Below are 121896 nucleotides of genomic sequence, written 5' to 3'. Positions count from 1 at the left end.
GAGATGTGCTTCAGAAAAAAAAAAAAATAAATTGTATTACAAACAATCGTGCGGTGGTGGGGAGGCTGCGTGCTGCAGCTGGTGCCGGAGGTACAGCCGCTCCGGGCCGGGCTGGGAAGGACAGACGGACGAAAGGCCAGAAGGAGCTGCCGAAACCTCCCCAGGAGCAACAGGATCCACCGAGGCGGTCGCAGAAGTGGGGGCCGCCGGTGCCTCCGCCCTGTGCTGGCTGGATAGCCCGCAGCGGAGGGACTGCATCAACGGCTTATTAGTGTTATTGGTCCTGATCGCAGCAGGGCTGATAGGGGCTGGGGACGGGAGCGGCAGCGCCGGCGTTCCGGCTTGCAGGGCTGCGAGGGCGCAGCAGAATGTGGGTTTTTTTTTTTTTTTATAATGAACTGCTGAAGTGGCAGGTAGCGGAAGTCGCCTGCCGTGGGTGAGGCGCACAGGGCTGCACAGCGCCCGCAGCGACGGCAGCCTGCCTGGATTTATCTCCTTTTTCCAAGCCACAAATCATCACTCCTCGATATCTTGCATAGTCGTTAGTCCTCAAAATTTGACCAAAATGGTAAACTCAATAAAATAAACACCAGGGACCGTCTCACTGCCTCTGAGTACCCTCCTGAATCTTTAGTGGTGCTGGGGTGGTTTTTTAAACCAGATGTTGCCTGTGTCTGTTCAAACCTAGGTATTGCAATGTTTTGCTCGTAGTTGTGAAGCTGGATGCAAAACTGCCTGGAAACTAGTAACAAGCCAATGCGAGACTTCCTCCTGCTTTCATTGTTCTCGGGGAGAGAAGGGAATAACAAACAGGATGAGAGAGGACACTGGCTTGCGCTAATGTGCTTTCCGTCCAAGAATACACGGGATTATTCATGAAACACGTAAGGATTTTAAAAAATAAATAATATATATGCCAAATCCTGCAAATAGATGGATTGCCCTGCTCCTCAGCATGAATGCCAGGTCCCAGGCTAAACTGTGATTTAATTACAATCTATCCACTGTCTATCAAGATGGTAAAAATGTAGAGAACCCTTCTGTTATCACTGACATAAGAAATGCATAAAGTGATAGCAGGCGGTGAAAGGAAAATCCCAATGAGGGCTGTCATTTCCAGGCTGCTCCGGGGAAAGGAGCGGTCTCGGCAGGGAGGCATGTGCGCAGTGACCGCCCGAGATGCTGGAGCTGCTGTGCGGGCTGTGCTGGTGCCCAGCCAGGCTGCAGGAGGACATCCACAGCTAGAGCTGGGCAGTCATTTTCTACAGGAAGCTTCTTCTGTAGAAAATGAAGTTTCCAAGATGTTACTTTTTTTTTTTTTTTTTACAAGGAGCTGTATATCTGTGTCTCTCTGTATACTGTTTTTCTGCCAGGAGCATCTAAACAAAATTTTGCAGTTGGAGTCACTATGACCTGAAACCGAGTACAAGTTGAATTGGCCCAAAATATTTTGCTCTGAGTCGGTGCATCATGAAATTGTGTTTCCACCTGGCGGGGCCCCCCGGGAATGGCGGCTGGACCCCGTTGTGTCTCACTGTGGTCCCTCTCGCCGCACGGTGCCCTGTGCTCCAGCCAGCCTGCCTGCGTCGCAGCGCTGGCATGGCTGTACGTGAGCCGCAGCACGGGCAGGGCGCTGCCGAGCCGAACGAAGGCATTAAGCTGCCACATCCCATCCTGCATGAAGCAAGAGCCGTGGAAGAAGAGCGCTCAGCTCCCCGTGTCTCTCGTCAGCTCCATACCTGGCGTTTCTACTACTGCAGAAGCTGGGACCGTTTTGTAGGCAAGTTGTCGTTTTTTGCCATTTCGTCCCCATTCGGAAAGTGGAGAAATATGAAAATGTCATTTTTTTCCTATGGAGTGGCAGTCCTCAGCCTTGGTCAGCACCGGTGAGCAACGAGCACCTTAATGAACCGAAGCTCGGCTGTTGGCGGTGGGGGGCTAATGTCAGGGTCAGTATTTTTGATTTATTCATTGAAGGGCATTGGCTTACATATGAACTATCCAGGTCATTTGACCTCTGCATAAAACTAAATTTAATTATCTAACAGTACCACCACTGTTAATTATATCATGAGAGGGTATACGTAGAATGAGTAAATCTAAATGACACATAAGGCCTTGTCTTATTAGCAAGAGCTTTAGGTGCTTCGAGCTTTGGATCATTCTCCAAAAAGATGAGCAAGAAAAGGAATGAAGCAAACAAGAAAGGACGTTTGGGCTCTATTTTGGGCCCTGTCGCATGATTTATTCCACCAGCACAGGTGGGTCACTTGTTCCCAATAATTCTGTGACCACTCAGCCCCATGGCTGGCATCAGCTTAATTTTTCTGGTTCCCTAGGTCCAGGCTGGTTTACCCCAGTGCTTGCCCGTGTGATGCAGTAGTTGAAGGACTCTGCCCAAATTGAATGGAGGATGCTGAAAAATTAATACTCTGTTAAATGCATAATAATTGGGTTTTAAGCTAACGTGATAACATGCAGCTCTGTTAAAAGACACTCAGAAATGAATGGCTACATGTGTCCTAACCTGCATCTATTGATCTTCTCAAATGCACTTTAACTGATTCATTATCACTTACTGATTGCTCATCCTTCTGCTGATACGGGCTCCTCTCCAGGGAGAGAGGTGTTTTTCCATCGCATCCTTGGAGCTGAGCAGGACTACGTGTGTGAACCCTGCTGCCAGGATTTTTCCTATAGCTACATGTATGAAAAAAAACCCTGTAAATAGTTAATCGCGCCCTCACTTAAGCATTGTTCAACTACAAAACCCTGTAATCACTGCAATGGGGGAGTAAATGGAAAATCAGCAAGGGGCTCTTTGAAAAAAAACCTACCTCCACAGATTCATACCCAGGGAACAGCACGGTGCATTTAAATAGCAAAGTCCTGGGGCACTGCAGAGAAAGAGATGGTAGATGGTACACTTCCAGGAGCTTAACTCGCCCACAGCACCCCTCCAAGCTGCTGTTCTTCCCCAAAATATTTGGCACCGAGGGCCAGCGCTGTGTTTCCTTTATGCCCCTTCCACTGCAGTTGCATTTGCCTTCTCTCGAGGGCTGCCACCGTGGGCCAAAGTCACCAAGGGGACAACAGTCTAGAAGCACTGCCCCAGCAAGGCCAGCAAGGTGCTAAAAGAAGCAGAACTGCTTGCTGCGCCCTTCCCTGGTTTATGTAGATCAGACTGGCTACCTGCCTTGCATGAGTTAAAGGAGGCTTTTCCAGGGTGGCAAGCGCCCGCATCCTTTGAAGCGCCGCTGTATTATTTACTAGAATACTAAAATTTAAATGTAAAGTTGCAATTTTTAGGTACAGCAGAATTGTACATAATAATGCATCCCCAGCAGATGCAAGCAGGCATCGGTGCCTTTGTCGGTCTCCCTTCAGCCTGGCTAGAGCATCGGAGGCCTAACGCGTCGTTGATTTGGGCAACACATTTCCAAGCCGCCATGTGGGAACACGCCACGCTAGCCATGTAGGACTTGGTTTTGCCCATTAACCTCTTTCCTTTGTGCCTCTTCTGTGAAGAAAAAAATAACCCTCAAAGGGCAGCCCTGCTCTTCAGGAGGGTGTCAAGTCCTTTATAGTCATTTAAAATGTGCCAGTTGTGACTGTTTAGAAACCAATCAAAATTCCATTTTTGCATTGCTTGCAGAAAACCTAATGCAGCCTTGCCCCCAGCAAACCATGTTCCCACAGCCCCACAGAGGAATACTGATTTCTCCTTTCCTTGCCGAGATCTCGAGGATAACATCAGTACGCGTAAGGTCCAGAACGTGGGAGCTGCTGGATCAGAGACGTTCTCCAGAACCCACCTGCCACAGCAGGAACATGTTCCGGGGACCTCTGCCCGTAAATACCTGCTTTACAACCCGGTCCATGGGGCGGAACATCTGCTCCGTTTTCCAAGTGCCTTTTATCAAAATTATTTAGCATCCCAGTATGTTTTTTATGCTGATCACTCTGGAGCTGAGCTACCCTAAGACAACCAGTATTTAGACTTTCCCTCTTCTTTCTTGGCTTGTCTTGCAGACCAAAGGCAGCCCCGGGCCTGGGAAACACCTGACCCGAAGCCACCCCCATCTGGCGTTAAGCATAGATCAGTAGAACAAGAGAAACTGGCTCTATCTTTTGTCAAATGCAAATTGCTGAGAGTTAATTAAGACACATTTCAGGAACAGTGAGGTGGTTGTTTTTAAAATGATAATCTGTCCTGAGGTGTGGGTAGGGTTCGACATCTCTCCTCGGGAAAGGGGTTACAAAACTGGAACTTGTGCATTGCAGTTAGCAAAGGTGCTGACAATAAAGGTCCCATAGGGCTTCGGCGGTGACCAAACATACAGGGTGTTCAGAGACTTGTGAGATCGGAGGCAAGCCAGGTCCAAAACTTCCTTGGCATATATATTTTTCCTTCCAGATTTTCACTTATTTTTAACGATCGGTGTCTTCACCATGGGTGGTGAGATGTGTTGTTCTGCAAAGAAGTAGAGCCACAAAGGCACTCTGCTTCTGCCTTTTTGGAAGCATGTCGAATACTTATCATTTTGCCCTGCAAAAAGCAAAAGGCTTTTATATGCAAAAAAAAAAAAAAGAAAGGTTCAACCACAGAACAGACTTTCCAAGTCTGATATTTCAGGCTTCCCACTCACAGTCAATGACCAAAGCAGAAGCGAGTCAGAAAACAACTGGAGGTACTTAAAGCAACTTAAAGTAATCATCTGAGTAGTGCTTAAAGTGTTAGTGTCTGAGTAGGAAGACAGGGTTTGAGCCAACTGCTTGTTGCCTTTCTGTGGAGGCTTCGCTCAGAGGTGTTTACTTCCTCATGCCTTCACGGAGATGTGGCAGTCCATGAAAGCACTCCTCCTGGAATTAGATGAAAATGGTTTTAAAAAAAAAAAAGGGTTTCTAGGTCCTGTCATAACAGGGAAAAGCTTAAAAAAGCTAACCCAAATGTGCACTGAAGGCAAGACGTGCTGCACTCATGAAATGGATGGAGAATTTCAAAGGCATGGGACTTTCTGACTTGCTGAAAGACAAAATCATCATCAGAGCACCCAAAAATATCATTTCATCATCTCAGAAAGGAGCTGCTTGGGTCTGGATTTTATGTATGGAAGGTCTTCCGCAGCATACTGCTGCATGGCAGGGAAGTGGGTGCAGGCTGACTTCAGGCCCGGGAGATCCTGGAGAGTTTAGATACTCTTATTTACAGATCATACCAGAAAACTCTGCAGAAACAGCAGACTTCCTTCAACATCAGTTTTGTCACCCTCAGAAGGCATTTTTCAGCCTGCGATATGGAACAGCCTTCACTCCTACAAATCCCAGCTGAAGTCATTAACGTCACCTACAGACGGACAAGTCTCCGAAAAGGTGACAGAGCCAGACAAGAGCCCTGGTCAGTATGGCCATGTCCTCACCACTGCCATTTGGCCTAATGACTAATGCTATTAATGCAACTGCAAACATAGCACGAAAGGATGGCTAACCCCTCAAGGGCTGTGAAGATTACACCACTCCACCAAGAAATACCTCCAGAAAGCCACAAAGACAGACAAGCAGGACTCTGAGTAATTATAGCAGGGAAAAAGTCCTTGAAAGACAAGCGTCAGGTAGTACTAGGAGGCAAACCCATGAAGAAGGGAGAAGGGTTCACCTAGCTGTGCAGCATCCCACTGGTCAGCAGAGACCTGGAAATGAAGTGACATCCGGAATGGGAAAAGCACGGTCAACACTTGGTTCAGCTCAGGGACATATAGAACAAAAGAAAACGGCTATATTTAAACAAGTTGACGATTTTAGCGTTAACACGTGATTTCTGAGAAACTACCAAAACACCAGGCAGGAAACTAGGTGGTTTTGACAATGTCTATGAAAGGCGTGCTGCATGTTCATTGGAATGACTCCACCTTCAGTTAAAAGAGCAGAAAAGAGGGGTCTGGTCCTCGGAGCGGGGGGAAACCCTGCCCACATCTGAGCCCGCACGCCGGGCTCTCGCGAGTAGGTTACGACAAGGAAACCATCGGCTAGGAACTAAATAGGACAGTCAGAAAAACCTTGGCAGGAAAGGTAGATCAACCCCAAATGACAAAGACGTGACCGAGCCTGAATTCCCCTGTGCACCAGCGCTGGAGTGGGAAGGATGAACTGGAAACTTCCCTTTGAAATTCTGGCCCCTACAGGCTCAAAGCCGCCAGCGTATTAGAGACGTTTTTAGAACTGGCGTTATATATTTAATTAATCTCGGGGTTTCAGAAGTTTGTGATTCTCAGCTTGTGGCTCCCGGCACTGGCAGTGCTGTAGCCTGCACTGAGGTTACCCACAGCTTTGCCCCCTCAGTGGTTACAGGATCAGGCCCTTGAAAGCAGGCAGGGAGGAGTGGGAAGAGCACACCACAGATGACGGCGGCTGGAGAGTGACCTCTTCGTCCATCGCCGCTCTCTGACACCGTCAAAGCGGTGCTCCAGTCCGGTGCAAGGCTCTGGAGAGCTGAGGCACCGCCTCCAGGTCCCAGATGGGGGTGAATAAATAGATATTCAGCTGGAGCTTTCTGCATGGAGAGACGTCGGTAGGAGCGGAGTGTCGGTCGGAAAGAAATACACACAGGATTAAATACTACAGCTCATCTCCTATAAGCAGTGCTGGCACTGATTTCAACCAGTCATCGGTAGCGGAACCTAACCAAAGACACTCATTGCTAAAACTCGTTAGTGAAATCTCAAGCCTTAAGACAACAGCAAGCTGCAGGCGTCTCCAGAGGGATAAATCCCCTCCGTGCCGCAGCACCTCGCCAAAATGCACGGAGGGGAGGTGCTGACAGCTCCGCAAGAGACCTCTTTGCAAAATTTCTCTGGATTATTTAGTTGTTAAAGAAGATTTCAGTGCTTTACACAATACCTTAAGAAGCAAGTTAGACATATCCTAACAGAAAATCCATATCCTCTATATATGCAGGTGGTGGATTTAGCACTTTATGAGCAACCACGCTCGCAGAAGCACCAAATGACATGTACAGCAAAGTAAGAGTTTTGCAAGTGCCGTAGCTGACACAGGCTGTTTGCTGAAAGGGAATTAGCCTTTTCCTCTGCAAAACGGAGCATTAAGAGCTATCGTCTGACTGCTACTCAATGGCAGTTAGGCTGCTAAAAGCCCAGGTTGCTTTTGGAAAATAGGACTTGGACTCCTGAAAGAGGCAGGCCCTCTTCCAGCCTTGTTTTGCCTTTCTTCTCGGTCTCTAACTTGAGCTAGCGTAAGAGCTGAGATGCAGCTGACCCGAAATTACCCATTAAAAATAACAAAAAAACCTGTAAGACAACTGTAAGGCAACAGTTTCTTCCAGGCATGCAAAACAGCCGCGTTCGCCCTTACCGGTATTGCCTGTGTTTTGTTTCAGGTCCTGACATTGCAGATTAAGCCGTTTGGGAACATAACGAGCGCATCAGCCTAATACCGCGTTCAGGTGAAACACGGTAAAACCACCAACAGAGCAGTAGCCTCTTCATCAGAAAGAAAGAAAGGGTCAAAATGACATTATCTCACGTAGCACGGGAAAATGTCCACTTCAGTTTTATCGCCAAGACGTTGGGCACCCGCTGAACACACCCAGACGGTGAAATCAGAAAACTAGCAAAAAGCCTGTGTACCAGTAAACCCCGTGTGTTAGCTTCTTTTTGGAGAGGTTAATATGAACGCGATATAACAGAAGTTACAATAAACAGAAGGAGAGTGCACAAGCCCGTTCAGAAAGGATGGTTCTTCCAAGCAGCACGTCCAGGGGTTACTATGGGGAGGGGATGGGGGCAGCCGCTTGATTTTTGTCCCAACTCTCACTATATTCAGCACTTTTGCAGATCCTGGAACCACGCGTCTATACGTGACTTTTAGTTCTTATTTAAAAAGAAAGAAACAACCGAAAGTCGTAGCCTTAGGAAAGCAATAGAATACGATCCTTGAGAGGGTTAAAGAAACTAAAGGTAAGTTCAGATGACCTGAGGGTGGAGGTGATGTGATCTGTGAGGTCCCAGGTCGCAGAGACCATCCCATCCTGCGCGAGGAGGGCTCTCCGGCACCTTGGCTCCATTCCAGCCTTGCTGTAGCTTTACCAGAAGTAAAATATTGGAAACGTGGGTGACAGCTTAGATTACACATCGTTAGAAACAGCCAGGATAATCTGCCGCCAGCTCCCTAAAAGGAAATCTTTAGCTAACAAATATGCTCCAGCCTTTTGAGCTGGCAGATAACGATGAAACAGTGAATAAAATAGAGCTGGTTGACATGGTGCCACGCAGGGGGCTGCTTCACCAGGCCAGGGCGAGCGGTGCAGAGCAGGAGAGCTGCTTCTGGTGTGACTCAGCCAGGAAGAGGAAGAGGAAGGTGGCGGTTTGGTTTTGTGGGGTGTTGCAATGCACCACGCCGCAGCCCCGGCACCGTGACCGCGCCAGCGCCTTGCGCTCGGGGATGGTTCAGCATGGCCTGATGGGTTTCGTGCTCCTCACCGGCGGGTTTCATCATGTCCATGCACCACCTCCACCTCCTTCCCCTGACGCTACAACACATGGTTTTGCTACAGGGATCCAATAGTGGGTCAAAGAAAATCATCGGTTTATTGTTTATAGAAAAAAGTCCTGCACGTGAGATGCCTACCCATCATGAGGACAAGTAACATCTCCATGTTTCCAGTCGGCTCTGTCCTATACAAGGCTGTCACATTCCCAGGGCAGGGAAATGCTGTGGTTTTCGGTCCCTTAGCGTCCCAGGATCCTGGAAAGGTGCACCACAGTCCTGCAATATTAATGCATAATAGTGCTACTGCTGCTGCCATCCCCACCAGTAACCCAGGACAAGCAACACTGGTCTGAGTCTGTTCTCAGGACAGGAATATTGTGGACATGGACAACTGGATTTGCTCCTGCTGAGAAAGTCTCTGTTTGAAACAGCACGTCTTGGCTCAGGGAGACTTTTCCTGCTGCGACATTTTGAATAAATTCCGCATAAACCTTTCTGATATGGTAAAAATAATACTAATGAAATGGCAAGACACAGAAAGCGTACAGACACAGTGGAAACCAAAACTGAAAAGATTTAGACGATTCAGGCTTTTTTTAGGGTAATAAGCAGCTAGAGCAGCTCACCACACGCTCGTACAACCCAAGCGCTTGAAGTCAGCGCGGAGGTTTGAATGAATGATTCATTATTCCGCACACGCTCTGGCTCCTCCGCCACTCTAGCCTGTACCCAGCTGGATCTCAGGAGAAATTCCTAGAGTGTGTAATTGTGTATAATGTGATCATCCTGCAGCAGGAAATAGGTTTGTAAGCATTCTTAGCCAGTACAATTGATGTCATACAGATAGGGGCTGCAAGGAAACAAAGTGGAGATATATATTGCAGCGAGTCATTTGAGAGCTAATACAGCCTTCCGGGAGTAACGTTTTAGGCAGGGAATGTATTTAAGCCCAAACAGGCAAGGTACACGTAGTATTTCATTTTCAAATGGCTCGGTGTGACCACGTACAGAGGAAAGGGGAAGGCGCTGACCTGCAGCCCCCGCAGCAGCCTGGCTTCCGTGCAGCCAGCGAGGCCAAATTTGGGGGTGCACCCCAGGGGCTTTGCATCCCTTTGCGAGAGGCTCCCACGGGAGTTGGGGCACCGTGGAGGAGGGAGCCCGGTGGGGTTACGTACTGTAGCTGTACCTCCTCCTCCTCCCGCATAGCTGTGGCCCTCGGGTCCTGCAGGCACGGCAGGACCCAGCACCCCGGGGGCCAGGGCTTGCAGCCGCCCGGTAAAGCGGGCACCCATCTTTCTTGTGGGTGAGCGCCTTGAGCCCGCAGCACCCTCTAGAGGACTGCAGCCACCCGGCCCTTATTTTCAGGGAGGATTTGGATGCACTGGAAAGCATCGCTCTCCAGCAATGATTTCTCAGCCAAGTTTAATCCATCGCTGGGTGCCAGCTTGTCTTGGGGACGCACCACTGCTGAGCCCTGTGCGTCTCTGCCGGGTGGCATCAAGCACCCAGCTTGTCCCTCCTGGTGCTGGAGGGGATGGAGACGGGCAGCACTGCAGGCAAGGGCTGGGACGGAGAGGGCGAGGTGGAGCAGGGGCTCCCCACCAAGCCGGGGAGCAGCACCCAGGGAGAAGTCCTCCAAGCTCCTGCCTCGCGGGGCTCCAGGTCCCCAGTGCGTCCCCAGCTGCAGCCACCATTGCCTTGACGGCAAGTTTAACCCAAATCGGAAGTCGTGTCCTAGCAGGTGCGGAGATGGACGCTTCCCTCCCATCACGCGGTCCCCAGAGGGCTGAGGCTGCAGCTCAGGTTAGCCCAGCATCCCCCGGCCGCTGGCGCAGCATCCCTACGCGCCTGGACGGGGCGGCTGCTCTCCCTCGGGCTGTGGCAGGCGCAAGAGAAGTTAGGTTGAATGGTATTTAAAAGTGACCTGCCAGTGAAATCACATTTTAGTGTGGCCCCAAGGAAACATAGCTGAAATTCCTACCTGTAATTAAACGCACAGGTTACACCCAGATGATGTAATTCTGTTACTGGTATCTGCTATAGTCTTTCCAGTCAGTATGTGCTGGTCGCTACACAATCCTAACATATATATGGGGCTCACCTGGGATTTGGATGTAGAGGACGAGACACCCGAGGCCAAATATCCTCCAAGGGCTGTGCTGCGCTGGTCTGTGGCTTGTGGCTATAGCCGCCTTCGTTTCTGGAGTTCCCCAGTTCCATGTCTGATAATGGCAAAATGGGGCTTTTCTGTATAAAGAAAGCCATTAACTATCCCGAAAATTTATTCCGTATACAGTATCTAGTTCATATTTCTGAAGTTAGTGCGTTATATTTTATTTCATAAACCACGTGTCTATTTCAAGAGGCAGCATGTCTGAAACGCAAAATCCTAAAATGTAAAATAAATCCAAAATCTGAAGTCTTAAACCCATCTTTCAAATCGAAATTAAAAACCGCTGGGCAAACAGACCGAGTCCTCTCCTGAAGGAAACATTTTCTGTTTCTGCCTTGGACGTACAACGTGCACGTTCCAGCCTGCGAGTCTGCTGAGGCTTGGCTGGGGTCCTTTAATGTACACTTGGTTGGTAAAGAATGAAATAGAGATGCAACCCAGAGAAGAGAATATAGACACTTTTCTGACACTTTTCTGCCTCTTTTCTGAGATAAACTGGAGGAATGGGATAAATGCCGAAGGCAGCACACTGGGAGCAGGACAGAGCTCCAAAGCTGCGGGCAGGAGGGAGCGGGGAAGGTTGGTGTCTCTCTGGGTGACGGCTCAGCCTGCCTGTCCCCTCTCTCCCAGCTGGTCCGGGCTCTCCCATCCCGGGAAGGACCTGCAGCGAGAGAGCAGCCGTCTGTCCGGAGACACCGGAGCATCCGTGTGACACGCCTGCTTTTAAGCCATGCGTTTTGCGGGAACGTAAGGGAGCGTACAAGGACCTGGCAAGGATAAGAGAAGCTGAAGACCAAGGTGGTGGGATGGCATCTGCCTGGACAGCGTGGTGCGCCTCGGGGTGCCAAAGCCCTGGTGCAACCACCGCACAGCCTGGCCTTGGTGGTTTCTCCAGCTGAAGAGGTGGGTCCAGCTCTTACCTGAACTTCTCTTGTGCCCACCCCACCTTCAGCACCCCTCAGCTTCCCTCCCGATGGGTGACTTCCAGCAGGACTCCAGCACTCCTCTGCCTCGTCACCCTTGGCCCGGGGCAGGTTTCCCAGTAGGGACGTACCCTACGGACGGGCCATCAGCAGAGCACTGCAAAGCTCCCGAGCAGCATGCAGACGGCTCCTCCGCTTCCACCGGGCACCAGTAACCTCCAGGTAATAGAAACCTGTGCAGCCCTGATAACGCTATCTCCCTGGCCTCCTCTCCTTTGTCCTCAAACGGGAACTCGCAGGATGTTTAATTATCGAGATCAGGCTGAATATGGAGAGATTAGTCATCACTGATTCTGGGTATAAACAGTTTCCTTTGCAGAATAATTTCTTTTTTAAAAACTTCCCCACTCCCTTCCTTTCTCCAAATTAATTTCCATCCCAGCCACGAGCCTCAGTAGAAAACCTTGCCATAATAATTTTGAGCTAAATATTCTGAGTAATCAATCAAAAGAGTAGAACCGATTTTGAAACTGTCACTTTTAATTTTTCCAATAAAAAAATTGAGCATTTCACTCACAGTGCTGTTGTGATTCAAGCTCTTAAAACCTTCGCTCCACCGCATCAGCGCTTCAGAGTACGTACTTGAAAAATCTGAAGAGCCGGCAAAATTGCAGAGAAACTAGAAGAGATTGATTTTTAGCAGTGACAAGAAACCTGTTCCTTCATGTGCCTTTAGACCTGTCTCACAAAACCTTTTCTTCCTTTCTTCCCTACTTTCCTCCTCTACAAAAATAACTAAAGAGTATTAGTAATTTCATACACGCAGAAGGCTGGCACTAATTAAAAAGTTGACACATTATTGAGAGCTCAGTGCATAAATGCATGGCTAACGAAGGCCCAAAGAGCAGATCTGCTTGGTGCTGGGGTGGAGGAGAGGATTCCTCCAGCCTCCGGTGCGGGCCGCCTGTGGACACCTCAGCGATGGAGGAGCTGACCTGCGGGAGGAGGCAGGAACGGCCTCGGTACAAAAGCGGCTGGAAAAATCCACGCTGGAAAGAACAGGTCTATTAAACACACGAGCGACGTCGCTTTGTGTTCAGGGTACGCGTGGGCTGCATTTCTGCTCAGTCAGGAGCCATCAAATTAGAGGCTTTGCAAGTCGTTGATCAAGCAAAGGCTTTGGCTGTAGGAAAGTCAAAGGGAGCTTTGCCATCGCCGGAGGCAGCGCGTTCCTGCCTCCCCGGCACAGCCCGGGCCAGCTGCACCCCGTCAGCTGGCTTCACCTCCATTTTTAACGGGCTGATGGATGGGGACGAAGCTGTGCCCGGTAAAAGCATTGCGTGCCTATGCGTAGGAGAGGGAAAACAGCAAACGCAGCAACAGTGCCCTCGAGTTGGGCCCTTAAGGACGTAGGAAAGGGAGAGGATCCTTCCTACAAACCGATACCTAAACTCCCCAGATCCAGGACCGCTTCTAGTTTCACACTAATTTCACACCGAGACAAGCTTGCGTTGAGGTAACGTGGCTCCCCTGCGCTGCTAGCGCAGAAACCCAGCAACGCCGGCAAGACGGAGCCGGCAACGGCTGCCAACCCCGGCTGCAGCCGCCCTGCCTTACCTCGCGCCCGCCCGCCAGCACCTCCGCGCCCGGCGGTGACCGGCGGGTCCCCGCACCGCTCCTGCTTGCTGTTCGCTTTGCTCGCAAGACCTCGTCAGCCTGATGCAGCAAGCATGTAATTAGCTGTGAGATGGCGGAGTGGCAGCAGGAGCCGAGGGTGTCAATCAGCCTTTTACCAACACCCCCGCTGTCAAGCGCCGGCTCCCTTATCGTGGTTTGTTGTGTTTATCAAGGGCGCGGATTTGGATCTGAAGTTTTGAAGATGCGGAGAGCCCTTTGGCATTTGAGGAAGGAGGTGAAACCTAAGAAACAGAGAAGTTAATATGTTTTCAGTGTGCAAGAGAGCTTGGAAATGCCACTGATGCTTTATTCATCTCTTCCCCTCCTGGAGAACAACAGTAATCTGCTTTTTCCTCTCTCTATGCTGAATTTCCTTTATGAAAGTTAAAAGGGACAGTGGCAAGTTAAATTCTATTTTGGAGACAGACCGTTTTTGTCTGTGCCTTTCATAATGCCTTTGGATTATTAAGACTCCTTTAAAACAGGATTTAAAAATTTATTTCTTTTAAGAAGTCCAATTTTCTCTTTCTAGGCTGTTTCACTTCAGCAATTTCTCTCTCCCAGGAAAACCCAAATGACTCAAGCCCACCCATTTTTATCGTGACCCTGGACCTTTTCCATCACGTCTCGGCTGCTGGGGCAGCACTGCCAACGCAAGGCAAGGGCAGAACTCAGCCCACAAGCGGGATGCAGCCACAGCCCCCAAAGCAAGCACAAACGAGACCAAAGCCAAATGTTTCGACACATGATGATCAGTTGTATTTTCAGTCCATTAATACAGATTCATTTACCAGATACAATCAGAGTGGAAAGGCAAGCGATCGTTAGCAGAAACAAGGATACAAAACTCAATTCCAGCAGCCTTCACAGAAGGGATATTCAGTGTTCACAAGTCACCGTCAGAAGGAGGAGACGCACGGAGACCTGCACTCACACTCCAAGTGGAAGCTCTCCTTTTGTCAATTAGTTTAGCTAGAGACACGATTTAGGAAAAAAAAAACAAACATTCCCAGAACTATGACCTCCGACTCTTTTTTCTCATTTCCCGAGTGTCAAGAAAGAGTCGGGTGAGTCGGAATTATTAACATGGAGGAGATTTTATGAACACACAGTGGGAGGTTAAAAATAGAATAATCACAAATACTGGAAAATACAACAAGAAAGCAGGCAGGGGAAAGAAAACAGCAAAAAAAAAAAAAGAAGAGAAACCCAAAGAGGATCATTGCATTCAGTGGTCGATGTACAGTTTGTGGGTCTGCTCCACTTTGATCTACCTTAATTTTGCATTGCTTAACTCAATTTACTGCCATGGCGTTACACTCCTGGTTTAAACCTCGATTCTGCAAAGCTCCTGGTTTCAGCAGGATCTCAGCTGTGCAGAAGGGATGGCCCATTCGAAACAATGCCACAAAATGTGAGAATGCATTTGTGTCTTGTGGGCCACCCAAGAGATACCATATACCTGGTCCAGAGACCACTTGCCTTCTTCACCTCGACCACCACCGTGTCCTACGGACCAAGTCCTTCCTGCCAGAAAACCAGTGCAGCAGCTCCGCAGCTGATGGAGGTGTGTCAGTTTAGACCAGCGTGGATTTGGGTCTTTACATTCGGCAGGAGAAGGAAATGGCATTAACCTAAAGGACCATTGATTTAAATGTCCCCCCAAATGCAGCCTCTGTGCATAGATTACAGCCCCCCCGACTGTCCTAACTACAAGTGAGCAAAAGACTTGTCACATTGAAATAACAACAGCAAACCACGTCTGAGCTTGATTGTACGTGGACGTTTCCTTGGAAGGAATGAAGATATTGTGAATTATTACTGCCAGGGTCCCAGCTAGGCAAAACCCGCACTGAGGTCTCCCCCAGGGACAGCACCAGGATTGCGAAATCATGCTGTGAAACCTGATCAAAAGAAAGGAAAATGGAGTGTTTGGGGTTTAATCCAGCAAAGGTCACGTCAACTCAGGTGACAAACTGAGACCAAGAGACCAGGAACTCAGCCGAGCACTTCGCATCTGCCGTGGAGCACTGGAGTAGTTCTCCTACAAATTATTTTTTAGTAAAGTTCTTACAGATGATGACATTTTATCCCTCATTTTTTAAACCATGCATTAATTTTACAGTGAAATATTTATCCAGTCCAACATCTTCACAACAAAACACATATTTTAAAATATCAGAATATTAAAAAGATATGGTAAGGAGTGTGAGTTCTCAAAGTGGCACACGTTACGGAATAAATTAAAGGAAAAAAGCGTTCTACTCGGGTTGAACTACAAAATAAAGCCTGAGCCTGGGAGAAGTGTTCTCATTTCCTATAGTTCTAACAAATAAATGCCACAAGAAACAGTTCATGTTTCCAGGTTTGCTAGTGCTTGAATCCACGTCACTTGTTACAGTACTGTAAATTTGTGAGCGATCCTCTCCAATTTGAAGGTATTCAAAATAAACCCACGCCGGTATTACGGACTAAGAAGTAGTGATTGTTTAGGTGCAGAAGTTAACTCTCTCGAGGTGTTCAACCTCACGGGCTTCTTAATATAAGAAATAAACCCCAAGGAGCCAGCTCCGAACAGCACAGCCTGCGGGTACGAACAAGAGTCGTGCCTTCACTGGAAGTGGCTCCAGCCCCATCATCTGTTCGGGGTGAGCAGTGCCGTACCCATGGGGGGTTCGGTGGCCCCACGAGCCTGGGGACGCAGGGTTCTCGCTGCACTGTGCCGAGGCTGCCTCGCACACTTCGCTTGCATTTAAATGCTACTAAATTCCTGGTATTGGGAATTTAGCACCAAGACAGGGAGAGGATGCTCAGCACGGCTCCTTTGTTCCCACAGAGGGAAACCTCCTCTGGAACAGAGAGCCAACGTGAGGCCCGTCTGCTACTTTAATAACGAAAGACCTTCTTAAATTAGCACCTTTTCAGACAGAATCAGTCAATGAAATCTCTCCTCCGTGGCTCTGCTGCATCGCTTGGGACCAGCAGCCATCACATGGTGGGCTGAGTGTTGCAGAACCTGGGTGGTTTTTCCCCAAAGCAGCCTGGCAGAGGGGGACTTAACGCCACTGCAGTTGTGAAGCCCCAACAGTTAGCTACCTACCACCTTAAAAGACAATATAAAGATAACATTTACAAGAATCTCTGCTAATATGGGGATGGGGACAATAAGAGCACTTAGAAGATGACAGGAGTCTTGCACTTCTTTAAGGTTCACGTGTACGGGTGGCGGGGTTGAATGCTTCCTTTTCAACTACGAATACAGATCTGTGTGACTTACAATGATTCTCTGACAGGCTGTAATTGTTCAAAGATAGCAGCTTTGTTCAAACTAAAACAGCTAAAAACATCTCAAGAGATAAAAAGCTCAGAACTAGCGCTGACGTGAAATAACAAGACATCTTTGATCTTTCTTGATTGCAAATGGTCGGGGCACATCTTGCTCTGGCTCTGCAGGGGGTGATCCCAGGTCAATTTTTTTTAAGGAAAAAAAAAATCAAGGGAACACACTTACCTGCTTACAGCGTGCCAGCTAAAAGCATCGACCCCCTGGACCAAAGATCATCACATGAAATGCTGCGCATGCGCTTCCAACAGGCTAACCAGACCACAGATGCACCACCAGAAGGGAGCGTAACTGGTAATTGCATCTACAAAACGTGAGCGTAAAACAGTGGAAACCCCAGGAAGGGGCTGCGACGTGGGCTGCCCTGCAGGAACGCCTGGGGTTTCACTTACTCGGGTGATGCAGCAGGTACAGAACTACCTGGTGCCTATTTACAGTTCTGAAAACACAGAAGACAATCAGCTAAAATGTGGTGCCAGCTATGTTTTGGGGACCTATAACCTATAGGTCCTATAGCTAGGCGACCGCTGTGATTCTTTTCCAGTTAAAAACAGGTGAGACTGTTGGAAGAGCCAGAAAAGGAAAAAATAAACTTGCTTGTGAACTGAAGTAAATACCAGTTCACCTGGTCTTTTGACTAAGGTGAGTTGGGCACAGGGTTAAACCCAGCTAGGGAAGGGATCCCCCCGGACGCAGTGGCAGCAGAGCTCAGCCTCCCACTTCTCCAGATCCGACTCTCGTTGGGTGTTTCTCTCTTAGTGTTCGACACAGCGCTGCCGACCCCGGGGAGCACCTCTCACGGGACTGCAGCTGGAGCTGGACGTGAAATTGGGAGACACGGCTCACTGCAGGATGGATGATGGCGTAAAGGTCCAGGATGGCATCCACCACGCGAGGTCCTGACCCAGCAGCAGTAGTATTTTGCCCAGGGATGCTGAATGAAATTGCTGCTTCGCTGCACAGTGAGATGCAAAATCGCTTTGGAAACTGTCTTACAGAAATGGAAAACAGGACTGGGCATGCTGCGTTTTACTTGTGCTTGGGAAGAGAAGTCCTGCATGACTGAGCTCAAGATTGTGGCTGGTCTAATACCAAGTAGACCAGAGACAAGGCTTTGCTAACTGCTCCCCTTCCCCCTTACACCCACCCCATCTACAGAGCGACACGTCAGCTCAGTTTGAGCATGGCTTCAGCTCTAGCTTAATGGCCTTTCCCTTCTTTTAAATAGGGAGGAAAGGGATGGAAAGAAAAGCCTACCTAGGTACTGCAGTCTAAATGTGTGAATGGAGGACCCAGAGCGCAGAGCTTAGTCCGGCCCATGCTGCCTTTCGAGTTTCTGTCCCATTACATGCAGTGCCTCGCTCTCCTTCAGCTCCGGAGATCTAAGGCTCGAGTTTAAACCTTGATCCTCTCCTGGAGAAAGCCTTCACGCACAGTTGGAACAAACTGACGTGCTGCATTTCTGTAAAGGCCAGCAAACTCCAGTGATTTCCAGGACCTCCGGCTCCATCGAGGCTGTCCTCTGCCAAGACCTAGGCAGCAGCATGCTGCGCGTGAGGACTGCCGATTGCTCTAGCTGTGGTAGAAAGAGGGGGTTTTTCTCCCCAGAGGGAAGAAGAGACCGAAACGCTGATTCTGATACAAGATTGTTAGTCCGTTTCCATTTAAGAAGAGAAACGCCTACACTTGGCAAGCTGTAGGACAGCCCAAGGCAGCACCAAGCGGCACTTCCCGCCAGCGCCAGAGCTGCACGACGGGCTCTGACGGCGTACAAAGGGGTGAAATGGGGGGTTTCCAGCGAGCCAAGGCACGGATACCCGAAAGCCTTAGAAGCACACACAGCCCACGACTCCCGGGCAGCCACAGCACGATCACAGTACGTATGCAACCACAGTATACAGCTGGCAGTAGTAACAACATCGACTGGGATTTGTTTCCTATCCTAGGAAGTGGCCTGCATCCTTTAGGTGCTCAGAACATGTCTTAAAAAGTAACTCCTTCGGAGGTTAAACTTCGCATTTGCCATAATTTCCAAGCCTTTCTGCTCCTCTCCTTTGCTAGTGTCGATTTGCTTCAAGTTCCTCCACCAAAATCCTTAAGAAAGGCACATTAGCTTGGCGGAGATCTTTTTCACCTCCCTTAGCAATAAAAAGCTTTCCGAAATCCCATATTGTTCATCAACTTGTCTCTAGAGAACCAGACTTTAAACCGTAAAGCAGTCTGCATCTGCTTAAGTCCAAACCTCCATGGGTACCATGGACTCCTTTGTTCCAACGGAGGGAAGCAAGTACTCTTCCTCCAGAAAACGAAAGGGGAATTGTACTAAAAACCCACGGATCTTTTTTAATTCTTCTGCTGCTTTCGCAGGATCATCAGTCGCTAATTTGGGCTTGTTGATGAAATCACGCAGTTGGGTTAAATTATTCACCTGGTCACTGGGAAGGCATCGAAAAACCTGATCAAAAGAGAAAGAAGAAGTGGCACGTCAGCGCGGGGGAAATACTGCAACGCAGAGTTCCCGAGAAAGACCACAACATCTAATACAAATTCCCCGGGATGGGAGTGACTTAATTAACAGCCTGGAGAACGGGGAGGGAAGAGGTACGTGCCTCTCTGTGATATGGCTAGAGCAGGCAGAGGGGAAACTCCAGGACTTTTTCTGATCACTGCAAAAGCTCATTAGAAATGAGAAATAAAACTTCCTCCAGTCAGGCTATGGCCAACTAGAAGCAATAAGTACACTGCGGCGATCCACCGGAGGTACAGCTGGTATAAATAAAAGGAGAAATCAGAACTGTCGCCTTCCTGGGCTGCTGTCACACTTTGAGGAGGCACAAACTCCAGTTTCTTGTTCACAGCTCTCGCATCTGACACTACTTGTTCCTTCAAAGCATCTCTGAAGGTCCAACCCCAGGAGCTGGACCTGCTGCCCTTGCCCTCCACGTGCTGCTTCTCCCGTTGGCATCTGCTGCCGCCGCGCGGGAAGGAGGGAGGGGAAGGCTCCTCACCTTATCAAAGATGGTGGCATTGCGAGCCGCTGTAGAAATCCACACCTCCTTGAAGAATTTGTCGCAGACGGGATCCTGGTGTTCCGGAGTGAGATCGGAGCCGCCAAGGACAACCCTGAGAAGACAAAGGGATCGATGCTCATGGAGGCTGGGGCACCGGGCATTCCCCCTCTTGACAAATGCCAGGGGAGGAAACGTTTCCTTGGGACTTGCCAACCCCTGCGTGCTCCCAGCGCCCTCCCGCTCCCACCCCTGCAATCGTCTGTCAGCTGTAACGCTGCTCGATTTTCTCCTTTTTTTCTGTGCAATAACTGTCCAGATGGGAAATAAAGTGGGGGGGGGGAAAAAAGGAAAAAGAAGGTCTTAAAGAAAAAATGGCCGTGTTGTGGGCCAGATGGCTGCTCTGAGTGAAGAAACTTCCATTAGAAAGAGACACCGCCACCCGAAATTGAGAGAGTGTGAAAACAGGATCTGGAAGCAAAATATCACTGTCTTCTTTATGAGCTCTCCTAGCAAAATCCCGGAGCAAAACGATTTGTGAGTCAAGCTGCTGAGCTGAGGACGGGAGTGGCATGGGAAAGGCTAACGCCAACAAAACAGCAGCAAAACTCTGGGCTAAACCCAGGCCAGGCGATGCCAAACCTGCGCAGGCAGCAGCAGCCCCGTTGGCTTGAAAGGCTGCGGGCAGGCGTAAGCCTGAGCAAGCCCTGCCTGCGTCCCCGCTCGCTGCCCGCGCTCGGCCAGCCCCACGCGTCCCACCTGAAGCACCGCAGCCGGAGGGACTGGGCAAACTTCCCAGCGCTGTAGTCCTCCCCGTCCATCACGGAGGGGATGGTCTCGGTGTCCTGCACGATGATGGCCATCTCGCTGTCCCGCTTCCCCAGCATGCTGCGGTCGTTGATGTTGGCAGAGCCTGGCGAGGGGGAAAACGAAGCACCGGCAATGCATCACCTGCCGCATGAGATGCTCCTGCATGCCCTCCATCACCACCACCACCCCCCAGGCCCTCCGCATCCCTCGTCTCCATAGGGGACCATCTATGGCTTCGCTAGGTAAAACCCCGACCAGAGGGGTTCCTTATGGAAACACAGACCCTGAGAGCCAGGATTTGGGGGAAGGGAAAAAAAAAACCCACACCTGATTTTTGCAGGTTTCAAAAGCTCCAGGCTTGGAAGAAGGTCAAATCATAGCCAAGCCCAAGCCAACATTTTCAAAAGCTTACTCTCTCTGTAACTTCCCAGATGCTTTTGCTGAAGGGTGCCACAGCTTTCAAAGGTCTTAACTGCATTTGGTTTGGATGCCGCAGGATGGGCTCCATAGGTAAATCTGCTCTTAGCTTCAGTGTGTAAAGAGGGGAAATTTTTCATTTGCATTTGGAAGGTAGGGGTTTTTCAGGAGGGGGATCTGGGAGGAAGGACATGATCTCCTCGCTGTGGGTAACCAACACCCACACCCTCCTGTCCTGCCAGGACCACACTTTTGTGTCTGCAGATGCAAAAGCTCAGGCACCGTCCCTGCTAACGCAGCAAGGCAGCAGCAGGGCTCTGGGGGACCTTCCGACCACAGGAGATGTTTCATCTCTACTCCTTGCCCTACGCCTGCTGCAGCACTACCGCATGCTGCGTAAAACTCAAATCCCAGAAAGAAGAGGGGTGCTTTCTGGAGGGGTGTTGAGGGGACACATTCCCCGGCAGTGGGACCCACGGGTGTCCTGTGCACAGCTCCCTGCTCAGACTCTGGGAAGTAACAGCTTTGGTACCCAGCAAGGCTGCTGGAGGGCAGCAGAAGTGTCTCCCCATTGCATTTCTACTGCATGGCTCTGGCTGTGCCTTTCAGGGAAGGGGTCCCTCTCCAAAACGCACCACCCCGCGCACGTAAGGGTTTGGGTGCTGGGCTCGCGCAGTGGCTCTAGCCCTGACTCTGCACCGCGGTGGGAGCTCCCCAGCCCGCGTGTGCCATGCGGGGTCCGACACCCGCAGCATTGCTCGAGACCAGCTGAGGCTTTATCCCCCAAACTGGTTTCTCTGTCCCACGCAGCCGTCAGAAAGCAAGGGGTGGGGGACACCGCAGCGCTCGTTCGCTCCAGGGGAACAGCAAGATGCAGCCAGCGATAGGAGTCATCAGGTCGTTAACCCACAGACACGATCAAACAACAAAAAAATTCTCCAGACACAGCCCTCAGCCCCGTAAGAGACCCCCAGGCACCTCTCAGCCATCCAGCCTTCCCAGTGACTCAATGAACTCCAGGGGAGACAACACCTCCCGAGGAAAAACGAGCCAAGCCCCTCTCTGCCCTTTCACCTCTCCCTCCTGCATGGTCGCCCCGTTAGCATTTTATTTCCATGCACCATCTCTTTCTTGGGTGGAAAAGGGATGACACTGGCTCCCCATCACCCACCAGCTGGCACGGATGCTCAGCCTGTATAAAAATCCATCCTCAGGCTTATAGGTACAGAAAACAGAAATTAAGAGCTGTCTCAGGCCCCCAGACCATCACAGTTGCAACAACGCTGCTCCTGCTGTAATATTAAAACCACCTCTGGGTTGCCCTGCGTACTGGAGACGGGACCTGACCCCTGAGAGGGTAACAGAGGAGCAAACCTAACCACCGGTCATCCGAGACTACAGGCTGAACTGCTGCTTTGAAGGAGGGGAGTATTTTGAGTCTTGCAAAATCTGGTATGAAGTTATTCTTTGGCAAAGTTTTCGGTGCTGATTAACAGCTCGAAAAGGGCTTCTTTAAAGAAACAGGCTAAAATTCTGCTTTTCTGCTGTGATGTAGAACTCCGAGCCTGAAGTCTCTTGTCTTTGCTTCGTGATCTCATAATAAATATGGTAAGAGAAACGGATGAAATAATATCTATCGTTATAACATATTTCCCCATTCTTAGGAAATGGAGCTGATAAATGACACATGTTGTCCAAACCTTCCAAATTTTACGGCACATTCTGTTCTTTAAGGAACAGATGACAAGTCTCACAAGTCTTCCTGCTAGAGCAGAGTTTGATACAAGACAGATGGACAATATTCCCTGCACTGGGATTCTCTTCACTGTTACACAGAGATTTAAAACCATTTTAGAAAAACAAATTAAATGACAGCCCTCCAAATCTTTTCCTCCCTCCTACCTACCCTCCTGATGAATTTATGAGTTAGGATTTTTTTTTTTTTTTTAAAAAACAGCAAAATATTTCACAAGAAAGAAATCACAACATAGAAGAGCACATGGCACCGCAGCCTGCACTGTGCACAGGGCAGAGAAGCGAAGGGACCAATCCAGATACAATCGAGGGGTCCAAACCCCTCCCGCAAGCCCCCTGCTCACCGATTATAACTGTGTTGTCATCAGCAATAAGCAGTTTGCTGTGAACATAGATGAGCTCCGTGACTAGTCTTCCTTCCAACTCTGCATACGTTCGAAGTCCGCAGAATGATATGTAGTTTATCCACTTATCTCCAACTGAAAATTAAAAGAGAACAAATACGATGGGATGAGGGAGGTGGAAGAGAGAAGAAAGAGAAAAGACCCTCCTTATGTAAAGACCCGTATGAATAACAGTTCACTTTTGACTTTAAAAATAAAAAAACCAAACAGGTAATGGAAATAAGGTTCCTTAAAAATAGACTTTAAAAGCTGCCTGCGGGCTCTCTGTGCTGCTCTGATCCGCTGCCTGCTTGGATACTCCCACTTTGGTGAAAAATGACCCAAAACTCCCTTGCGCAGCAGGCAAGCGCTCACAATTGATATGAACGTCTTAAAATAACTGGACTATGCGAATGTTTTTCTGCAGATCCTGCAGAAAGGAGGCTGGAAGCAGTTGTTTTGTCCATGCACAGTACAGAAAATATGCCCTAACGTACTTGTCCGCAGTTACCTAGAACTAATGAAGCGTTATGTACGCCCCTAGTATTTACGATATGTGGGTTTTCGTGGTGCTCCGATTCCCAGCAGAGCAAATTCAAGCAGGCATCCTCATGGCGAGGAAGCAACTCGGAAACAGCGTCCTGCTTAGGCAGGTTTTTCCCCCCCCGTGCCAGAAACAAACCCAGGGTGGGATTCACGGGGGAGGCAGGGGGCTCACTGCTCCCAGAAGCGTGACCCCGCTCAGGACATTTTCTAAATAACACGATCCTGAGCAGCTGCAACCGCGCCGTGCTCCTCCCTGGGGTCCTCCCCTCCTCCGGATCAGGGCTGCATCCAAGCGCCGAGTCTGACACCCGGCCACGGCTCGCGTGACCCCACAGACCTCGCCGTGGGGTGACGGCAGGGGAGGAGGTCGCTCACCAGCCCCACGAGCCCGTAGCACACGTCGCTGTGAGATGCGCCGGTCCACGCCTGAACCCCTCAGCCACAGCAAGCCCACGTTAATAAGAAGCCGGAGAATCTGATTTATGCGTTATGGATGTATGCATTGAACAGCAGCACCCCAAGACTAAGCAACATTGAGGAGAGGAATAAAGCTCTTACCCTCTGTCTTCAGCTGGCCCAGGATTGAGTTTTCTCCTCGGCACATGGTCCTGGAAAAAAGGTAGGCAGCCGTCAGCACCACCGCGACTCAAGGCAACGGCATATGCTGAAGCAGAACCGGATGAGGTAAATCGCAAACACAGATGCCTCTTAAATACCCCGTGCAAGCAGAAGAAACACGGTGCTTCCAGAGCACACATTTTTCCCAAACGACTGTTGATACATCAAGGACTGCTCATTTCCTAAAGGAGCTTGTACCGATCCGTGTAGGAGGTGGGGAGCATTTTTGCCTTCCAGAGCACACCGCAATGATGAGAAACGTGTTACAAACAGGGCTGCTACCGTCTGTGCTGCAGGTCTGAACGTGAAGTGACATCGAGAAAGTCAGTCAACACGTGCAGAAGACCAGCTCAGGGAGTTTGCGTGATTATGGCTGGGCTCATTCAAAAAAAAAAAAAACAACTCGTGGGTAATTTCTGCAAGGGCAACCATAGGTCTTTAGAAGAAAGCACAGGCAGAAGGGCCTGGTTTGGGAGACATGCTGCTTTCCTTCTGCTTGTGTCTCCTGCCCCGCTCGTCCTTCTGGAGGTGCAGTAGGACCCTTGCAGGCAAGGAGATTTCCCTCTGGAGGTAGCAGTAGTCTCCACGGACTGACTGTGCCCTGGGGACCCACCGTGCCAGGGCAGAGGCAGGGATTTCCCCGCATCTCTTGGGGGGGGATTCACCTGCAGAGAGCACCGGGCTTTACCCACCGCACTTCCCTGCTCGGCTAGCATCGCCTTGCCTCCTGGCACAAATCCCCAGCTAGCAAATAAACGAGCTAAAGTACTAAGTGAAAGCCACACAAACAGTTCTGCTCTCCTTTTCCAAATGCTGGGTGCTCGTGGGGACAACATCTAGCACAACGCCAGGCTGATGGCAGCTGGAGCCTTGGCCACCAGCCGCAGCGGGCGGAGGTGAGCGGGGAGGTCTCCGACAGCCCTGCCCGCAGCCGGGCTGCCTGCCGTACCTGTAGTTGAAGTGCATTATGGCCTGCAGAGCATTCCCCCCGCCGGTCGAAATGTCTCCTTCAAACCCAGGCAGCAGCGGGATCACCACGTATACTCGGAAACGCTTGTTTTCCCTGAAACGATAGTTTGGGGTAATATTAGCCTGCAAATGTTACAGCTTTGTACAAGGATTCCTTGGTTTCCCTTTCTCTGTGTTGACCGACTTGGTCTCCATCCAAGGCTACTACACAAATTTTAAGGGAGCAAAGTGTGAAGCGTATTTCCAGTTTCAGGTCTTCGTCACCTGTCATCAGTACTTCAGCGAGCGCTCAGACCTTCGGGGGAGAAGGAGTCATTTACTCTCAGCAGACAACAAAAGAAGCTAAAGGAAAAGAAACACATTTTCACCGAAGTTCAAGGGCAGGCTAATTATTTTGCAGATTGTGTCTGCCACTATAAAAGTTCATTTGAGCGCCCCGACAGCCCAGTCACACGGATACTGGTGCAGACTGGCGTGTACGACTGGCTGGCAGAGCACAGCAAAGACTACAGAGCTACCACAGGCAAAAAAACCAAAATCTAACCTCATGTTCCCACTACATCCTGGCTTTTAGAAGTCAGAAACATGACAAAAGGTGGGAAAAGCTCCAGGCACAAGCAAAACATTGACCATTCAGAAAGCCGAGTATTTGATCAATACATCACAACCTACAAAAACTCAGTTCTGCTGGACATCCACAAACCACACCGTACCCTAACCATGATCTGATCTGGATGACCAAAGCTACGATTGCAGCACTGCCGGGGGCTTTTCTTAAAGCCCACCTTTGGGTTTTCTGTGGGTTTTTCTCTGCCGGCGCTTTCCAGGCGCCTCTGGGTGTTGGCGATCCCCTGGCCTGCACCCCGGAGGAGGAGGAGGAGGAGGAGGAGGAGGAGGATGCTCCATTGAAGGGTGCTGCCACTAGATGGCAAACACACTTTAATCAGGACAAAACCATTTCAGGAGCAGTCTGAAGACGAGCCAGCCTGCGGTTTTTCTTAAAAATATTCCTTCCTCGGGCAAGTTGTGCCTGTGGATTTAAGGGCACAGGAATCATGAAGAATTGGGGTCTCGCCTGAGCTGGGAGGGAGACATTGAGGACCTGTGTTTCTTTAATTTCAACCAGCGCTTCCTTATAGCTGTGCTATGCACTGTAAACTAGCTTTAGTCTGACAGCAGACCTCGGAAACAACTAATGAGGTCTTACCCGTACACAACAAGGGACTTTGAAACGAAGCCTGTTTGTATCATGAAAAAGATCTACTAACAAAAGCATTCCCAAAAAAGCAGCTTGTTTGTCTAAGTCCAGTGTTTATTAACCTAGTTAAAGAACCCACGAAAAAAAGAGGAAACCAAGAAAAGAATGTTATTAATTACATCAGTAGAAGATATTTACTCTAGAAGAGTGAGAAGTGTACAAGCTTAACTAAAGAACTTAATTTACAATTAAACATCTGTGTGTCACCTACGCTGTTTTCTCAGGGCAGTTTGGAACATGAGCACTTGATACAAACCATTTCGGTCTGAATTTACTTTTAATCTTAGGCAATGCCAAGCACTCTGGAGTGCGCAGAATTTGAATCTTATATTCAGTCAGGAATCACCAACACTAAGCTGGCACAATATTGGCATAAAATTGGAGTAATACAGAAGTGAACCAAGCATCAGGTCTGAAAATGGGTCACTGAAGAATCTGTGCGACTCTCTTTTGTGCTAGACTTTTTGATGTCTGGACAGAATGACACCCTTTACATAAACTTTATATAACAGGAAAATCTTAACAGATTACCCGGAGAATTTGCTGCTACCTCAGTAGCATTGCTAAAAGCAGGCAACCGATGCAAAGGGCCCACGCCAGTCAGTTCCCAAAGGCAGGAAAGGCAATCCAGAGGGGCTTTCCAGGGGGACGCCGCACAGAGACACCGTGTCCGGCTGCCTGCGAGCCTCGAGGCTGCGATGCAAACACCAGCAACGCCATTTCCAGCAGCACCGGCACCACTCCTCATTTACCCCGGATGAGAAAATCCATTCCATCTTTTCATCCTTAGCTAATTTCAATTATTTGGGCTATGCATTGCAGCTCACAGATTACAAGCAACTCCACCCTGTTGTTAATGGCATAGCAGATAACACCCGTGCTCTCCCGGTTTGAATAGCGCTCCTCTTTCCGCACTGCCTCTGAACAAAGCCAGTCTCCTGGCAGCTCCCGTGGCCTCGCAGAGAGTACCCATACCCGTGTCTGCGAGGCAGGAGCTACTGCCTGTCTCTGCTTGGTTCCCTTTACTCAAAATGGAATTTCCAAGCTCAAGTGCCAAAGAGAGAAATTTCTGCAACTCCGGAGAGAGCACCTCTGGGAAAGCAGCCCCTGCATGGCTCTGGACAACTACAATATGGGAAAAAATAATCATTGCAAGAAACTTGATGCATGGCGAAAAAGCACATGAGATGAAAGGAAAACGTTTGGAAAGTGTTCTGTGTATCAGCCCAGCAAGATCAGGATACAGTTTTAGACTATGACATATATGTATCTTGGAGAGACTCCAGGAGAGCTACCTTAAGCAAAGCTGTCCAGATCAAAGCGAAGACAAGCCACTACCTGTGGTATTAATGTTAACACAGGGCTAGGCATGCTCAAGTAAAAGAAGCCTCTAAAACATGGTTGGATTTGACCCGTCCAGGAACAAACGATGGTCCCCTTGCAATGGCTGGAGGTTGTAAATACCCTCCAGCACTTACCAGAAAAAAGTTGTTCAAACAATAGCTGAGCCCTGCAGTCAAATCCTCAAAATGTGTTTGCTTCCCCTATTTGAAGCCAATCCTCTCTCTACATAATTTAAATAAGCCACAAATCCCAGTTCAACCTTTTCGCCCATTAACTGGCCTTACCACACAGTTCAAGACTGGTTGGCTATGGAGCAAAGGTGTCACTGAACCGGAGTATAAAGGACTTGCTTTTAAACAAGTTCCGTAATTAAAAATACATTTGCATCAGGGTAAGTCCAGAAAATCACTTTCTAGCTGCAAAGAAACCACTAAAGAGTCTCACTGCTGCAAACACAAGCGGATATTCAACCACATCGGTTCTGCATTGGAAAAGCTGTTGTACAGTTGTGTCCATTAAGATATTCCTTTGCACCACATGATATAAATGCACCTGGAGGACTTCCATTGCCTTGTTAAGAACAGGTTACCTGTGAGCTTTAAGAATCCTCTGAGCAATTGCATCACCGATCTTGTTCCAGACAACTTTGTCATCCGCACAGCTAATAAAAAACTGGTTCTGCAGGAAAAGCAAGCAAAGCTACTGTCAGACACTGCCAGCAACGAACAAAAAATATTTGCATGCTTTATTTCAGACTGAAAGCAACTAAAGATAGCTGAGTTTTGTGCGCCACTTGAGTTGATGCTTTTTTTAAATTATTAAATGTTTTGTGTGTGTCTGTGTTTGCTTAGGGAATGAGTTAGTTCTTATTAATCACACTCCTTAGAAAGTTCATGTAAAAAGCAGCCTAACAAGAGGCTAAAAAAAAGAAAAAAAGAGAATAAGCTCCTCCATTCAATCAGCGCTGAGAGTTGCTCCAACACGGGAGATTCCTGCAGCTCCAAGCTGTACGGATGTGAGACCAGCCCTGCGCGCAGGAGGTTTGGGCACGCACAGGGGTCACTGCAAAGCTGTGGAGGGGACAGGACGTCTATGGCACAGGCCATGAAAGTCGCTGGCAATTTTGCAAAGACGCTTATAAAGGAGAGATCTACTTTTTTCCACCTTGTGGTCAGAAGGCTGTCAGGGTCCATACCCATAGCCCGGTCTGAAGACCACTGAAGTCAACAGAAACAGCCCCAAAAATTCAGAGCAGGTGCTGTATTAATATATATGTGTGTCTAAATTCATAAAAAATTAAGACCAAACCTCAAGAAGAACTACTCTCCTGACGGCTGCGAGCCATGCCCAGAGCATCAGGACCCTCCTGCTTTCCCTCATTGCCACTCACTTCTATATATATGTAGTGCTTGCTGTTTTCTATCACGCTGACGTAGGCGTTGTGGATGGACTCCTCGTGGTATTTAATGCCGGCCGACCAGTCAGCAGCAGAACGGATCACCTGGAAAGCAAGAGATGAACACCTTCAGCTCTCTGCCATCCAGCACCGCAACCGAATTGTTTAAGAGGCAATGCTCTTCCCTGGCACCGTTCGCCTGTCCGGATTTCACCAAATAAGGTAATAAGTGCAACATTCACCATTTATACTGCATTTGTAATAAGGAGAAAGGATGCTCAAAAATAGTATTAATGCTTAATAATGTTTTGATTGAAAACCTAAGTGCCCTGTCCCGATGCTGCGTTACTCCCCTCTCCCACTTGAGCAGTTTTAGATGCGACAGAAGCAGCACAGAAGTTCTGGTCTTGCTTAAGGTCTTACGATAAATTGCTTTTAAAGCAACCTAAATTTCCAACTTTAGGGGTGCACATCCAAGCAGGGATCTCCCCTCTAGCAATATTTAAAGCTGGTCTCCAGCTGGGGCAAGGCGTTTTTCCCCACAAACAGGCGGTACGTAATTATACAGTCAGTCTGATAACGCAGGCCATGTCTTTGTCCTGAGCACTTGAGGTCATTTATTTCTTCTGCCAAATTCTTGCACAAGCCATCTGATTTGTGATGATATGACTTTTAAAATTCATAGCAGTCCAGCTGCCCACACTTATTTATCAATTTTTACTGGAAATGCACATTTCAAGTTGATACTGCGAGATCCCCGGGGCACGTTCTCCCCCTGCCTCCTGCCGTTCTTGTGCAAGAGCCAAACCCATATGAGAAACAACCTTTGTTCATGCTCTCACCAGGCTGAGCAATCCCCACGGCAGGCAGCTTCCCATCCCCGACAGCCAGAGATGCCGCGGCATCTCCCACTCCTGAGCTTTGAGTCAAGAAGCAGCCACGCTATGCCCTGAGTGACATCTTCCTAGATGGAAATGTAGTTTTTAATTAAGTGTCAGCAGTGTACGTGCTCAGGGGAAATAATTACTCGTGATTAGCCTCTGTCTTTAAACATCGTCAAGACAAAAACATTGAAACAATAGCCTTAAAACATCTCGATACAGCCGTTACACCAGCACTCAGGGCCAGTCACACACAGGACAAGATCCAAATGCTGAGGATCCGTGAAACGTGTGTGTCAGCACCTGCAAAATCCCGATCTCTTTCGGGGCTCAACATTTTTCCCTGGAAATCCCTCCCATGGATTTCTTTTAATTCTCCATGTCCAGCTTCTGCTTTGCTCCATGTTACTCTCCCTGTGCCCCCGACATCCCTCATACCCTGAGCTCTGCTGTCACATTGTCATCACCATCCACCCTCAAAGCAGGCTGCTGGCCGTGGCACGGCTGAGGACTTTTGAGGACTAATTAATTACCAGTAGTACACCAGTAGATAAGGATTTGGCCCTTTGGTCCAGATGCTGCATGCCTGAACCAAACCAACCCTCTTGTCTCCGGAGCATCTCTGGAGGTGGCACTGAGGAGCATTGCTGTTAAGTAGCACACAACTCCTGAGCCAATTCCTTCGCCTGGACAGAAGGAGCTTTCTCCCACAGGCCACTGGAAAACAGATCCTGCAACTCTCCTGTTTGGCTGCTCGCTTGGCCAGGAGGGAGCACGCTGCAGCCTCCCAAACAGAACGTCAGGATCACAGATGCTCGAGTGAGGGAGCCAGCCTGAACGCAAGGGCCATCGCAGCCTCTACTGCTCCCAAACAGCTGCCCTTTGCTTGCATAAACCTCCGCAAAGCCATGCTGCTCATGCCCACGCGGTTTTAATTGCCCGTTTGGTTTGCAAAGCCAACACTGCGTGCTCCCACATGCCCCAGGCTGGGCACTGCTGAAACCCCACTGAGCACCAGGGCAGACAGAGCTCCTGAGCAAAATTCCACTATTAATAAGGACAGGAAAAACAGCGTTTCTGGGTAGAAAGCAGGCTAATTCTTCCGTACACACAGCTCAGGCTGCAGCCTGGACAGGAGCTCACAGCCGGCGATGAGCAGCCACGCTGCCCCTTCCCCGCTTTCTGTCCTGCTGCGGTGAAAACCTGGGGCCACAAAGCACATCCCTGTGGGCTGGGGACCTCCAGCAAATGCAATCTGGAATTGCACTTCAGAAAGCTGCAGACTGTAGCGTCCTAGCATACAAAGTAGTGATATTTAATCCTTTTTTTTTTTTATGCTAATTAATTTTGTTCCAAAGAGCCGCTTCTCTTTTCAAGATAAGCTGCTAAGCCCTGCACTGAACGAAGTAACTTCCACACCCTTATTTACAGCAGCAATAACTGAAACTGCTGGGGACGAGGAGTAAGTGTCCTTTTCTGAATTGGGAGCTTGACAGCACCAAAGCCCCTCGCTTTGAAAGACAACTTTACTGCCAGAAGACAAGTTTATTCCAAACCAGGGATACCACCTGATGCAACAGAACCATCACTCAGGACCATCCCTTTCCAGCACCAGGGCTTCCCAGCGCATCATCCACCTGCCCTTCCCTGCCTTCCTCTTCACCCCTCCACACGTCGGCACCCCAGCTCCCTCCGCAGACCAGGCTGCCCGCTGTTACAGGACCATCACCCCTCTGCCCTCACCCCAGAACCGTGTGTCACAGCTCGTCCTAAAAAGCTGGCTCAGCATCACCCAAAAAGCTTACGCCAGGTACAACCTCGAATCCACGTGCGGAGGGAAGAAGAGGCGTCAGAAGATGCTGGCTGGGGCAGCAGAACAGATATGAGGTGTTCCAGCTTGGATCTCCTCAAAATAAAGTTATTTTTAACCTGGATGACTTCAGCAGCCAGCACCGATCACGGCGCAGCTCTGCAGCCACAGTGACAGGTGAGGAGGTGGCAGGACAAGGCCACCAACGTCGGTGGCTCTGTGGCCACCGCGGGCAGCGCGGCATGGACGCGGCACGCGCCCCGAGGAAACGAAGCTGCGGCTGTGGCACTCAAAGACAAATGCACACCTTGAAGTTTCCTACACAGGCCTTCCCGTATCACTGATGTTTCATCTCGCACTCCTGGACGTCTCTCCTTTCCTGTCAAGGTATTTGAAGTGAGCTGGTTCAAACCCAACCTATTTTCCTAGGGAAAAAAGGCCACGCGCTGCCCAGCACAGCCCCTACCTAGCAGAGCTGGTGTCTCCGTGCTCCTTCCTCTCCTCCCCAAGCCTCTCAACAGCAGGGCTGAGTGCTGTGCCGGCCTCGTCATCCCTTTAACACCTTTAACCGATACAACAGTAATAAATTTGATGTTTGCTGTGGGCTAGCGCATAAATCCTGAAAAATGCAAGCTCTCACGCAGACTTCAAAGAGCATTAGCCATTGCCAGACCATTAAATTTTCATTGCATTTACATCAGGAACTGGGTATTGCCTCACCACGTCACATCTCTTGCAGCGCTGTCTTTGGCTGATAACTGCAAACTCTGGAATGGAAATAGATGGAAAAAACCCGGCACTGCCTTTGGCAGACGGCTATTTGACTCTTGCAAAAAATCAATGTGCAATCACATTGCTATTGCGAGCAAAGCCCAAAGAGGATGAGAGACCATGTCTGACTAACCCGTGGAGCTGTCAGGCTCCTTTCCTCCTTCCCAGCCTGTACCTCCACATCGTTTCCCATGCACACTGCATTCATCCTCCCTGCCCAGGGGAAAGCCCCCGCCAGTGCTGCCCCTGCTACCCCCACCCTCCCAAAAACGCTCTCCTGCTCCTCTCCTCTGACAAAGGAGAGAAAAACCAGATGGTACAATGAGGTCAAAATCTGTTGCTGACAGGTCAGTGGCTCAGGCTTGCAGCAACGTTGCAGTCCCCACAGATCCTTTGTGTTTTCCCTTCCTCTGATCTGCCCACAATTAAAGACAGATTTGCAAACAAGCTCAGAAACAAGAAAACCGGCAGCCAGACTTTCTTCAATCACCCCACGGCCAGGGACAGTCACTGTATGCTGCATTTTACTCCAGGGCAGTAACTTCTGCCTATAAAGTCCCTACACAGCACCAAAATGGGGATAACATGGGTTTGGCTGGTGGCCAACCAAAGGATTCAGTATCAAGAACAACAACAATATTGCTCTAGTTTTTCTGGGCAAAAAACTTGGTGAAAGATTTTAGGGTATCTGCTTATTTCTGCACTGGACTGTACCACTGAAAGGAGACATGAGCATCTGCAGCCCTCTGGTCCGAAACTTATATATTGGACGGGCAAGAGGTTGATATTCCTGTGGCTGCAGGAAAGGAGGAGCCATGCAGGGACACCCCAATGCACGCCCCGGGAGCCCCAGAAAAAGGCAACCGGGAGGAGGTGGGGTTCAGATCCAGGCTGCAGGTGTCCTCCCCTCTCCCCATCTCCTGCAGCAGCCAAATCTGAAACCTTCATCAGGAGGAGAGCCCAAGCCGCTCACTGACCCGCAGAGGGGACTTCAGGGATGCTCAGGGCACTTGTGTCATCCGGGGATCGATGGAAACCAGGCCAGTGCGAGCATTATGGAGGAGACAGCTAAAATGACAGCGTGTGCATGCAAAACCATGCCTTGGAGCTCGAGGAGATCATCCATAGATCATAACCCATCCGCAAGCAGCCCGGGGCCAAGGGACCTGCACCCAGGCAGGGTGCACCAGCCTGGGCAGAGGAGCCACCCTCATTGCTTCCACCACGCTCAGGGCTGCAAACGCTCTTACCCTGCAGCCTTCTGTCGTACCGGGAAGGCTGCTACACGGCAGGGCAACATGTTTTCAGCCTAATATCACACACTTTTATTTATCTGGCTCTATGCACGGCTGGGCTACCCTGACAGGTCTCTAAAAGCTGCAATTTGACATAAATTAGAAATGAGCAAGGTAGTTTCAAATTAATAATTTACAAGACAAAGCTGCTCTCTTCGCTGTTTATGGCATCACTGAGAACAGCCCCTCATTTCCTGGAATGTATCAGTTATTTGCAATGTCCCGACAATGTCGTGACGAGGCTAGTTTTCAAACAGCTCACCCCTCACTCAGCACTGGTGTATGCGGCATTTAGCAGTCGCCGTCTGAGCTTCATCCTCCTCCCCCGCAGGCGGATGCCCTGAGCTAGAAGCTCTGCAGTAAAGTTGGACCTAGACTATGCTCAGTTTAGTTTCTCCTTTGGGAACTGCTTCCAGTTCTGTAATCAGCAGAGCTTAACTTTTTGCTACAGCAAACCCCATGATGTAGAAGTTGAGGCTTATCTTGCAGTTAGAGAGTGCTCGGGGGACACAAGCCCCCTCAATTCCATGAGAACAAGATCTCCCAAAAAGCTGATGTCATGGACACAGCCGGGGAGGCATTTACAGCCACAGGGAAGCATGATGATGCCTGAAGTGAGACTATTTCTCAACAAGCTGTGAGCATTGTTTTGGAGGCTGATGTAAACCCCCGAGATGCACGACACAAGATCCCCGTGCTGCCCACCCCTCACACCTCATGGGGAGGAGCAGACAATGCCCTGGCAACCCGCAAACCCAGAAAAATGCATCTTGTTACACTAAGCTTCCCCAAGCGTCGCTGTTATCTGGGTGGACCACTCCTTACGAAGAGCAAAGGCATGCATTTTTCCTGGTTTTGGTCTCATTGCTCTCATTTCATACATTTTTCATCCACAGAGACACACAATTGTTTTGCTGCTTCAGCATAACTATTTTGACTTTGTATTCTTTCACAAGTCCATGTTTCTGCTGGGTAACAGTAGTATTCAATATATGCACTCAATATAGCTAACCGGGTTTTAAATATAGGTATCTTGGCAATTATGCCTGCGAGGATGATTGTCACGAACGAGACTGTGGGCTGACTGTGCAGAACTGCAGAGGACCCACAGGGCTGAGTGGCTGCATAATAAAATGCAGATGAAGTTGAATGCAGAAAGCAACAGCCCTGAGACTCCATTTAACGCTGGGCTCTAGCTGACCACCACCCGTCTGAGCAAAGCGTCGGGGCCTGGTAGACTGCTCTAAGATCTGGGATAAATACCCACTGGGCAACCTCAACCCGTCAGGCCTTCCCAAGATATAAAAACCAAATGTTAGGTGTTAGAAGAAGAGCAGCAGAAAACAAAACAGAAAATTACACAGCTGTACAAAGTCATGGTGTTCCCACAATTTAAGTACTGCGTACAGCTTGGTCCTCGTACTTCAAAGGTGGAGGTATAAATTAATGCATCTCTACTGAAAGAGTTGCATTATTTTATTGTAATTGAGGATCTGACCACCTATGCTGTGAGTTAAATTAAATAAGAGTTTTTCATTTTATAATTTCAAACTCCGCAGAGGGTCTGTCAGGCATTGACACTTCCTGCTGGAAAGATGCAAAACAAACTCTCTCAGGTGTATGTGAGCAGAAGACCACCAACACCCACCTGGACTGTGGCATGAACAGCCTCGGGCACCTGATACTTCAACTCGTTAGCAGTTTCCTGAGATTTTGGCAACAGGAATGGGTAGGACAGAGACCGGTATTTGGGCTTCATAATCTGCCCAGGGGAAAAAAGAAAAAAAAAAATCCTTGAAGAGATTGCAACATAGCAGAATAACATTAAAAAAAATAAAATGCATGCCTACGGAGGGCACGTGGATGAGGCAGGGGCTGTATTTATTTCTGTGCCCCCAGCAGCGATGCCTGCACCCCACCTTGGTGAAGTTCCAGCGCTGGATGAAGTGTCGGGCGACATCACGTGCCGCTTTGCCGTGCACCACGGAGGAGATGTCGTGCCAGGGCATCCTCGGGGTGGTGTACCTGTCAATGAAGTCTACGGGACAGGAAAGCACATTTGGACCTCCTCAGACAAAGGACATGAATGTGGAGAAGCACGGCGTCCCCCTCCTCAAACTGAAGTTCGTGGGACACAGCACCAAGGGCTGTGCAGATGAATTATCATGCAGTCGCCCACAGTCCAAGTCCATGGACCTTAAGGGCATAATTGGCCCTAGAACCTCCCAAAGGGAGTTTTGCTGCTTCTTCTAGCAGCCAAACCAAATCAGCCTCATTACCTCTGGCTCAGAAATAGGAAAAAATGTGGTTTGAGACTGAGAAGATGCAGAACAGGGTTTGGGGGAAGGTAATGACTTCCAGGGTACAAAGGCACCTACCAGCAAAAGGTTTGTCAAGTTGAACCCAGTCTTTAAAGACGAAGTTGCAATAGTCTTTTCCATGCCAGAATCTGGTTTCCCCAAGCAGCTCGCCAACACCCGTCTTCAAGCTGCGGACGGATCCTTTATCTGTCACAGGCAAACAAGACAACAAAAACACACACTCCGAAGTCACGGCTGTCCATCGCACACCATGGAAAAGCATTGGTGGGACTTGCCCGTGCCAGCTGGCTGAAGCTGTTTTCTCCCTAGTCTTCCTGTTGCTTTCAAAGGATGCATACTAGCATTTTTTCTTCCCTATTTTAATATTTGTTATACAATCAAGACAGGTTATACATAGGAGTCTGCTACGGAAACAAAAAGCAGACGCTGAATTCTCTCTACATTGGACCAAAAAAATCACCCTTTAATCATTTGTCTTTCCACAGTCCTATGACACCTAAATATTACCTAAATTATCACCATGTGGCAATCCGCTCCCAGCTGCGACTGACCTTAGCAGATATATGTACAGGAACATCACATATATCGTGTACTTAATATATTTTACAATAGTAATGAACTTATTCCAACTTCTCTGCTAGAGGTTTTATGATTTTGCCTCTATAGCAGGGCGTATCTCCTCTAACAGAAGCTAGTCTTTATTAACTAGGATGAGATGATTAAAAAGCTCATGTTCCCTCATTAAGTATTGTGGGTTTTGTTTGCTTTATTTTGTTTTTCCAAACAACACTTATCTTTTGGTACAATTTTACATGTTGAACAAATGGACCCTGAATTCCAAATTGATGGTGATTTAAAATGGTCTAAAATATTGTAGACAGGGATATTCCCTCCTAACAGGACCCCTTTTCTAGAGCACGTATTTTGGTGCAGAGTGAACTTTTTCCTCACTGTTAAAACCAAAACCGTTGGCCTAGACCATGAACGTTTAATTAGCATTATTTCCTGACCCTGAGAGCAGCCTTCATCTACTGTACCAGTTACTAGGGCAGTAATTACACAGTACCATGCCACCAGCAGAAGCCTTCTCCTAACCTGACCACATCACCAAGTAACCATAAAAACCCCTTAGCACAAAAAACCCCCCTTTCAACAGTCAACAAAATACACATCGGCAGCAGTGCAACAAGACCAGTTTACACAAAGCAAGCCCTGCCAGCACTGCTGTAACCCCACCGAGCCGAGCTGAGCCAAGCCGTGCCAAAAATGCCATGCAGCAGGTATGCACCACAGCTGCCTTGGAAAGCATGAGCTTCTAGTGAGAGTCCAGGTGGAGCTGGGGAACCGCTGACCCTGCATGCTCGAAGGGGAATGGGTGGGACACGCCGGCCAGCCAAAACACACTGAGGGTTTCATGTACCGAGCTTCGATGACTGTACACCGACTCATGAATGAGCAGGAGGTGACCACAGGGGAGACCGCGCTTCATTTCCATGAAGCAAATGCATCTCTTCCTTGTTACCTGCCACTACTTTGTAACCAGTATTTTATAATTGGCAATTAATGCCTTAGAGGAAGACGTTAGGAAGATGTGGAAGAACTGCTCCTCACTCCGTACCAGCACTCAAAGGCATCTCGATGAGGTACCGTACTGAAACAGGCCCTTTCAACGTCGGTGCAGAGATCAGAACAGCTCAGTGCTTATAAGCACCCAACTGCTTTCTCAATCCAGTCAATGCTTTCATTGACTTCAATAAGGGGCAAAAGTCTTCATCCAAACGTAGGTTTGGCAACGGCCACTTTGCTGCTTCCTCTCTCTGTTTGCATTTGTCCTCCTGCATTAGGCTTATTTTAAAATATCCAATGCAGAAGTTCCCAATTCCAGTAATAAGCCCCTTTCTTTACAGGAAGGGAGCTGCTGAAATAATCATACACCAGAATCAGAGCTATTTTCTCAACTGTTCCCTGCTGTTGTTATTGCAAATTTGTTTGGGTTTTTTATTTTTGGGGGCAGGGGATGGGGGATGTTGTGGGTGTTGTTGGATTTTTTTTGTTTTGTTTGGGTTTTTTGAGGGGTTTTGGTTTTTTTTTTTAAATTATTATTTGTTTATGCTGCAGTTTTTGTAGCTTCTGGAGAAGGCTATTCTGCCAGGATATCCTCACAGGGGTGCTAGGGATGCTGGGAGAACAACAAGCAGCAAAGGCTGATCCTGGCACCCAACCTAACTCTCACCATCGTTACAACGCAAAAACATGGGCAGCTAAAGCCTGAAGGGGTCTGCACCTCTGCCTTCCTCCACTTACCCTCCCGAGGCTCAGCGAGCCCCTGTTTGGATTCACTGTGGTGATGGAACATTTTCAGATGGGGCTTTAAACTCTGGATTATATTCGGTTGACTTCTAGTGGGGTTACAGTAACCTGCAGAAAGTCAAGATGCTCTATTTATGGCAAAAACACACGTCCACTTCTGCTACGCTGGTGCCTGACCCTGTCTGAAGACACTTTGCATGACAGGAGCTCAAACGAGACATCAATTTGCAGAAACTACAAGTGACCAACAGGCAAAGGACCAAATTCAAGACCTGGATGGTTTTAAACCAAACAGATATATTGAAGCAGCAAAGCCATGGCTACGTCCTGAGCCAACTGGAACCAATGCAAACGATGCTCCAGCAAGGCTTCCTCCGGCCAGAGGCAGGAGTAAGATCTGCAGGGAATGATGGAAACTCAAATAAGTTCCCACCTTGAGCAACTTACAGCTTCAGGAGCTGAGGGCGTCAAGAACAGTTTTCAGGAAGGACTCCACGCTAGAACAAACATCAAGCTGATCCTTGTAATTTTAGCTTTGAAGCTGTTTTTAATGTGGGGAATTAAAGGCTGCATTCAAATATTCAGCTGTTGAATAGTCTCTCCTCTCTAGTAAGTGGGTAAATTGGGAATATTTCCATTTAAGTGAACTGATTTAAACCTAGGTAACACTAGCCTGTAAGAGGGGTTAATCACATTCAGAAACCATTTTGCTTGTTATAATACATACAAGTTAAAAATGAAAGATTTGATTCTCCCTTGCAGAACAAAAATTTTCCAGCAGTATAAACATTAGGTATCACGTACACTATATCACATCATCTGATGGCTCATGACAATTGCTAATTAACTAAATGCAAATCCACTTAAAACTTTTCTTGTACATTTTGCAGTGACACAAATTTACATATTGACTACGCACAGTCATTATTCTGATAGTTAAGAAATTAATCAACTCTCCTTCCTTACAAAGAACACGTTACCCTAGAAGTTACGTAAATCCACATGTACACTCACCCACCCACCTCCACACACGCTTTATATATGTTGTTTAGCTGAAAAACATTACTTACTTGATTCACTGTCTATGCTGCTGACGCTGTCAGCATGGTGCATGCCGTGTTTATGGAGATGCTTGTAAATACTGAACCTTGAAAACTTTTTGGGTTTTCCTACTCCTTTCATTTTTGATATGTCTGGGGCATCATCAGCGTTTCTCTGGAACAAGTGGCTTTCTGGGGACAGAGCTTGAGACTGCAGCGGGACGTGTTCAGACGACTCCGCTGCGGACTTAAAAGACACAGGACGTTGCTGCGGGTGATGTATGGACAGGTTCCCCTTTCATTACAGATTATCATGCATATCAATGCTCAGAAACAACCACGAGCCAAACTTTGCTCTGTGACAAAGACACTTCAGAGGGAACTACGAATGCTTTTCAGGGAGAGAGTCTGCACCGAGGAGGCACTCGACAGAAAAACTCATTAATGCTGGCAGTACATTCTTCAGTCCCATAAATTTACTCTGGATTATTACTCCCCTTGAAATCCTCATAAATTTAGACCTCTCTACATTTTTTTGAGAGATCTCTGGATGCATACAGACCCAAGTTAGCAGAAAGCTCAGCAAGCAAGGCACCTGCTGAGGGCCTGAGTATCCAGAAGTTCGGAGCACTCTGCGAGTGCCTACTGTGCATTTCTAGCTAAATTTTATTAAGAACCTCCAAATCGTGACTGCTGCTCCAAGCTCCAGGGAAAAACCGTCTGTCTATCTCCGTGCCCTAGCAAGGGCTGGTTAGGATCTAGCCCTAAAGAGTCATTCGATACTCAGATACTTCCACCTTCCCATCACTATTGCTCTTTAAACCTCCTAAACCCAACCCTATGCTTAAAAGTGGACACTGCTTGTTCATCCCCACTGCAAACCTAACGTGCAGGTGTTGAAGGTGGCCACCAGCCGGAGCAAGCTCACTTACTGCCAGGTTGGTCGTCGACACCGACTTCACTGCCACCATTCGTTTGACACTGCCCACGTCGGTCAGGCGATGCTCGTCATCATCCCACCTGCCGTAGGCCAAGTCGATGCCACCCACAAACGCCACGGACTGGTCAACGATGACGAGCTTCTCGTGGTGGGCCCAGAGGTACACGGAGGAGGACACGTGGTCTGGGTGTCTCATCACCTGGGGAGAGAACCAACACTCAAGCTCAGCGTCATTGCCCAATTTACATCCCTCCAGCCAGAGAGCTGCCCGGCTTTTTTTTTTTGGCTGCTCAGGATGATGGGAAAACACTGGAGTTTTTAGAAGATGCCTCCACACAGACCGCTGTAATTACTGAAGCTACGTGACTCCCCCCGGGCTGGGCTCAGCCTTACTGGCAGGCAGGCGCGTCCCCGCGAGGCGGGTATTCCCGAGCGGCGACGGTTACTGATGCTGGGATAGGTCACACTTACAACAACTGTGTTCATAAGAGGACCATAGACAAGGAAACTGTTTCAAGAAATCAAATCGTGCTTTCAGTAGAGCTGTAATAGCTGAGCTTTCAAACACAGAGCCTGCTCTAAAAGAAAACAACATATTGGTGATCTGACTCACTTCTTTGGTTGTTGCCACTACATAACTGAAACGAGAAGTTGGCTGGTTTTTTCCCCATTTAAAATCAGCAAGTTGTTTAACATTTGTTTATGATCTTCTTTTTGACATGTGTTTATGACAGAGTAGTTTCTATATCTAAGCATTCAGTATATAGTTTGATTTTTTTTATGTTAGAGGAGAGCCATTAGACCAGCTTCCTGGGGAAAAAACTAGAGCGCTTCACCTCGCTGCTCCCAAAATCTGTTACGCACATAGTATGTATCTTCCAGTTACACCTTCCAGTCTTGCTGCGAAGATGACGGTGAATGGATGCTTCCCTTGACAGCTGGTCAAGTGACAATAAATCTATTATTCTAGCAGTTTGTTAGTCACCCTCATGATAACATGTATCTCATTGCTCATTAAAATGTCTATGTCTCTAATTTCAAGAGGCTGGATCTAGCCTTATCTACTGGTTCGTGTGCCACAACTCATTTTCTGCTCGGTGGCAGAGCAGCAGTGAAACAGCACAGGACAGCGCAATGCTGTTCATTTACGATGGGAACGTAAACATCCAGTGCTGACTCTCATCATCTACGTATGAACAGAAATGCTGAAATGAGACAACATTCTCAAACTGTAATTTTCCATTTGCTGTAACCCCATTAACTTGTCACATGAAATATGTTTCTTGTGAATTAGATGAATAGTTGTTTTGGCACGTCTAAACTAAGCAATTTTGTGTTCAATTATAACCTAAAGAAATGAAGTTGCCAGATAGTGGTAATCACTGTATGGATATGTCTTCTCAGACTATTCCGGTGGGAAACACTGTTCTTCCAGCTCACACCCAAATACACCGAGGGTCAACATTAGCTATCGAGAGCAAATGAATGCAAATGTCCTTCATACGACTGCCCGATGCGCAATTACCTTAACGTTTGGATGGAGGTGCATGAGTGTCCGCTTGCTATATTCACTGTTGATCCCTAGGGCAAGCTCCACCTCTTTGTACAGCATAACAAAAATTCTCACTCCTTGTTGCTGTCAGAAATAAAGAGAAACACACGGTACGCAGGTATTTCAATGGATACAGTCCATTTCCGAAGCAAGGAAAAGCTAAGAGGCAGTAAGCATGTTGTGCCTGCAGACAGAAATGCAGGCTGAGGTTACTTGTTCTTGACTACGCTCTTCCAGATCCACCATGGTGACCGCACAGTGCGCAAGGACCCGCACTGCTCAGGAAAGCTCTTCAGCTTCCAGAGAGGGGCTCAGTACCTGGATTTATGTGTGAAGAACTGAGCTATGCCAAAGTCCATCAACAGGTCATTTTTACAGTAGCCCCTTTTAAACATCCTTTGAGGTAAAATTTTACAAACGTGGTTCACTCCACATATAATAGTGTTGCGCACATCCACTGAAGTTCAGTCTTCTGCTGTTTCGTGTTGCCCTAAGGTTTGCCTACAGTTACAAGCATCTGCAGGACAACGACACCAGTGTGGTCATACAGACACCCCTCCCCTAAAGGGGATGCAACCGACCCAATGCCAGCAAACAAGTTCTTTCTGCTGGTAGAGCTAAACAAACTCCTGGAATACAATGAGTAGTGCTCAAAGGATGGTGCTTTTCTTGAGCAGAATGGTACCCACAGGAAGGTTTCTAAGAACACTTGTTAAAGCACTTTCAAAACTGCCAAGTACTTCCCAAACCTCAGCAGATGCTGGCCACACACTGGGACTGCTGCTGTAAATCAGCACGGCTTCAAATCTTGCAGTGGAGCTTAAACTTGGGACCTAACTTCCCACAGCCTTTTAAGCTTCTATTTCCATAAAGCTGCTACTGATAGCTTGAGCAGTCTCCGAATTGTGGATGATATTCTGCACCCCACTGCGCCCAGAGAAGTCCAAGCCAGCGCTGTACATAAGGGGCAGCCTTACCCCCATACCTAGGCACCAGCTCACCGACCGCCCTGCCGAATCAGAGAAATGCCACAAGAGAGAGCAGGCAAGTGTTTCCAGGAACTAACCTTAAAACGCTCCTCACTCTTTCAAGGTATTTATAGCCATTGGAAAATCCACGCCAACATGACAAACAAAGCCAAATTCTTCCAGGGAGCATGCCCCGTGGCCACGTTTCATTTGCCAGAACATAAGACTACTTCCAAATCAACAACAGTCAGACACAAAAAAATCTATTTTTTTTTTCCCCCTAGGCATGCAGAGGGGTGAGGACTGTGACCACAACTGGTTTGGAAAGGGAGGGAGTCAAAGACTACTTCAGGACGTCCACCTGGACTCCTGCCCTTCTACCACACCAAGAGTTGAAGAGTCTTCCCCGGCCACGCTTCCCTTCCTGACTCATCGCTCACGTGGGGCAAGCTACCATTTCTAGCACTGGTGTTATCACAGGTTGGGTGAGCAACCCAAGTAGAGCCCATGTTCATAAACACCTCACACTCAGCTTCTCTCTCTGCCTCGCTTGGCTCCATGAAACACGTGCTCTATAGTCTGGATCCAGACATGTTATTGGAAAGCCGAGTACAACCAGCAACAAAATAAACTGTTTTTCTGAGATGAAAACGCTTAAAGAAAAGAGAAACAGAGCTAGTAGTTGCACTTGCTTGCTCATATCTCAAAGTGCTGAACAAGAAAGGAGAGCATGCAACAGCACAGAGCTTTGCACAGGAATCCTGACTGGCAGTGCCGGGAACGGCACCATGTCAACAGCAGGTCTGAGCTTTTCTGATCAGGAGGAACAGCAGAGAAGGAGAAATTAAAACACAGGGAAAAAAGCCTTAACAAGTTTATAAAAGCATTTGCTTACTGAACACGAGCATTTATTAACTCAGATAACATGGCAATGCTAGGAGTCCAAGTCTCCGAGTCACGTTTATCACCTCCTGGTAAACAAGTTGAACACCACGGCCCAGCTCTGGGGAGCGTGATGCTGCTTGTGTTTGCACGCTTTTTTCATGCTTTGCTGAAGCTCTTTCCCCACATCCCTTCTCCACAGCAATGCATAGGACCCTCATGACCAGAGTCTCCACCTGAGAAGGGACAGGCAGGGAGGGCACAGCTGATCTTCCTCCTCTTAGTGGCCACACGAGCCATGAGAATATAGAAAGGGGTGGGGAGGAACAAGGAAAACCAGGAGACAGACAGGTAGTAAGGGGCAGCTACCAAAAAAATAAAGCCTTTTTTAACTATGTAAGTCATCCTTGGAAATAAAAATAGTAATAAGAAAACACAAGAACCTTTCAGGCTTCGGCCTTTCTTGTGCTCCACTAAAATTCATCATTACCAATGGTAGCAGCTGCGAAAGAGCTCTGGCAAGAAGAGCTTTGCGCAGCCTGGCCCAGGCAGGATGAAGGCAAGAGGGGCTCCACCAGGGATAACGGGGCTGGGGGACACTAGAATGATGTTTAAAGTCAACAGGCACTTCTTCACTACAGCAAGGCATGATGGGTGAACAGCGAGAACATCAGTTCTTTGGTGTTTAGTTGTAGCAAGGACCTATGCAATATATCGAGTATGGAAAACCCAATGAGAAGGCTGTCGTGAGATAGCACGAACCTCTGGATGATACCAAGTGACTTTTTGCTAATGACATCCTGATTTTCTTGGAAGACTGATGGTATCTTTCACAGCCTCAGCTCTGAAAGCTGCACAGACACACAATACATAGTAATGACAGACAAGATCTGCACAAGACAGTAACATACAAACCACCTACCAAGAGCCACCACGAAGTGCTTAGTCCTCCCCATACCTCTAAATTACATACGCCACAAGGAAAGCATCCGACAGCAACAGCTCTTCAACCCCACCAGGAGCTGGGGCAGTCACAACGCAAGGCTGACGCAACCCAAACCTGAGGACTCAAAGGGGCAATCAGAGGGTCTACCCTTCTGCCTCTGAGCTCTTCCAAACCCGAACGGGGGGAGCAAATCAAGACACGTAGTTTTCCGAGCCCATCTGAAGTGAGGCTTGGCCAGCTTTAACTCTCATCCCTATCAAAATAAACGGTGCAAACGCCCCAGTCCCAGTATGACCCTGTAACTGGCTGGGCACTCGGGGTTTTCTGCAGAGCGATGGCTGAAGCTGGAGCTCACTTACGGCTTTCCGCTTGAGAATGCAGTCCAGCCGCCAGCGATTTCCTTCCACAACAGGTCGTTTCATGAAGATTTCTGGGCTCAGCCTAAGAAAATAAAGGGAGGGGAAAACACAGCATATGTAGTCTGCAAACAAAGCATTGGCCTAAACAATCAACTTGGTAAGCAAAGAAATAAAAAAGTTTATATAAAGTGGATGTGAAGGCTCATGTCCCAAAGTGATGCATTCTCCGACGTCATGCTCTTTGTTTTTTAATAACTGAGCATTCCAGAGGACAGGGGACACGTCCAGCACATTCATCTTACTATTCAACAACCCATGAGACCAAGTTTAAGAGCGATGTATAAATGCAGCAACTTGGACTCTATCTATGAAAAAGATGCACAAAAGAAAACCCCAAAGTAGATTTTAAAGAAATGTGTAGACATAAAAAATAAATAAGAGTGGGATTTCAGTTCTCCTGGTACTTAGGCTATCTGAGTAGCATAGATTTGTGCTGAATTTTCCTTGCTGCCTAAAGACAAAGCAATATGATTTCTCAACAAGAGATGTTATTGATTCATAGGTTTAAGGATTACAAGGAATAATTAAGCAATCTCATCTAACTGCTGCAAAGCAAGGTGACAGAATTTCATTCCTTCACTTTTGTACCGGGCATGGGAACTTGTCCTTGGTTAAAGCATAAAAACATGCTTCTGACTACAGCATTTTTATCTTAACTCCAAGTTACAGGTAAGTTTTGCAGTTCCAAGATACTTTAACAATTGTCCGACTAAAACGTTAAGTAAGAGACAACGGGTCTGAAATGTCATGCTCTTGCCTTGCTACCTGATGTTGCTCGTGGGGATCCAGGAGCATCGGGTTTATCTGTGGTCATGTTGGGAAACAGGTTTACCCCAGTAAATGTTAACACCATATTTAGTTTCCTCACAATTGCCACCTAAGAATTAATCCTTCTGATTCCTACGGGCAGTGGATTAGTGGCAAGAAGTTCATTTTACAGGTGGAGAAAGAGAAGCACAGAGACGTGCCCAAGGTTAAAGAGGACCTCTGAGCCGTGGCTTGGGAGCCTGCCCTACCATCCTGTCCCCAAGGTCCAGGCTGGCTCAGCCAGATTAAGCTCCACAAAGGCAAGACACTGGCAGCCGCAGCCGGCATGCGGCCAAGCAACTCTGCCCCGAGCCGGTGAGAGCACCCTTCTTCTGCCTCAAACAGGAGCCAGAGGCTGCACAAACACACTGAATTACTAGTTAAGAAGGGGGCAGAGCCAGGTCCTTCGGCAGCCACACAGCTCGGGGAAGGGATGACAAAACTCCCCCTCCATGTCTGGCCCATTTAAGAGCAGAGCCAAATTACACATCCCCCCCACCAAGATGCTCTCATCGCTGGCACGAGCCTTCCCAAAACAGTGAGGAGGTGCTGGAAGGAGGGTCCCGTGCAGGACTGCATGGGAAGGGCACCATCAGAGGTGTTTGGGTGTCCATGTTCCCTTACACACCGAAAAATATTCTAGCCCCTTGGGTTTGCAGCGATTTACACTCCCGATGAGCACCTCGAGCCATAACATTTGCAATTCAAGTGGTGCCTTCATGCAGTTGCAGGCCTTTCTTGGAAGGAGACAACCAAGCTGTTGATTTCAAGCATGCGCTTTTGCTGCCAACCCTCCTGAAAAGGCCTTTGAATACAACACAAGGAGATGTTTGGGTGTGCTGCCAAACCATCTGGCCGCACGGCTAGCTGCCATACTGTAGGGCCTCCAAACAGTGCCACATTGTCGGGAACGTCCCAAGAGAGACGGCTGGTCAACATCCAAATATGTAAGTACGAACCACCAATCTGTGATGAAAATTTCTTCCTTAGCAGCTTCCATGGCATTTGCGACATCTTCGAAGTACCACTTAGCATTTACATACCTGTAAAAGCAAACACAGCACATAGATCTAGGTTTCCTCCCCTTCATTAAACAAAGCCCACAGCTGAAGACCGACAGGGTTCTGTGTTAACGCCACTTACATTCTCTTCTCAAAAGCAAACACAAACCTAATTTCAAGAATTAGGACAACACACAGGGAGAACTTCATGCTGCTATTAGTAGCTTAATGAAACAGCACAATAAGAGATTATTAAGTGCCACTTGGTACTTCTGCCAACCGCACACAATATTCTCGTGTTTTGCTTGGTGTGCGAGCTAGGTTTGGCTCTCAGGAAAAGATGGCAGAGCGGTGTTTGCTTTGATTTACAGGAACTATTTGGGCAGCAGTTGCTGCAAGGCAAAGGCTGCAGTGAGAGCACTGCAAGGGTTTGCTTCCAGCTAAAATCGATTTTTTGAGGTGCTTCTGGGAATGGCTCAGTGCAATCAGGTTACAGTATGGACAGGAGGATTTCTTGTGGGACTGCTGGCTGCATAAAGCCCAGTCACCCTTAGACCATACCCAAATTTGCATTTGCTGATTGTCTTTCATTGCAAAGCCAATCTGCAAGGCCTGAATCTGATGCTGCTCTTCAATCAGATGAGTGACATTTGCATTTGAACACATCCATGGTGCCTAGAAGGGCAATGCTGCCTTACAGAGCGAGAATCAGCCTTGCAAATGTGGTGAGCAGGACATATCTTGCATTTCAGAGCAGAAGGACGTGACCAGGCCGTGGGTCACAGGAGAGCACGGGCAGGACAGGCTGCAGCACAGCTGCTTCGGGAGGGAGCTACGGAGAAGGGAGCAGCCGAAGACGCAAACGTTTTCAATAGCACCTGCATTACCTGGGCTTACAACCCAAAACCCAAAGACCTAAACCCTTCGGAAACAGCGTTTCCAGAATCAAAAACTGGGATAAAATTGAAGGCGGGAATATCTTAATGAAAGAGCAGTTCTGGTTTTAACTCATAAGCATCCTGCCAATTACATGTGCATCAAAATACCATTTTTATCATTACAATAATAAATACCCAACGTGTTCAAATTCAAACGAAACTTGATGTTTCAAAATGACATGAGCTGCGATGCAAAGCCATAACAGGATCAAAGCACTCCTGTCACCAGTACTGCTATTCTGCTCCCAGTGAAGAAAGCCTCATTTTTCCCAACTTCTCTAATTATCATCAGTCCCTACAGCTACCGAACGCCACCAGCTCTATCCACGAGACCCGGGCTAACGCAGGCAGGCGTGTGCCATCGCTGCTGCAGGTAACAGTGCCCAACGCACGTCACCCGGTCGCAGCCTCGCCGCGGTCCTCACCACTTGGCCAGCGTGTTCTCCTGCACGGCTGCGTAAGAGCCGAAGCGGTGCTCTGTGAGGAAGTCCTTGCCGTGTTTCCGAATGAACTCGTCTATGCCCTGCCTCCACCACTGGGCATGTCTGTAGCTGTTACACTTCAAAATCAGCGACCTGTAAAACAGACAACGCGTGGGGCAGGATGCTGAAGCCACGTACGTTTAATTGGGCTGCTCCACGCTGTCTACTCACATTGATAAATGCACCTCTATCAGTTATCTCCTATTTAAGCAAAAAGTAAGGACTTCGCTTTGTTGTTTTGTTTGCAAACGAATACATGAGCACTGAGCTGCTCTGAGCGACTACCACAGTATTGCACTGCCAAGCATAATAAAAATACCCCAGATTTAAATTAATAGCATCAGCTTAACTTGGAGGAGAGTTGGACCTAGCTAATGCTGTATTTTTTAAAAGATTAATTTATACTGTATGCTATCCTAAAAATATTAAATACCTCTTTATCCCAATTAGCGTGTCTTTTGCGTAATACTCTGGCTGGGATGTGGAACGTGCCCCTGCTTGCAGCATAGAGGAAGAGAGCACCTAGACAATTACTGTAAGCAACTGCTGCAAAAACAGACCGTGCAACTCAACATGCACCGTGCCCTCGGGCCTGAGCAATAACCACAAGGATGGACGAGTGGTGGCTGAGGCTCCAAATGCCTCATTAAGACATCGGAAACGATCAGCATTACACAGGCCAAATCCCCAGCAGGTATAAACACAGCAGCAGCTGCCCAGGCGCGGAGCCCTGCGGGAAGCTGAGCTGCACCACGGCAGCCCAGCACACCTTGTTAACCCCTCCTGGAAAGGAGCATCGATTCTTCCTTTAAAAAAAAAGCAAAAGCAAAGGAAAAAAAAGGGGTTTAAATAAAGACTGTATTTCTTACCTAGAGAGATTGTCGATCTGCAACCCGTATTTAGTTTCTGTTTCTTTCTGGCCTATCTTAATGTTGAATTCCTTATCTACCAGCAGGACAAAGGCAATGGCCCCCGAGTCTGGCTTCATGTACAGCAGGAAGGAGTCCTTCACCACCAGCCACCTGTACGGGCACAGCAACCAGGTAACTTGAATTTCACCCATGCCGGTCTTCAACACATGAGCCATAAAAGACTAATAAAGTGAAAAGGCGTTTCCTTCAAAACAAGTGCAAATCATTTACCAGGGAAAGGAAAGCGTTCAACGAAAAGGTAAAATTTATTTTCAGGGGCTAGACCAGGGTATGGTTTTTTTTGAGCAGAAAAGTGCCTACTTTATGGGTAATGAGTTTGAATTCAATACAAGACTTTTAGAGTTATTTGCATGATTCCTTTCTCAGAAGCCTTTGAAAATATAGGTTCTCGTGTCTAACGAAATCAGTGAGAACCTCCCTGCCCGCAAACCTCCCAGCCTGGTGCCCCAGCACCGGGCAAGGTGCAACAAGGATCCCTCCATCCCAGATTTTTATTCAGCTTTTATGTTACACCTAGAGGCAATATGGGAACTACTTGACATTTCTAACATTAATTATGATGCTAGGATCACTTCCACTCCTATCAAAATCTATGAACGAGGCATTTTGAAAAGCTTTTATTGCCAAGCAACAGGCACCCTGTTAGAAACACATGATGAGAGATGACCGGCAGGTTTTACATAAATACCATAGCCTGAAGGCAACTCTGGGAAAAAACACATTTTTTCCTGTGAATGGCATTTCTAATTTTTTCTCCCCCTGCGGCGTAGCTGGGGTAACCGGCCCCCTCTGTCCCACACAGGTCTCCACCACCAGACCTTCGCCTCATTCTTCTGCACGCTCAGAAACACACAAAGCAACAGAAAATACCGCAAAAATCCGTTCATTCTTGTATCTTTAGTAACAGCCCCAGCTCCTCATCTCCTTCCAGATACCATAATTTTTCTTTTCTTTCAGGGCCCTGAAAGAATTATCCCAGCATCACCTCTCATTTTGTGCCAAAATACCTCCCCCCATCATTTGGCCCATAATTTCACTCCCAAACATACCCACAAAGTACATTTTCAAGCGTGCCCCATGCCCGAGAAGTCCTGCCCAGTCCACGGCATCACCCCACCGTTCTTCTCTGCATCCCTTTCCACAACCCCCGTGGCCGTAACACACCCAACCTAATCAGTGAAATGAATTTGGGGTATAAAACCCCAATGCCTATGGCAAAGCTGTTGTGGGAAAACGATGGCCACGGTCTGCCCCATGCTCAGGGGGAGCTCTGCCCCCAGCTTGACATGTCCTAAAATCCTTCACTTGAATAACCCTCTCTGGGAAATATTACTGTTATTTGCTTATTTACTGACGCACGCGCTGTCAGTCCCGGCCGGCCGAGGCGGGGATTCGGTGCCCTCTGGTGTTACTCTGCACATAATCCCACTCAAACGCTTCTCCCATCCCCTTTTTAGGCTCTAAAGGAAAATTGAGATCCATCGGAGCTGTATGTGCTACTGTCTCCACTAAAGCTTGAGCTCTGCATAACATAGGGAAGAGTTAACTGAGGGGTAGCGAGAGAAAAAAGCATTTTTTTTCCATAAAAGAGAAGAAAGAATTGGAAACAATTTAATGATTTGACCTGAAAGGTCACATCTTCATCTCCTTGTGCACTCATTATAGAGATCTTCTGTAAAAATCGCATTAAGAAATGTTGGAAAGACAATGAAGAAATAGGACCTTTTCTTCACAAGAACGCAAAAAGATTTTGTTGGAAAACAGAACTTTTTAACATGAACTAACGACAGCCCATTGGCGATGCTGAAATCCAAAGGCGGATAATGTTTGGGGAAGCTCTCACAGACGAAGGCAGGTATGTGCTATTTGGATTTTCAAAAGGAAAGACTTGCCCAGGAAGGGCAAGCTCCAGGAAAAATACCGCTTGCATTTTTTGGATGCTAGCTGGTAACACACATACGCCTCCACAGCAGACGTCTCCCTGCGCTGCAGCCCCAGGAACAGCGAGATCTAACACAGCAGGTAAAGCGATGAGGACAGTAAGTTAGGTCTGTCTGCAGCAGGAAGAGACATGGGAACAGGGTGGCCCGTGAAAACTCCCATGAAAACACCGGCATTTAAGCACGTGCAGTAATAAGGAAGAGGACACATATTTAATTCCAAGGTTAATTGCACCAAACAGAGCTCCCTACTGCTGCAGGTCACATCTGATTTAATCCAGCTCCAAAGCAGCCCAGAAAATGTTTCAATTAATTGATTTTCTTTTTGTAAATTGAGGAAGAGAAGCTCAGAAAACCGGGCTGAAATCTGCCCGGGGCGGTCTCACCAGCCGCGTCCCCTCCCGAAGGCACGGAGCCCCCGGGCGCTCCCGCAGCAGGGAAAGCCGGGCACAGACCAGGGGATCATTGCCATTTCTGCCAGCTCGGGGCTGTAGGAAATCCCAATTTTCCTCTGGAGCAACACATCCCTTCTGCTATGAACTCCAATGCAAAAGAAAAAACTCACCACCCTCCATGCAGGAGGGCGAGAGGGGAATAACCTGCAGACCCTTTTGGCCTGAAAATCTGTGGCTTTTGTAAAAAAGCAAGAATCTCCCTCACAGATGTTTTAGGAGGAAAAAACAAATGAGGATTTTTGTACGTGTGCCCGAGGAGCACACAGCATCGCCGCCTTCGCCCGCCCCGGCAGTACCTTTTGGACCATCGGTAGCACATCCTTCCCTGGCCGCAGCAGTTCAGGCCAGGTATGCGGTGGCCCCCGGAGCGCTTCATGATCAACCCTTCTCTGCAAGGACAGGAACACGGTCAGGACGGGCGGCTCGGCTCTCCTGGAGGTGCAGGGCAGCTCTCGGGTGGAGGATGCTTGCTGAACCCCCCAGCCCGTGTGCCCAGGGATGGCTCCTGCCCCCTCCAGCCATGCCCGAGCAGCCTCTGCGCAGCTGGCCTGAAGGCTGGAAGAAGGGCAAAAATATACCCCCCCCCCCCGAAGAAAATCATGCAGGTTTAGGAAATGCAGGGCCCTGTTTTATAGCACAAGCAGGAGGACAAGCGGGTCAACAGGTTGTGGGGAGGGAAGGGGAGAAACCTCATGAGCCAGCCGATGGGCTGCAGCCCACATCTCACAGAGAAGACCACTCCCAAGACCATTTCCCAAAGTTGTAGCATTTCTGTCTGAACATTAATACATTCTTATACCCAGATGGCAAAATACTCTCCAGTCAGTTATTGGCGAGAAAGGAAAGCCATCAGTTTGAACAGTATTTATTTATGAAGCCATGCTCTTGGTGAACCACAACTCACAAAGACACAGCTCACAACTCACATGCCCTTCGGTCCCAGGTCGTGGATGAATGACAGCTGGCTTACTCCAATGAACTCCATCTGGGGAAAGAAAAACAGATTCCCCCATCTTTCATACTCTGAAATCCACAAAATACTTTGCTTCATTGAAGTGACTTGTCATAAAGACAAAACCTACAGAAGATCCTGAGCAGAAGTTACCCACCACCGCTTAAGCTTCTTCAAGAAGACCAAGGAAAGTAGTTTGGTTGGGTTTTTTGTTTGCTTGCTTGTTTATTTTGAAGTGTGCTTTGAAGAACACATTTCAGGCAACCAGGACAATCAAGATCAAATGTATCATAGGGACCCACCAGTATCCTCCCTCCTGGATCACTGGCTGAAACGAGGACTCAAGTTTGACACTGTTCGGGGGTCTGCGTGAACTCGGCTGGCTGCCTGAATCCCCTCCTTCCTCCAGTGACCCTCCTAGAAAGGCTGGAAAGGGAATGAGCACACATACCCAGGGCTGGGAGCAACCCAATCCCTTTGAGTCCCCTACCTTATGGACATACACCACGTGGGGGTTCAGCCCCTCAACCCACGAGCATCCTCCCAGACCATCGCAGCAGGTCGCTGCACACAGCGGCCCCAGGAGCCAAAAGCCCAGAGGAATGCTACAGTGGGGCAGGAGGAGAGCGAGTTCAAGCACACTCTCCATGACTTCTGCCGGTCTGCACAGAGCTCCACGGCAGGCACAGCCTGGGAAACCCAGGTGCCATACTATCGTGTTTACCAGCAAATCTCAAATTCAAGCAACCTGCCGTCTCGCGGCTCCTCCAGCTTCAGCCAAGATTGCAGAGGAACGTAACGAGAAGCAAAGCCGGTGAGAAAGCACAGCATGATGACGTTCACCTCTAAAAATAGGACACCAGGCAATTTCAACCGAGCAGGCTTTTCTTGGCACAGCAGGACATTCCTGACAGTCTGCTGGTTATTAGCCCCGGGCCCCGTTAGCAGGGAGAAACACCCACCCCGGGCGTCCCGTGCAGGACAGGGCTTGGGCAGGAGCAGCCCTGCGACGGAGCTGCCTTGCATGGCGGAGCCTTGTCTGCACCCAGGCACTTTTAATTTATTAACGCATACAATTGTCCAAGTGCAGAAAGGTGCTCAGGGCAGGAGCTGCTCTCCCCTTCGGTCAGGCAGCAAGCCGGAGGGAACCCTCTAGCCACATGTTTTGGCAATGAAGCCTGCTGGGACCAAAGCCCAGGACTCAACCCATGCTCCCGACCGCAGCTGGGACATGAGACGGCCTCGGGGCCAGCTTCGGGCCATGCCCACCCATGCCCCACAGCAGCTCAGGTGCCAGTACCCAAGGAAGGGCTCTCCTCCAAGGTGGCCACCGTCACCTGCTCTTTGGCAAACCAACCTCAGGGCCCTCATTGGCAAAATCCGATTTTGCACAGGAATTACATGGGTGGACCCATAAGTCTCAGAGATATTTTCAAACACTAAGTATAACAACGAATATCAGTAAATTTGGGGCAAAGTCTGCCCTGCAGTCATGGTGAGGCTGGCTCAGGCTCCCTTCTCAACACCATCACTTTTGCCCCACAGAAGCAGCAGTAGGACAGAAGATCCTTCCTCCTCCTCACGCTCTGCCGCTCCTTCCCAAACTTCCCACATCAATAAGGTCACAGAGAAGAACAAAGGACCTGTTGTTCTCCTCCAAGTAGCTCAAGGATACAAAGTAACCTCTATTCAGTAGAGGCAACTTTAATGGCCTCATTTTTGGGTGATTTCAGCCTGTTTTCATAAAGTGGCTAGAACCAGTTATTCTGTGCTTTTACTACCAATCTTGCTATCACCGCTTTCACTACACATTCTGGAAAAGCTCCAGGTATGAACAAACGTTTCAGCTGTTTCTGCAGTGACACTCGGAGCGGGATGGGGAGCATCTGAAAACCCAGCGTATCCTACAAGTTCTTATCAGAGGTCCCAAGCGAAGTCTCGGGCCAGCTCTTTGCCCTGGATCCCATTTTCATTTCTTCAGAAAATGGCTGGCATTCCCCACCAGACGCATCAGAAACCCAGACATCTCTCTGACAGTGGGCACACAAAAAAAACTGCACATGAATGTCAAAACCCTTTGAAAACGTTGGCTGCAACCAGAAAGCTGGCAGCAATATGAGCAGCACTGCATGCAGAGAAATAATTGTCCTCAAAGAAGCAAAAAGAAAAACCAGGAGGAAAAACTACTTGCAGAAACAGGACTACTACTACGTAAGAAATGAGAGAAAGATTGTCTGGCAGCACAGCAACCTGCTCTTCAACCAAGGAGTCTTTGAAATGGCCACGACAGTGACAGGAGCCCATCCAACACGTTCATCAAGCAGCACCAATTAGGAACGTTGGTTTGTAAAAAAACCCATAAATAAATTCCACTGGTTAGAAGGAAAATTCCTCAGTGCAGTGGAAAATATCTGATCGAATGATTTATTATTATTATTATTGCTGCGTTAGCTATTTTTACTGTGACAGTGCCTTTCATCCGAGGTGCTCGTCATTCACAGAAGAACCGAGAGGGGAAGGCAGAGCAGCGAGGCGCTTTCATCTCCTTCACATCGGAATTCCGGTGCTGCCCAGCTGCCTCCCTGGGGAGCCGGCATCCCACTCTGGTTTCAGAGCGATCCGCAGCAGAATATTTTAAGTATGAGATACAGGCCTAGAGAATGCAGTTTCAATGACATTGTTGTAGCAATAAAAAGAAAAAAAACCAAACGCCAAACCAGACGGGAGTGATCAGCTGCAGAAAGACAAGCTATGAAAGGTGGAGAACCAGCTGCAAGGTGCACGGGCCACGGTTTCAAACCGTCCTGTTCTGCCAGCAATGTCGAGCATGCATGATTTATGTAAGCAAAAATTTCAGAGAGCATCTGCATTTCAGGAAGAATTCAGCGGCTCCACACTGTGTTTTCATTTCGACCCTCGTTTTTAATTTAGTGGGTTAAAAAAACAAAGAGTTGATTAGCAGCAGTGGCTAGCAATAAAATGAAATTACACCACTGTTCAGAATAATATTTTTGAGCAAGATGCCAGCTATTTCTTACACATAAAATTGGCTTATACTAAACCCAAATTAAAAAAAAAATTAAACGTACTAAAGTTCAAGTGCAATAACTAAAAATACTAAAGGGTTGGGTGGGGACCTTTGCAACAGTCTGCAGATCGAAGTGCCATATCAGAGGCAAACCAGCAGCCATTCTCACATATCTGAGTTGTTCTTACGTTGTACTGCTTTCACTAAAGACAAGGTTTTTCCACTCAATTACTAAAGCTCATGCAAAGTGTTACAGACACACACTTTTGTTCAACCAAATCTTATTTTTTTTTTGCTTAGGCATCTTTCAACTATTGCAGCTCATACAAAAAAATTATGCAAAGGTCCAATTAATAAAATTTTTATATGGAATACAACCAAGCCCACAGGTCCCATTTCCCAATGTTTTTGGGCTATATTCCCCCAATTTCCATTTCCCAGAAAAAAGTCTGGGCAATTAACACACTGAGATTCCCACAACATTCACTTTAACGGTAATTGTCTTGAAGCACTTCAGCCCAGGCGTGTTATAAAAAGGTTTTGGAAGGGACTGGAAGACATGAGATTTAATCGTAAGTCACATAGCCAAAAGGAAAAAAAAAAATAATGAAAGGCTATGAAATCTGGGTCCAATCACAAAATACAATGCCTCTACCAACCTATTTATGAACTCTACACAAAATACTCTGTTACAATGAATGCTGAGAAATTAAGGGAAATGTGAGAAGGCTGTAAATTTTATCAGTCAGAGCTACCCAGTCAAAGCGAGGGACGCTTGGCACATCTCTAAATGATGATGCTTCAGTAGGTTCTATTTCCACAGCCTGCAGGAGTGTCACCTAGAAAGGCGAGAGCGTGTACAACCTCTACAATGTCATGTGGTCACCACGGACCCGATCCTCAATCCACCGGGGACTTCAGGTCTGCAAAATTGCTACAAGCTCGACTTGCAGGCTCGACTCTCCCAGTGCGTGGCACGTCCTTGAGACAGTGTATGGTGACCCTCTCAATAACAAATAATAAATTAACCACAAATGCAAAATAAAAGAAGTAAAAAGGCGAATTAATTAAATCGTGCAGGTCAGATGTAAAAACATCTCCGAGGAGATGTGATTGACCCAAGCAGGCTCTTCACGAGGACCAAGGGTTACACGTCAGGCAGGTCACAACTTGTCATTGCAACTCCATGTCTGACTTTACAAAGAATTTAGGATTTTAAAAAACACCTCGGTGCACGGATTTGATGAGAGGAACACGCAGGAGTCAAAATGTGCTCCAAGATTAAGACAGTTACAGCATTTGTCAGCATCCAGGCAAAAGCCTTCTCAACCACAGGAAGAGCAAAGCCCTCATTTTGTTCTACGGAGGACAAATACAGTTCCAAGGAAAATGCCAGAAATCTTCACTTTAGTCTCTAGTCTGAGAATGGTGGGGGTGTTTTGGTGGGTTTTTTTAAAGGAAACATGTTTCTCCCTGTGCTTTCTTCCAGCACTGCCTGCAGGACCCGCTGCACTTAGCGGTGCCGCCATTAGCAGAAAAGTCGTCACTGAACACTTTGCTGCGGCCAAATCCAGCAAAAGCCAACAATAAACTGAGAATTGATGTGCAAAGTGACATCTGGCCCTGGGGGCTGGGGACAGAAGGGCGATTCAGCGCCGGAGGAGGGGAGCACCCCACAGCTGCCCGGGCAAGGCAGGACCGCTCATCTCCTCACCCGGCCCCCACCGCGGCAGCCCGCCTCGAACCACAGACTGGTCAAAAGATCACCCACGTTCTTACACGAGCAGAAATCCTCCAAAACAAAGCAACGCCTGCTTAAGAGTGACAAGACGGATCTCCACTGTAAAATTACTCTCCCCCACTTTGCATATGCTACTGATCAAAATTGCCAAGTTATCCCAATCTTGCCTTTAGAACAAAAGATGACTGTTTTCCACATGCAGACTAACACAGCTCCTGACTGCAGAGGACCTAAGCTCCACATCCTGTCCCCAAAAGAAGCACTCTAAGAAACACAGGTCCTCTCAGCCCAGATCTGAAGAATTCTTGCAACCCAAAGCATGACGGCCAACCCAAAGTACGAGGGCCAACGCTGGACGAGCACTTTGTCCCATGCAACAAGCAGTGCTCAACACACCGAGCTCTGCAACAAGAGCACACACTGCTTTCAGGCATTACATCCAGCTATGAGCTGCCCAACATCTCTACACAACTGAAATCCTGCAAAAGAGCAGAATTCCTACCAAACAACAACAACAGAAGTTGAAAAGAACTGGCTGCTACAGATACCCTAAGCGTAGTCTACATTTCTGCCTTGTTTGAAAACCAAGTGTCCCCAGTTATCACCCCTTGCTCAGAAATGTCACTAAGCTCTGCAGCTACTTAATGCATGCATCAGGTTTTGCTGATAATATGGCGTTACACAGTCATTATGCAGCCAAAAAAAGGGGAAATAAATTACCATCCCAGGGAGATGTTACAGCTGCAGCTGACAGGTGAGGGCTACTGAAGAAACATTTGAGGATGGCGTTCAAAGGAAATATTTTTGCTTACAATAGGCCTGAAGTTGAATTTGACATTTCTCCTCATTTCAACAAGACTATCGACTTGGGGAAATAAGCCAATTACCATCTTCCTTTGGAAATGACAAAATACCCACAGAGGCAATGGGTATCACACACACTCGACGTCACCCAAGTCCAGCGAAATCGCACAGAATAGGAATCCGAGACAAATTTTCACCCAGGACCACACGCAAAGCCCAAACGGAAGGGGTATGGTTTGGACTCTAATTGTTTAAATATTTAGAACTTCAACTTACCATCTTAAACCCTCCCCAGAAACAAACAGAAACCCACTACATCACGCATGTACAATCAGCTGTCTGGACTGGACCACCTTGAGGAGGTTATCACTGTGTTATAATAGTGACCTCCAGGAGTGAGCCATTCACTCTCCTCCTTCGGTTTTAATCATATTATATCCGTGTTGGAGAAATCAGCTAAGCCAAAATGCTTGCAAAACGGTTGTAAAATGTTTCTTATATAAGCTGCATGTCGTCTTGCAATGAATTCAACATTTGTAAAGTGAATATTCTTTAGGCATTTAAGCAAACTAATTTCTACTTACCGTTCCATGGTAGTTCCTGTACATCGGCATTTTTAGGATCTTTGTCAAGTAGTCTTCCAGCTGTTTCTACAATTAAAACATTGAAACTTTAGATAAGATGCAGCAATTTTCAAGGAAAAAAACCACAATCCAACTGTCTGGCATGAGGAAGCAATCAAGAAATCAGACACGCTTTTCAGCTTGAATGGATAAATAAATACATTATTATGTGCTCACGGAAGATTATAGCTCAGCAGCATAAACAGTTCGATCACAGGTTGTTTATTGTTCACAGATCCATGTTTGTACCTTCCACCAGCAGACCTATTGCTTGCAACTATCATTTGAGAGGTCAACTTTCTTGACTGCGCCCAAGTTTCAGAACAATTTTAAAAACAAAAATCAGTCCCTGCTGTTTCTGACCCACACGAATTCGCTTCATGAGAAAACACAGCCTCAGCCTCAATCGAGAGAGCCTATTTAACCAAAACACCAGGTTCACGGGGTGAGGAGCACGGTGACGACGCTGCCCTGTCCCAGAGCCATGGAGAGGGCAGTGGCCAGGCCACCGGGCGCTGGAGAGCCTGTCCTCCCCAGCCAGGAGCGGGGAAGAGAAGAAACCATTATAGGAGAGAGAATGTCTTCCCATCCTCATGGTAACTAGGCAAAGAAGAGATTAAGCTGTTTGGGCATGGGAAACTGGGCAGAGTCCTACAGGACACAAAAGGAACCAAAAAGAAACAAGTGTCATTGGGACTTCTGCCCTTCTCGGCATTAGCATCACAGCACTGAGGTACCCAGCTGGGCAGCGAGGGTATACATCCCCATGGTGAAAGCTGTGGGATTCCCACAGGGAAACCAAGGGGAAAAAACAGAAAAAAGGATCTAGAAAACATTTTTTTTTCCTCTTTTAAACCAACACCTCTCTCCTCAAACTTGTTGCACAGCGTCAAAGTTGTGCACAGCAGGGAGGGTTATCTGCACCGCACAGCCACGAGACACAACCTTTTGGGACTTGAGGCTTCAGCGGCAGAAAGCCCAGGGAGGGATGAACAGCAGAAAGAGAACGATAAGCACGGGGTGAACGAAGATGGTGGGCTTTTACAGCCTTGTTTTTTTTTCCTGAAAGAGAAGCTGCAATGAAGAGGTAGGAAGACATCCACCCTCTTCATAGAAGGGCCCATCTGTTAACATCTGATGAAGTTACACAGAACACGTGTGCCTCTGCTAAAATTACCCACTTCAGCATCAAGAGCCTGACTGTCATCTCCTCTTTCAGAGAGGGACAGGACTGAAATCTCTCAGATTTTGGTGGCCACGGGGCTGCCTCCATCATACAACTTGAGTCGGCGAACTGCCTCTTCTATCTTTAAATTGGAGCACGGGGGAGGAGGGGAACCACCACTCTGGGCGTCGTGGTTTTGCTCAACTGCAGAGGAAAACTTCACCCGTATGAACCCCGGGAGCAGCACCCTCCTCTTTGCACGCAGGAGAATTTGGCGTTAAAGCTGGACTTGCCAAAGCTTAAGTTTGTCAAGCAAAAGACTTTAAGGATAATAAAACAAGGGCTTTGATAGCGTGTGACTTTGCAAGCAACATGCCTGGCACCTCTGCACCCCAGAAGCCGCCCCAGAGCATCCCTCCAGGCCCGCTTACCCTCCTGCTGGAGAAGTGCTCTTCCCGCACCGTGCTCTCCGCGGTGTGCGGCAGGCTCGGCATCTGCCTCGGTTCTCCCCTTTTGATGGATTGTCTTCTCACCGTGTGACTGGAAGGAGAAAACAAACCCCGGCGTCGAGTCTAAGTGCTGCAAGTGTGTGTGCGCCTTGCTCCGAAACCCTTTTTGTGCGATGCTTTTATTTTTCCCATCCAAATTCTTAAAAACTGAGAGATGGGTGGGCAGGAAAGCAAAAAAAAGCAAGCGTGGATTCATTTAAGAAACCAGTCTGCTCCAACCGGCTCACAAAACAAAAATACAACACAGAAATATCAGAGTTTGATTCTTCAGGGTCCCCTTTCAAGGAAAGGGAGCCTAAACCCTATTTTTAGGGCATTATGTTCATCCAGCCCTTACCCCCTCATAATTTCACCTTTCCTAATATCATCTCCCCACATTTCTCCACATCAGGAGGCTCTTGCCAACCCACACCACTTCTCTTCCCACTTCTCTTTCCCCTTATGCTTCCAACCATGCCAAGCACCAAGGCTAGCCCAGGCAGGGCTGCCCACCCATGCGGGGGACCCCCACACCTCCCACATGCCACCCATGCTGGCAGAAGGCGACATCACACCAACAACTTCCATTAACGTTAGCATAACCCTTCCCCAATTTCATGGCGAATTCAGCTCAAAAGTTGGTAACCTGGGACCCAACACGCTTTCTGAGTCAGCAGGGAGATGCTTGCACCACTTGGGTTATAGCTGCTAAATATGTAGAGATTGAACTAAAGTCTCCTTCTTACAGCAAAGAAATGGGATCGGGTGAAGCTACGCCGATACATTATTAAAAGAGAAAAGAAAATCGTGTCTTCCCGAAGACCACCGCGTCCGCAGGGCGGCACACTCACCTCCTGGTAGGGATAGGGATGCGCACGAAGGCTTTGTACCTCAGCAGCTCCCTGTGAAACTCCTGGAAGTGCTTGAACTTCCTTTTCACCTGCCATGTGAACTCCCCATGGGTCAGCTCGATCGTGTAAACGTTGGGGCTTGGTACCTGCAGAGGAGAACACCACCACAAGGGCTGCGGCTTTGAAATACGTCATCTTCCTGCAACTGGTCATCTGAAGTGCCCTCGTTCAATTTTACTTAGCGATCATTCTGTCTCACAAGTTCTTGTTCTGCTTTATTAGGTTTTATAAACAGACAGGAAACCTTCTCTCTCGAGCGTTTTTCCGAGACACAGGTGTTCCTGCTTCCTCAGCTCATGAGCAAGCATGTGCAAAATTAACCCACAAACAGCATTTTAATACAGTTCTACGGAAATTAAATGAAATTTCTAGAAGTTCTGACCTTCTTTGTGGAAGTAAAGCGTTCAACTTCCAACACACGCACTCGAACAGGACATCCCGTGAGGTACGTCTGCGTGCCCGGCTCTTTGAATCCATGGGTGTGATAGATGGCAGAGAAGGGAATGCACACTGGAAGGACCACAAACCCTGTTAGCTCAACAGCCTTGTAACCATCCACGAGGGCACGAAAGCCAGCAGAGCATTGCAATACTTTAACATGGGAGCATCTACACAGCAGCAGTCATTCCACTAAAATATACCAGGTTTTATTTAAGAGAGCTTGAAGACAAGCTTTCACAGAAGGGACTTGACTTGAAGAGCCTCCAGGTCCTAAACCAGGGCCAACGGCTGGGCTTAGTAAAACCACCAAGGTCGTACCCTATCTGTCAACAGATTATCAGTTATTAAATCCAGGTGGGACGCGGGGTGAGAACGTATGGGTGTCAACTCACCAGCGCCTTTTGGGTCATTTAGCACCTCTGAGTCGACCTCCTCCCCCTCAAAGTGGAGCTCCCTGGTGTCCAGGCTCTCAATGATATTGCTCATGTCTGCAGCAATCTTCTTCAGCTTCGACGTAGCTGCATGGCTTTCAGCTCTCAGTGACATCTCAGGGACACGCACGCCAGAGCCACGGGGGGCTGGGGAAGAGGAAGGAGCAGGGCTGTCGTCAACAGCGGCACAGGGGGGCCGAGGGAAACCCCCAGCCCCTTACCCACATTCATCCCAACTCTCCCCATCCTACACACCCAGAACACCCAGCCCGGCAGCTACAGTAAACCACTGCCCAGAGCAGTGAAAAAGCACAGGTAGCTTCAGGCTACAAGAGAAAATTTCCCCCCATGTCAGCGACCACTGGACTCATACACTCCGGTTGTACTTTAAAATGGAAAATACACAATATTTCACTTTCCAGCTACAAAAATCTGCAGGGGGGTGGTTGCGGCTTAGGAGTACCTTCACATATTGATTTCAAAGGGAAAGCAAGGAAGCTTCTGCATCAACCCACCTGGTCACCTCAGCTATCTCTGCAATAACAAGGATGCACCAGAAAAAGCACAAACCGTGTTAACGCCTGGCCAAATCCTAGACCTAATTCACACGACGCTGTTTCCCAGGCTAGGCTGCACGGAGGAAAAGCTCACTCAGAAAATCAGTAGGCATTTTGTTAAGTTTTCTTCCTTTGATTGAACTAATGATATAAACTCCTGGGATTATTAAGATTTCCTCTATTTCTATGCACCTTACACAATTGCCCATAGTATCTGCATGTCTCGTGCTCTCCCACGGCTCCGTCCTCTCAGAAGGCACAAAAGTCACAGCCGCGAGGGCTCCCATCCGCAGAGCAGAGCGGGGTCAGGGGCACCCCGATGCCCCCAGAAAGTCTGGGAGCAACACGGGTGGATGCTGCAGCTTGTCCTCCCCCCTCCAACAGCCCCCCAGGGAGCTCGCACCCCTTATACAGCCCCGGGGGCTGCAGGGGACCAGCCCACCACCCCTCCACGACAGGGATGGCCGGCAACGAACGCAGGGAAGGCTGTTGTCTGCTCAGGCAGTGGCACCTGGAGATGTTTGGGCACCGATGACTACAGCACTTCCCACTTTTATCCCAACCCACCCATGCCAGGGTCAGGACAAAAACAGGGAAGGAAGAAGAAAAAGAAAAGAAAAAAAAAGGACAAAAAAAAAAAATCAAGATGCAAGGCATGTCCACTAACACTGACGCAAGCTTTCAGTGCTTGTGAGTATTTGCAAAGCTGCTGCTTCCTCCTCCTCCAGGCTCTGCAACTCGTCATGGGGCTGCGGACCTGGCTGCTGGTCCCTGCACGCAGCCAAGCTCCAGCTCCTGGGCGTCTACGTGATAAGAAGTCCCTTCAATCTTTGTTCGGCTCTGCAACAAGCGTCACAGCCTGACAGCTACGCTGAAAAAATACAGACGGGACAAACTGGCAACATTTTACAGAAGCCAATACAAGGATGCCCATTTATACCCATGGAAGCTCTTACGTTGTGAGAAAGAATGATTTAAAAAAAAAAAAAGTGCAACATTTCTGATGTTAAATTCTGCAAAGAACACTGTGCAATTATCTTGAGTGACCTCCATAGAAAGAGCTGGATATGCCGTAATTTGGAAATAATTTAACATTTTAATAATTCATGTGTTTAGCTGCCTTTGAAAGAACATTCTTTATTATTGTTTCCTCTTGAAACAAGTACATAATTTTATTAGTACATAAGGCTCAAAAACACGTTAAAATCAGTTGCCTTCAGAAAAAAAAATCCATTTGCACACAGACTTGAGTCAAGAAAAACTGGATCAATCTCTTCTCTTATACCAAAGTAAATGCAGAATCAACAGCTTCATCTGTACATGAGGGCTCCGAGGGTCTTGGTGGCCCTGCCACCTTCCACTGGTGGCTGGGAATGCCACCACAGCACAGAAGGTTTTAGGACCAGACTGGGGGCTCGCTGGACCAGCACGTCACTTCAAGAGATCCATCTAATTAATTCAAACACAAACCCGGGTACCTCATTCCCCTTCTATCCGGGGAGGGCAAAAAAGGAATTTGCATTAATCCTCGCAGACGGAGATACACTGAAACGTGGGACGATCAAGCCGCTGATGCTACCCACTGCTCTACCAAGCCTGCACAGCCTCCCTGCCGCGGGAACTCCACGCCTCCCGCTCGGCACTCCACGCAAAGAATGTTTTTGGCCATCTCTAGCTGGAAATAAAGCAGCATCTTGCTTTGCATTTCTTCTGTCTGTATTCCCATTTGGAAACAAAGCACTGCTTGGTGGTTTGTTTTTTTTTTTTTTTTTTTTTTTTTTTCAGTCTGAAGAGATGCTCTTGCTTCATGGAAGCTTAATGCACTTTCCAAAAGAAGAGGTTTGCACAGTCAAAGAGAAGACAAGCCCGAACACACTTTGTACATGCCATGCCAGCAATTACACGTGAAGGAAACCAGCAAACAAATACCACATCGACAGGGCTGGAGGAAGAGCACGCGGGCAGGAGCCAACAGGGAAAGGATGTGCATCCTCCCTCCTCCTCCCCTCCCGCCGTGCCAGGTACAGCCGGGCTCCTCTTGTCAGATTAATTGACGCAGTCGGTTAATGGATAAACAATTAACCAGTGTGTGCAACGATTATTTGCTAAGGACCACAGCGGGGCTGCATAACTCAGGATATTTTTTTTTTTTTTAAAGCTAAAGCTGTTTTCACAGCTGGCACAGCCAAGCCCTGGGATAAAGCAGAGTCCAAACACAGTTGGACCCGAGCAGCAAGATTCCCCCCGTTGAGATTAGAGCCAGATTATGGGCTCAAGAGGGAAAACGTGACTTTCCTATGGCCCAGCCAAGAAGCCCCATGAACCCGGGCAGCGGCTGAGCTGCCCCGTCACAGCCGGCTGCTGCAGAGCCAGAGGGCAGGGGCAAACCCAGCCCCGGGCAGGCAGGGCTGCACGGGGGTCAGCTGGAAAGATGTGACATACCGCGTCCCTCTGAAAGCTTCTGTAAATTGCTTTATAAGGCTCTGCTCGGTAAGAGCTATTTAACCTCTTGGCCAGAGCTCTCCATGTGGACACTGTCTGCATTCCCACAGGCAAGCTGAGGAATGCGCCCGGGTTAATCTGCAACAGGCTGGGTGCAAGGCTGGGTGCAAACACGTGCCAAGCACGGTTATCCGTGATTCAGCAGCAAAACAGAAGGGCTGCATCAAGAAGGCCCTGTCTATCCAGTGCCACTCACCGCTTGCACTAATCAGGGACTAGAGAACGGGCTTATAAATCTCGCTGATATTGCCAGCTTCGGAGGCCGCAATTACGTGAAGGACAGAGAGAGAACTCAAATGGTACTGGCAAATTGCAGGAGGGTGGAAATAATAGGATGAAATTTATTAAAAACAAGTGCTACGTTTCAGTATTTGGCTGCTGCCATCCAGGATAGAAAATAAGCAGCGGTTTGTTAGAGGAAAAAAAAAAAAATTAAAAAAAAAAAGAAAAACAAAAAGAAAGACCAGGGTTTCTGTGCGTCAAGAACTGGCAATCCGAACAAAGGCAAGATGCACAAACAGGGCTACTGCCTGCAAGCCAAAAAGGAAGACAGGGTGCAGAAGAGGGGAAGAGTCAGGTCTAAAGCACTTGACAGTGAGAACGCAGTGTCAGGACTGAGAGAGGGAAGAGACTTGGGCAAAACATGACAGCAGTGTAGAAGACTGCTGTGAGCAGGACGGACAAGAGGTAACTGCTCTGAATTGCAGGTTTAAAGCAGAGAGGTTAGTCCAAGAGGGGTTTGCCAGTCCCCAGGGCTGTCTGGAAGGACAGGCTGCCCGTATCGACCTTCCCGGGGCAGGGGAGGAGGAACAACCGTCCCAGCTCCCTCCAGAGACCCCCAGCACCCACATACCCAAACCTGGCGCCTGGGCAGCCAGGAGCCGGCACGGCGACCTGCATATGAACAGAGGGAAGGGGCTGCTCCGGCTTTATCCAGCTCAAAGTCTGCCTGGGCAAAACCAGCAAGGAGGAAAAACCAATTAAAAAAAAGAGTCAGTAGTAAAGGAACACTTTGGAAAGAACGAACAAACAAGAAAAAAGGGAGATGGTAAAAAATTGAAAAAGGGCAAAAACATACTAAAAAAACCCCACAAACACTGCTGACACCACATTTGTCCAGCCCAGTTTTCAGATTAATTATTTCCTCTTCAAGCACAACCTGAGCTCTCTGACTCCCTTTGCCTGGCTGTCCCCACAGCACACGGGCCCCAAACCTTTTGAACTAGTGAAATATATACATTGGAAATAGTGACCGCACCAAGAATCAAGGTTTCAGCTACAGGAAAAGTGACTATAAAGATCAAAAGTAACTATGTTAATCCCTGAGCCCTTGTGAATGTATTGCAAACCCAGAGCCCAATCCTGCAACTTTGCAAGCCCGATATCTATTTTTGTTATTTGCCATTTTGGTTATGCTTTAACCCAAAGTTATTACTTAGGGGATCATATGACAATCTCAGCCTTCGCTAAAGAAACAGCGTTTTTCTACTTGTTGCATAGGACAACAAAAGCATGGCTTTAAAGGCATGGAAACTGGAAGGCAGAAAATGCATATTTTCATAAATATTCATGAACAGTTCTGTGTTTTGAAGACATTTAAGTCCTGATGTGAAAATTTATGCAGCTGGTAATAGCACAGACCACCTAAAATTTGGTCAGCCCAAGTTTATTCTCTTACACATATTGTGGCAGATCTGCAACAAGCTCAGATAATCACTGCTCCTTAACGAGGTTACGATGCTGACAAGCACCACACAGAGCTATGAAACCGAGGAAGCCTTCATTTGGGAAAGAGGGGAGGAAGGAGGAGAAAATACATCCAGTAAAAACAAGCATTTCCTGCTAATGCCTCCCAGGGTTTGATGCTCTACATCAACTCCCATCCCCACAGCGCAAAACACTGTAAGCTCTGAAAACTACCCTCGTTCCAGTTCTCATGACATCTCTCCCAGTACAGTGACCTTTTGGCAAGGGCTGTGACAAGTGACCTCTGTTCCCATACTTTTTTGTCCCGCAGGCAGCGCCGGTGGTGGGACCCATGCGAGCCTCCCTGGCCCCGCTGTTTAAAACAGGCGGGCTTGGGCTAAAACAGGGCAATGAAATGGTGTTTCTAAAAAGGAAAAAAAAAAAACAAAACCAAAACCCAAACGACTTGAGCCATGAATTTCTTCCCTCCTCCTGCTGCTGCCAGGAGCCTGGGTGCCATACGGGCTCTGAGAGCCCAGACGAGATGCCAAGGAAATCCTACGCACGATGCCCTCCACAGCTATTCGCCCTGCCTGGTGGTGAGGAAGCTTTTCCACGTAAATATTGCCCCGATTCCTCACATTTTAAACCTGAAATTAGCTTTGGACCACTCCTTCATGGAGAAATACCCTCGGCCGACAAGAGCCCTTTTTGAGGAGTTATTCGCATCCCCCAGGAGCAGCCGGGGCCTGTCACCAGCCCCAGATTCACACCACCCTGGCACACCTTCCTTCCACGGTCCTTGGCAGGTCTCAGACCTCCGCCGAGCAGCTGGGAAACGCCCCCCAGGCTCAGGGTCCCCACCCGTGAAGAGGATCCGGCTTTTCCAGCCCAGGAAATCCACATACCCATACAAAGCCAAAGAGACACGCGCTTTTTTTAATTCAGTATACCCTCCCCCACTACTTAATCAAAGTCCAAGGGCCCTTGTAGACGGCAGATAGCACGTTACATTCCCTACGTATGAAATTAAAAGTCAAGGGGGTTCAAAAATGCTCAGCAGTCACTTAACCCTGCTCTTAAAAGTTCAGTACATGGAAGCTATTTAGCCAGATGAGCAAGCGGCCAGCACAGCACATGGAGACGCCTCCTGAAAATCTGCCCTTCTGGATGCTCATACCACAGGGACAGCACAAGAGGATTTGGGTGTATTTTTTAAACACACACAAAACAACCCTTGAATAATAAATAAAGCATTGTTCCCATCCTGGAAAGATCTGGAGCTGAAGAAGAACTGAAATATGAACCCAAATCAACAATAAACATCATGTTCAGATATCATCCTGACCTAAATTTCTTATCTTTGGCCCAATCCTGACAAAACCAAAATATTTTTAAACCGTTTCCAAAACAATTATTCTCACAAAGTTCCTACATTTAATAGTAATACCTCAAAAACAGGAACCCATGAGCACTTCCCACTTTAATGACTGCAGCACAGTTCCCTGATTCTGCTTTATTGATTTCCATATCCTTTCCATGTGAGGCTTACTGCCAAGCCACCAGCCTGCCCGGAGGAAAAGCGAAGTCCTGGGAATCCACACGGCCTGTTTGCAATAGGGGACGAGATGCTTCAGGGCTGGGATTGCCTGGAAATAACAGGTAAACCTATGGAGGTCCCTGCTGCGCTATCAGGACCGGGGCAGAGCCCCTTCTGCCTCCGTACTGGGTCCTGCAGCATCCATCCCACAGCATTAGTGCTAGAGAAAAGACGACGGAAAAACTAGGCAGGTCAAGGGAGACGATGAGGTAAGGCACTGGTCATCACGACGGCAGCGCTGTCATTACCCGGTGACTAACCCGCTGCTGTAGTCAGAAAACCCCTCTGCGCTGTGTTTTTTCCCCACACCCAGAACCAGCCTAAGCGTCAGGCCCTTCCCAAGGACTCATTTTATTTGCTTTATGGAACAGTGACGTGAAAGGAGAAACATAAACATCCACAGATGAGCATCGGCTGCTGATCTCACGCCGATGTGCTGGTTGTTCTGGCCCCCGCTCCCCGGGCTGCCACGAGAAGCACAGCCTCCCCCGGGAAGCCGATCGTTAGGTATTTATCAGTGATTAACGCCAGCCCTTCACGTACGTGTTCATCACCATGTTTTGGATTCCTCGGGCACAGACGAGAGCGTTTAAGTACAGCACTCGCACCTCGTGCCGTGCATCCTCCGGGGAGCTGTGCTCAACCCCCGGATCGCCACAAACCCTCCACTCTCTAATGTGGTCACGGCACACACTCTGCACCCCTAAACCCAGTAGGGCTGTGCATAACACCCTTGAAAGCCGGGAGAGGGGATGCCCAGAGCCTCCTGCACCCGGCTGTCCACCCCCAGAGACCCGCTAGCGCTGTAGCTGCGGAGGGCGAAGGGAAGCGGTTGACAACACCTTGGATATCGGCATCGTCTCAGCACCACCAAACCCCGCAACAGCGGGTGGCGGAGGGAGTCCGGAGCAAGCACCTGCTTCAAAGAGCACAAGCAGTAGGAAGGTCAAAGGATGCAGCCCTTCAGCGTGCTGGCAGACAGAGCGTGGCCATAAAAGCTTTATATAAAGTCCTAAAACTGAGAAGCTTGCCAGGGCGATAGCGTAATGCAAAGGACTCTTGGAGCGACCATCCCCACAGCGATCAGAGGTGACAAGGACCACTGCGGGACCACCGCATTGCTGCTGCTCTTATATATAGTTGAACACGTCCTATAAATACAGGACATATTTTCATGATCTAAACGTATAGATGTCTACGCGGCTGACGTCCTGTACATCACTCAATGCTATTCTGGTATCTCCCCGTGCCACGTCTGCTCCAGCGACCACCACCTGCCAAGCCACATTTCCGCAGGGAATTTCGTCGGCTCGGAGCCGAGCGGGCGCGCTGGAAGGCAGCCCAGCACCTCCATCCCACGGCGGGGTTAGGTGGCAGCTGATAAATGCAAACACTTACAGATCTTCACATAACTCCCGCCAGCCAAGCTAAACCCGGGGAAAGCACTGCAGGCTGCGCTCAGGGAGGGATTCGGGCGACTAAAACAGGATCTCTCGGCCATCGCCCCCCAGCCCTGCCCGCTCCCATCCCCTTACACAGGCACTCGCTCCCGGCAGCGGCTGCTCCGTATCACGGCAGAGAGCGCAGGTACGTGTCAGGAGGTCACCGTCCCCCCTCCAGATGCGACCCTGCTGCTTATTGCCAAGCTTCCATTAAGTGGGAATGTGATTTTTCTTTTCTCCTCCCGCTGTTAAAAACCACACGCGAAGGCACACGAAGGTGCTAACTTTTTGTGGACCCTTTATGTGACCTGCTCAGAGAAATGACAAATTTCTGCGGGTATCACAGCAACAAGGAGTAGCAGATTGCGAACATGTATTTTTACTAATAGTTTATTGCTTTAATAAAACGCCATTTCTGTTGTCTTGATTTTTGTTTGTTTTAATGGAATTCCTCAAATAATTTTCATTGGAAAAAAGAAAACCAGCTGGCATGAGCAGAAGGCCACGGTGGAGAAGTGCAGGACTCAGAGCGCTCCCAAGCAAGCAGCAGCCAAGTCCGGCTCCCTCCCCTGCCTGGGGGGTTCAAGGCACAGGCTCATCTCCCAGGGTGGCTTTCCCGGGGCACCACCAGCTTCAAGGACAACCACCGCAGGGTGACCACTGCAGGGAATCAGAGCATGAAGGTTACGACTTACAAGCTTAACCCTCCAGACCTCAGCGCAAGATGGGCAGCACACGATGAGCCAAAAATTAAATATTTTTTTTCCCCTCAACTGCCACGACCTTCTGGAGCAGTGCTGCTGAGAAAAGTGTCTGCAGACAGTTTTCCGCATGTACAAAAAAAGCTGTTCGGGAGAAAGAAAAGCAATAGCTTTGGGAGAGAAAAAAACCTGAACGGGCTCAGACACCAGTTCCCATCTCGCTGGTTCTTTCTCCCAGTGAACAAAATGGCTCATTTGCCATAACTGCTGCCAAAACTCAGTGGGATCAGGTCTCACCGCAGAAATTTCAAAGGCACTGTGAGTCATCTACTATTCTTCCTTGGTAAGAGTTAGCGCTGGGTGGGACACTTACCAAAAAAAAAAAGAAAAAAAATCAATTTGCAGGAAACCTCTGTCATGGAAAAATACACTTCAGAACATCTCATGGGGACTACATAAATAGACATTTAGAAAAAGAGGAATGAGAGACCAAAGCATTTCTTTCTGAAAAGGCTATAAGACGCACTGCCTGCTCCCCTGCTTGTTTCAGCAGCCCTTTAGCTGTGACAGAGAGGACAGCTGAGCTTCCCGGGAGACCCCCGCACCCACGGGTGCTTCTTGCCGCACCCAAGAAAACACCAAACAAGGCAGATTTGCGTTCTTCACTCGGAAAAAGCCAATGGCATCATGTAACTGTGTTTTTCTTGAATTAAAAGAGAAAATGCAGGCCCAAAATATCCATTTGTTTTACCTCTTCTGTCACATTCAAAGTTTGTTGAGGGAGAGAGAGAAAACTTTTTTTTTTTAAATGAAAAAGAAAAAAAAAAGCAGCGAGGTTGCCCTTAGCCAGCTAGTGTGGTGCAGTTACAAGGTACTGCCACAGCGACAACACCCCAGGTTATTGAAAGTGTTGGAAACGTGCAATTAATTACTATTGCTGGTTTAGTTTTACCCCGGGGATCCCCGGAGGCCGCAAGCAGGAGCCAGCCCAGCTGATGGCGAGAAGCCTGTGCTGCGAGGTGCTTCTGGTCGAGAGCAACGCAGTGAGCAGCGTGTGCTGGCCAGAGGGCTGTGTTCTGGGTGGGGGAAATAACGACTGGGGGGAAGAACAAGAAATGAGGATTTCTGATTAAAAAAAAAAAAAAAATCCTCCCAAAAGTCCGGCTGGTAAAATGGGAGAAGTTTCTGGGAAGCGGCTCGGTGATGCGTCAGCGCCGGTGGCACGGAGGAGCCCCGGGGCTCGCCACCGGCGGGACCCTGATGGGAGAAGAGCAGAAAAGCAAGTTCCCGCACGGCAAGACAACCAGAAAAAAACAACGGGCTGTGAATCACCCGCTCGCACGGGCTCGGACGGAGGCCGTCAGAGCGCTACTCTGTGGGACATTGTCTGCCTGATGCTGCCTCGTCTCTGCGCCCCGGAACGCTCGTCCCGGAGAAGAGCAGTCCCTCTGTGCCCAAACCATTTTCCCTCGCCGCTGCAAACAGCCCCCAGAGCTGGGGAGCAGCTCCGGGATCCCCCCGCGCCCGCTGCCAGAGCTGGGGGAGCCCAGGAAAGCACCAGGCATTTATCAGTGGGTTTATCTTATTTCGCCAAAAAAAAAAAAAAAGCCCTCATGTGAGGGCTGCACACAAGGGCTCATTACACTGGCAAAAATAAAAATCTAAGACAAGAATCAGGCCTGCTCACAGCTTGACCTGAAATTGCAATCAAGGAAATTACAATTTAATTCTTCTTCCACCCACAGAGGTGTAAACCAGAAAAATAACTCCCAACACCATGAATATTGAATATACCTAATTGAATATACTGACTGCTGCTGTCAGTATAGCATAAACAGGACTCCACACCCAGGGAAAAAAAGAACCAAACCTCTTTCTGTTGAGTAAACCTGCAAATAGTGATGAGGTTTTTCATCCTCAGCTCTGCACCCCCTCTCTCAGAGGCTTTCCATACCCCACCCCAGCTTGCCCAGGCGGGCAACGGAGCGATGCTCTTTCTCTTCTACAAAACGCCCACCCCATCACTATTCATGTTGCCTTTTTACTACATCCTTTCTTCCTAGAGAGTCAGTTCCTTAGGGCAGAGGACCGTTTCTTATCTTATCTGTGTTTTCTCTGCCAGAAAAAAGGGGATAGAGGAGGAAGAGACAATGTTATTACACTAAGATAACTAATGCAAACGGGCTACTTCGCTGTCAAATCCTACTAGAGGTGTTGCACAATTTTATTTGCATACTGGAGCTCAGTATGGTCAGCACTGCATCCCCAGAGCACAAAGGGGAAATTTTAAGGGAAAATGGTTGCAGAAGCACGATCAACCGAAGAGCACAGAGGTGCGAATGCTGCACGTGGCTGCAGCCGGCTTCGGTGCCGACTGGCGCAGTCGAGCAGACTCATACCAAGGAAACACTGCCGGGTTCATTCCCACCCAGCCCCACTCTCGGACACGTTTTCCTGGCAACAAAGCAAGCACATTAGCCCGATAAGATTGCTATCTGAGAGTGATTATCTTGATATTAAAATCTTGCATCCCTTTTTGGCAATAAACCCTGACCATATGCCGCATTGTCACCCTGCCTGCCGTCCCGGCACGCCACGCTCACTGCTGGAGCAGCAGCAGGTCCTTCTGGCAGTTACTTCATCCCCCTCCCTGACCCCTTTTTAGCAAGTTTTGCCTCGCAAGACTCGTGCAAGCCGGAGCTGTTTTTAAATTGCAAGTTTTTATTAACAGAGGCAAAACTCGCTTCCCTGCCGGGGCACGTGGCTTCCTCGCCTGCCCTGGCGAGGAGGCAGCACGTGCCGGGGGGGTGCCTGGTGCCATCCCAGCTCCTTTTGGGGTCCCGGCTCTCCAACATGGGAGTAGCAGCCACCAGATGGCTTCTCCCCCCCTCGCGGCACCAGCAGATGGGTGCCCGGGCGACGCAGCACCCCGGCGCTGCGAGCTGTCTGACAGACACGAGCCCCACTCCCGCTGCGTTACATAAACCCCCGGGTTGCAGTGGTGTTTATCTGCTTTAGAAAGCACTAAATGCCACCGCAGCGCATGGGCATGAGGAGCGAGGGATGCGTGAAGTGCTCACAGCAGTGGCGATGGCACACGGTGCCGACCCCAGCGATTAGATACCTCCCACTACTATTGCATGGAAACAGAGAAAACTCTGAATCCTGAAGATGCAAATACATACATATATATATATGTGTGTGTGTGTGTATATATATATATATATAAAAAATTCATGATCTGCAAATCCACGTGTTGCCCTCCCGTTTGCTCCCCCCAGGCACAGGAGCCAGGGTAAGGGTGCGTGTCCCCTGCCCCAAGGACAACGGCTGCCTCCTGCCACCCTGTGCCAAGCAGGTGGGGAAGCAGCACAGCAAATATTTTGGAAAGAAAAGTTGGCAAGCAGAGCTTTTTTTTCCCCCCCCAATCCCTCCACCATTCTCTGCTTTCCAGGGTGCCTGCACACCAGAGCTGGTATGGGCATCTGGCAGATGCTCACAAGCCCATGAAAGTGAGTGGCAGGGCAGGGGCACACCTAGCTAAACATCTGTTAAAAATCATTTTTATACATATAAACAAAAAACCTAAATTGATAATATATATGTGTTGCCATCCTGCAGCTCAGCAGGGCCAAGGTCTGGCCCCGCATAGCTGGCTGCAAAAAAGCCAGGCTGCGTGCCAGCTACTCACACATCCCACATCTCAGAGTGCAGAAAAAGCATGGCAAGCAGCACCTGAATAAGCACCAAAAAAACCTTCTTTTTTCAAAAAAATAAAGGCTGGCCAAGGTTTTGTGAAGGGAAAGAAAAAAGAACCCAACTGCAACTTCCGTCAGATACATGGCCGTGACTGAATCAATCCCGGTCCCTGCAGAAGTTTCCAGGGTACAAGGGCGTGTGAGAGCAAGTTAAAAAACACATCATTAATTGTCAGCCAGACAATAGGAGGAAAAGGCATGAAGTGTTCGCTCTCGCCCTCCTCAGCCTCAGCTAAGACCAGGTGCTTATTGACATTGGACACTCCAGCAACTAACACCCAGGAAAAAAACGAAAAAAACACCAAATTGCTTCCTCAGCTCTATTATACGAAGATTCAGGGCTACTGTACAATGCTCAAACTTTTTTTTATTATTTTTTAAATTACTTGCTACAAAACAGCTGTTTCCATGTGAAATTAAGGAACCACCTGTTTGCAACAAAGGCAATAGGAGAAGGGAGTTTCTCATAACAGAGCATGATGGCTTGCTGCTGTACTCCGGGGCTTCAGTTATTTTGGAAACCGAGTTTCTCCTCTGGTATGTTTGTTAGGTAGAGATAAAGAAGATAAATCTAGAAGCCTGTATTAACATTAATAATTGGTATTTCTTGATGATTTCATTTCCAGGGAATAAAATTTGTGGCAACACTGGCAGTAAGTGCATTCCCCTGACGTTTCTTTCCCTGAAGATTTGCTAACTTGCTTCTTGCTTTAAATCAATTACCAGAGAAGTAATAACTGTAAAAACCTAAGTTCAGTTGTTCATAATTAACAGACAGAGGAGACACAACTGCACCTCTGTGCACGGTTTATCAAGGAAGCGATTTCTCAAAACACAGCTCAAGAGCAGACCCACTGTGAACACGGATTTTTCCCTTACTGCAGACACACCTGCAGTCTAAAGAGCACTTCATAAATTACAGGGGCTAACAGTGTCAAGTTGACACAAACCTTTACACTTTGCTACTATTAAGAAAAGCAGTAAAAATTTCTAGGTGAGGCATGCGATTTCAGCCCGCTTCAAAACAGACTGATTTCACCAGCAGAGATTACCTGCCCAGCGCTTACAGTTTTATTTATATATAGGTAAAACAGTATCTTCAGCAGTTTAAAGCTGCTGCAATTCTGATCCCAGCAAACTCTTTCTCAGCTGCGAGAGCTCAGGAGACACCTGCCAGCAAGAGCATTATTTGTGGCAGGAGTTCAAGCTTCTCAAAATAAAGAGAGCATCGCAGCCCCCAGGAGAAGTCACTTTATTAAGTCTTTCCAGTAAAACCAGAGTCTCAACACTAATTTTCAATAATCGTGGAAAGGAGGTTGTGATGTATCTGGACAAGATTAAATGTGCAAATGGGTATTTAAGTGAGACTCTTGATCTTCTCTAAGTAGGAAGGTTAAATATTGGCAAAAAAAATTAAACAGATGTACCTCTCTTCATAAACTTTCATTTACAGTAGTACCTGGCTGCGGAGGTAATCAGACCGATTCCCTCATGCTGAACCACAGCCTACAGGAATCCCTGTACATTTTAATAGAGAGGGATCTGAAAAGGAAGGGTAGCCCAGGGCCCAAGGGCTTAAACTTGGAGCTTCCCAACTTCTGGCAAAGCTGGGCAGGATTTGGCCACGAGACCCAAGCCACAGAGCTAACACTCCTGTGAGCATCATGAGAAGAGGCGGTCAGAAATTAAGTTCCCCAGTTACCTGCGAGCCTCTGGCATGAGCTTACACTTCCAAATGCCACAGGAAGGAAAGCAGGAATTCTTGAGCGATTAAAGACACTTGAAACAGAGTTCCCACCCCCTGAGCTGCAAACACAGGCAGCCACGAAACACAACGCCGCACACGAACAGAGAGCATTTGTCCCAGCGGCCATGGATGCACCAGCCTCGCCGTGACACCCCATTACTTACCATCTTCAACTGAAAGTCTAACCAGCAGGGCTTCATCCAGCCAGTTAAACTATGAGGGTCTGTCCCCCAAATAGCCACGTAACTCTACTGACTTCAGAGGCATCGTGCAGATTTACTTAAAGGAGGGATCTGGAGACCACGTAGACCTGGACACATAATACGTATTGTCCTGCTATGTATAGGGAGCCCCTGACCGCGCAGGCAAAACACTCCCAAAGTCAACGGAGCTGCACCGGCTTGAGTCATTGCCCAGGCCTGATCTGAGGCATTTTGGGGCTGCAGATTTCCAAAGAGCAGCCTCCTATACCAAGAAAGAGCATGGTGCCAAATACAGAAAAATAGCAACAGGCAGAAAAGGCTTTCATCGCAAGAAATCGAGGCGGCAGCTCAGCAGAACGGGTTGTGTCAGCCAGCTGCCAGCATGTTGGGAAACTCTCAGGTTTTTCCTCAAAAACGGCGGCTGCTAAAAGGGACAGGGCAGCGACGCGCCTTCACCAGCTTTGGAGACGCACCAGCCGAGTACATCTCAGGAACACTGAAGTTCACAGCAAATGTAAAGCTACCACTTCCGAACTCCCCATCCAAACCCCCCCCCAGGCTGACTCCGGCCCGGGTAGGGCTCATCAGCCTCGCCGGATCCAAACCTCCTCATTTCAAAGCATGAAAAATTAGTAAGTCATCCCAAGTATGTCCTACAGGGCTGATAAACACCTCCCGTCGGCAAAGTTTGCAGCCCAGACTCAGCAAAGAGCCCAAGCAGGAAATTAACTTGAAAATAAGCGTCCTGCGTTTAAGTATCTGCCTTTTTCTCCCCCAAAACCGTCCCAAAGCCAACCCTCCCCCCCTCCCCCCCCGCCCGCCGGCGGGAACCCAACCGCTCCGCAAACCACCGGCAGCTCCGGCTCCTTCTCTACCGACCTCCTGCCCCCGAGGAAGCGGGTCCATCACGGTGCTGCTGCAACCAGCAAGGCGTTCTCCCAGGGAAGCGGCGGCCCCGCAGCCGGAGGAGCCGCCCCGCGCCCCGGCACCGCCCGGCCGGCCCCGCCGCCTCGGCTCCGGCATCCAGGCGGGCTCCCCGACGGCAAAATGAAGCGCGACCCAGCCCACGAGGCACTGCAGCCTATGAGCACTTGCTAATTAAGGGGAAACCACTCCCCGCGAGTTGAGGAGAATATTGGCAGGACGGGTGGAGGGAGGGGCAGGGTGGTTTCGTGCGTTCTGCCTCTTTTTTAGGGTGGGTACTTCTTACGAGAGGAAAAAAAATAATCGAGGAATGATCCATTAGGTGAGGAGAAAGGCTGCTTTTTTATTTCAGCTTCAGCGCCCTGCGAGTACAGGGGCTCAAAGCGCTCCACTCGTGCAAACGCAGCTTTCCCGTTTCCCCCTCTTGTACTCCTCCCAGAAGCCCAGTTACTTCAACTGGGAGAAGTCAGTTTTCCCCCACCGCCGCCAAGAGATTACATTTGGCGAGGGGAACAAATGAAAAAGTCAGTGCAAATTAATAATGCATTAAGTACACATGCAATGTTATTTTTAGCATAAGACAACCTAATAATTACGGTCACATAGTGTTTGTATCTGAGCAGTACTCGGCTGCACATGCTGCATTTTTCATGTTACTTCCCATACGCCCTTTTTAATATGCAAAGAAGCAGATTTTTTAGCGAGAGGCAGAGAAAATTTTTGTGCTTATAAAAGCGTTGAACTGCCAAGCGGAGAAGCAAAAATCCTCCATACGTTAAACAGCTATAACACAGGCTTGCATACTGGCATGCTGGTAAAATGCCTGAAACCTGTCTGCAGTACTACAGCTTCCACCGCCGCAGCTGGGCGCAAGGGGACATCTCGGTGACTTTTCCAGGGAATTCAGTGTTCCCACTTCTGTCTCTACAGCAAGATTCCAATCTGGTTGTTACGATATTTTTCTTCCTTAAAGGATTTTTTTTTTTTAAATAGTAAGGAACTGAACCGTGGTCCTCAAAGCTGCATGAGATAAATAACCCAACTTTGGTCACTGCTAATGCAGAGACGGACTCTACCCCTGTTCTGGCAGTGCAATAGTGAAGCGTCTCCACGTTCTCCACCAGAACAGTACCTGCTTTGCTTACGGGCACACCTGCAACACATCGGCTCAGCTCATTTACACTGGATTTACTATGACTTGGCTTACCAACGGCTTACTAAAACCAGTGTGAGTGATGTGCTTCACATTTAAAATCAAACTGAGAAATCTAAGGTGGGTTCCCAATAGCATTGCAACATGGCTTCTCTCAACTCACGGTGTTGAGCTTAAACATTGCTACACTCAGCATCTATGGAGAGCTGTGAGTCAGGGTGGCTCACCAGTGCTGTCTGTATTGAGCAAGGAAAAAGACAGCACAGACATTTCTAACACTCAGTGTCACGAGAGAACAAAGCACAGAGAAAATCAGGGTGGAATTCTGCAGCAAAGAATAAGAGCAATGGGAAATAAGAAAAGTCACCCTATATCACTGGCCTCACCTTTCCACCCCAAAGAGCAGGCAAAGACATGCTTGAGACGTTACCCCACCCTGCAGAGAGGTTTCATGCTAACACCAACATAAGAGGTGGGAATCGGTGGACCGATGGCACGGGGAGCAAGCTTCAGGGCACCCGCCGGCCTGGGATGCCCCACCTCTGCCATCCTCTCCAGCCCCACCTCTGCTAACCCCGCAGCTTCCTCGGGGCTGCAGGGGACCTCCAGCACCTCCCGTCTCTGTGCACCTCTCCGTGCGCGTTGCTGCAGAGAGGGGACATCTCAGACACAGAGAACGACTCTCTCCGCAGACAAACCCCTGCCCACCCGCCCAGCACTCATTTCAGCGCTCATCACCTACGCAACTGGCTGGCTGAATTCTGGCAAATCTTTACAAATCCATAAACCTTAGCTCAGTTAATGCATATTTAATTTCTCTGCTGTTAGGTTTATTTTGGCAGCCTCTATGAGCAGGGCTAGACCAGCAGCAGAAGAAAGCAGACACTCTCCGTGAGCATTTTGGCATCTACATAGCACAATTCCCCTCTCCCGAGCACCACAACAGAGCAGGTTCTCCACCCACAGTTATCATCTCTTCCAAGAGAAACACCATTGTGCCCGTGTCCATTAGTGATTTGCTACACTTCCTATAACCTTCCCTGTCCCAGAGGCAATTCATAAAGTGGATACTTGGCACACACCTTCAAAAATATCTCGAGCTCTGAAGAAACACAATATTGTTTGTTTCTTCGGTTCTCTGGGGGGGTTCCTTTGCTTCTCTGCTCCCACCTGCTTTTCGATCTTCAGGAACTTCCACACATCCCTCGGAGGACGCTTACTGCTGTCACAGGGCCTGCGAAGTTTTCTTATTTCACACGAGATGCTGGTGCAAAGAGCGCGCTGCGTGGCAGTCACACAGGGATCGATGCTGCTGCAGTCTGTAAAACCAAGGTGCGAATATTAGGCATCTTCTTTAAAATTTTAATTAGTTGCACTTCATTCATGTTTTTTCTTCTCTTTGAAATTTTTCATTGCCATGCCTAATGAGCTGGCCAAAAGTGGGGATACACGAGGCATATAGAGACATCTGCAGAAGGGCTTTTTGGAGGACTAAGAGCCTATGCTGTGAACACCAAACCCAATCCTCTAGCTGAAAGATAACACAGGAAAAGAAAAAGGGATTTTTTTTTTTTTTTAAAATACAGACCTCATCCCCAATCTTGGTCACCAGCTGGCATCACAAACACAGAGAGAGGGGAGGAACAGAGGGACAGCAGTGCTAGACACTAGGAAAAAGCCAAACTATGGCCTCAGAGCAGGCGGGAGTGAGCACAAAGAAGCCATCAACTTCTCCAAGCCTCTCAAACCATTTTCTTGCACCCAGAAAAGCACTCTCCCCTTTCACTCTACGGCAAGAAGCAGTTTTGCCCAAGGGCTGGAGCACAGGAGGGCCCTCGGCGGTTTCAGCGGAGCCATGGCAGGGATCCGTCTGACGTGTTGAACACAGATGTCATCTAAATACAGGGTTTTACCTATAGAGTTTTTCTCACCAGGTTGCTTTTCCCTTGTTGAATGAGCACAGCTATACTAGTACAAACTCCAGCGCTGTGTTATTTACAGTGTTAAAAAGAACAGGCTATTCCCCAGCCTGGTGCCGCTGAACTGCCGTGCTTCAGCTGACACCGTTTGAAGCAACCGACACCTTCTTGGTTAGGTGAAGTATCAAAGGTGGCAAAAACAAACACAGAAACCATCAATTGCTTGAGTTGAGCACCTTTCTGCCCGTCTTTCATGTCTACAACCTGCAGGACCTTTTTCCTCCTTGTATTTCCCCTTTAGCCACACAGACGCTCGCTGGCCCGGAGTGTAGATGATGCTGGTGCCTCGGCAAAGTCATGGGGGCCGGAGGGGAACCAGGGGAAAAACTGGGGAGTAGTTTTTCCCCCATTTGGGAAGGAGCCTGCAGAGCCCCAGGGGAGGGAGGAACTGGCTGCATCGCCTGGCAGTGAGACGAGGGCTGGCTTTGGCATTGCATGAGGGTTGCAAGCTCCAGCATGGGTCACCACCGTGCCTCCTGCTCCTGCAGCCTGTCCCCAACCTCTGCTGAAGCCATACTGCCTGTAGAGCAGCAGGTCTGCAGGTGGTGGTGGATCTACCACTCCTCTGCCAGGTGTCCAAGTGGTCACTCATTTTCCGCATAACACAGTGACTCTGCAGGCTTTAGGACAACAGGGCTGGTGTACCCTGTATTCCTGAGTGTCACCTCACTAGGAACTGGAAATGTGTTTTGCTGTAGCCATTGCAGAGCAGAACAACGAGAAAGGGCCTAAACATGCTCCCATGAGGTGGACAGAGGGATGGGGCAGAACGGTGCTCAGCTCCAACTACAGAGACCACCACAACACCCACAGCGGACGGGTGGAGTCCCGTGGATGTGTGCACCAGACACCCCAGGAAACGCCCCCGGGGTCCACGCTGGGCAGCCGCTGGTGATGCTGCCAAGGACTGACCAGCCCAGAGACGACCTAACGTGGGCCAACTGGCATTAAGCCACATACATGCACAAAAAAGCGATTTTTATTGTTTTGTCCCATAAGACTAATATTCCAAAAGGAAAAGGGGGGGATGTTTGCGGAAATCACATTGTCAAGTACATTATTTTTTTTTCCTCCCCCTTTCGAGGACCGCAATTGTCCTCCTAACTTTGGAGGAAGAGGCAGGGGAGGAAGTTTTGGTGAAAAGCACTTAAACATGACGGCCTGACTCGGCCACGCTGCTCCTGGGAGTTGTAGTCATATCTTCTCCCACCCAAATCGCTTTTTCTGGCACAGCTCCGCAGCAGAGTAATGCTCCCCACGACACAGCGGCAGCTGCAGCCCCATCCCAGCCCTCCCCGCCTGCACGGCCGGGGGACAGTGGGACCCCTGGACTTCAGTTGCTACAAGACAGCCCAGAGGCTGCTCCGGATCCAAACCTTAATCGGGTTTGGCCAGAATATTTCGGTTTTCTTTCACACCCTCCCCCTCTCGCAGAATTCCCATGGAAACAAAAACAAAGCTCTCGCTGTTTGGGTTTTGTTGGGATTTTTTTCCTGCTCTTGATGGGGGGGGGGGTGAATGAAATCGGTAAATGAAAAAATAAGACACAAAAATATAAAAAGAATGTATGGAATAAAACATGAGACGCCACTGCCAGCTTGATCTTCCCTGCAGCAGTGCATCTCCAATCTCTGTCACCCCTTAAGAGCCTCAGGGGACAGAAATGGGCCTCAGAGCTAAAATAATACGTTCTTTCGTGCAAACTTGCTTTTGGGCAGGAAAAATAACCAAACCCAAAGCCTCCCAGCCCTCTCCTCCCCGGCGCATGGTTCCGCAGGTACCTGGATGCCACCGTGTGGCAGCTGCCCCCGGCGGCCCGCGGCGCAGGGGCCGGGGCAGGGCTGCAGGGCACTGCACAGCTTTAAGGAAAAAAGGGGGGGAAAAAAAGAAATAGGAAGTTTTTTTGCAGCGATTCACAAAACTTAAAGGAATGCCAAGCACGTCAGTATATGAAGCACAGAATCTGGAGGAAGGAGAGAGTGCAAACCGTCTCCTTATGGTGTTAAGCTAAGACACACGCTGTCTTTCTATTTAAAGCCCTACAGAAACACGAATGCCAGGTTTGAGTGAGCTCAACGAGTCCATCGGAAAACAATTTGCATGGTCCTCCTTACCACAGGATCTGGGCACCTGGCAGCTTTTAATGCCTTACCATTGCCACACAGCGGGATACGACCCACCTTTACCTGCTGGAGAACTGAAGCCCTGATCTGGAAAGGCATTTAGTTAACCACAGAGACAGTGTGACCTCCCTGGGGTCCAAAGCAGCTTTGGGATGGGGACACCCGGCCACAGGGTGCTCAGCCCTGCTGCCCTCTCCCTTTTCCTTCTGCCTGGGAGCTGATGCTGGGTGCAACCCTGGCTGTGCTGAAGATGAAGGTTTTGCTAGCAACACTGGGTACCCGGGCATGTCCTGCAGGCCAAGCCATGCTGGAAAGGCCAAACTATCCTTCCACCCCTACCAGCACCCCCAAACTGTCTCCTGCCAGGAGGGGGCAAGAAGAAAGCAAGATGCAACCTGGGGCCAGGGTTTGGGGTATGCCTCAGTTTTCCCTCGTCTACCTCAACAGCACTGTTGCTGATGTATTCTAAGATGTAGTTCATTAAATGGTGAATTACACGTTTTATCATTTGTCCATAACGGGTTGTCAAGTCGGTATGTTATTATTGGCAACTGGAAAGGAACTAACTAAAATATTCTTAAAGTATGTAATGAGCACTTGAGTAAGAGTTAAGTAAAGAGAATTTCTTTAGCGAGGAATCTAAGCAAGACACGCTCCACCCATTTTGTGAACAGACAAAGGCTTATATAAGCTGGATGTTACATAAAATCCTAAAATAGGGAGCTGGAAAACTCCCCCACCTTTGGATGGTAGCGCGGCTGCAGCCCACATATACCTGAGCTGACACTGAACTAGCTCTGAGCCAACACGCAGCTGATGGCCAGCCTGGAGCTGGCAGAAGCAAGCAGCACAGACAGACGTGTCCTGCCTGTGCTTACACTCTAGCTTGGGCTACGAGTCCGGATTTGCCCGCACACTTCTCCAGAAAGAGCCTGTACAGTAACACGCTCCAAGCAGCTTCATCATCGCTGGGATGATCGAAGAACATATATCCGTTCTTGTGTTCTCTTGTGTGCCAGGTCAGGCTAAACACCATCTGATCCCAGGGTGCCATCCCAAATGAGTTATAATGGATGCTGAGGAAGGAGTACGCAGATGGGTTATGGGGAAACTTCTCCGGGACTCTCCCTGTCTCCAGGGATTCGCAAGCAAGGGACTTTCCAAGCCAGAAGTGCTCTCTTTGCAATTTTACAGTTCCTGGCAGTTATTTCTTTCAATAATTTGTTCAGTCAGGTTTCGAGTTCACATGAACTTTCAACTTCCGCAATATCATGCAACAAGAAGCACCACAATTTGCCATACCATAATTTATCTGCGGAGAAAAGGGAATCCGTGTCTTGCAAGATCAAGTACTATAGCTAAAAAAGGCAGGCTGTCAGGGGGTACAACCACTTCATCAGGTCTTGTATGCCTGAAAGCCTGTCTGTCTGTCTCTAGACAAATCATCCGCCTCAGTAAAAAAATGCCCTTTTCTCCCTAGACACCTTGCATCCCACCTTAAAATGCACTATTCCAACACTCAGACAATAGATTCAGCCCACACCAATGGTTACTTCCTAGATACAGGTCAAAAAAGTCTCAGAGAAGAGGATTTGCAGTTCTCTTCACAATCCAGGCACCCAATCCTCCTTCTAATGCAGATATCAGATGCAGTTTCACGAGATGTCAGGGATACTTGGGGGAAAAATAGGGGAGAAAGATCTTCAGACATGGGATTGTTGGCCAGGCAGAGCAAAACGTATCAGGAGTTGCGCTCTGGACTACAAGGGTGCTATTCATTACAGTAATCAGTTTGCTCTGCGGTACTTGCAGAAACATGCCAAGGCTGTTATGTGATTCTGCCTGACTGACTTAGCGTTTGTGATTTGCCTAACCTTTGGTCTAAATAAAGGGGAGCTGCACAGAGGGAATTTTGATGCAACTCCCCTGCTTCTAGAGCATCCTCCCTGGCTGCATCCCACAGGCTTCCCTGGGGTTTGTTTTAGGGGAGAGACAGACAGAAGGCAGGCAGGAGGAGAAAACGAAGAAATGAAATGCAAGCTGTCTGGCCCACCAAAAACAAAAAAAAAAAATTCAGAATAGCTTGGCTTTGGTTTCTATCGTGTTATTTATTTTAGTTCAGAATTAAATCCAGATGACATAGATAAGACGGTGGTGACCCCTAGTGCCCTCTCCAGCTGCAGCTTCCACTGTTATTCCCTGTGTTGATATTTGAGCATGAACAGGGGGAAGCAGCAGCACCTTTCAGATTTGTTCTTCATTCAAAGCCTCGCTCTCCCTCCCCTTTCAGAAATAGGATCTAATTTCCGCTCCCTGCTCAAACTCTATCCCTGCGAGGCATTTGCTGCAGCATCCCTTTGTCGCTGTTGTCTGGGAACAAAATTAAACAAATTTACTTGTGTAAGAACTTACTATATTCCATTGACCCTCTCATAGTACATTTATGTTTATAGAAAAGAAAGAAGAACCTATTTTGCTAACTCCAAGCTTGTCAATAGCTAAGAACAGCCATTCAAACTCCTGAGAAGAGACCTTTGTCTTGTATAAAGTGTATTTTGCAGCACCAAGGCGTTGAAAGGAGCGTGTCTTTCCTGTGACAGCCGTCGGTAGGCACCACTTTTTTTTTTTTCCTAGCAATGTCAAAACTCTCTGTTCCTGTGACTCAACCCGCACCAGATGTAACCCGCTCGCTGAGCTGCGGGATGCTCGTCGGGGGCTTTTCCTGCTGTTGTCGTGGGGGAACAACACCTCTTTTAGAAAAATCCTAAGACACCTCCTTGCAGCTTACTTTGGGATGCAGGATTTTCCTCGAGGAAATAGATGATCTTAGCATAAGCCTGAAAGATCTTTAGCTCCCTGATAATGGAGGGCTTTGGGCATCTCCCCTCTTGCACATGCTTCCTGCCCTGCTGGGGTAGGGGTCTATGCCCCACCACCGCCCCGGGTGCGTGGTACCACCCCGATGCACTGCTCTGGGGAACAGGGTTGCACTTTTCATCATTTGGCATCTCAGAATTTCACATATTTAATCGGATCTTGTCACCATCTCCTCAGCCAAAGAAACCACCCGCTGACGGTCCCCACAGCGATGTCTCCATCCTCAAGAGAGCAGCAAACGCCCCTGCGCAGCCTTACGGCCTGCCGCAACTTTGGCTAATGCCTCTGCGGCTCTGTATTTCTTCCTTGCCCCTTGCAGGCAGGCGTCAGCATCGGCGGCCATCACCCCGGCACCCCTCTGGGCCATCACCCCAGGTCCCCAGAGCTGCCACCAATTTGCACCCTCGCCGCGCAAGCCCCGGGAACAGTTTAGCACTTCCCAAACCAAAAGTAACTCCCAGCTCAGTGTCAGGGAGCCCTTCCTGGGGCTGCATTTAACCCCCCCCGGGCTCTGCATGGAGCACAGCAGGGCTCTCCCACCCCACACGCAGCCCAAGCTCGCTCCATCGGCCCCGCTCCCCCGGCAGATACTCACTGTGCCACCCCAGCTGGAAGCGCCATCGCCGCGCAGCCGGCACCTCCTTCCCCTTTCGTCCCCCGCCAGCCCGTTTCTTCACCAGAAACAACTTCCAGGTCTCGGCCAGCCCTTCCTCCCCAACATCGTCTCACTTTCGCCCAGATCCCCCGGTCACTCATCCCCAGACTTCCTTCCCCTAAAGCCTCCAGGCTTGCTGCAACCCTCTCCACCCCCTCAAGCGGGAAAGCACCAGCACCCTTCTCCCCCACCAAGCCCTTTGCTGGCATTTGTACCCGTGACTCAGCCCAGCGCAGGATGGATCAGCCCGAGGCGAGGCTCCTCGATGCCTCTGCAACTTGGGTCTTACTCTTTGCAGGGCTAGGCAGGCCTGCTGTAACCAAAGCGACTGCATTTTTTTCCAGTTTTAGTGCAAGTTCTTTATCTTTTCTAGACATAACATTGTTCTGCTTACGTGCCTACTCTCTGAATCATTTTTCCCTGGTTTTATATCTCTAGGTGCACAGGTTCACTTGTTTAAATGAAAAGCAACAGTTTCTGAGTTGAAGTTCCTCCTAACGTTTTATTTTTAAAGTCGGCTTCAAGGGAAGGATAGGAAGTGTGCCAGTCATTGCATAATTTTATGTAAGTTTTATCTTGAGTAAATCTCGCTTTCTTTTCTTGTATAGCGCTGAGATATCCTGTGCTACCCAGCGTACCACCAACTCTGCCTTGCTCTCGTGTCTCTGGACCCAGCACTGCTCCAACCTTCCCGCTTTATTTTCTTTTTCCCCTCTGTTTTAATTAAGTATATGCAAAAATCTCATCCCCTGAGCCACTGTGTGCTTCTTTCACAATGTTCCATACTGTTTCTCCTGAGTTTCTTTTCCTTGTTAGTTTTAGTAAACACCATTTTCTCTTTATTGCTGTTCTGGCTGCATAGGATCCCACATAGAGAGGGCACGACAATCTCTCTCTCTATAGCACACGTATCTTATCTTTCTATAGGTGCATTTTTTTAAATAGTGTGTTTTTCTCTATATTCTCATTTTTGCTTGGTGCTAGCTCTGTGTATTCCATTTATGCTCTGCATCTAAAACAACTCTGTCAGGCTTACATGTGCCTGTAGCTACTGGCAGTATTAGTTCTGAATATTTTCATTTAAACTCTGGCTTCATTCACTCACACTATTAAAATGCTCAAAATTAGCTCATCACTTCAATTTTTGATTATCACACGAATCAGCTTTTTTACATGCTTTTGCAATATGCTACTTTCCCGGTTCCTCAGGTCCTTGTTTATACTATTGCAAAGTTACTCTTGTGAAGTGAAAATGCTTTCTTGGATGTCACCTGAATGTCGGAATCTGAACCAGGCAAAGCTGGATTTGACACAAATCCAGCCAGTGAAGCAGTCCATCATCAGGTGAACTAGAATCATCATCATTAGAAATACCTTTATTAAAGACTGGAGGTTTTTTCCTTCCGAAGGCTACACTTGTCCAAGGAAACTATAAATCCTGTGGCTTGCCTGACACTGCAGGTCAGACCAGATGATCAACATAGTTTATTCTGGCATTCATACTTAAAAACTTACAAATATCCAGGCAAGCTGCAACCACATCTGGTAGAGAGATGGTCAGACAAGATAAGGGAATTGCTGCTTCTGATCTTAAATGCTCCGAATTCGCCTACGCTCCTGCTGAGACACCCACTTCTCCCACAGCAACTAGTAATGCAGCCGCTTTTACTTTGTTTTCCTTTTTATCGGAGCTCTGTTATAACTTTCAAAACTTTCTTGTGCAAAACTTTGTTAGAAAACTGGCCTAGTACATTTTATACTACTTCACCTCCATCTTCCTGGCGACGGAGAGCCAGTGTTTCACCACGCTTACTCTTGCATTAGTGTCTCCCCAGCTTCTGGCTCACGTAAATCCGAAGATGACTCACTCAGAGGAGTTTGTTCAGTGCTCCGGAGAAGAGGAGACGGTGCCGAGCTGGAGGCAGCTCTCAGACCAGCTCTTTAAGGTGCTCAGGAGCAAGTGCTTCCTCTGAAGTCCCCGTGCTGGGGCCATGCAGCTTAACCGCCAGGATGGCTCTGTCCCCTCCTGCCACCGCCCCGTCTCCTGCGCGATGCTGCGCACACCATCTCGCCGGTAGCCCACGGGCAGGGTGGCCGGAGGAAAGAGGATTTTTATGTCGTGGCCCATTGGATGGATCGCAACAGGAAAAAAAAACGGGGTTGAACGAATCATGAAAGTTTCAAGACACCATGAGCTGGAAAAACCCACGGGCCCTGCAGGGGAGGCAGAAGGAGCGGCAGCCGGCAGAGCCGAATGCAGTGGTCTGAGGGGACCAGCAAGTCCCCCAGAGAAGGACCAGACACCCCGCGGCACCGCACAGCAAAGGCGTGCAGGCGCACGGGAGGAATCATAGAATCATAGAGTCATTAAGGTTGGAAAAGACCTCTAAAATCATTGAGTCCAACCGTCAGCTCGACACCACCATGCCCACTACACCATGTCCCTAAGCGCCTCATCTACACGTCTTTTAAATACTTCCAGGGATGGTGACTCCACCACTTCCCTGGGCAGCCTGTTCCAAGGCCTGACCACTCTTTCAGTAAAGAAATTTCTCCTAATGTCCAGCCTAAACCTCCCTTGGTACAACTTGAGGCCATTTCCTCTCGTCCTATCGCTGTTACTTGGGAGAAGAGACCAACACCCACCTCACTACAACCTCCTTTCAGGTAGTTGTAGAGCGCGATGAGGTCTCCCCTCAGCCTCCTCCTCTCCAGGCTAAACAACCCCAGTTCCCTCAGCCGCTCCTCATCAGACTTGTGCTCCAGGCCCTTCACCAGCTTCGTTCCCTTCTCTGGACACGCTCCAGCACCTCCATGTCCTTCTTGTGGTGAGGGGCCCAAAACTGAACACAGGATTCGAGGTGCGGCCTCACCAGTGCCGAGGAAACAACCGCCCCCCAACAGAAGGCACACTGGAAAAGTTTTATTTTTCCTTCAGAAAATCTATCAGGAAGCATAAAGCTAGTCTCAAAAAAGTTATTTTACTCTTTGACAAGCAAGCATGCAAAAAGACAATAAGAAATGCTATGCACTGCCTTTCCAGAGTTTAAACCAAACTCAAAGCTGCCATCAGTCCCAGTTCCCCAGTACTCTGCTCCCAGTTTGCTCAAGCCCTCCACCAAAACCAGCAGCATAATTCTCTATTCCTCTTTTTTTTTTTCATACTCCCAGTCATTTTGCACAGTCCAAGTAAAACATGTAAAACCAGGCTTTGCCATAAGATGAAAACTGAAATAAGGAAGAACAACGGGGGAAAAAAAAACAATTAAAGAAACACAAAACTGTGCATACAAACCCCCAGCAGAGTCCATGCAATCGTTTCTATTTATACTCACCAACACGTGAGCTGCACAGACCTCCGAAGAGCACTGCTGGGCGTATATGCTCACCTTCCTTTAATTCCGTCCATAAATCTGGGAAGACCAGAATATTACAAATCACTGCGTGCTCAGCAGACAGAGATACCCAAGTGTACAATACAGGATGAGTCGCCTTCACATGGAAGTCTTCTTCAAGGAAATAACTGGACACAAGTGTTTACCTGAGGTTTGGGATCAGCGTGCTGAGCAGCACGGTATTTACCTACGTGTACCGCAACGCCCATTTGCCTGGCTAATCCATCAGCTCCTCTTTCAACAGAGGAAAATGTTAAAGAAAAAGCATTAAAAATTTTTGCATTTCGTATGGTTTTTGCACTCTCTCAGCTGACAATCAGTGTCCCATTATAGATTTCTGAAAATTATTAACACACATATAAAGAACACTAACAAACAGAGCAACCAGTGGCATGCAGAGGTGTCAGTCGTTATTAAACCTTTAAATGAAAGTGGCTGTGAAGTGCCAAATTACCCTGTTTTACCCTCTGTCACACTTACTGAGGGAACGTAAACCTAAACCAGAACCGGTTCTTCAGCAATTTAATTATAAATATCACATACAGCCACCTGTAAAACACACCCAGAGACGGGCCGCTTGGTTTTTAGTTCCTTTATTTCTGAACTTACTTCGTTTTTTTACCTTTCTGCCAGTCCCTAACGGATACCTGGCTACCCAGTTATCTCAGGTCAGCTGGAGGAAGGTCATGGTTGGGGGTTCTCTGGCTCTCCCCCACGTAGATGAATGACACGAGTGCGAGGTGTTTGGTCGGCCTCTGCTCCACAGCTGCAGCCCCCATTTCCAGCTGAGGACACCGGAGGTTTCTGTGCTCATACAAGAAGAGCTGGCATTTTTTTGGGGTCACGGCATCATCACTGGCATCTCTCCAGGCAGATCCGTATGCAAACAACCAGCATTTACTTGGAATTTGCATTAACGTTAAACCAAAAAGCTGCTTCGGAAGACACCTGTTTCCCAGTCCTCGGGTTTTCCCAGTAACCAAACATCTCCAGGCTGGTTTATGTGAATGAAGGTTGCAGCTAGGCATGAGTCAGCGCTGCACGTCTGTATTTAGTATTGACTTAAGTAGCTGTGAGCAAACTGCCCATCCCAGCTCCAAACACCCTTATCTCTTGCCAGCACCGTTCCTTCTGCATTTAAAGCAAAACCACGCTCTGGAGTCAGGAATGGAGTTAAGCTGACGAAGGAGAGGACAATTTCACATCACTTTCTCCAGCTGTTGGTGGAATTCCCAAAATTAAACCTCGTGCCAACGAATGCCCCACTGAGCCAGCCCCAGCAAACTCCCACTCCAGCCAGCTGGCACTTACCTGGATCTGACCTAAATTCACTGCAAAGTCCCCAGAAACAATATGACACGCCGTGCTCGGATGTTAATCCGTCGGACACAGCCTGCGGCGTGAAATTCCAGCACCGCACTGTAAATGCAGCTATTTCTGGAGCCCTTCTGGAGCCTGCAGAGAGGACCGTACCGCCTTGGCAGTTGACCCACAAGATGGGTGAAGTTAAGAGATAAGCGGGTGAAGATACGCCAGCAGCAGCACGGGATCGCCCATCGCCGCTCCAGCTCCGAGGCGCTTCCTCTTTCCGACGTCACTTTAATGTTACACTTTCAGACCAAAAAGCAAGCAGCTCATGGCCTTTTTTTTCTTCTTTTTTTAATAACTAGTTCATTTGTATTGTTTTCAAGGTAGGAAGAAGTGACTTTTTATCTCAAAGCAGTGGGAAAAAAATTGTATAACGTTCTTGCATCTAATGGTATAAAATGGAAAGGAAAAATCCCCTGCAGTTTTCAGAAAAGCAGGCAAAACTAGGACTCTGGCCAGCCACTTTCATCATCATTTTTAACAGATCTGTGCCGTGAGGGTATTCACACTACTTTAAAAGTGGGTGAACAGAGGTAGGGAAGTGAGGGACTGCACGGTGACGGCAGAGGAAAAGGTGCTTCAGGACTGCAAGTTCTGGCTCAAAACACCCGGCCCCCCGGTACAGCGTGCTCATCCAGTACGAAACCACTCGCCTATTTCAAATTTGCTAAAATATCTTGACAGGGTAGCTCTGCTTTTCTTCTGCTGCCCATCTGGTCCCGGGGGAGCCGTGCATATAGAGCATCCCACAGGGGACATGGCCGGCCCTGGGAGGCTTTCTAAGAATAAACTGGGGAGGGAGCACACTCCTTCCCCATAACCATCAAGCAAGATGGTTGTGGCATATTTAGGTGTCCAAATACTGATTTTCTTGCAAACAGCCCTGCTTGCACGGCCGCTCCGGGTGGGGGTCCTACCGCTCACCTGCATTTCCCTGGGTGCACCTCACCCAGCCATCACATGCCATGGTGCGCAGCTACTTCTAGCCAGCTGGCTGATTATTTCATATGAATACTCAGCATCACGTACGATGTTCACTGAAATGACACCCCTGGAGGGACTGCAGCCATCCCACCGGGGGGGGAGTGAGTGAGCGGCTGGGTGGGGCTTAGCTGCCGGCTGGATTAAACCACGACAGCACCCCAAGTCCCACTGCATTTTTAAAGCACTGAAGAAATGATGCTGCTCATTACCCAACTCCTTTGGCTTGCTGGAAACCGAGCCTAAGCTTTCTGCACTGCAAATGCCAGCCTCAGACCTTTTAAGCTGCCGATGATGTACTCCGCTATCTGCTTTTCGGGAGGCTCCTCATGACTCCAGACGCAGTCCTGAGCTTTCAGCGTTTTGAAAAACAGACTTCAGAAGGATGTCATAAAAGCAACACCTTTGATTTCTGATTGCAAAAACCAGAGATCACTTCAGGAGATTACAGCCCCTGCACAAATAGATTTGTTTAGGGTGGTACCACTAGTAATGACTTTACTGACTGACACAGTGCTCGCACAGCAATAGTCTGGGCAAGGACTGGTTTTAATTAGGAGCACTAAGACTTGTTAAGTGACCAAGTATGGTACTGAGTCACATCACATGAAACAGTACGGAGACTGCTTAGGGGCATGGAGTTAAGTCCTTCCTCTTAAAATCTTTCCTAAGACTGTTCCCCTGGGAGGAGGAAGCCAGCGAGGCGCTTGGCATTGCAGCACGCCGTCCAAGCGGGTACCACAAACATGTCTGATCAGAGGCTAAAGAAGAGGATTTTGTGCACTCCTAAGAACAGACATGCTGAAATATTACTTTCGTGGAGAGGCTGAGGAGGGCATTCCTTCCATTCTCACGCAGTCCTTAAAGCACTTCGTTTAACAGTGGCCAGCCCTTTAAACACCACGCTTTTGCTTGGGATTTTGTAGCTCTATATAAGTGGAAGCAGTGCCTTCAGACAGTGACCTTACGATGCTCTCCCCCTGACTTTGCACGGAGCTCTGAAGGAGCGGAGGCTGTGCTGAGACGGACCTGCCTCTCCCCGGGCAGGCTCCCCTCCTGCCCAGCCTGCCCGCGCGGGGCAGCCTGCTCCAGGAGGCCTCGTCCCTTCCTCGGGCATCGCTGCGTAGGGAGGAGGAAGCCTTTCGAAAGATGCGGCAGAGCCAGCGGGCCTCAGTTCCTGGTTTGGGGGAAGATAAGGTGTCTTCTGGGAATTGTAGTTCTCAGGAAACACGAATTTGCAGCCTTGCTCGAAAGGCGAGCCAGGAAAGCCAGCAGCCTGCCACCGTTTCCATTGCTCTGGTGCAAGGGAAAATGTGTTGAAATTAAGAGAGGGAAATTTTTACAGGCAACTCTGCTCGGAAATTAGCAGACTGCAGTAGGAAAACTCAAATGTGCTTAGGAGAATTAGACACCAAGGAAGAAACTCTCTTTGCCTTGACGAGAATCGGAAAGGGGAGGTATTTCTTGGACTCTGCAGTCAAAGGGAAACTAGCCTTGGGGTTCACTAGGAAGTATAAAGGCTGCTTGAGGAGGGAGCATTGGCCAGGCAGAGAACCAGGCACAGCTAAGCCCTCATGGCTTAAGGGGGATGAAAATACCCTGGCAGAATTGAAGAAAGTCGCTTTGCAAACAGGAGAGTTTGGACCCCAACCTCCACCTGCCCAGCGGCGGCGAAGAGCTCCTCCGCCTGCTGCTTTTGCCTAAGGATGAGGCTTCGGGGCAACGCGCGCTGCAGAGCTGTTAAAGAGGAACTGCAGATACTGCTAAAACAAGAACCTGTTGATATGAACTACGAATTACTGACAAAAAGTGTACAGCAGTTGTTTGTGGTTTACATAAGTTACCGCAGTGTCTGTACGCTGACAGAGGCGGAGGAAGTGTTTCTAAGGACGACTGTGAAGAACTGAACACAGCACAGGAGTCAGGCGGATAAATCAAAGAGCGGACACTACGTTTGCCCAAAGCTTCAAATATTATGTTTGGGAAAGTGGTTTATATTCTTATTCTGGAAAAGCCTATTATGTCCTTGTTTGTAAGAAGAAATGCTGTCCTCTGGCTGTGCAAAATTCAGTACAATATCTTCTCTGGAAAGTCTGAATGCATTACCTAAAAGTCAGTGGGTGAATAACCACCTTTCATTACCTTGCTCAAACTCACCTGCGCAGCCACCAGCCCTGCAAACCCCGAGCCTTTGGTCCATGCCTGGTCCTAGCCCTGTGCTATAGAGGTCCCAGCAGGACTGGGTTCTTGCTGGAAAGCCCTATTTATGTGCAAGCAACTGAGCTGTGGAGGTCTCGGTTTCGTTGCTGACCTTGGTTAGCGTGTGGCTGCTGCAGCGCGTCCTCTGCAGCCTCTCCGCGCTTGGTTGGAGGGCTCTGTACACGCGGAGCTGCTTGAGAAACTGCCATTACTTCCCCCGCTCTCCTGGTTTGGGGTACAGCATCCATGGGAGCATCGCACTTACAAACTGAACACTAAATAACTGGAAATAATAACTAGTGAAGACATTTATGAGCTGAGTGGGGCCCTAGGACAATAAAGGGTGGTTGATGGTAGCTCATTCGTTACCACCAGCTCATATTGGCAGTAAAGCTGACACCAGCAGTCGGAATCACAGCCTTACGAAGACCTCTTAGACATTATTTTCCACTTCTACGAATTTAATTGACTCTTTTTCCCCTTAAGCAGCAAAACACAAAAATATTTTTCTAGGTAATATAGCCATTTTCTAGTTAAAGAAGTGGAGAGAATGTTAAAGCAAAAAAGCATGCCTGAATTAAAACTGTTATTCTCATTTTCTACATGGACAGTTTGGCAATTGCTTCTCCTCTGAAAGGAACAATCTTTTTGTTTAGCGCCGTAATTCATGGGCTTCTAAACCAGAATGCGGGTGGATGAATTCTTGAAAGATGGAGTTTAATCTGAATCCCCACGTCTTTCACTGGATCTACCAGGCTGGCATAAGTTTAGAGGGTAACAGTCATATTTTCTTTCTCAAGAAAAAGCTGTTGTGGTCTCTGGTCCTCCTTCCCCACAGCTGGCATGTTCGCAGGGCTCTTGCATTTTTGGGAGGGGGACATTCTGCATGATAGGAGAGCGCTGAACAAAACTGTAAGGAAAGGACCAGAAGAAGGAGGAGCAGTATGGTAACAACACATAGCCCAGAAGCACCTCCTGATGGACCCATCCCTTTTCTTTCTCCAGAAGTCAGAGCTGGCCACAAAGGGTTTGGGCTGAAGCAGCAGCCGAGAGGGGCAAGGCAAGGCAGGGGCAGCACCCCTGAGCACCCCGGTTAAGCTGCTGTTGAAATCACGGCTTTGGGATGGCTGTGGCCAACCTCGAGGTGTTCCCAGATAACGAACCCGCGCCGAGGCACAGATAGCAGGGCACTGCGCAGCCCGGAGCACCCCGTTCAAGGTCTGGGTTTGAACCCAGAAAGCCGTCCGTTCGTGTTGGTATGTGTTGATTTCTGCATGAAGGTGATCTTTGTGCTGTTAATGCAGCCCACCGTCTGGTTTCCAGAACAACCTGGTAACGGAGTTATTCTTTTTGTTAATTGTACTATCCAAAGAGAAGCTTATGGACCTGATTTTAGGAAGCAGAAAATTAATCATACCAGCGTACAAATGACAAGATTGAGTAAAGACTCAGCTATTGTACCAGCAGTTCAGCCTGTCTTTCCCAGAAAGAAAATGTTTCACATATCCCATGACACCATCCCGCCATGTAGTTTTCCTGGGGGCCTGAATTTCCCAACACTGTGATGTCTGCCCCCAGTTTGTGGTAAATAAAGTGATGTTGACTGATCAGTTATTCAGTCTATCATCTCAGTGGTAGCATTAATACTTCAGTGGTATAATATTTTATGCGCAAAATGCACCTGAGGCTCAGTGAGCCTTACTAGCTTTACTTCTGAGCCTTACTAAATCCTTACCAGGATTTGGGAAAACCAGCATTTGTAGAGAGGGTACCTCCTGCACTGAGCTGCTGGTGGAAAGAGGCAGATGAAGAACCACCCTCGAATCCATGAGCTCGAACCAGCTCCTCTCCAAAACAGCCCTTCTCTGCCACGTCCAGAAGGCAGAGATGCAGTCTCGCTGAGCGAGACTCGTCATCCAGATGCTGGAGATGCTCAGCAGAGATGCTCCTCAGATGAGCTGGTAGCTCTGTGCAGCTCTGCTGCAAGGGGTCTAAGGTGCAAGAAGAGAGATACGGCCGTTAAGGCTGACCTGAGCACAGCTTACCTCTCCGTCCTACAAGCTGGACTGAAGCTTGTTTTTCACAGCAACACCTCATCTGGGTTTAAGGAGTCCAAGCGATAATGGTTCCATCATCATTGCTCAGAAACCGCTCTCCCTAATTACCCTTTCACCTAGGATAATTAAGCTTTCAGAGCTGAATATTTCTATTTCAGCCTTTCCTGTGGGATCTTGTTACGACTTCCCCAGCCGTACAGCAATGCACTTCTGCACATCTTTTTCATACATAGTGGCCTGGAAACCCAGCTCATACCTGCTGTCCCCTCACCGGGCTGCATTTGTGAACGAATCCTTCCTCTATTGCACGCACGGTTCATTGCACGTAATTCAAGGCGGGGGGGCGTTTAAACTGAAGGCATGGAAGTGCCCCGTTGGACCACTGGGTGCAGGGCGAGGAGGACCAAGCAGCAGGACACCCGCAGCAGGACACCCCATGGGCGCTGCGTCACCTCCGTCCCGGGGACACCCCGGATTTGCCCTCCAGCGGCGCGGGGATGGAGAGCACGCGGGCGCATTTGCCTCATACAATAAAAGAATCGCCAAAAGGCTCCGGCTCTGTCTGTCTTTGATAAAAAGGCAGCTCGAGAATTGCCCTCTCCCACGAGCCCCAGCTCTCGGCCTATGAGATAATATAGGCTGGCCTTTTCTTCGCAGCTGTATTGTTTTAGTGCTTGGAAAATAGCAGCAGGCTGAGCAATGACTCATCTGTCACTAGATGGGGTTAAAGTAATTTCCGTTTTCTGTTGCCATGGGGAAATCAACGTCCTAAGATTTGTCCTTTCTCCCACTCAAACATGTGGGAGTAGAAAGCCTGAAACCCAGCAGGGCTAAACAGTTTTTTAAATTTTTTATATATTTTTTTTTTTCCCCCCTTATAAACAAACTTCCCTCCGTGGCCTTACAGCTGTCAGTCTGTTCCCGGAATCGTCCGGTTAACAATGTCATTCCCCTTGGATTGCAAAAAATCCAGAAGCAGAGTTTAAGTAAATATTTGACATTCATATAGGAGTTGCTTCATGTTATCACTTGTAAGAGTCCCTGTTGCTTGTAAAGTTTTATGTGTACATTCGAGGTTATAAACTTGATATTACACAAATAAAAGTGAAACTTCAAAAAAAAGTAAATTAAAGTAGCAGCTCACCCAACGTTCATAATATAGTGAATAACAGAAACAGGAAAGAGGAAATTGCAGTAAATACCGTTTAAAAGCCTCGCTAATGTATAGCTTATATGAGTAGCAGCATAGCAACATCTAGTGTTGATCAGGGATATAGCTGAAAGTTATCGTCGTACTTCATTAATGGCAATTCGACGAAATCTGCAGGCAGGGAACTGGCTGTGCCCCGACCACCGCTGCCCAGCACAACCTCAGCTCCTTCTCCCGTGTGTTTCATAACGTGTCATGTTTTTTCATGCTCCGTGTCACTGCCTTCGTTAGCTTTGCAGAATTGCAATCATCTGGTAATGCTCTCAGTCTGTCTCGATCGTTATGAAAATTATTGTGGTTATATTTAAGAGCCGACAGGTTTAAATGCCATTCAGTGCAACGGTGGCCAAAACTTTTAGCACCTGAACTGATATTAAGAAAGCAATTTCTACCTGGCAGCTGATCACGTTACCAGCTGTATCGTAAAACCCAGGACATTAAACATTGCTGTCGAGTGGGTAGGGTGCTCAGAACCGCTCTTTTCCCTAGAAATGAGCGTGCAGCGTAAGGTTGCGATGCGGGGGGGTACGTCAGGGAAGGCCGTGTTTTCGCTCTCCTCTAGCACCCCGTGATTACTGTCTTGTGCACAGTTTAAGACCATCTATAGACAAATTGATTGAGGCGCATTTTGAATCTATCACCATATCCCATGTAGACACTTCATTTAAAAGACACCTTTTAAGCTCAAGGTTCCTTGCTCCTTCGCTCCTTTGTAGGTATACGTTATGGATTAACGTTAGTTTAGTTTTGATTAGTTAACTAAACGAATTAGTTAAGTAGTTAAGTTAAGCTAAACTACTCAAGTTTAGCTTAACATTAGTTTGGTTTTTTAGTTTAGGTTTAATTATTTTTAATGGCTTTGTTAAACTCTCACAGTTTTTTTCATATAAGCAAGCCCTTGTAGCAGGGCTGACTGAGGACTATTTAAATAAAATAATTAGTCTCCTTAGATTACAGCTCCTATTACATGGGGTTTACTTCATCTTCAGTAAAATAACATCCTTTGGGTTTTCTCAAACAAAACAAAATTAATGGATGGCTGCTTTCCAAATCCAGCTCTGTCTTGCAACACTCTGTGAACAGATTTTTTGCCACGTTTAAGTTTATTACATGATCTAATTAGCATGACTGTGTAGGTGCGTGGAATGCACTGGGGGAGAGGAAAAATACAAGTGTGCAAAATGCTGTTATATAATTTGCTATGGGGACACACTTATTAAAGACAGAGACCTGGGTCACTCTCCGGATACTTTTCAGCAGGATTTTGGGAATGAGCAGTTGGACAAGAGAAAAGAAAGGACGTTCAAGTCTACAGCAGAGGACAGGGTAAGAGCAGGAAAGGCTGAATGCCACCTGATTTTTGTGACTTAAAAATACAATTACAGTTTTAAAGCGGTATTAGTTCTATACTCACGTTTGTTGCTTTTATGTCCAGATAAAACAATTCAGTAAAATTCAATGCATGACTCAAAGCGAGGACTGCAAACTAGTCAGCTACACCGCGAGGCTTGCTCTTCATCAGAGAATGAAATACAACTTCTAATTAATAGCAAGAAAATACGGATTGTTAACCACTCCGGCCATGAGAAAGGCATTAGGGTGTCTATTGGAAACACGCAGCCAGAACAGAGGTCAGAGCTCTGCTTCATGTTATTAAGACATTCACACCGCCCTAACCAAATTAAATGGGAAGCTAAGCAACATAAAGCTATCGGGCTCTCTTTCTTCCTTCTGCATGCATGAAATGGCATTTTAAAGTTACGTGTGATCTTTCAGAGCCTTTACAGGGGTCAGGCACTAGGCACATCTGGCATGCGGTCTTCTCATTCGGGGACATGAAGTCATCCTCCGATTTGCATTCCTGAGTCAAGAACGTGTAATTTTCCATGTGTCACTTTACTGACTTGCACATTGAACAGAGATTAATATTAATTTCATAGAAGATTGGGCACATTTAAGAAAATTGCAAGCCCTGCTAATTGTGTTTTAATTAAACTAGAAGGGGAATAGTGTTTGATAAAGAGGGCTGATGTTGTTTGAATAAACACGCTCCACGCAACCCGCTGCGCTACGCCGTAAATCAGTTCAGTGCCGAATCCCACCCGATGGGGTGAATTAGGTATTACAGGACCTTCAGAGGCGTAAGTTCAATGGTAAAATTACCACTTCTTAAAATTGCGGCTCTGCTTTCCCCTGCCGTTGTCATTGCAGCGGCCTGAGGAGCCACCGCCATGCAAGCTGGCTTACCCCGAAATGCGACTGTCCCATTCGAGTCTCCTTTAGGAGGATTGGGATGCGCCCTGGGGCACGTGGCGGTCCCCAGTGCCACCCTGGCTGGTGGCAGCACTCCAGCGGGGGGGACGGACGACCACAGGTCTGAAAATGAGTCTGGTGGTTATCAGCAGCGTGCCTCGGGGATTGCATATGATCAAGTACACAACACAATTGCTTTGGCTCTTGCAATCAAAATATTTGCTGTGGCAGGTAGGGAGAAACAGGGCTCCAGCCTGACGAGCAGTGGGAGGCACCCAGCCCTAATCCCTTTGAAGTCAAAGGCCTTTCCCCCACCGTGCCCAGGAACAGATCCTAGGAGTGACCTCCAGCCTCCAAAGCACCTCCCAAAGCTCTTGGTGACCTTATCTTTCACATTTGGAGCAAGCAAAGACACCAACAGCATTAGCCGTGCGATACACTAGATTTCAAGTCACAGGCTAAAGCCTCTTCCCTCTAAATTTCCCTGCCACAAACACGTTACAGCAACAATAACTCGCCCTGGGGAGAAGGTGGTCCTGCTCTGGAGGACGCATCCGTGTCCTGCAGACACTGCTGGCACTGGGTGCCGGTTTCATTCTGGCTGCGATGGGCAGGTCAGCGTTGGAAACAACAACCCCCGTCGCTGTCAGCAAGTTTCTGGCTCTCTCTGCACCGGGAAGCGGTTTGTCCTCTTGGGAAGATGGCTGAAGGAGCAATTCAGAAATCACAGGATGGGCTTTCTGCAGCTGAAAGTGAAGGGCAACGACTCTGGAAAAAGAAACCATATTCCTGGGGGTGAAGGGGCCTTATTTACCACACTGTAATACCTTCTGCTTCTGTAGGAACAGCTGAAGATAAACAGAATAGTGCTTCATCGTGCCAGGTAAACAGCTCTCCCATGCCATGGCTACGGTCTCTAAGGAGCTTCTGTTTATTATGAACCATCTCTGCCTCGGCTTTAGCTACAAACCCTCGCTGTGACTCCAACAGGGAGAGGCTCACAATGAAAGTGAAGAGCTTGTATGAAGTTACCAGAGGGATACTTGTTACCTTTGGGATTATAAGCATTTTTTCCCAGAATTTTTGCTTTTTTCCCTGCTTTTTCTTATAAGCCCTGGTTTGTTGGATGGAGTGTTTGCATCGCCAGTCCCATTTGGAATGGAGCTTTGGTAGGCAGAACAAAAGTGTTATCAAAGGAAAGATGTTAGTGATGCTACAGAGACTTTAGAGAGTCAACTATGTCTGAATTATTTATTTCCTAGCTCCTGTGAACTCTCTTTAAACAGAGAAATGCTTGGAATTACATGAAACTTAAGATTTAAATTTGCAGTAAATATTGGTGTATTGATTATTATTATAACCTGCTGATTTTTAATTTCCCCTTACAGAGGAAACCCAAACTTCTTGTTCTGAACTAAATTTGGATAATTAAAAGAATATAAATGTAAATTAACATCCCCAGGGTTATGCTGGTGTAATTGAGATCATTGTTTAGCTCTTTTCTTTGGTTCATTTCCTAAGCTTTTGCATTTCCAGAGGGATGTTGTAAGTGATGCAATGAGACAAGTACAACCAGCTTTACAGAGTAAAAGCTCAGGTAGGCACGAGGCTGTGAAATCCTCATCCTCCTCACCGAGAGCGGGATGCACGCCTGGTGCCTCCGCAGGGAAACCAGCTGGTTGCACAACGTAAAAGCCGATGAGGTTTTTTGGGACGAGGTCCTGTAGCTGCGAGGGTTAAGAGGTGCTGGTGGCCCTGTGGCAGCGGGTGAAGCACTGAGAAAGCCGAGTCAAAAGTGGGGTTGGAGGAAGGGCGAGTCGCCTTCCCCTCACCCCAATGGTTGGAGGGGAAGATCTCCAGGGGACTCCTACCTTTGGTTTTCCAGTGGACTTGATAGCATTCCTGTGATTTGGGTGGTAATGATTTAGCCACAGGGTTTTATACCCATGTATTCCCACACGTGGCTGGTAAACCACACGCCAGTTTGTTCTTTTCTTTTTAATCCAAAAGGAGAGAGAAAATAAAGAGTTTTTTCATGGCACTGCCGCTTCTGATGTCTTCATACCAAGGATTTGACTACAGTACTTTATGGCTTTCCTACCCTTCCATCAACCTTGGGATGTTTATTTTTCTTCAAACATAGCTGTTTGCAGCATGCTAACAAGAACTGAAGATCTTTTAACACTGCCATTTGTTTACTGAAGACATCAAAGCCTTTTTTTTCCACAAGTCGTCTTTGAGTCAGTACAATCTGCAAACAGCCATGCAAAACCAAGGTGTGCTTTGTGTAGAGCAAAATAAAACCAGAGTGCTGAAGATACAGATATTTTCTAATCTGAGATTCTAAATTTAGCTCTGCTTCGTCTCTCATTCCTCAACTTCTCAAACTATTTGTTCCTAACCGAGAGCCATGCAGCTTCAGCAGACCTTCCTATTGCCTTCAGCTTCAAGTTGGGTGGAAGAATACGACTGCAAATGTGGACAGTGGCAGTGATAGCAGCTAATCTAAACCAAATATTTTGTAACATCTATGAGCAGATGTATTTCCTCATTTACTTTGACGGTCAAGATGCTATACCGTGCGAATAGAGAGCAGCGCTCTGAATTTTTTTGCATCAGGTCCTGTGAGCTTTTGGTTCAGACCCAGACTGTGGGTGCTGGGCAATACGCAGTGGAGGAAATGACAGATGTTGGCAGCAAATTAAATAACAAGATCTGCTGAAAATAATGTCCTAAGAAATACTGGGGCATCCTTTTTTATGAATTTCCTAGAGGTGTTGAGGCTATTTTAAGGCCAATTGAACTCCCACTCCTTACAGTATAAAGAGGATTATTCCTTGTCTGGAACATAAGGCAGCATAAATGTCACGGTTTGTGTATCATTGGTATTTCCAGTCATGCTTCAAGTATTGCCTCACCCCAAACACGTATCCCACTGTTCAGAGCCCAGTGGCAGTCTTCAGAGAGCATGAAGCATTGGTAGTGCATCACAGGAAGCATCTCCATGGAGAACAACCCAAAGTCTCTCCATGGAGGAGGACCTATTACAGTGGTACCAACAGACCAGCTCCCTCTATTCAACTGGTCGGCTGTGGTATGGACAACAGGGAAGACGAGGGCAACAAGGAGGGAGGACAGGACAAGGACTGACCGATAGGGTTTTTATTCCACAAGGAAGCAGCTCACCCCAAGCTGCGTTGGCTGAAGGTTACAGAGCAGGCAAATGCCCAAGGCTTTCCAGGAATCGCGAAGCGCGACCTGCAAGGTCAGCGAGGGTCAGTAACGCAGATCTGCATGGACAAAGTACAGGGAATGAGAAATGCTGACTACATCTCTGGGGGAGGGATGGTGCGTGAAGGGCATTTTCAACAACAGACAACTTTTTAATCACCTGGCTGTGGGTGTAGTTCGCCCCGTCACAGCAGGAGAAGACATGCTGCGCGACCCGGTGCTCGTGGCAGCTTTGGAGACCTGGCGCAAGGCGGGTGGAGACGACCCATGCAGGAGGGGCTGGGTGGTGAGGGATGTGCCGTTCAACAGCTCTTGACCCTGAAAACACCAAGAGGAGATGCCAGGGGCAAGCAATACAAACCTTTCCCCTTTCACTAGCTTTAAACCAGGCAAGCGGTGCTGGTACAACAGGGTGCAGCCCCAGAAGGGCCGCTTCCCTTGATTTTGGGTGCTGCTGAGCTTAGATATAACATCTGGCTCAGCAAGGCAGGGCTCAGCCTCCCAGGGTGAGGGCGAAAAGGAGCAACTGTTCCCCTGTTCCAGGGTCCCCGTGGGTTGGGAGCAGGGCCATGGCCCCATCAGTGACACAGCCAGGCGGCCCCTCCTGTCCCAGCACTCAGGTGACTCCTGCAGAGTGCTTTCAGAGTCTTGCCTTAAGAAATAAAACAAAATGGCAGAGCCTTAAAAAAAAAAAAAGTTTTAAGCACATCCAACTTTGGGATAGAGCGTAAAATTTCTTGCCAGAGAATTTAAAACAAACTGGAAACTGATCATCTTCTCATTTAAATGATGTGCCTGGAGCTAAACCAGCAAGGCTGAATAATCTCTGCACTGCTTTCATCCTTCTTCAATTTTTTCTTTGTTCCATCAGCCACATGTGCGTTAAGTGTAAATTGAAGGGCTCTTAGCTGGAAAAGCAGATTGTGAAAAGGGCTTGGCCCTCATCTTATAATTCAGCTTCAGTATTACAATTACTCTTAATAGCACTCTTATTTTGTTGTATTATTTATTCTGGCTAGAACCCTTTAGGATCCCTTGAAGGCTTTTTTTTTTTCTCTGGTGGATTTAGCCAACATCCACTCATGAATCCAGATGTTTCTGCTTTTATCCAAGGGAATTTTATGGTATGGATATGCCAAGATTGTAACTTCAGGCTCAGCCTCAAGACAAGTATTTTTCAAATTCCCTAAATCAAAAATGGAAAGTGCCATGAAAAACCTGGGCCTTACTGCATTTAGCATGCCAGAATGGAAATCAAACCGCAGGACAATATTGCTCAAGGTTCTGGATCTGTGTTGATACAGTCTCCTACGTCGCACCAGAAATTACAGTCCAGATCGTGCTATTTTCCGTGTCCTCGGACACGGACTCTTGCTTTTAGCACATCTTCAGCTCTTCTTTCCATTCACCAGCCTGAAGTTAGGAGCAAAGATACATGTGGGTCCAAGATGCTTACACTGGAAAAAAGATTACTCACTGCAAGCCAGAGTCGCTGCTGGTGTATTTAAATGAATGAAAATGTGCCTGTGAATGTCAGCTCCCCGTCATCACCACAGATACCCTCCCAGTCAAAATTGGTTCTGAAATAAGGACAATGACAATATGTACCCTGCCCTGATGGGGACCTGGTGAATAATGCAAGTGTCTGCTGTGCCTTTGACAGCACTTTGGAAGAATAACCAAACCCAAACCCATTCCTTGTCCAGAGTGACGAAAGCAGCATGAAGCAGACACTAAAATAACCTTAATAACCTTCCTTTCTGTGCTGCCTGGGGTTTCCTTCAGGCACTCCTGTTGCTGGTGTCCTGGGTTTCTTCCCTGCTCCCCGTTTGTCAGCAGGACAGTCCTGATCAAAGTCACTATGCAGTGGTGGTCAGTGCCAGCATGGTGGCTTGGCCAGCGTCCCCCGCTGGGGATGGCTGCGTCCTTGCAAGTGCCCCAAGGTCACCCAGGAGCACGAGAATAATGAACGCAGGAGATGCACGGAACAGTTTTCCTTGGCCTTTTGGCAACAAACAGTAACCATCATCACGCTGCGCACAAAAAGGATGCGATGTTATGCCTGCGTCCTCAAAAGGTGAATTTTAACTTTTCCTGCAGGACACTCCCGACTGGCCTTGACCGCACACCGGCAGGGCCCTGCTCCTGCCTCTGCTGTGCACCACCCAGCCCCTTTTAAAGCCACTCTCGGTGCACTGGACCAGGGAGAAGCGCAGAGCGGTTATTCCAGCCTGGTAGAGAAGAGCCCATTCCCATCCCCAGGAGGCTCACGCGCAGCAGCTAGTTATTACTTGCACTAATAGCCTTAGTTCTTTACCTGCAGAGTTCCTGGATCAAAGGAAATGTAAATTATTCCTAAAAGCTCTTCTAAGGCTTCCCCCAGCATGGAAAAGCCTCTCAGCTGGCACAAAGGATGGAGCTGGCTCCATAGCAAACCCCTCTGGGGCAGGGATGTGCTGGGACAAGAAGGAGGCAGGAGAGCCGGGGAGCAGAGGGCTGAGCACCCGGCACCGAGACAGCTCGAGCAGCAAAGTTTTCCACCCGCCTAGCCCGGAGCTGAGTTCAGCCACCTCGAAATCCCGCTGCGTGGAGCTGCTGAGGGCAGGGGTAACTCGGTGCAAGGTGCCATCAGTCGGGGTGACAAGTCCAGGGCTCTGTCTGGTGTCACACGCAGGAGGTGGCGAGGGAACGGCAGGGTTAATCTGGACAATGCATTTGAAGAGGAAAGCACTTTTCTTCCTCATATCGTGGATCAAATTGTGCTGTGCAGGGCTTGCAGAGGGTGCACATTAAATATCCCACCAGCACGGTAGTTTTGCCAGTCCCCATCACATTTGCTGTTTTGTAATGAGGAACTTTGTTAGTATTCAAGTATGCAGTTTAAATTTTAAAGGCCACCCACTGTACTTACATGCTATATGACAAACTGCATAAGTATACCTGTTCCGATTTATTCTTCTAGTATTTTTAGTAAAATATGGTTTCAATGACTTTGTCTTCCCTGTAAAAAAAGAAATCCACATTTTTCTTTAATAAGTTCATGACATTCAAGCTACTAATTTTCCTTACCATCACATCCCTTTTTGGACACAGAATAAAGGAGATTGAATATAAAAAACAGGGGTTTTTTTCCAAGTTGGAAATGAAGAAATACAAAAATACTGAGGTCTTTAGTTTTAAAGTTTTTTTTTTTTAAAAAATTCTCTCAGCAGGTCAGACAAGTGATAAAATGCTTTTGTCTCCATTTCAGTGGGAGGCTAGTTTCGCCTTCGGCATACTGAGCATCACGGGCACCTCAGTGCAATTTGCTGCTGCCATTGCATCTCCCTGGCCCACACTGGTACTTCTCGCTTACTGGGATTGCTGGGACCAACTACCTGGGTTAGGCAGTCCTGTTCCCCTTTCCCTATGCTGACTTCCCAAACCTCTGCAAAGACCCATCGCGTTATGAGTGGTACCACCTCACCCTGCAAATACCAGACCTCTGTTTGAGTTTGGCCATATTCTGTGCGTTTTTGTGATGACTTCAGTGAGACCGCTCCAGTTTGGACATTTAAACATGAGCGTCGGTCTCGGTGGGGGAGGCGGATTGCTGCCTGTAATGCCGTCACGGCAGCCGGGAGGGCGGCACGGCTGCGCAAGGACGGACAGACCCTGAATGCACTCGCACTGCATTTGTGGTGCCCCTGAAGCCATGTGCATCATTCCCGGTTTACATCACTTTACTAAGTAGTAATCTGGCCCTTTAGTTGAAATGGTACTGGGATGTAAAGGGTACAAAGGGACACACGTCTTTAGCATACATAGCCTGGGCCTCTGAATTTAGAAGCTGGGCAAAATTTTATGGGAAATTATACAATTTGCTTTTGACATGACAGAAAGCAGAACCTGAAGATTTGCCTTTCTGCTCTTCCTTACCACTGTGAATGCTGCACTGCCATTAATGCCCAGAGCTGTTAAAACCTGTGCAGGCAGAGATCTGCTACCGACCAGCAAAAGGTGTCAAAAATAACCACCATCCCGCACGTATCCGCCACCTCTGCTGCAGGTAGAGCCTTAGGCAGCAGCACCTCGACGGCGTGGGAGGATGAGAGGTGAGGGCAGGAGCACTATGAGGAGGAGGAACCGGCCTTTGGGTGACCCGGAGCACGGCCAGAGCCCAAGCTCCGCGCTCCCGACGGGCTCCCGCATGAGGCACAGCATCGATTTCCAGCCCCGACGTACCTCCAGCCCACTCGCCTCGGAGGACTCGCTGCTGGTTCAGGCATTCGCAAATTTTGCTGTGCTGAGGAAAATCTCACCCTCCGTGCATCCGATCCCTTGGATTTTTTTCTTCCCTTTAACCTTTGTTCGGAGCCAGTCTCGAATCCACGGAAATAAGGGGGTTTCCATGACAACAGCCCAGCAGTGGACTCCTCCGGGGCATCTGAAGAATCAAAACATGGCCAGGGCTTCCTCCTGCTCCAGCATCACACCCCGTGGTGCCACAGCCCCATCCTGTCACCTCTCCCTCCTCCCGTGCTGAAGTAGACGGCAAACGACCTTGGGCCGAGCTCTGCCTGCTTTGGTCCTATTGGCATTTACCGAAGGGCGAGTCACGCCGCACTGTGACGTACGAGCGGGTGTCAGGCCATGACGTCAGCTTACGGGGGGGGGGGGGGGGGGGGGTAGAAAGACCAAGAGGGTCTGCAGTCTAAAGGACTGGGCAGCTGTTGGATTTTGTAATCCCCTAAGCTTTATTAATAAGATTCATAATTTTCATGCCCTCCCTGGTATTTTACAGCGGCTATGAAATGATCCTTTGTTATTCACGGTCACTGCTTTGCTTCCAATACGCAGCATTTCTCCTGCCCCCCCTTCAAAGCCCGGCAACTGCCGACCCCCCTGGTCCCAACCCAGCAAAGCATGCAAAGGGCCCCACCGAGACCAGAAGCATCTCCAGAGGCGTCCTCTCCTCGGGCAGGGCAGGATATCGGCCCTGTGCAGAATCAGGCCCCGCTTGCCCAAGCATTTTCTCCCACGGGTGGCACAGCCGGTACCTTGCCCAGCGACCAGCTCCAGCCCAGTGCCCAATTGATCCGCCGCTCTTGAGGCCGTTCCAAAACCCCATCCCTTCCCTGCAGCACTTCTGTCTGCCCTCAGACCAAGATTTATGAGGGTTATCCATGGATGCGGTTGCAAGCAAAGTCCAAAAGCTTTTGTTGCAATGCCACAAGCAGCACTAAAACAGCAAAATGCTCTTTGCATACCTGATCCTCGCTGAAGGGTTACCAGCAGGACACCCAAACACAGACAGCAAGCTCTGAAGCGGGACCTGAGGAGGCAGCGTGGATGCGCGCCAACCTGACAATGGGGTTTCATTTAACAAGCGCAGATTTAAGTGTGGAAATCAAATATGAAACAGTCGTAGCCAGCATTGTCTGCATTCTTGGAGTGGCACTAAACTAGCAGGAAGAAAAGAACTGAGACGCTGGCCCAGACATGCTCCAGCTGTCTGCAACTACCTCTTCCCTCCTCCACTGGATGTAACTATTCAGCTTGTTTTCATTTCATTATTGGATGTTATTTTTGCAACCTGGGAAAAGAATAGAAAAGGGAAAAAAAAAAAGTCCTTAAAATGCTTTTGGGTTTATTTAAGAACTAGACCATTTCTTTCCTTTTTATCAGAGAGAAAGTACACTTTAAAAAGTGCATGAGGCCTACGGTATTATTAAAGGATTTGTTTCTCAAATAAGGTCCTTTATCTCAGAGGCAGCAGCATTTGTGTTGCTGTGGTTATTCACGTAAGTCGCCCTCATTTAGTACCGAGCAACATGCAATTAAATAGCCATATAAAACACCCACGGGGTGAGCAACAGCTGCCTACAGGTAACCTTAAGTTTCATGCACTCGCTTGCCAAATGTTTCAGCTCTAGCCATATAAATCCTCATTTGCATGTGGGAGAAGGGCAGGCCCTTTCCTCCGTCACCATGGGTAGGTAAACAGGAGGCACTCCTTCACCAGGCACAGCGCAAATCAAGCTTTTAATGAGTTGGTTAAAAGCCCGATGCTGCAGATCGCTATTAACGGGAGTGCTTCTCGACCCACCGCAGGGTCAGCCCTTCCCCAGCTTCCCTTCCCTCCTCTGCCTTCCTCTCAAGAGCACAGCTTATCCATTTTTAATGTTAAAAAGAATTCGCATCCAAGGTCTGATAATAATTTATTTTCCCTCTCTTTACGCCAATTTTCTTGACGGGGAGATGCCAGCATGCACCGCCCGTCCCCCCCAGCTGGGGACACTCCACCCTATGGACAAGTCGAACACTTGCCAAACGAAGGGCCAGGATTATATAGTTTCCCACTGAGCGCAGTGGGAATTCTCAGTTTGTGCTGGACTTCTCTGGAAAAATCTTCCCTCCATTTTGATGCTGATACATTTCAGCACAGCAGCAAATTTTCAGTGGTCCTTCAAGGGAAAAGCAGGATTCAGAGTGTTCCTTACCATTTCATCTATCATCTTCCTCTTGGGGACAAAGGCATATACGCTAAACCAGAAGCTCTCTTCATATCGGCTTTTGCACAGTCCTGCAGTGTTCCTGGCAGGAGAAGGTCAGATATGCTTTGACGTGAGTTGCTGTCTCTCCAAACATTGTTTTGTAACATCCAAAGCAGGTCTGTAATTCTAAATTTGGGTATTTTAAGCTCCAACCAAGATTTTGAAGTGCACACAAAATAACTGCTCACTACATGCAGATCGTGGCTTCCTAGTGAATGGCATTGCTCTAAGGTTTTGCATGGAAAAGAGTTTTAATCTTATTTTTACCTTATTCCAGCCAGGTCAGTGAGGGGAGAGCCCTTCCTACCTCCTCCTCCAGCGTGGTCCTCCCCTGCGCCGGCCGGACCTGAGCATGGCATTCACCAGCGATACTAGAGACGTCACACTGGGCAATCCGCTCCCCGAGGCGCTGAGCCAGCCCTGCCAGGCAATCGGGGGGCCTGAATAAGTCTTAAAGCAGGTTGGGAGATGGGAAAGAAATTTTGGAATGTTTCTTGAAATTATGTTCTTTCCTTTTCATGGCATTCAAAGTGGATCATTTCCTTTTTCATCCTGACTTTTTTACCTTTTAGTGGTTTTTCATTTTTCATTTAATGAAAATTAATTCATATACTAGAATCTAATTTCCGTTCATTAAGGATAAAAGATGATTTCAAGCAATGAGTTTCTCCAAATCCAGAAACCCTAAACATATGCTCAACACTAAGCTTATGAGCAACTCCATTTATCTTAATATGTGCTTATCTCTAAGCATGCACTTAAGTGGTTTGTTGGCAAAAGCTAGAGCGCTTATCCCTTTCCAGATGACCCTATTTAATATTTACCTGCTCAATAACTATAAACACCAGAAAAAAAACCCCATTGAATTAGCTCTACAGAGAGCTTTTCCAAATATGATTTCTAGATTACCCAGGGGGGTCAAACTGTTCCATGCTCAAGGGTGACCCCAGAGCCACGGCGATCAGTGGAAGGGTGTCGACCAACTACACCGGTTTGGGAACGGGATCCCCTGTGAGCAGAAACACCTTTCTGTTTTTGGCACTGTGACTAGCAGGGATAACAAAGGCTCTACGCTGACATTAAGAAAATTTGTTTTATGTATTGACATCCTGTTAACCTCCAGCGCACTTAAAGGAAGCTGTTAATTTAATGGTTGCGTCAGAAAGATATGGCAGAACATGTATTGCTGAGCAACGAAGGAAATCTCCAAGCCTAATGTCAGCACTAACACCTACACAGGACAGCACTGAGTGCAGGGACAGAGCATAAATTTAAAGAATCTGCCCTTGACAAGGAGAAAATTTTCAAATCAAAGCAGTAGTAGCTGATACAAACTCTAGATACAGGCTTTGGTAACTGCCTCCGCCATGAAACCTGTCCTCCAGCAGCAAAGCCTCTCTAGATCCCACATGTCCTTCCAGTTGGATTTGATGCAAGAGGGATGGATTAATCCTCACCCACCACGTGGGGTAAGAGGCTGCACACAGGTCTTATCTCACCCTGTTGTAAAGGGTTCTCAGCAGCCCTAAGAACCAGAAAAGTTTATTTTGCTAGTAAGTCTGAGCAGTGCCGTGATTTCGCTGCAATTATGTTTGACTATAGGTGGTATCCATTTTACTGAGACATCAAGCTTATATCGTGCATATACGCAAAGGTAAAAGTGGAAGGTAATGGTAAGACACTTACCTGAAATGAGATGCTTGACCTAAAAATATAGAAAGATATAAAGGCCCTGACTCAACAAAATACTTCAGCACTTACCCAGCAGCAGACACACAGACGGTGCTGTTGAACTCAGCCTGACAGAAGTGCCGTAACTTATGATAATCAGGATTCATTACAAGTTGGATGGGATCTGAATTACAGCTGTGCTGTAAAACCATGTTTTTAACCTGTGAATGCCAGTACATCACTTGAAGTGATGAAGCTATAGTCTTTCCATTGCCTGCTCAGCCACTGGCTTATATTTATACCCCAGGAAATACCTTAATTTACAGAAGCAAAGTAGAAAGATTAGTTGGGTTGTTGCATTACTTTTAAGAAAAAACCTTTATCTTTGTGTGCCAGGCACTGACACTCAAGTTGAGTCCCAGCTCACTGACCCACCTTTGATGCTTCTACAGATTTGAGCACTAACCTTCCAGGCACGAGATCATGGACTTGTGTCCTTGACTCCTGCAGCTCACAGCATTGCTCCGAACATCGTTCCTGATTGTGGGTCACTCTTGACTTTGACTCATTTTCGGTCAAACAGCCCACCACCTCCATTCACCCCGTCTCCCCTCTCCTGCACAGCCATCACTGTCCTCTCCCCAACTCTACTCCCGGCTCTTCAACCTGTGGCTCGGGGTCAGCATCATCCTGCAACCCTTTATCCTGCTGCTGACATTTTTCATCCACCAGCTCCTAATGAGACATGGAAAGGAAAGTTCCTTGCAGCTTCAGCCAACCTAACCTCCTAAGGCCTTTCTGCCCAGAGAGACAATACCCACGGTTCAAGCCAAGATACTATCTCTTCCAGACGAGGGAAGTCTGGCAACCCTGATAGCTAATGACCTGCGTAAGCCTGTGTTACAATTTCACTTTCCATAATTCAGTTACAGTCTCTAAACTGTGCGGAAATGCTATACGGTATTTATGGAAACATTAATGTTACTTAGATTTCGGAAACAGTAACGCTGTTTTCAGTAGTCTTGGTTAACCACAGTCTTGAACTATCACACTCACTTGATAAAGCCTAGAGATGCTTCGAGAAATTTCTACCAAAATAGAAAGGAAGGATTTGTGAAGCATCTTGGAAAACAAAATCATTCCTGAGCGCGGGTTTCTCCTCTCATCTGGCTGCAGTCGGTGCAGGTGTCCATCTGCACACAGAGCAGACAGCAGAATTAAAGCCTAAACCTATAATCATTAGTCAGGCAAAATTACAGTGGGTGATGGTCTGCTCAGCTGAACCGAGTGCTTTATGGCAGGTAATCAGCACGCTCCTGCCCGATAACCTTTTCAATCTCTTGGGTTTCTAGTCAGCAGTTCTGCTCGTGTGGGCAGCAACACACAAAAGCTATTTTCTCTGCAAGTGTTATAATTTCTATTTCAGTTCAGCACGCTTCCTTATTGAACTGTCATCACCCACAAATTAGTTTTCTGAGTAATTAATACTGGAGGGGCTCTAATGAAGATGCCATGTAAGATTTTGCTACAGCAACTCCAGATGATATTACCAGTCTGCCACCCTTCTCCAGCTCTTCAAAAACACGTCTCCTTAGATCCTGACTTGTCCTGCTAAATAGCACTACAGCGCTGAGGCACAGGTTATTTTTTTTGTGTTTAAAAATAAAAAACTCTAGCGCTAGATATATCATTCTAGAGAATAAAATCCGCCATTTATCAAGTCAGGAGGAAAATAGCAGCAGCAGCACCTCCAGCTTTCCACGGGCCACCCGCATATCTCCAGGCTGTGTTTGCTTTAGATGTTTTTCACCTCAAGTGTTTACCATGGACACCTTGCCACCACCGTCACCCGTGCAGCTCCGCTGCTGGTAGCAGCCAGGAAAGCAAAAAGGAAGTGTGTCAACTCCTGCTCTGACCAGAGCAAAGGAGATCAAGCAGCCTCCTAAAATATCCCAGCTACTGTACGGCTGGAGATGGTGGAGCAGGAAGGGTGATAACAGTGTGAAGGTTTGTGAAGGGAAGGACTGGATCCAACTGCCGCGACACGTGTTCCATGCAGAAGACTGACCTGAGACCACTTGCTCCTCGCACAGATGGAGGGGTTTAATTCTGATAATACATCATGTAAATAAGCAAAGCCAAATAACCCTTATACAGGAAAAACACTAAGGAAGCTGTGGTTACCAAATATGCAGTGCTTACGGATTTTACTGAAGGCTTGGAAACGTGGGCTCAACAAACTAGCAGTTAAGGGACATATTTTCAAGCATGTGAAGTGCAATTGTGTTTCTTTGTGCACAGGGAGGTTATACGAGTTCACATTCCCCAGCCCCGGCTAAGAGCAGGGCTGGTTCTGCTGGGGGGGCGTGCGGGCGTTCCGCCACCACGCCACACTGCCCGCCGGCCGCGGCACTTGCTCCTGAGCAAATCCTGACATTGCCATCCAAGTTCAAGCTTTTATGTTTGACTTGCCTCAGAAAACATCGGACATTGATCCTACCGTGCAGGCACTAATAACAGAGAAGAAAACTTCATTGAAGCCCCCGTCAACCTTTTCCTCCTCAGGACACCTGATTTATTGTCGACAAAGTGTTTCCTGCTTTGTCTTAACATCCGACTTGACTGCAAATGCCCGTCAGAAGTCAGGAGCAGTTCATCTCTCATCTTTTACCTTCGGGGCAGTTTAGGTTAAAGCCAAACCACATGAAAGGAGAGAGCGTTTGCCTGATTTTACAGCTCTACAAAAATTGCCTTTTTATCATATTGGATGGCAATTTTTGTAACTGGCTCTGATAATTAATTGGAAACTAATCCAGGAACAAATAAGTGAGCATGCCACAAACTGTATATGGAAGACTACAGAAGAAATTCAAGAAAGAAATTTTGCTGGCAAAGATCAAAGAGAAGTAAAGGCATTAGTTAATAGCCATATTTTCTTAAAACAAGAAGCCCTTCCTTTGAAGGCAACAGCTGATGAATCAGAATCTGATGAAGCTGATTCTTGTAAAGTTCCTTTGAAAAAAGGTACATGTGCACCCTCAGAAAGAAAATAATTTCAAAACCCTGACGATATTATGGATGTCTTCTGAAAACTTTTAGTTACAGTAACTTCTCTAATGTGTGAATAGCCTTCAAGGAAAAAAACGTGCACCTACTCCACAGATTGAATAAACAATCCCATTGCAAAACTGGTACAACATTTTCTTTTCCCTGCAAGTTACAAGTTATGAGATTTTTCCCAATCCAACTGAAATATTCTACTTTGACTTCAGTTGAGCTAATGATTGGCCCATTTATGGAAGCTCAGACCCAGCAGAAAAGTGATGCCCACATAGCTGGTACCAGAGCACCTGGCTGTTAGGTGTCTGCCTCCCAGGGTGAATTCCCATCCACACCAGTAATGCTAAGTTACTGGAGTCTCCATACATGGCAGAAGTTACATACGCCGTAGCCCCAGATGTTGAGCTAGGCAACAGACAGAAGCAAGAACAAAGGAGGAGAAAGCAGGTACAGAATGGAAAAGTTTGAAATCCTGGCTCTTTCCAGGGCTTTAAGACCTGGACTGAGGCTTTAGGGTGACACTGGCTGAAAACAGAGCCCAGCACCCACCCTGGGTGGGTGCTTACAGCTGCTCTTGGGGAGGGCTAAGCAGACCTTACTCTTCTTTCAACTCCTAATTGCCAGAGGAGGATGCCCAGGTTTGCTGCAGGCTAGAGGCCAAAGCCAAGGAACTGAGAAACACCAGTATTATACCCTCAATTTCAAGGGGGGGGGGGGTCAGCAGCAGCTGAATTCTCTTTATAGAGTAGGGAGGAAAGGCTATTTTGGGACATTGGTACCTCTGTCCTTATTGGAAACCTCCCCTCAGCCTCAGTAATGACTATCTTCAGCACAAGAATGGTGCAAGCTGAGAAGTTTCCACCTTGAACCGCGGCACCGCTCTTATCACAAGATGCCTGGTGGCAAGCAGGAACAAGAACTGTAAGTAAAATTAGCTCTTATGTGGGAGGACTACCTCAAGGCCCATCTCAGAGGGCTTAAATAGATCCTTACAGGATTGCTTTGAAAGGGAAGGAGAGACACAGAAGCTTTTCCACAATACCAACATCAGTTATCGCCTTGCTGTTGGTCTCCACTGTCTGGGTTGGGGTTTTGCCCTGTGGAACTAACCCAATGTATCTGTTTTCCTACACGCAGCCCAGTGACTCGCTAGGCTGAATAAACCCTCAGTAATCCCATTTCCACCCACAATTTGGATGTGCTGACCCCTGAAGGGATCCACCTCCCGGATGACTGGGGGCACGGGGGAATCGATCTCATGAAGCTCTAGGAAAATTCCTCAGGCTGGAATGTCTGCCCTGGTTGAACTTACAGTTAGCTTCAGCAGATGTGTTCTAGCTGCCTTTTATAACCAGCACATAATTACACAGAATGGTTTCTTCAGTGCAAAGCCAGTTTAATGATTCCTGCCACAGTCCACAGCCGTCTGGGCTGGTGGCACTGATACAGAAATGTTCCAGTCTGAGAAAATCCTCAGGAAAAAGCCTCAAAACAAGGGTGGAAGGTAGCACAGTTTAACTTGGATTACCTCACTGACTGCGTTTTACAATAAAATTCCCAGAACAGTTGCATGACGGAATGGGAAAATATCAAATATAGCTGAAGCACGCTTAGAGATGGGCAGGTCTTAAGTGACTGGATAAACGGGTGCCGTGCAATAACTTCCCGACAAGTCTGCTGGTTTTAAGACTAAATACTGTCTCTTGGTCTGAATCAGAAACTGGCCCTCTGCTGTCTTAGACTTTCCCCTCTGTTCCTCACCCCAGCGCTGGTGTCTAAGGGTGAGGTACCACGAGGTACCTGAGTCACGTTAACAGCTCAGTGTCACCAAAAGAGGCAGTGCTGGTCCCCCAAATATTCCTACCAATTTCCTTGCACCTTGCCTGTCTGACCCCTTTGGCGAGATGATTCAGCTCGCTAAACCATCCAAACTATTCCGTCCTGTGCTTTGGGAGGGCTCCCGCCCTGCCCACGCTCCGAGCTGCAGGGCAAAGGTATGTGACACGCGTACAGCCTGTGGACCGGCTCCAAAACAAACACGGCTCGGCTAGCACAAGAAATATAAAAAACTAGACAAATAATACAGACCCCAAGCACATTTTCCTACCTTTGTGGGATTAAAATCCCGCCCTGCATGTCTAGTCCTCTGCTCTGAAGCTTGCTCCTCTCTGTGTAGGCAGGAGATCCCTGTAAAAAAGGAATACTTCATGAGAGCACTCCTGTCTCTTCCTCCCTCACCTACCTGCCTCTCTTGAAAAGATCACCCCCCACACACATTTTCCCCCCTTTCCTAAAACTACTTGAGAGAAAAGCCCTTTTTATTTTAAAAATCAGCCTCCCAACCCTTTTGCCAGTGAGGTTCAATGAGGAGCATCAGGTGATGCCTGGCACCCCTATATTAACCTCAGGCAGCCGCCAACGCTTTGTCTCTGGGTACCCCACCCAGGCAAATCAAAGTTGAGTGATGCTTTTTGTTACCCCTGTACTAGGTGCAGAGGTTTCTCTTATCTTTACATTTCGAAGGAGGGCAAAGACAGAAAAAAAACCAAGTCCCAGATCCCAAATGGAGTTTGAGCTTGACACTGCTGCAGACACCCCCGTTACTGAGCTCTGCCAAGTGAGACTTCCCAAATTATCACAGTTCATTGCCCAACAGGACACTCATACCAGAAAACCTACCCCAAATTTGATTTTCTTTTATGGAATGTGCCATCGTCATCCTTCTTCCCAAGTGGAGGTTTGGTTTTGCTGGGAATGTGCTAAGTCTGACACATATTGCTGTTATTGTGTGGCTTTCCCTTCCTCTCACAACAACTAAGCTCAGGAAGCCTTACATTCGGGTAATAAATATTATGGACTGCTTGCAGTCAGATATAGCAGAAAGTATTAGAAAAGCCTCAGATAAACCTGCAGTGTCAGACATCTATACCCACTGAGGGCCATTGAGAAAGACAGGCTTGGAAAAAGTGAGTAGAAAAGATGAATATATTGGATTTTATTAGTCTACACATACCAAGAAGGCACCAAAATACTGATTTCATGAGGCTATCTAAAAGCAGACGTGCAGAAATAGCTGTGTTGAAGGATTCCCACAGATAGTTAGACAAATACTTTATAAAAATACCAGCAATAAAATACAAGTGAAATGGCTGTGTTGATACACTGAGCTCACATCATTAAGTAACAGTGCTATGAGGTTAGTGGTAAAGTGATTCTCCTGTTCAAATCTAAACTGGAAGAGGTTATTCCAATTTTAAGAAGCCTGAAGGAGTCTTGGGGAGACGCAGATACTAACAGCTCACTAGAAATGTCACCACTAATTCTTTGCTGTCCTCTAGGCTCTAAGTGACAGCATTGATAAAGGATCAAAGACGACATTTACCTCAGTCACTTCTGTTGTCTAGTCATGATTTTAGAGGACAACATTCAGATTTCAAGTGACACCTGCTAAATTCAGAGGATTTTGTAACTGGATCTTGGGGTAATATTCATTATACAGCTGGGAACAACTAAAACCTGAATTTTAACTTCAAAGTCCATTCCCATTCTTCCTTTCCATGTCAGTGCTATTGAGATTACAGCTAGACTATGAATTTAGAGAAAACTCAGAAGAGAACGTTCTTTCTTCATTTCCCCTCTAGGAACATCAAAGAGCAGAGCTGACTTTGTGCTCCACGGTGTCCAGCCACCAAACCCTCCCCAGGTGATTCAGCGCGATGACAAACGGTGACAGGGCAGCTGGCCCAGCGCGGGGTACACCGAGAGCACTGTTTCAGCTCACTAATCCCAGAGGGGAAGGTCTTAGCCCCTGTGCCCTCCTCACGGGTCCACAAAACCACGCCAGGCTGTGCCCCATATCTCAAACCAAGGTGATTGTGCTACCTTCTCCCGGTTCGGTTCCTAGACATTCAGTTCAGCACTTTTTCAAAGTATGCTGAAATTCAAGAGATTAGTGGAATTAGCAGTGCTGAAAGAAATCAGGATCCCAGCTGAATAATCTGAAATATATAAATTCCTGTGACAATTAAAACCAGAATCTCAGCACAGAGCAAGCACCGGGAGCTTCTAGTAATGTGTTCAGTTTATCTCTCTTCTTCATTCCCAATTTGCACAGACAAGGGAGCTGAATGACTGAGGGACATTGCGTCCTCCAGAGTCTTGGAAATTGTTCACAAGACCAGAGATGCATCCCATCTCATAGCAATCAACGTAACAACTGCTTAAAGTATGAAAAGCAAGAGAGATGCACAGTTATTCAGAATTTCACACCCACCTAGGTGGGTTCGTTAAAGCCCCCAGCAGTCATGCCACAGATTTCTGTAGAGCTCCCAAGGTGAACACTCGTACGCGGCTATTATATGAACGCTGGCTGCAAACGTATGGAAACCCACCGTATTGCCACAAGTCCTTCACTCCACACAGCTCTGATTAAATGGGATCCCTGTTCCCAGCTGGAGCGGAAAGGCTCTGGCTCTCGTGCAGGGGAGCTAACGGGGTCTGGCTGCCTGGATGCTGAGACAGGCAGGGCTCATCTGCGCTGCGTAATGAAGTCCTGCAGAGGCGCTTGCTTGCACAGTAGTCTCCGGACTACTGTTAAAATGTGAGCTATGTTTTGCTGGGGATTACCATGTTGTTACTGGTTCCCCTGATAGCGTCAGCTCCGAAGTGTAGATACGGCCAAGGGGAATGCTTAAAGAATCCAGATGTGTTTTCCTTTCCCCAAAATATTACTCTACATTTTCTACAGTGACAGCCATGACTCAGATACCTCAGCAGAGAAGAAGAGGACCAGTTTATTTGGTGTGTGCTTGTATTTTTCAGCTGAATACCAAAAAACATGAAGAGAGCACTTGGCCCTCAATATACAATTTTATGGAAATAATATCCTGTATAGTATACAGTAGCCTCTTGCCATCAGGAAGGTGGCTTTTCTTAACAGTTATGCTAGTAAGGAATATTAAATGGAGCAATATACATCTTGCCCTGTCACAGGGCTTTACAAAAGACCATGATAAAGTTCTGAGATGTGACACTGGACTGGTTCAGACAATCTCTTTCCCAGTACTCCGCTCCTTTAAGCGCCAGAAATGAGCTTCCACATGGACAAGGGGTGGTTTAGGAAAAATAAACAGACCAGGAGGCACTTAAATAATCTAATCTCTGTAGCTAATTTAAGAACTCCTAGGGAAAGTGAAGGTAAAGATAAGGAATCTTAATGAGGTCAGGCCAAAAATCAACACATGATCAGCAATCAAATGCTTGTTGACTGCTGCCTGTTCATTTTATGTGATGAGTTTGACAGTTTCTCAAGAGGGGAGACCATTACTAAAAAACCCACCGAGCCAGTATTAAAGTCTTAGTAAACAGTAAAAGCCTGGTAAAGCATTGTTAGTCATCGCTAAAGTATTGCTAAGCAACCCTTTATCCTCCTTAGGACTGGATTAGCTTCAGCATGGCGATAACTAACAGCCCTTCAGCCTTGCTCGCGACGCTTAGTTTGAAGTGCTATGTAATTTTCTTTGAAACTCAAGTGAGAGTTGCCACTCTAATTCCCAGCCCCTGCCGAGGCGCGGGGGAAGCTGCACGTCTGCAGGGAAACCTGTCTGCAGCTCCCGGCGGTTTCAGTAGCCAGGCTGCAGGACACGGCAACTAATTCATCTTAAAAGACAAGCAATATTTATTCACCCTCACGCTTTAATTCTTTGCTGACTGATGATCAGCAGCTGATATCCCTCTTTAGGATGGATTTAAAGAAGCTCAGCCTTGCTCTTGCCCAAAGCTAGAGTAGCTGCTGTCAGGATTTCTAGTAAAGCTCTATTTAACTGCAGTAGAACACTGAAACCAGGAAACTCCGGGGCATAGACCTCGCCGGACTATTGCTCTGAGCTAACAGCTTACTGCTAGGCATTGCTACTATCTTCCATCTTTGTTCTGTACGCCATTTTCGTTTGTATCATCTCAGCAGGACCTCCAAAGTGCTCCTTCCCTGGATATTAGTAATAAGTCACCCACCAGAGTGAATTCAACCAGGGTGTTAGCTCACCCAGCCTAATCTCTAAGCAAACTCCAAAGGAAGACAAGAGGAATAAGGGACTCGACCTGCCTCAACCTGATCTGAAACCCAACGTGATGAGGGGTCAATTAGAGACCAGCACCAATAAACAGCTACTTCAGAAAAGCCAGGGAGCCTAAGAAAGACAAGTCAGGTGAGTCTTGCAGGTCTTCCCCAGTGCTGCCGCCCCTGCAGCAGGGTGTTGGAGAAGCATCCAGCCACCCATCCGCTTTTCCAGCCTATAGCCAGAAAGGGTGGGGAGTTCCCAGACACCTTCCCAGCCTTTCTTTGTCTCCATCTCAGTTTCATTCTCGGATTAGCATAGATACACTAACAACAGTGCTCCTCAGCCTACACGGTGCTTTAACAAAGGTACAGCCACTTTTGTCTTTAGTCTGACAGATGTGGTTTGCCACCAGCTAGACCCACAGTGCAGTTTCAATGAGCGGCTAGGATTTACTCATATAGCTGTCTGCTTCACTTGGTAAGATGATAATTTTCTGTGAACTAGAATTACTTGTTCGCTCCAAGAGTTAAAGTCCATGCCTACAAGAAAGATATTTGCTAACAGTAATTTTTATAACTGAAAAAAATCAGTTAGGTAGTGGGAAACACTGCTTTTTAGTGAAAGTAGGGTGACAGCTACAGAAATATGTATTCTGGTACTTCATCAGAATGACCATCTCAGAGCAGGAAAGAGGTGCCATATAAGTCAGAAACCATTATATATTATCTTTGGTTTAAGAAGAACTCAAAAAATTGCTGCCCTTTCTCAGAACCTGACAGACAGGGTCAGCTCATGTGCACTTACTCACACGGATGAAGAGATGCTCTCCCAGGAGTAGCAGGGCTACCATCAACATGTCAGTCGGGGGCAACTCCTCACTGATTTAAGCAATTAATCTCCCAGCTCATGAAGAAAGTTTGGGTTTTTTTCTCTTTATGTCCTGAAAAGACAATGCACATAAACAACACATAAGATGGTTTCATTTTGTTACAGCAGGGGCTCCAGCTGCTCCCTGAGGGAAGGGAACCAAAGCAACCCCAGTGAGGGCACTGCCTCACGCCCAGCCATCAACAGCCCCAGAGCCAGCAAGGGATGAACAGGTCCGGGGGCCACCCAAGGAGCCCAGTCAGGAGCAAAAGGAGATCAGACCAGATGGGCTGCAATGCACATGCAAGGGGCCATGCAGGAGACAGCTACCTACGGCATCAGGCCAAGAAGCACAGGCAGCAGCAAGGCTGCAGACCAGCACCCCTGCAGCATAGCTCAGGGGATAAGAGCCCTGGGCTGAGCTTAAATAGGGTGCAGGGCCCCTGGTCAGGGTGTGGGTGAGGTCCCAGGTGAGGCTGCTTAGGGCCATTAAGTCCACGTGAAGCCCTGACACATATACCTGCTGATGATATTAATTTCAAATACGGTGCATGAAGCCATATCAATTTATTCCTGTGTGAGACAAAAAGCAAACAACAGTCACATATCAGAACCTCTCCAGTGATAAAGTCCCATGGCTCCACTGAACCATGGGGCTCCGATCAGATCTCACCCTGGCTGGTGAAAACGCTGGGCTGGTAAC

General features: G+C 48.0%; 2 protein-coding genes across 5 annotated transcripts; one reads left to right on the top strand and one right to left on the bottom strand.

Annotated features, from left to right (window-relative positions):
- Positions 1-14014: 14014 nt before the first annotated feature.
- PLD1 (phospholipase D1) lies at positions 14015-91207 on the bottom strand. Of its 4 annotated transcripts, none has more exons than XM_075157394.1 (29): positions 91013-91207; positions 89642-89719; positions 79755-79991; positions 62361-62546; positions 61910-62037; positions 61468-61613; positions 60560-60668; positions 58925-58990; positions 52742-52800; positions 52112-52204; positions 49358-49510; positions 48432-48581; positions 47027-47110; positions 45201-45282; positions 42019-42129; positions 40486-40692; positions 39584-39800; positions 38508-38621; positions 36261-36389; positions 35802-35920; positions 35531-35644; positions 29120-29230; positions 28319-28407; positions 25108-25221; positions 24099-24148; positions 22956-23090; positions 20389-20542; positions 19630-19744; positions 14015-19076 (listed from the first exon to the last, which is right to left on the bottom strand). In XM_075157394.1, exons 4-29 carry the CDS (start codon positions 62512-62514, stop codon positions 18852-18854), a joined length of 3228 nt encoding a protein of 1075 aa, XP_075013495.1. In that variant the 5' UTR covers positions 62515-62546; positions 79755-79991; positions 89642-89719; positions 91013-91207; the 3' UTR covers positions 14015-18851. The 4 variants fall into 4 exon arrangements, with proteins under 4 accessions (XP_075013495.1, XP_075013496.1, XP_075013498.1 ...); XM_075157395.1 differs by lacking the exon at positions 79755-79991 and adding an exon at positions 90324-90918 and having other exon boundaries at positions 91013-91102; XM_075157397.1 differs by lacking the exon at positions 38508-38621 and having other exon boundaries at positions 91013-91206.
- Positions 91208-99747: 8540 nt separating this feature from the next.
- Positions 99748-106521, top strand: TMEM212 (transmembrane protein 212). The gene is given in 5 exon segments (XM_075157701.1): positions 99748-100000; positions 100732-100844; positions 100846-100938; positions 106203-106327; positions 106329-106521. Coding segments are annotated over 5 exon segments (777 nt in total).
- Positions 106522-121896: the final 15375 nt, after the last annotated feature.

This window comes from Calonectris borealis, chromosome 9 (assembly GCF_964195595.1).
Source record: "Calonectris borealis chromosome 9, bCalBor7.hap1.2, whole genome shotgun sequence".
NCBI classification, from domain to species: domain Eukaryota; kingdom Metazoa; phylum Chordata; class Aves; order Procellariiformes; family Procellariidae; genus Calonectris; species Calonectris borealis.
Note: the sequence above shows the minus strand (reverse complement) of the source record. Positions and strands in the feature narration are given on the sequence as shown.

Coding starts and splice junctions, on each gene's coding strand:
- PLD1 (XM_075157394.1), bottom strand. CDS start 62,514: ATGTCACTGAGAGCTGAAAGCCATGCAGCTACGTCGAAGCTGAAGAAG. Junction 40,693..42,018: donor ACCTCCATCCAAACGTTAAG/GTAATTGCGCAT, acceptor TTCTCTCCCCAG/GTGATGAGACACCCAGACCA. Junction 35,645..35,801: donor AGCGCTGGAACTTCACCAAG/GTGGGGTGCAGG, acceptor TCCCCTGGGCAG/ATTATGAAGCCCAAATACCG.